Raw genomic sequence first — 144,179 nt, 5'->3', positions numbered from 1 at the left:
AACCCCCAGTCCCTATTCAGCACCGTATAGTGCCACTCACAGCTTTTGTTACTGATGGAAAATTACTGGGCATTCCATCACATTGCCCCAATGTCAGAGACGGAGCGACAGCGGGAGAAAAAGTGATAAATGTGGCCCTATTTGGATCAGGGAGCGCTACCAGCTCCCTGTACAGAACACAATACCTATTGGAAAAAATTTCATTTTGCCTTTAATTTATAATTCATTTGGCTGCCATCTATTTACAAGAGTAACAGGTAAAGATGAGGTTTAGAGAAGTGGCCCAGTGCTGGATAAACAGGAAATGTGACACAGGTAATGCCTCGGATGGAGAATACCCATGTGTAAACGAGCATGAGCTCTGATGGTTTTGTCAGTATCAAGGCAATGAAAAGCATCGCTACAAGCAAGTAACACACAATCATAAACCAAACAAAAGACTGACAGATCAATCCATGTCATTCCCAATGAGCATTTAAATTAGTTTCCATTCCATGATTGTTTTATGAATATAAAATAAACATTGGCTAACACTTCTTAGGAAGTTTTTATATAAAATGCATTATAAAAGCATATATCCGTGTAAAATCAGTTGTATGTTCTAATAAATGCCCCATTTATAATTCATTATAATACTTACTATTGGTTTACCAATATATATATATTTTCCATTCGCCAATATTAATACCAATATCTAGAGTTCAAGGTGACCAATGGTAAATATATGTAGCACAATTTAATGATGTCAAATGAGATGTACACAAAAATGCTTTTTTAATAAATCAAAATAAATAAACATGCATTATACATTATCAAGCTGTAGGTACATTTAGGACCATAATTCATTCATTATGTCTTATTTCATACCTCTGGAAAGGTGATGTAGATAATTTGTCACCAAATGGAACATAGTCCCACCCCAAACTCATGTTATTGGTTGAGCTCTGTAGGGCTTGGTTGAGATGCTAAACAAACAGCAATTTTTTTAAACCGTAGCAATGCTATGGTGTTACACTTTTCAGTGAAATCAACACACAAATGGCTTACTTAGAGTTGACATATTAAGAACGGACAGGAGAAAGTATTTTAACATTGAAAAAAATTATATCATCATTGAAATACATATTAAATGTTTTGTGTTATGTCATGAGATATGCATTATACTCTTTAAATGTGTATCTAGGAATATAATGGGGTGGCTGTTGCTCAGGTGGTAGAGCGGGTTGGCCACTAAGCGCAGGGTTGGTGGTTCAAATCCCAGCCCACACGACTCCACATGCCGAAGTGTCCTTGAGTAAGACACTGAACCCCAAGTTGCTCTCAATGGCTGGCTAGCGCCTTGCATGACAGCTCTGCTGCCATTGGTGTATGAATGTGTTTGTGAATGAGTAACAGTGTAAAGCGCTTTGCATACCATTAAGGTTAAAAAGGCGCTATATAAGTGCAGACCATTTACCATAATAATGACACGATAATGGATCACAATGTGCATTTTAAAGGTGCAATCAGTAAGTCCAAGATGACATGAACAAAGTGGCATCTGGTGGTGTGGATGCAATGTCATTCTGAATCAACAGTTTAGAGTTAATGATGCCATTGTAGAAATTCACAATTCACATTCAGCTATGGTTAATTTAGTGAAAGTGTCCAATTACAAGATGGTTACTTAGATTAAGTGAGTAGTATTCAGTCATAGTCATGTGATTCTAAAATGGCCGCCCTTGTGAGGGCACCCCTGCCCCATGTAGAATAGAACTGCTTTTATAAGGTTACTGATATGACTAGAGTTCTCATCTCATGTTAGTGGCCATGAATTTCTTTAGGATTCAAACTTTTTTAATGGGGAAACAATTACTGAGTGCACCTTCAACGCATTATGAATTCCTTTCTAACGTATCATGTACACATGCTTCATAGAAAGTTTTACCAATGATTTTTTGCTTATGCTCCATGCTACAGCCCTACCTGTTTGATCCTTTTTTTGTGAGTTGTGACTCGCCTGTCAGCTTTAGGAGGAAACACTTTAAAAACAAAAGAATGAGCGCAGTAAAGAAAACCAAGTGATGGTCCCTCAACAGTGAAGTTAAACCATTCCTCAATGTTTACTTACAGCTTTGAGAGGCTGTGTGTGCATCATAGGGCTTTGAAAATGCACAACTGAAGTACAACACTGATCTTCTGAAATCTTGAGCAGTCTCTCGGGTCGCATTAGATGCCACCTGCTGTCAGCACACGCTGTAGAGCAAAGCAAAGCAAAAGAAACCCTTGAGCTCTGAAAGAGCAAGAGGACTTGAGTGCATGTCTTCATTTCAAAATATGCATTTGAAGAGCCCATGTAGTTACACAGGGTTCACTCGGGGTCTCTGTTTAATGTTCTAGGTAGATATTAAAATGATTGCAGCTGCCCCCAAAACAAACTAGTTGGATAGCAGGTTGCGTGACCTCTGAGATTGGGGTGATGGGAACGTAGACACCTGAGCACCGTCGCCGTAATGAGTCGGCGCCCTTGACACATCATCTAGCACGAGTTCTGCATTTAGACTGCCGAAGATACGTTTTGATGAGCTCTCAAATTGCTCTCGCAAAGAAGTTCAGTTGAAAACATGTCTAAAGCCTGGGGGTAAAACTCAATTAATTATTTATGTAGCATGCCATAAAGAACTAGATAAGGCTCGGCTCGAAGGGAAATGCTAAACACCTCCAAGTTGAAATAATTCCTTCTCTCAGGTTCTCAGTGATTTAAAATATAGTTATAAACTCAATTTTAAAGGGTTGAGAGAATTATAACTGCATAAGATGAATTTAATATTGGAGAAATTGACATTTTGGCTTGTTAGCAGCACAATTTATTCTCTTCCCAGAGGTAATATGTAATCCTTCATTAATTCTTAATACACATCGCCTGAAACAGTGCAACTATTCACATTTCACCAGCGGTACATCCTCTCCTTAACTGTTATACCCCTAAGGCATTTTTCTCCCAGTGTGAATAGCTGTAGAGCAGTTTGCACTTACATTGCGCGTGTGTGTGTGTGTGTGTGTGTGTGTGTGTGTAGAGAGAGAGAGAGAGAGAGAGAGAGAGAGAGAGAGAGAGATCTCGCAACTGACAAGGGTAGAGCCTGCTGACAGACAACTGAAAATGTCAAAGAATCCAACTGTCAAGCAGCTCACAAATGACACAGGCAGTGGCTTTTTTTGATGGTAAATCCCAGTGCTGCTGTTGATTCCCTCAGATTAGTGGCATGATTCAAGGTAAACGTCACACTAGGACAGGCGGATGTTTAATTACATCAATTACAAAATTTAGAGCATTAAGAGTCAATGAGCAGCTATTGATGAACAAACATTGCCGGCTCGGATTAGTGAGAAATTTGCATGCCAGATAAACCTTCCATAACGGGAACAAAAAATGTTTTTGCGCTTCACATTCAAAAGACTTCAGATAAATATAATTCTTTATATTTTCATTGTCTGGCTACTTTAAATCTATGCTATAAACCAAATAGTTACAAAATATATTTTGTATATACATATGTAAAAAAAAAAAAAGTGATATATAAATATTTACAGTACAATTGTTGGTATGTCTGTATAAGTTAACTTAAATACAATAAGAAATATTTCAGAAATAAAATTAAGTATAATATTAATGTGCCAAATTAATGCCATATTTTTTCATATGATCAAAATAATATCAATGCCATATTTTAGCCCTTAAGTATTCTTACAGGCTTTTAAGCAGTTTCAAACATGTTCAAAACTAGGGATACCTGTTACCATCCTGAGGCTGGTCACTGATTCACAAGAAGCAATAATGAATGTTTTATGCAAATATCAAACACAGGTCACAGCTTCAAACGAATTACACTCATTTCTTGAGTATTAATCTTGTCTTTATACTCCACTGAGAGAACTGGGTTGAACTGAATTCTCTAATACATTCCTGGACATCTCCTAAGACACATTCAGATAGCAATTACTTATTTCCTTTAAGGGTTACAGAACCTCTTGCTCTTTTTTTTTTTTTTTTTAAAGGCCTCTTTAGCTACAACTCGCTGATGTGGGACCACTATATATACTAAATATAGACTATAAAATTTGGCATCTAAACTAAAGCAAATTACTCAGATTCCGTCACACAGTATTCAACAGCACTGAAACTATAGATAGAGTATATTTAGTAACGTTTGTGACGGCTGACACTTAATCAGTGAAATTAACATATCATAAGCAGAGAATAATATATTTGGTATTCCAATCACTGTTAAATGCCTCAACAACCTATTGACAAAATTATATAAAACAGACAACACTTAAACAACTATAAATTAGATTTAGATACTGACATTGAAACAAAGTCATTGAGAAGCAAAAAGGGACCTTTGATACACACCTGTGCAAGCTACCACCACCACCTGTCTTGCTTTCCTTCATCTGTTTCTTTCCCTCTCTCTCTCTCCCCTCATTTGAGAGGGGGGAATATGTTGGCGAGTCTTCGGCTCAGTGAGGTATAGATTGGGGCTCAGCTGCAGAAACTGACATCATCCTTACAGGAGAGCAGGTTTACCCCTCCCGCTGTGTATCTCTCTCTCTCTCTTTCTCTCAATGTGTGTGTGGCTCTCTCCATTTCCCCCCACCCCCACTTGTGTCATCACCAAGCCCTTCCATCGTAAAAGAAACACATTGGTTACAGAATATAAGGAGAGCCAATTCACCTGCCTTGGCTGTTTGTGTTGCAAAGCTGCTTTACATTCAAAGTTTCCTAACACGCTACGTGCTGCAGGATCAAGTAGCATTAGCTTGTTCCCTGCAGCCACAGGTTTGAGAGCTCAAAGTGTGCAGGGGTTTTATGCACTAGAGAGTGTGCCGTCCACGCTTCTGGAACAGACTCTTACGGCAAGGATCGAGTTCGAGTAACTCAAGAGAGCCAGATTTGTGAATGCACAAACACACATGCACACCAACACACACGTACGTGCGCATATCTCTATCACCTCTCCCTCCCGCAGGAATTTTCCTGTCCCAAGTAATTTAGATTTTCATTTGTCATTGTAAGGTAAGACTGTGGCAGCTGTTATTAAAATAGATTGCCTTTGCTAAAGTGGCGTAATGTAGGCTGCGTTGAGAGACGCATATACATTGTCACAGCTGCCTGCACACCTATACCGTAAATACGCACCCTGTAAGGGCGCTAATATACAAATATGCAAAAGCAAATGTAAAGTATACCTAAAATACCAATACACAGAATCTATCACCCAAGTGGACACATTCCGAGGAAGGAATTAAATGAGAAAGCTGACAGTCAGTTAGGTTATCCAGTTGTTTGTGTCACAGACAGACCCGGAGATTGAGACGACATTGTAAATTACCCTGCCAGTGTGGCAGACACAACTAAGCTTGGCCTGTTTTTGTTTTGTTTTTTATCTTCACTTCAGTGTCTCAGGAGACTTGCATTTAGAATTCCTTCTCTTGTTTCCATAGTGACACTTTCTCCTCCTTTGTATAAGCATGTGCACTACGTGTTGCCGTGGATAGACGCTTGGTAGCGAGGAACAGCCACGTTCGCTAGTGTTAATTACCATGTGTACGATTAAACGCTGTTCATTAACAGGTTGTTACTATTATTTCACATCTTGTGGAATAATTAAATCACCCCATGCAATCTGCATAATTACTGTCTAAGTGATATAAGCCATATAGCTAAAGAAAAAAATAACTTTTCCTTAAACTCGGTCCACCAATCAATTTGATCATATCGTTAAGAGCATCTTGAGTTCTTTGATGCTGCGTAACACAGTATTAAAGGACATACACTACCATAGCTTCAACTTGCTTCGCAGTGCAAACTGCAAACCTATTACCAACCCAAAAGTATTGCAGCGATCCAAGCCGGTGGGTGGTAGATGGAAACACTAGATCACCCCAAGACAAACTGGAAGGTCTAATGATAAGCTCTGAAATTGTTCACAAAAAAGATCAAATAAAAAAAAAAGTGTAAAGCCTGGGGGTAAAACTTGATTAATTATTAATGCACTACATGAGCCATAAAGATCCAAGTACAATGTATCTCAAAGAGAAATGCTAAACACCTTAAAGTTAGAAGAAAAAATACCTGGGTTTATATTCCTAATAATCTGGCTGATCTGAAATCCATTAAAATGAAAAATTAAGCTCCATTTGATCATTTTCTTTTTTTAAAGTATAATTAAATGACCCCACAAAATGTGCAATGATATGAGTTTTAAATAGGCAAAATAAATAAAACAATTATAAAAGAAAAACAACTTTCATTTGTATCAAGGCACAGTGCAAACAAGATTTCAAAACATACAAATGCAAGTACAAAAGTTGGTATATATGTAGTATTTAGAAGTAATAAGTACTAAGAAATTCTGAAATTCATGTTTAATTTTCATTCAACCTTTCTGAGATTGTTATTCTGATCATTTGTTAAGAAAAAATTACAAATGTGGAAAGTTAATGCTCAGTGATGGACAGTAACAAAATATTTGTACTTATTATTACTGTACTTAAGTAAATGTTTTAAATATCTGTACTTTATCAGAGTATTTTTATTTTAGGAAAATGTTACTTTTTCTTCACTACATTCAAAAGCATAATATCTTACTTTTTACTCCCCTAAACATTTTTTTAAAATGTGCCGTTTCTCACTACTTTGAAATGAATAAATAGCGTTAAATTAAAAAAGACTAGTAGGTCTTTTTCTAGCAAGACTATAACCGTAACCCAGCAACAAATGTGCACTCACTAGAGTTTCCGCAGAATGAGGGTTACCGTTCAGATATAGCATTGCCCATTGCATTTGATTGCCAAAAGCCATTTTTAAATATCTTCTGTGCCTGCCTAGAAAAATACTCGATGACGGTATCGGCTTCCCACAGTGCAGCTTCACTGTGATCCAGACACCTGAATCATCTCTTTACCTGCCGACAGGTTTGGGAGGGTTACTTTTGAAATGTATTCCACTACAGATTACGGAATACATGCGGTAAAACGTATTCTGTTAGATTACTCAAGGTCAGAAACCAGACACGATCATATTTTATATCAAGAAAATGTATATTTTTTTCCTAGTAAGACCTTTGATATTAGTGCAAAAATCATATTCTTGATAATAATATTTTGTATTGTTTTCCTGTAAAAATATAATTAAAAAAATTACAACAAGATCAATTAGATTAATCTTTTTTTATAAACAACACTACATAAGATATTTTGGTTTTTCAGAGAATGTATTTTTAAAGGGTAACTAAACCCTAAACCAACTTTTTTTAGTTAATGATCTGTAAGCATGGGGCTTTATTAGTACTGGTCATTGATTCAAGTAATTTTTTTGACATTTGTGTATAAAGTGTTTTAATTCTACAATATATGGTGTAAAAACGTCTGAGTGCTGCCCTCTTCAGGTTGAACGGTGGCTACTGCAGTTGAATTTTCCTATTGGCTGTTTGCGGTACTTCGTGACGTAACCGGTGACAGCTGACGTAAGCAGGTTCCAGCTCACCACGCCCTTGGTACGAGCTACCACACCCATGGCAGTATAAAAACCATCTCCTTTCGTCAAAACCACTGTAGCGAGTCAGGAGTTGGAATTGCGAGTATTGAAAACGATCAGGATAGAGTATTTTAGCATCTATTTAGCATAGCATTTATATAGTTATTTAGATTATTTAGTGTAGCCTAGGTAGTTAATTAGCATATTTGTTAGTGTAGTATTGTTAGAAGCATAGTTAGTTAGTAGCATAGTATTGCGTCAGGTGCACGCCTCGCCCGCTCTCGGTTCGTCCCCTCTATCCCCGCTGGGGTCTGCCCACTTTTCGAGCATTTTTCAAATATTGCTAGTGGGTGGAGTCAGACTCTGAGCAGGGGTTTAGTTACCCTTTAACGTGTTTTTTAATAGTCAAAACAAGTGAAAAAAAATCTACCAGTGCTGAAGAAGTAATCCAAAGTATTTAGATAATACAAAGTGCATGTAAAATTTATTAATTGTATTAATAAGATAATACAAAGTGTATGTAAAATGGCTAGAAATAGCATTTTAGCTTAGCGTAAAGCTGCCAATTTACACAAGGTTTATTTCCATTTCTTCTGCTTCAAACTTACTTCAAACGTTCTTCTCTGTCTGCTCGTATGAATGTAACACATCATAAGAAAGTGTTTCACTGCTGTTCAAATGCACTTTGGATCACATCATTTATATGTATAAATGTTTTCCATCTGAAAGCACTAAATATTAAATTACACAAATGACAAAGTAATCAAAATAATATTGAATGTATCTGAACTCTAATTACCAATTACTTAAATTATAACTGTAGTGGAATACAGTTACTTATATTTTAAATACGTATTTAGAGCGGCTGTGGCTCAGTTGGTAGAGCGGGTCGGCAACTAATCGCAGGGTTGGTGGTTTGATTCCCGGCCCACACGACTCCACATGCCAAAGTGTCCTTGGGCAAGACACTGAACCCCAAGTTGCTCCCAATGGGAGGTTAGCACCTTGCATGGCAGCTCTGCCATCATTGGTGTGTGAATAGTGAATGAGTCACAGTGTAAAGCGCTTTGAATTCTGCTAAGGTTAAAAAGGCGCTATATCAGTGCAGACCATTTACCATTTATTCCTGTTACATGTATTCTGTTACTCCCAACCCTGCATGCCGAGTTGCGTTTGACTCCACCGCACATTTGTACATCTCCATCATTTGATGAATTATTGCTAATATAATCAATAAAAAGGTCAAGAAAATGAAGGGGAGCTTGTTGTAAAAACAGGTGCAACATCTGTGGTGCAGGTAAACTAAAACTGACACATATTAGAAAAATTTAATCTGCAGATGAGAGACTATAATCACTTGTGGTAATACAAACAATCTGTTTTACCTCCTGAAATGAAGCATGCTAAAGAATATTATGAAAGCCAAAATATGTGCTCCGCATTAATTCCTTTGTTTTTGCAAGAAGTGTTTATAAATATTTTTTGCATGTATTTTCTTTAAGACGGGATATTTTTGTTGTGTAATTTTACTAAAGAATTATGTAATATTTTCTTTGTTGCTTTGAAAATATCTTGAGTTTCTTGAGGAAAGTTTATAATACTGTTGGTCAACAACATATCAGAACAAAATGTGGCATAATGTGAAATAGAGTATTATGGTAAGGTTGACTTAAAACTGACTGTTTATTTTATTTTTAACTTTGACTGTTTGTCAAGTTCTAAATAAAGAGAAAATTATATTAGAGGAAAAGTGTTATTTCAATGACTGAATTTTCCAAAAAAATAGGCATTACAATATGGTTATTTATTATGTAAACCGATTTACTGTTTTTCCAGAAAAGAAATTACTATATTGTGATACATAACATCGTGACATAAGATTTTGGTCATATCGCCTACCACTACTCCCTGCCCAGAAGGTGCCTATATGCACAAAGAATGTGAATCACCAAAAAACAAAAGCTAAAGAAAGTGAAAGTGAAAGTGGAGATTTATAGTAAAAGAATTACCTAAATATTTATGTGTTTTTCATAGGGCTGCAACAAACGATTATTTTGATAATTGATTAATCTAACAATTGTTAGAATGATTGTTAGACTATTCGGAAATTATTGCAATGATTAATCGTTAGCTCTTAACTGACTGTTCAGCTTGTGCCCAACTTAAAAGCTGTATTAAACGTGCTTACTAACAATAAAGAGGTTAAAATCATCTTTTAAAAAAAATGCCTCTAAATGACATTCACAAAACATCCTATTGTTATCAAGTGTTTTTTCTTGTTTTCCATTTAAAATAGTCTAAAAATCCTTAAAACAAGATACATTTATTTGAGAAGCAACATATAATATATTTACTCTTGCTTTAAGAGAATGTTTCTGAAATATAAGTGTAATGTTTCACTTGGTTATACTTGTGCAATAAAGACAAAATATACTTATATTCAATAACTATTCTCTAAAAGTAAGTCTTATTCTTATAAAAAAATCGTATATGCTGCTTCTCATCTTCATCTTTTTTAAAGGATTTTTAGTTATTTAAAAATATTTGTACTTTTAATATTATATACAACATCCTCAGATAACCATTTTTTCTTCTGCCTTACAGCTGCTAAAGTAAATATATGTTGAATTAAAGGAGTTTTAGTATTTATATTGGAAAACAAGCCAAAACAAAAACAAATCATAAATGTATTTTGGTGCAGTGTATAATGAGGTGAAGACTACCCTCTCTCAACTTTCTGTTCACTTCAATCCATCTTTAACTTTACAAAAAAACAAACTCTCTCTTATTAATAAAGCTGCGTATTGCCATTTGTCTTCACGATAAGAAATGCACAGTGACGCATATATTATGATTCAGTAAGTCACAAGCCATCACGTTATAATCTAGCTGCATAAAGCATCACCGCAACAGAGTGTGCATCAGTCGTGTGCAGTTTCAATCTCTCCTTCTTAGATCGCGACATTCCAACAACTCATAGAATATGTGCTGACTGCACAGAGAAATGCCAGTTTTGGAGTTTGAAGTTATTTACATGATCTGCTGGGCTGGGTGAGTGGGGTCCAGAGTGATGTTTCCAGTCCTTTTCCACACTCTGGAAGTGTTCAGTTCTTGAAGGGAGGGCAGGTCAGGGGGCAACCAATAATCCACGCAGCAGTTCAAACTGTCCTTTGCAGTCTTCTTATATCCGATTTCATAGCTGAACCAAACCAGACAGTTATTGAAGTGCAGAGGACAGAATCAATGACTGCTGAGTAGAACTATATCAGCAGCGCCTGTGGCAGTTTGAACTTCCTCAGCTGGCGAAGGAATTACAACCTCTACTGGGCCACATCAGGTCCTGTGAGATGGTAGTGCCCAGGAACCTGAATGACTCTAGACTCCTAAAGTGCACTACCACTGTTTTGAACAAGTTCACCTCAAGGTTGTTTTGACTGCACCAGTAAGCCAGCCGTTCAACCTCCCTTCTTTATACAGACTCACCGTCACATCAGAGCTATGGGTCTGTAATCATTAAGTCCTGTGATTTTTGATTTTTTTTTTTTGGGACAGTAATGATGGTGGAGCATTTGAAGCAGCAGGGAAGTTCACACTCCTCCAGTGTGATTGAGGATCTGTGTGAAGATGGGAGCCAGCTGGTCAGCAGAGGATTTTAGACTAGTGGGTGAAACACCATCTGTCCCGGTGCTTTCCTTGTCTCTTATGTCTGGAAGACATGGCACACCTCCTCTTCAAAGATCTTAGGTACAGGTTGAGTAGCAGGAGGGGGGAGGAGGGGGTTTCTCACTTGCACTTATCACTTCTGATAAATTGATTTAACCACTGGAGTCGTATAGATTACTTTTATGCTGCCTTTATGTGCTCTTAGAGCCTCAACAGTCTGGTTACAAAGATTTTTACAAACATATTTCAGCTGAAATATTTTTTACAAATCTTTGTGTTCTGCAGAAGAAAGTCATACACATCTGGAATGGTATGAGGGTGAGTAAATAATGAGAGAATTTTCATTTTTGGGGTAACTATCTCTTTAATAGACCAGTGCTTTTTACATTTGATACTTCACATTTGAAAGCAAATACTTTTATTTTAAATACTTCTTTTACTGAAATTTTAAAGGAGTCATTTCACTTTTACCATCAGGTTATCTGTACTTTTACTCAACTACAGGATTAGCGTACATTGTCCACCACCGTTAATACTTCTGTTATTTGGCCAATGATGCGGCTCTATAGACAAATGCCAATAATATCAAAATGGCCAAATATGTGACAATTAATCAGTCAATATTTTCGCTTAATAAAACAGTCTATTACTAATTGGAACAATTAGTGATCCCAACAGCAAAATTTGGGTTTTTGGAAAATAAAAAATAAAACATGCATTCACACTGTCCATTAATCAATGTAGATCTAGGACCTAAATGGAAACAGCAAACCTATTACCAACCCAAAAGTGTCTGCTGTCCAGACTAGTGGGTGGTAGATGGAAGCACTCGATCACCACAAGACAAACAAGAAGGTCTAATGATGGCCAGGGATAAAACTGGGGTTTTCGATGGAGACTTTTATGAATTGATTTTTTCTTTCTTGTCACGGCAGTAAATCAGCTCAAATGGGTTTGCTTCATGCCAATTACATGCCAAATCCAGCGAGTGGCATGCCTGTGATGATTATAAATGGCCAAAGGTGATGAGTATAGCGTGTCAACTGGTGTCATTAGATGATCTATAACAACATCTTTAGTGCAGCGTTAATAGAGAGAGGGACTCTTAGTTAAGCCTCTAAGGCTGTGGCTGTGTTTGTAATGGAATACTAGTTTATTACCTATACTGTGCAGTATACTGGCATAATTTTTTAGTATATAAAACAGTACAGACTATCATAATATATATGCTAACGCAATGTGCACCTTGTTCTGCTTAAGAAAAAACAGTTTTTTAAACCAGTATGTGAAACAAAATGCATTTTGTAATGATAAAAGTCACTTTGGTATTCTGGCAAAAACATAATAACACTCATGGTTAATCTGTCACATTGTGGAAATGGAAGATATAATTGAGTGCATTCCAGTTAGCATTCCATTCCAGCAAATTTTGTCAAATGTAGTAGGGTATTCTTCAATACAAAAAAAATAAAAATCACATACAGTGCAGAGTATTCATACTGCAGAAATCAGTAGTATGTTAGTATGCAACTCCAAAACAATAACATTTTGAAACAGTACTATTCTACAATGTTGTCACATGTCTACACTAATTGAATGAATCAAACAGTATTTTTAATTTCTATTTAAAAAAAAAAATACTTTTTGAGTCAAAGAAATGTTTAAAATGACATCTGATATTACTTGTGGTTTATTCATAAGACTGGAAACTAAAGGTCAAGTCAAGCACATTGCATTGTGAAATAAAGTTTTGACAGTGCTCTGGTTGGATCTGGGTATTCCAGCTAGGAATACATAAAATATAGATATTTTGCACACATAATATACACTGCAGACATTGAAAGAGTAGCTTGGCAGTGTGGCTACAACTAATGATTACTTTGATAATCAATAAAAAAGCAATATTTAATTCCATTATTTTATAAAAATGTATTTATTAAGAACATAAAATTATTATATGCTATACATTGTGTACAAAAAGGTCTGAGGTGTTTGGGGCTCCCAAGAGCGACCCCTTGTGTCACTATATTAACACAATGTCGAGTGAGTGACAGATAAGGAACTGTCTTAACGTTTGGCAGTCTGGTTAAATGAGCTATGAAAGAGATTCATGGTTGATTTACTTGCGTCACACTAGAAATGTTAGGTCACATCCTATAACATTGAATTATGGGATAAAGTATTCCACACACTGTACTCTGGTTGTGTACTGTACAGGCATCCTATGCATACACTTTCACAACACTTTTGGTTCTGGAAATAATGTAAGCCATAGTGAAGTCCTTCAATTGATCATGATATCAGCTACAATCTGAAATGAGGATATGCCGTAAATCTCATAAGCACATTACAAGGACTTTCAGGGAGTTCTTGGTTTTCTTTAGTCCTATGTGTCCTTGAATCAAAGTCGGCATTCCTTTCTTCCCTTTTCTATTTTGTCTTCAATCAATCCTTTAGGTGTAACAGTACCTATTTCTCTCTGTATAATTGGACCGGATGACAGCCATATTTGAAGCCAATAGATGAAAGCGTCTTTTGACAATGGAGTGTCTAGCCTGTGACATGACTGGAATGAGGAAAAGAACATGTGCACGTACACTGGTGTGAACACATAGACCATGTACACATAAAATAAATAGCCTAAATTGGTCAGAAGGTCCTCTGCAAGCAAACTTTTAAATTTGTATCTGAATTTTTGTCTTGTTTTCTAAACATTTAAAACAAGACAAATTTATCTAAAAAGGCATAATTTTATTAGACAATAAAAACAAAAAGTCATAGAATACAACTTGTTTAATTACACTATTTATATCTAATCCACCCCATTTTTTCTCCTTCTTGGTTTAAGCACCATCCTAACTAAATTGTGTAAAATGTATGTGTAAATAAATTGCCAATCGGGTGAGAGAATAATGAACTTAATTCAAGATCTATTCTCTGATAGTCTTATTATCTTACACAATTTTGCTTTTTGAGGAAATTCATCTTTTTAAAGGGATACACTTATTTTGTTACAAACTTGCTTTCTTTTTGTATGACTTTCTTCCATGGAACACAAAATGGGGCCCAGTTGCAAGAAACCCCTAAAGTTAAAAATCACTTCGTTCTAATTATGTAGGCTTGACAAAGCCAACATACTGTTATTCTACAGACTTTGTTTACAGTTTTTCCAAAATCCCTAAACCAAGACAAAAATTATCAACTTGAACTCTACCTAGAGCTTTCAAGCTACAACAAGGCACAGACCTTCAGCCTGTTCTTACCCATTGCCATATCTTTTCAAACTGATAAGAATTACAGTTTTCACATGGAGGATGATACAAAATATGAAAAATCCCATAGACTTGACCAACTGTCAAAAAAAATATTTGTAAAAACTTTCAGTCAAAGCTTTCTCAAACCAACAGCAAAGTTTGTCTTGACAAACTTTGGATATTTAGTTTTAAGTGTATTGTTGCTAAGGGTTTTCTTAACTGCAACCAACAGCAGAATGTTGTCAAAATTCACTTTCATTGTATAGAAAAAAAATGCATTGAAACGACTGGTGACTGAGGCTGTTATTCTCCTTTTGTGTTCCACGGAAGAAATTAAGTCATATGGATTTGGCACGACAATAGGGTGAGTGAATGATTTTTTGACCATTTTCATTCTGGGTGAACTAAACCTGGGATGTTTAGATATTTTCACTGAAAAACAACACAAAAATAATGATTAAGACACGTGCTTCTGAGCTAGACCTCGAAGTATAATGCTTGAAAAAAGGTGCATTTGGTTATAAGGCATGCAAGATAATAATAATACAAGCACAAACACACAACTGTTGAGCATTATGCCTGGTCAATGCGTGTGTTTGCAGTCTGCATCGTTGCTAAGGCAACCACCAGTACCCACATATTCACTCTCCACTGGCTGCCACTTGCATTAAAATCATAATTTTTCCCCCTGAGAGCGCATTGGCGGATACACACTGGCTCTGCCCCCCTAGCCTTTCAGTTGAGTAAACATGATGCAGCTACTAATTTATACATTCAGTTTAGTGCACTGCTACACGGTGATCTCCATGGTTAGATCCCCTTATGAACCATTAGTGGAGAAAATGTGGAGATCTATCTGTTCGTACAAGCTTATGAATTACAAATTAAGAAACTGTTGGTTTAAACTTCAGGTCCCATGTTTTAGATCCTTATTTTGCAATCTAAATTTTGTGCACCTGAACTAATAAGAATGAATGAATGAAAAGTAGTCAACTTGTGTTTAACAGAGAGTAACGGAGAAACAGAGTGGGTTTTTTTCCCTTTACTCTTTAATATATTTCCATTTCTGAAACGAATGTCTGCAAAATGTTTACTCGATTTTTGCATTTGGCTCAATGCTTTAATTCAGACTGGCTCCACTGTCGGTGAAAAATTTGCATGAATGTATGCACTTGTCAGCATTCACACACATTATGATGTAGACAGAATATGGATATTTCCTATAGACTTAAAAAGTATGCATTGCAAAAACAGAACATGTTATCTGTCAGAATAAATGGACCCTTTTCACAGACTGTGATTTCTGTCTTATTAAGCAGCGTAAATCTAGCAAACTTTTTTATATATAAAATGTTTGAATTATTTAGTGTAAAATTTATAACATTACACTTTGGGCACTATTTCCGTGAGCATGCAAAGCGCAGCGACCAACCACTACATCTTACCACATTTTCATGAGCTAATTCTATGCAAAACTTTCTGTGGGTGTATTCTCGCAATCTGTGGGTGTATTGTATGTTAACGAAGTGGTGCAAAGCGAAATTGGCTAAATTTGGTCATAGTTCGCCAAGATGTTTCAGGACCACATATGTTTTTTGCAGTTTGAAGATTCTACCAGCAGGTTGTAATAAAGATCATGTCCAAACTCTAAAAATATAATGGATCATCAAATAATGTCCCTGACAATCACTGTTGCAGCAGTTTTATGAAGCAAGAATGTATTAGATTTGTGTTAAACTATCTATAGGTCATGGTTTATTTTTCAGTTATTATTATATTTATGTTAATAATTACATTTGTTTTGTTGTTTTTTAATATATTTTTGGTATTTTTTTTCCACCTACTGTCGTAGAGTGATTTTTAAGTGTCACTGCAAAAGAGGGTGGTGGAAGAAGTTGGAGAGGGTAAAATGTTTAGATCGTTATTTTGTTAATATTTAATATTTTGTTTGAAGTGTAATATTAATTAAGAAATAATTTTGGTTTAACTTTCTGGTTTCAATATATAAATTATATTTTTCAAATATCAAAATTGACCAGTAGAAGTGAAGTGTATGCTGATACAATCACTGTTAATACAGTACTAGCCATGAATTGTGTGTCAGTAGATGAAAATGATTAATAATACCTACTTTCTCTATACTTGAATGGTAGCGTACATCCAAAACCTGATGAGAATTACATGTTCTATGTGTGTAAAAGGAGCGTTTCACTGTCAGAACCTTTCCAGACAATCAACAAAGACAGTTAAAAGAACGCAAGTCCAAATTTCTATTCTTCTAATTCATTGCACAGTCCATTTAAGTCCATTTATTCTTATGAATGTGCTGTTTATTTCTTTAAATTTTGCCAAACACGCTTGTGCCTAGAGTTGGCGCATCCTTACATGAAAATACTAACATTTTAAGCATAGTGCTACGCTTTGTGCTAGTGCTCTTAAACTAGGGCCCTTTGTATAATATTACCCTGGAACTGGAAGTACCCTGGAAGTTACCACAGATGCGATGAGGTTTCGAATACAGCTGCTGAGAGAGTGACTGAACAGTCTCTTTTGACTGTCGTAATCCACCGCTCTCTATTTTTTCCTTTATTTGGAAAGTTATGAAAGCATAATAGTTGCATTTTTCTTTTGATGTTGGAGCAAATGTGTAAGCAAAAAGTTATATTTGGCTTTGTCTCCCATTAACTCCCATTCGCTGCTATCAATGTTTACCCTGCAATCATTTACTTCCACGTTCCAAAACCCAGAAGTGTAAAAAGGGTCCATGGACAGAGCATTTACTGTATTTACTCACCGGTCCGGGCTCGAGCTCTCAACCACGCGGCTTAAATCGTTACAGTGCTGCGAGTACGCTCAGGTTACTACTGTAACCCAGGTTTTCTGAAAGGAGGGAACAAGACACTGTGTCAGTTACTGATGCTATAAGAAGCTTGAGGAGTATGGTGAGCTCTAAAGCCCTTTACAATCTTGCCAATATATTGCACTTGATGCATTGCCTGATAGAAGGAGTATATCAGGCAGAGAAAGACTGGCTTCGGCTTTCAGAACAAAAGCAAGCCGCGAGTAAAGAGTCTTGAGTTTCATGCATTCACAGAGAACGCAATCAGTCTCATCGAACCCACTTATAAAAATGGGGCTTGTGCATGTCAGAGAGTGGCATATAATCACTCTTCTTTTCATGTGCTTTCATGTCATCTTAATAAAGACACTGTTACGCAAAAGGCTCATTGCATTTCACTTCACTGAAATAAACACAATACAACACATTGCATAGCTACAATATGCAAACACAGAAGTGTTAAATTATGCTATTTGTCCGAGCACAGGCATGGAGGTAGAAATAATCCACTTGCTGAAAAGGTGTGCAGTTTCAACGACTGGAGATGTTATTACAACTCTGAAGAAGACAATTCTGATGAAATGCTGTTTTGCTCCAGGCTATATGCCAGCGATGTAAAGCGTCATCTGCCAATAATGATAGTCATTACTGGGAGGAGCTCCCCATAGTGTCAGCAACTGATGCGGCATAAGTGCTTAAGCACTGAACGTTTACTGCCTGATTTTTCTAACTGCACATACGCTAAACGCTTAGAATGTGCGAGGAATTATTCGCACTAATTGGAGGATCCACAAGGTGGCAATACTCACATTTGAGGGGTTTCTGTCAATAAGAAACACTAGATGTAACCAGCAATAAACAACAGGAGACAAAGTAGAAGCAACAACAATGGACGTACACGTCAAGAGCACACGTGTACGAAAAGTATGTGTACAAAAGTAACGTGTGAAGAGTTCAGGAGATGCATTTATGTATCTTGTGTCTGAAGGAATATAAAAGACATCTTTATGGGTCTAAACTTAGTTGTAGTGTGCATGCGCCAACCACCTGTGTATGCTAAATGTTTGCTTCAAAACCGAAGTATACTTTGGCTTCAGTGACCAACCTTAAAGGGAAACAGTAAGAAGCACGGTGTGAGTTGCAGAAACCATTTTAATTCAGTACAGTAATCTCTGGTGAGAACCTTTATGAAAACCCTCAGAAAGTAAACTACTTTAAGATCTCACTAAACGGCCAGACATTCTAAAAAAGCACTGACAAGATCAACAGGAAAACAATGTGACAGTTTGGGTTAACTCTGTCTTTAAATCTGACCTGCAGGAAAGTAACAAAATTAGCCAGATTTACGAACACAAGATTTTATAAAAACAAAATTTGTATTATTATTCCAGTCACTGCTGCTCAGGTCACAAGAATGTCACAAGATGATGGAAATGTTTGTAAATAACTAATTTATCCTCAAGGAGTTTGTGTCCTTCAGGTATTTATCTCAGTCACTGCACCTGATTCATCTTATTAGCTCTTGTCTTACCAAATGCATAATTAGATGCATCAGTGGTTTCGGAAACTGGCTGATGATAATATATCTAAAATCATAGTGTTTGTATCGCATATTGATACTATATCAATATTGACAGGCGCTCCTGTGTGGTTATGGTATTCTCTCATAAGAAGCTTGCATATTTCATTTCTTATGGGTAACACAGAATAAAATATACATACATACACATACATACATACAAATTGAGCAGAAATGAGTTGAATCAAAATGTAAAGAAATTACCAGTTATGAAATAGGGAAAATAAGGAGAGAGTGAGAATAAGGCAGTATCTTTACTAGAATCTTGAGGGATCTTATCCCTGACACTGTCTGCAGGCTGACTGGCCTCTGCCTCCGTGTTTGTGCTCATCTGAAGCAGCGTAAATTTGCCATTCATTGCAGAAAGAGGCCACGAGGGACTCTGCAGGAACAACCACTGGTCAGAGTAGCGGTTTTCAGATTGATGAACTGATGGTGAAGGATGAGGCTAATAAAGAGCTGGATGTCCCTCTTGTTGCCAGCGAGGAACTAGTATGAATCACCCATCGGAGGCTGCACGGAGCAAGAGAAAGTGGCAGAGGCCAGCCCTGCCCCCCGAGCACACATACTTACAATGAAACACACACAAACTTTTCCTCGACAATCATGACTTCCTCAAAGCATCGGTACAAGACTGTCATGCAAACTGACACGGTTCAAAAGAGGAGAAGTCAACAAATCGACCATCCTCACTTGTGTGTAAATGAAATGGTGGTGATGGGGGAGATAGGGCAGTGTTGGTGTGACAAGCTGTTTTGAAATGTTTTGACATTACTCATGATTGACTACTTTGAACAGATGGTAAACAAGGAAAGAAGTGGAGACATATTTTTAAGGCAACTGTATTGACTGCATAAGAACGCAAGCCATTCAACCCACACATGTATTGATGTAGATGGAAAGTGTACAAAATAGTTCCGTTAGGATTCCTTGCTTTCAGAAAGCTTATTTATATTAGTGTAATTGACATGAAATACTGTACTTTTGGGAAACTCTATGTAAATCAACTTGATTTTAACCAAGATTATGTTTTTATAGATGTTCAATTGTTCCCTTCCCCACACACACCTGGCTGAAGCACATGGGCTAAGTGAGTGCCATTTTTGAGAGTCATTATCTAATACAGTGAGAGCATCGTCAAAATTAAGGTGCGCTCTAAATTTAACTAACACATCATTTATCATTTACCTGTTCTACCTGCTCCATATGGGACTCAAACTGGCGTCTCCCGCATGGGATGTGGGTGCACTAACAAGGAGGCTACTGCCTCTAGCATCAGTCCCTAGTGCAACTCTTGAGGTCAGGAGAGTGAGGTTTATACACATTGTTTATACAGCTGGCCACGTTTACACTAGTCTCAATTATTGTTATATTTTCTGCACTTGATGAATGCATGTTATTTTGTGGAACGTTTCACTTGGTTGTTTCATTTGGATGTTACAGAAACTTAAGTTGCAAACACGTTTTGATTAATGGAAAGGAGGAATTGAGAACCGGCTTGACAATATAAATTAGATTTTAATATAAAACTGAACCAAAAAGACAAACACACTCACTCTCACTCTCTCTCTCTCTCTCTCTCTCTCTCTCTCTCTCTCTCTCTGTCGCACAGCAGCATCCAGTCGGCCTTTATCCCTCTCTGAAGCTTGATTAGCCTGATTAGGGGCCAGGTGTGCAGAACCACGACCCGGCCTGACCTCTGCCCTGCCACATTCCTCCTTCAATCTCTAGCCATGCTCACTACGCGGCATGACGTACTGAGAAACAAAAACACTTACTCACTGGTTCTCCGATACGCTGCTGCGGCCGCGCCGCGCCTCCCTGGACGGATCAGTGGCAGTCTTCTGGTCCCTGGCGGACAGATGCCCCGCCGCATTCTCGGGAAACAGAAGGGGTCTTGCGGTCTCATACACCGCCACATTTAAGTGGCTGGTAGGGGTCTCTTCCGCCCCTGGCAGCGAACCTGACTGCTCCATGTGGTTGGTTAGGAGCCCCTTCTCACTACGTGGTCGGTGGCTGTTCATCCGCTCTCAGGCGGCCGCGGTGAGGACTCTACTACGGCGCATTCTTCCTCCTTCCCGGATTTCGGCACCAGTGTAAAGTAGTTTAATATAAAACTGAACCAAAAAGACAAACACACAAAGGTGTTGGACAGCTGCCATAAATCTCTCTCTCTTTCGGTGCTTTCAGCCTTTATCCCTCTCTGAGGCTTGATTAGCCTGATTAGGGTACGGGTGTGCAAAATCACACCCCACTGTCCGCCGTCACAACTGGCTATTGCTTGCTTTGTGTGTTAAGTCAGCTGCCTGGTTGCCAATCAATTACTTGTTTCTTGAAAAAGAAACTCTTCACACCCTCCAGCAAGGTTTATGCAATGCATTTCTGTGTGTCAATTGCTTTGAGCTTTCTCTTATGCGTAGGCTTCCGAAGTGTTGCATTCCCTCACAATAGTTGCCATTTCTTCGCAATAAATTTGCCATTCCATGTAAACTGCTTTATTACTAAAATTATTGTTTTATAGAGTGATGATTGCTCAACTATGGTATTTGTAGCAAAACTATAGTACCAATTTACCATGATTTTACTACAGTAACCATATTTTAACAATGGTATATCATATACCATTCATAATAATACAAGAAATTCAAGACCATGGTAATAAAAATCTATTATTTTCACACAAAAAAACAATGGTTACTGATTAAATATACAAAGATGGTATAATTTATGCTACATGCGCTGTAGTCATGATTACTGCAGTTTTACTATAGTAAAGCCAAGTTTTTTGTAAGGAAGTATTTTTTAAAACCATAGTACATGTACCACAAATTAATCATGATGTTACTATAGGAATATTTTTGGAAGTTACTGATTTTTATTTTTGGATTTGTATTGTAACTATATGGTTTATTACTAATCAAATGGTTAAAATATGATTTCTGTAGTGAAACCAAGGTAAATGTTTGTGGTTACTGTGGTTTTAGGCCTACTACAAATACCATAGATGAACTACGGTTCTATAACCATGCTAAATTTTTAAGCCTCTCACATCGCTCTCCTACTTAATCTTTTGGGGGATTGGTTTAAGGATAGGCATTGGAGGGTGTAGTCTGGTATCTTATCTTTTCTAACTGAGAAGCCTTGGATGTGGGGTAATCTGACCCTGGCTGTATTGTATGACCTGTAAAGGAGGAAAGTCTTGATGGGGATGTAAAAACTAGAAGCACTGGAAAGGATCCGGTGTCCAGTTTTAGTTTTAGGGGGGTTGCAGGGAGACGTCCCTGACCGCTGCCCCACCACCAGGAGATGCTCCTGGATTAATGGGGCTAAACATCTGTGATAACTGAAGGCACTGGTGGAGGTGTAGCAGGCAAGAGTGCCCAGCAGGTTTAGACAGCTTCTTATGCATCTAATTGTAATTGTAAATTGTAAGCTATTGTGAGGGAACTCAAAATTATTGCAAGGGAATGCAAATATATTGCGAAGGAATGCAAAACTATTTTAGAAAATATTTTTTTCCCTGTGCTCTAAGGGGCTCAATTAAATGCCCGGAACTTGAGGGTGAGTATGATGAATGCCTGTTTTTCTGCTCTTACTCCAATTAGTCTTTACAATTCAAGCATAATTTTGTAAATGCATTAAAATAACAACATTAAAACATAATCATATAAGTTATAACAAAATTTTGCAGGACTAATTTTAAAATAATACCTGTGATTTTTCCATAACTCATTGCCCCCCACATTATCCGAACGGCCCACACTTTCGTGAAAAAACGGTTTATGTATCTGTTTTTATTAGATGTTTATTGTCTTTTGAGTGACAGATTTTTTCTCTTTTTCTTTTAAAGATTACCCATTGATGACCTGCCATACAGTGGAAATGTAAATTCTGCACATACACATTTGTAAAGGTATCAGAAATATGTCCATATGACTTGTGCATCATGTTCTAAGTCTTCTGAAGCCAGACAAAAGGTTGTGATGAGAAACAACCCGGAATTTAAGTGAAAGTTTTTCAGTGAAAATCATGATATCTGTTGATCATTCACACTAGAGTGCACACTTTTCTTTTTTCTTTGCTGCAGTGCTATACAAATCAAGTTCTCGTTTGAACGAGCTTCTCTCATGAACATATAACAAACAAGATTTTAATAAAAAAATAACTTAAATTCAAGGCTGCTTCTTGGAATATAATGCAGACTTTTTTTCTTCTGCAGAACACAAATGAAGAATTTTAGAAGAATATTTCACTCTGTAAGTCCAAACAATGCAAGTGAATGGTGACCAAAACTTCAAAGCTCCAAAAAGCACATAAAGGCAGCATAAAAGTAATCCATTTGACTCCAGTTGTTAAATCAATATCTTCAGATGCGATCTAATCAACTTTGGATGAAAACATATCAAAATATGCCTCCTTTTACACTATAAATCATAGCAGTTTCTTTGACAATCATAATTTCAAGCTTGATTACACTTCCTATCCACATCTAGCGCTCTGCACCAGGAAATGTAGTCTGATTGTGCCTAAAGACTGCAATCTGCAGTCCATATGACATGTGGAAAAAATAATTTACTTAAGAAGCTACTTTTCCCTAATTTTTCTCTAAGAATTCGGATGTAGATAAAGACTTCAGATTGGTTTTGTCCCAAAAGACATGCCTGCCCAAACTCCGCATGCCCTCAGTGTTCATTCAAGAACTGTCTAGCATCTTTTTTTTTCTTTTTTAAATAAACTGTTCAGAATTTCAAACTTATGTTGAGTGCCTTCTGTATAAGTTGTTTTGATAAAAAGGACGTTCACTTTACTTGAAGAAAAGCAGGAAATGTCTAGGTTACTGTTGTAACCTCCATTCCCTGATGGAGGGAACGAGACGTTGTGTCAAAGAAGTGACACTAGGAGTCTCTCTTGAGAGCCTCGCACATCTCTGAACTTAAGAAATGGCCAAAGAGAAATTGGCAGACATAATTTGCATGTCCCACCCCCGGACATTTTATAAATTACAGTTATAAAGGGAGGGAAATATGTGTCTGTCCATTCAGGTTTTGCACTGAGGAGCCGAGAATGAGGTTCAGCCATAACAGTGGCTCGGTTCAGCGTCGTGTTACCACGACCTTCGTGAAGACACGAGGGGACAGGGACATGCCGAACGGGAGGACCTTGTAATGATACGCCTGGCCGTCGAACCCGAACCGTAAAAAGGGTCGGAGTCGAGGCAAGATAGAGACGGGGAAGTACGCGTCCTTCAGGTCTACAGCTGCGAACCAATCTTGATGCCAGACGCAAGTTAGAATGTGTCTTTGCATGAGCACATTGAACGTGAGTTTGTGCAAGGCCCGGTTCAAAACTCGCAAGTCCAAGATCAGTCGAAAGCCGCCACCTTTCTTGGATACGATGAAGTATGGTCTGTAGAAACCCTTCTTCATCTCGGCTGGAGGGACAGGCTCTATCGCATCTTTGAGTAGAAGGGTCGCGATCTCCGCACGCAGGGTGTTGGCATCTTCACCGTGCACCGAGGTAAAGCGGATGTCGGCGAAAGGGGGCGGGGTCCTGGCGAACTGAATAGCGTAGCCGAGTCGGATGGTCCGGGCCAACCAGCGCGATGGGTTGGTAAGTGAAAGCGAGGGGCTCTAAGGGGACGATCGGTTTCGACATACCTGGCGAGACCCAGGGAATGAGGAAATTGCTCTATTATTGAGAATGTGGGAACCACAGCCCGAAGGGGATGCGGCAAAGAAAATACCTTTAACTGAAGGTTCTCCTCCTGGCCCTCCACCAGGTGACACAGTGGTCTGCTTACCAGCTCCGGAGCAAACGTCTCGTTCCCTGGGTCATCCATCTCAGGAACGCTTGGGAGAATTCCGGGCCCTCAAGGCCGTTCGGGAGACGGGGGGCGTGCGCTTCATGCGGGGTGCTCTACGCTGGGGCTGATAGCTGGGCATTGAGAACATGAACCATTCATAAAAAACTGTCTGCATGTGATCGCAGCCCAGGCACGAAATTAAAAACATTTGTAGTAAAAAAATTCAAGCGCGTTGGCAAGTTCACGTGAGAACTGACATGTGATATACGAAGAAAAAAAAAACAGAAGCAGTGTTGTTTACAAAAGAGAAGCATAGATAATCATACATAGATGCCTCATTTAGTTGGTTTGCACATGTTAACAGAGGCACCATCTTGGAACGATCAACAAGGAGAGCTGATTGAATCGTGAATGGAGAATGCCTCAGACCACTGTATAAACTGCTTTCGTGTGGAAACAGCATCATCGTCCATAGAAGGGATCTACATGTGAATATCTATCAAGATAGATACGTCACGCGCAAAGAAGTTTAAACTCCACCCTCGTTAACATTCAAACCTCAAGCTGGCCGACAGAGAACATTTTTAGTAAGAAAAACATTTAAATATCGATATATTTCTTACACAAACTTAGCGTTTCACTTCAGAAGACATTATTAAATCTACTGGAGTCTGGCACCCATTCACTTGCATTGTATGGACCTACAGAGCTGAAATATTCTTCTAAAAATCTTAATTTGTGTTCTGCTGAAGAAAGACAGTCATACACATCTGGGATGGCAATAGGTGAGTAAATGATGAGAGAATTTTCATTTTTGGGTTAACTATTCTTCTTTCTTTTGCAACAGTAACAATGTTCATGTAATATTAGCCCTTTTTTTGTGAACGGCTTGTAACGCAACTTAAAAAATTAGCCCTTTTTTTTCGGACTTACTAGGTTGCCTATTAAAGCCTGTAGACTGATTTTCATGCAAAGGGAGTGTCGTGGAATATTGCGAAGAGTTTCTCTAAGTTGAAGAAAACTTTCAGAGTCTTGAGTTCCAGATGCCAAAGTTGTAGTTTATTGATCACCAACAAACAAGAGACCAGTCAGCTGATTGTTCTGACTCTATCCTCCTGAGTTCTCAGTTATATACCTTTTTGTTATCTTCTTGCCCATTATCTCTGACCAATAGAATAATTGCTCTTGTCTCTTTCCTTCGCCACCAATATGTTCTATTTTCCTTACTAATTAAATATTGGTGGCAAATCCCCCATCTAATTATTTTTAAAAAAAAAACATACATCAACTGGTAACTCCACTTATTTTTGACATAAGTCATAGTTCATGATAAAAGTTCATCAATTTTAGAAACACCTGTGTATGATACAAACAGCCATGTCCCCATCACATACCTTTTACCTTTGCCCTACATTTCAGTGTACCCTCATAATGAGGCGGCCTTGTTTGTTCATACACAGTATCATTTGATTAATGAAAGAAAATACAAGCTCCAAAGATATTTAACTCATCAAGGTAAAACACCATGCCAGAAACATATCATATAAGAGATATCTAACTTATTAAAAGTGTTTTCGTAAGAAGTGCATCCTGTATTTTAATGAGATACACCACATATTTTAGAGATACATGTCAGCATAAAGGAAATACACCAAAGATATATGTCAGAATACTACTAATTAACAGAAACAGCAAAACACCAGCTGCAAGAATACAAGACACCATTCATATAATAACTGATTAAAGAAGTACATCCTGTATTTCAAGGTTGTATACCATTCTTTGTGTTCTCTGCAGCATCAACACTTTTAGTAACCTCATATGCTCTCTCCTGGCTCACACAAAGGCCTAGAAACTCATGTAAGTATTTTGATATCTAAGAATGATTATTATACCATCTAAAAATGATTATTCTACAATAGGAGCAGGCCACTTTTGCCGGGAAAATCCAAATGATGTGACGTTTATGAGTGCTCCCGAGAGCCTTGCCTCATTAATAGCTTGTATTCCGCGTTAACAGACAGTCTGCAACACTAGGTAACATTATCTTAGAGATGGAATCCAGCAAACCTCCGGCTCACAGCACAACACTGACTCCTACACAAACTCAGAGTAAGCAAAAAAAATTATTCTGTGCAAATCGTATTCGCTACGTTTTAAACAGGGTGCAAATACATTTAAATGTACCACCAAGTGTAAACGGCATCAACCTTACTCAAACTTATGCAGCACCACTCAAAAGCATAGTTTTCAGTTCCCAAAGCCATTGAAGAAATTAGTGATGTTTCATTCATGAATGAATCAGTCTTTTTGAATGAATCTTTTAAATGAACGACTTGTTCTTGTTCGCATCCATACACTGACTCATATTTTTTGTTTACAGACATCTCTCCCTTTCGAAGCTAATGAGCTCTACTGCTATTCAGTGGTTTCACCCACTGAATAAATACGCCCCTTCACTGAACTAGTCGGTCATTTGAGTCTGAACGACACAAAGAAAATTAATTTGTGAACAAAATAGTAAACTGCTGATCTGCAGAACGAGATGTAGGCATGTCGTTCGTTCAGTTCAGCATGTGAATCAGTCACGTTCAACAAGGAGAGAAAGGGGTAAAATCCACTAATGACAAGTTTAAAGGTATGTACAAAACATGATCCCCAATGTATGAATGTGTAAAAATGACTGAAGACCATACAGTTAAAATAACATGCATTATGGATGGAAATCTTGTGCTTTGATGCAGTGTACGATATATAGGCTTTTCTTGAACTTTTTCATTGTTTTGGTAATAATTAAGACCAGCATTAGACAAAATATAAGGAAAAGAAGACCTGCCATTTGTGGCGAAAACTGTTATGATGTTTAAACTATTTATAAGGTGTCTTCGTACATTTGTAGAGATGCAAATTCCATTTGTCTTCCTTTGTCATGCTTTTAAAGACTGACTTCAGCGCCAGCGAATAGCATTCGAGAGCGGGATGTGAAGGAGCATATTATAGGTTGGACCCACTGAACTATTTGGTCATTTCGTTCGTGTCATGAACGAACAAAATGTACTTGTAAACTTGTTCACAACCAACATGAATGAATCAGTCATCATGAGCAATGATCTGCTGACCAAGAGGAGGAGCTGCATGTCGTTCGTTCATCTTGTCAATCCCGTTCAACAAAAAAATGGGCCAGATGAATTATGAATAAAAGTGAGTGATGACCACTCATTACAATGACATATTGACATTTTTTTGTATAGCTTGATAAAAAGTCATGCTCAGTAGTTCACAATATTATAGATATGCTTTGTTGTCATTTGTGGGAAAGACTTATGATGCGTTAACACTCTGCAGTGATGAAGTCTCATAATAGAATTGAATGTGGATTCTAGAACGTAGAAGGATAATTAAACTTGTTCTGGTCGAGAATTATTGCTTTCAGTGCAATTACTAAAAGTAATTTGGCGTCAATTAAACTCGAAGATCTGGACAGTGAATGAATCAATGAATGAATCTGAATGAATCTTTTTAGTGAATGGAATAAAAAGAATAAGTCACTACAATGAATAAAAATCTCCACCCCTAGAAGAAATTCACTATTCAGAGTGAGGTGAGGCGACATTTTAAGCCACCAGGCTCTTCATCAGACCCATGGTCAAGTGATCATGTAAAAATGACAGCCGCCCCCAATAGGGGACCCTCTCCAAGTATATTTAAACAGCTTTTGTAATGTTACTGATATGACTGGAGTCTTCGTCTCATGTGAGCTCCTGATTTTATACAAATGTTTCAAAATTAAAGTTCCTTTCTATAGTAGTACAACTTTTTTAATTAGAAAAATTACTGAGCACACCTTTACTTTACTGTAGCTAATTCTTTCTTTATCATTTGCACAATCGTGAGAATTCATTAAGATATTTATTCATTTGTGCATGTGATTGGTGTTTGGTTAGTTTAAAAATATATATTTTCTTTCATTTTTGTACATTTGATGCAGTTATACCTGCACTAATAAAATACAGATGATTGTTTTGTAATTAGAAGCTTTATACTTATAAATAAATTGACTTGTTTGTTTGCACAATTTTACGCTTGCTTAGTTAATCATGTTGGGTGAGTTTGGTTAGGTGTCCCTGTAGGTAGGAGGAACTCATTTTTTAAATCTGTTTAGGGTTCCCAAAACACTAGGGCTGGCCCTGCACAGCAGCTGAGAAGCACTGAATTAAACACTGATAAACACTGAATTAAAAAATTAAAACAGAGGCTCCAGGTACCATGAAAGTTAAATTAAATAGTTTTTGTTTAACACCAGAGCGGCCAAAAGTTTAGAATAATGTACAGATTTTGCTCTTATGGAAAGAAATTTGTACTTTTATTCACCAAAGTGGCATTCAACTGATCACAATGTATAGTCAGGACATTAATAATGTGAAAATGTACTATTACAATTTGAAAGAAATGTTCAGAACTTCTTAAATTATTTCAAAGATTTCTCACCAAATAAAAGTCTCCACATGCAGCAATGACAGATTTGCAGATCCTTGGCATTCTAGCTGTCAGTTTGTCCAGATACTCAGGTGACATTTCACCCCACACTTCCTGTTGCACTTGCCATTGATGTGTCTGTCTTGTCGGGCATTTCTCACGCACCTTACAGTCTAGCTGATCCCACAAAAGGTCAATGGGGTTAAGATCCATAACACTCTTTTCCAATTATCTGTTGTCCAATGTCTGTTCCTTTGATCCACTCTAACCTTTTTTTTTTTTTTTTTCAAAAGTGTATTTTTCTTTGCAATTCTTCACAAAAGGCCTGCACCCCAGAGTCTTCTCTTTACTGTTGTACATGAAACTGGTGTTGAGCGGGTAGAATTCAATGAAGCTGTCAGCTGAGGACATGTGAGATGTCTATTTCTCAAACTAGAGACTCTGATGTACTTGTCCTCTTGTTTAGTTGTACATCTGGCCTTCCACATCTCTTTCTGTCCTTGTTAGAGCCAGTTGCCCTTTGTCTTTGAAGACTGTACAAAGACACCTTTGTATAAAATCATGGGTGGACTGGGAAGAGAAATCGGCCTGGGATTTTACCTAGAAACTGGCCCAAAAGTTGGTAAAATGTATTAAATCTTTGAAATCATTGTATAGAGTTCATTCCTCAAAACAATGACTGACTGACAAGTTTCTAGAGAAAGCTGTAAATGTTTTGCAATTTTTTATCTAATATTGACCTTAAGACATGACAGTCTATTGCATACTGTGACAACTCACAAACAAACACAAAGACAATGATAAGCTTCATTTAACAAATCAAATAGCTTTCAACTGTGTTTGATATAATAGCAAGTGATTTTCTAGTACCAAATGATCAATTTAGCATGATTACTCAAGGATAAGATGTTGGAGTGATGGCTGATGGAAATGGGGCCTGTCTACATTTGATCAAAAATGACTTTTTTCAAATAGTGATGGTAATGTTTTTACATCAGAAATGTCCTGAATACCACATGATCAGTTGAATGCCACTTTGGTGAATTAAATTACCAATTTCCTTCCGAAACAGCAAAATCTGTACATTATTCCAAACTTCTGGCCACCCATGTATGTCCATAGTTCTTGTTAGTACATCATACAGTCAGACCAAGTTCCTGAATGAAGTATGTCTGGGAATATTCATACTACTTACCTGCACGCAAGGTCTCAGAGGCCAAGAAGTTATTCATAAACTGCAGTACATACTCTGACAGTATACAAGATAGGACACAGCTGAGGTTTTGTTAGGATGGTTCTGACTATTTACAAATAGACAAGCCCTTCGATATGCCTGCCCCAACTTATTGTTTTGATAGGAAACAATCATAAATGAGAACAAAAATTGCAATTGTCAAACCAATTAATGCAGTCTTTTGAGAAATCCTTCAGGGCCTCTCCAACATCAGAAACTACTGGAAGTAGTAGCTCCCAGCCTTTCATGGCTAAAGCCTTGGAAAAATAAACTAAAGGCCTTGAAATGATCAAAACTGCAAAAAGTGACATATTTATAGCAGGTACTTTATGGCTACCAAGTCAATCAGGAGTGCTCAAATCCATTTCTCTTTTACAGGTGTAAATATATGTGTGCGTGTGTTGCGTTTTGCAAGGATGACACAGTCCTACCTCACCACAATTCTTGAAATCCAGGTCTGTTATTCCAGAGCGATTAATCTTCTTTTGCCTATGCACAAGTATCTGCAGGCTTAGATGGGTGGCTTGCCATCAATAAAGCATTCGTGAACTGAATACCTCAGTTGCTCAAAATGGATGAGGTCTCCATCAGGCCTGACCTGCATTTATATAACAGCGCCTATAAACTTTATTGTTGTACAACATCATCTTACCTGCTGATAAAATCAGCAGCCCTGCTTGCTATATCCTAGCATCCAATTGTCATATGTGACATCGAATTGCATTACTACTGTCTACACAATTCCACAGAACATTAAAGGAATTTTCTGGGTTCAATACATGTTAATCTCAATCGACAGCATTTGTGGTATAATGTTGATTTCCACAAAAATTCATTTTGACTCATTCCTCCTTTTCTTTAAAAAAATAAAATAGAAGCAAAAATCTGAGTTACAGTGAAGCACTTACAATGGAAGTGAATGGGGCCAATTTTTTAACGTTAAAATACTAAAAAATTTAAATGTTTCAAAAGTTTAGCCACAAGACATAACCAATATGTGTGTTAAAATGATTATATTGTGATAAAATCACTTACTAACCTTTTCTGTGTAAAGTTAGAGCCTATTTTACAACCTCGTTACCATGATGATGTAATGTCAACAAACCCTAAAACCTAAAATGACTGTCAAAAATTACATTTAAACAATGTTATAGCTTAAATAATACATGAGTTTTAAAAGATGAATTAATGCAAGTGCTTTTTTTTATTATTTATAAGCCTCACATATCTGTGTTTAAACCCTCCAAAAATGGACCCCCATTCACTTGCATTGTCCCAAATCACTTTCATTGTAAGATCCTCACTGTAACCTCGATTTTTTTATTTATTTATTTTTTTAAGAAAAGGAGTCAAATTAAATTTTTGTGGTAATCAATATTATGCCACAAATGTTGTCGATTGGGCTTAACTTGTATTGAACCCGGAATTATCCTTTAAAAACGCAAAAATACAAAAATTGTAACTCAAATGCAAACTACAAACAAAATTAATAGAATATTTTTTTTTAATATGCTTTATAAGAGTCAAAATCAGTATATTAAACTGTATTACAAGCATAATCAATCATCAGGCATTAGCCTAAGCACTGCTAAGTGACAGTTAGCACATTCTCTATAAATAGACCATAACTGCTTTTATTTAATCAATACTAACACAACATAAACATTATGTAAAATTAAAATAGGTTATGGATATTTTTCTTTCAACTAAATTTTCTACATTGTACTCGGCATAAAATGTTTTGCTAAATTAGCGATGATGCACCTGTAATCACAGGTCAATTAGCACAGTTTGCACTTTTGCTAATACTTTTTCCTTGAGTTTTCACTCTCATAAACGCCAAAAAGAACTCCAACTACATTTCAACGGCACATCAGCCGTAATATGTACATTAATTAAAGCAAATTACAAATGTTTGAACCAATGCTCTAATTACTCCCTCCCGCGTCCATGCAGCCAGCCTGTGAATAATGATTGACTGGAGGCGGGACTCGAGCCTGCAGAGAGAATCCGCTCACACGAGGTGAAAAAAAAATCAGTCATGCGTTTAAACAATGAATACAAATCCTACAAAAAGTGAGTATTTATTTTTTAGCCTTAAAAAAATATTAAAAAGGTAAACATCCAAAATGGCGAAGCCTAAAGAATGACAGTGGAGACAAGCAATATAAAAAAAAATACATCTTGTGAAAAAAATAATCACATCTAAATGTCTGCAATAGATGTTATTTCAAATAAAGCATTAAATTAATTCTTATGGGATTGTTTTCACCAACGTCAATGTAACACGTTGGCAACTTTGAATATCAGACTGAATTGAAGGCAATATCAATCATTATCAGCAAGCTGTTCCAATGGTTAAGAATAATTATTATGTTGACAATGTAACACTAGAAAAAATTATGTTATGCTGTATTTATGTGAACATAGAGTATACATGTTCAGATTGTACACTCATTTGTATCTATGATCAGTAGCGGTTCTAGCTTGGTGTTGGTGGTGTGTGTGCCGCCTCGCGCCGCCCCAATCCACCCCACCCATGTCGCCCATGCCTGAATCCACCACTGTCTATTATTCACTCAATATATTCTTACAAGGGATCCCAGCATTAAGAAAGAGTGGCTTTAACATGATCCCTGATCATTCAGACTGATCTCACTGTGAGACAGTAGGTTGTCTTTCTTTAGCTAAAATCGGCCTGTTCTTACTAAAATGTGAAACACTGCCCCCAGTGGCCAAAGTGGTAAGTGTTGTTGGGTGTATGGTCTTGTGTGAGCTCCATTTTCTGGATGAAATGTCCACAGAGGGGCGCCAAAAGCAAGTTGAGAAGGTCTTCATCTGTATAGGCTGTAATACAGTAAAGAGGAATGCATGTTTTATAAACTGTACCCCCCAAACCCAAACCTAAACCTAACTATCAGTGGAGGGAGAAATACAACCTACGAATGTTGCTCGTCACGAATTATGTGAACGTGATTATACCCCGTTTTCAATGCGAGAACTGAACTTGGGTCTCCCACACTGCAGATGGACAGTGCTTGCGGTCATAAACACACCTGAACTGATACAAATATGTGTGATAGGCAATACCTCTTGTCTGTGAGTTGGCATAATTTGGCCAATCCTAGGGTACTGGAACTCTCGGAAACAACATGCCGACTTCCCGTGTGATCATGTTGGATTGTTTCTGTCTGAACTGACTTTTTTTTTTTTTTTGTGGTGCATTTCAGCACAATTTTATGTGCATTGCAAAGAAGATGTTACTGATGGATGAAGCAGTTACAAACTATATTGGATCCGACAAATACATTTGCAAATTGTGTCTTAGCAGAGTTAAACATCCTGTTTCATTCTAAGGTTCAGAGAAAGTGTGGAAAATGGTTGTGAAAATGAGATTATGAAGAAATTTTGATGAAAAAAAAGGACAAAAGAATAACTGACATTAAAAGTAAACCTCAGGGAAGAAAATTGAATTGAAAAAAAATATGCCGATGACACATAACTGTCTGTTTCGACATCTGCAATCTCGTAGATGATCTCTGAGTGGCTCTCTGATATCAAACATACTCATCACCTTAAACTTAACCTTGACAAAAATGAGCCGTGACCCTCACCAAATCTCTCTTTATCAGTTTATCAAACAGTTGTGGCCTCTAGGTGTTTAAAAATGCATGGTGTTTTTGCTGTGGATCATATTATGACTACCCAGTCACGCTGCTTTATGCACTGCAATAAAAGGAAAATTTGTTACACACAACTCTACTCCTCGTGCAAGCTCTAGTGATTGCATAGCTGAAATAATAGTATATCTTTATCCTACTAGACAAACGTACAGTCAAGTTTACTCGCAAGAAAGAAAGTACTTCAAAGAGGTCATGACATGAGGAACTACATTTTCCTTAGTCTTTTGAAATTTAAGAGGTCATTGTACTATAAAAAAATATATACTGTATGTTTCAGAGCTCAAAACTTCATTCTCACTGCAAGAAGAGCATTTGTTGAATACAATCTGCTGAAACAACTCATTCTCTACTTCCTCCACATTGTGATGTCACACTGTGGTAGACATTTGCCTCTGAACAGCAACACCTACTTTACTTTATCCCTTCAGTAGATCTGCCCAGTAGCGGTGACCATGTCAGTCAAAAGCAGAGAGCCAATCATAACAGTGGACATTTACTGTCAATTTACTGTCAAGTCTGTCATCGGCCTCATCCGAGATGATGATGAGTCTGCATATAGAAAGGAGGTTGAACGGCTGGCTGTCTGGTGCAGTCAAAACAACCTGGAGCTGAACACGCTCAAAACAGTGGAGAAGATTGTGGACTTTAGGAGGAACACCCCAACATTGTCCCCCCTCACCATTCTAAACAGCACTGTGGCAGCAGTGGAGTCATTCAGGTTCCTGGGCACTACCATCTCACAGGACCTGAAGTGGGAGATACACATCGACTCCACTGTGAAAAAGGCCCAGCAGAGGTTGTACTTCCTTCGCCAGCTGAGGAAGTTCAACCTGCCACCAGTGCTGCTGAAACAGTTCTACTCAGCAGTCATTGAGTCTGTCCTCTGCACTTCAATAACTGTCTGGTTTGGTGCAGCTACGAAATCAGACATCAGAAGACTACAAAGGACAGTTCGGTCTGCTGAGAGGATTATTGGTTGCCCCCTGCCCACCCTTCAAGAACTATACACTTCCAGAGTGAGGAAAAAGGCTGGTAAAATCACTCTGGACCCCACGCACCCCGCCCACTACCTTTTTGAACTGTTGCCTTCTGGCCGGCGCTTCAGAGCACTGAGCACCAGAACCGTCAGACACAGGATCAGTTTTTTCCCTCAGGCCATCCATCTAATGAACAATTAAATTGCCCCATTGAGCAATAATTATGTGCAATACACAGTTTAATTTTAATTAAAATTTATATTATCCAACTTATCCACTTCTGCCATTACCTACATTGCTCTGTACATAATATACAGGTTTTTGTTCTTTATATAACAGATTGTATTAGATTTGCACTACGTGTGTATGTGGGTATGTATGAAGGTGAGTGTATGTACGTATATGTATAATTATTTATTTTGTGTTCTTTTTTGTTTTTAATTACCTATGTCTTGCTGCTGTTTTTGGTATTGTTTGTATTGTTGTTGACTGGAAGCTCCTGTCACCAAGACAAATTCCTTGTATGTGTAAGCATACTTGGCAATAAAGCTCTTAAATAAAGTCTTAAAGGAGAAACGGCACCAAAACCAAGCGTTTCTGACAGAGGGTCAAAATGAGGGTAGAAAATAATCATGTTTTACAATTATATGACTGTTTGTGCAAAAAAACCTTTACTAATATTATAAGTGAACCTCACGGAACGTAAAAAAATAAATAAAAAAAAGGCATGTCATGACCCCTTTAATATCTCAGATGTTTTGTTCCAATGCATCGACATTGCATGAAGAGCAAATTGAGATTTTTGGTTTAGTCTCCTGATTTTTACATTTCTTTGAGGAAGACCTTTTTATTATTATTGTTATATATTCATTTGCATCATTTTGCATTGTTTTATGACTGGTCTCCTCACTGGCCTCATTACTGCCTACACAACCATGCAAGAAGGTCAAGACATTTGAAGACCATTCTAACTTTTTATCCTGGCACATTTTGCCGCATTAACAAATATCTTTGTCCCGGTTTGGGGGATTTCACAGAAGTGTTTGAGAGCGCTGCGATTCTGTGAAACTGTGAGCCTGTTATCAATTTCTGAACATTTCAATGTCCGCTCTGCTCACTAGAGGCAGTGAGGATTGCCCAGTTTCAGCAATTTTATCAATCATGCAGACCTATGGTTGTCTGCAGATTACAGCTGCGGTGGAGGTTTGATTGACAGAGTCTGGCCGAAGGTGGACCCAGGAGACTCAAGAGGAGGATTTACAGTGACTATTCTGGCTTGTATTTTCCTCACTATTCTCTCCTGACAGGGTGCAGGTCTATGGCACAGTGAAGACATGTGAAATAGCCCTTTTATATCAAATTTAATGGAGTCCCCCTTTTTTACCCTCCCTCACTACTGTATGTGTGCTTTTTGGCTGGAGAGGCACCTGCCTCTATTGTTCCTAGTAAAGGTTAACAAGCGGATGTGACAGTCTGTGTATTATACTGTGTTTAAAGGTAATTGAAGAACCTACGACAGGGAACTGACCTTTTTCACCAACTGTGATGACGCGTTTCCCCCTTATTTAGCAGCGAAATCTAGCTAACTTTTTATATGATTTTTTATTTTTTATTTTTATATTGAGTGTTGGTTTATAACATTATTCTTTGTATTATATTACCCTGGAATTGGTTTAAAAAAATGAATTACCACAGCTGTGAGCGGGTTTCTATTACTGCTGCTGAATGAGTGACAGTTAATTTGGTATCTTCTATTTGTATTTATTTATTTTTTTTCTTCTGGAAAGTCATTCAAATGTAATTTTTTTCTTTTGCTCTAGGAGCAAATAGGTAAGTGAAAATTATATTTGATGTGATCTCCCATTCACTCCCATTCACCGCTGTCAGAGTTTACCCTGCAGAAGTTTACTTCCGCGTTCCAAAACCCAGAGTGTGAAAAAGTCTATATTTTTTAAAAAATGACATTTTGTAAAAAATACAAAAATAAATGAATTCCTTGGATACTGTAGGCTTTCCACATCAAACTTAACATAAATGTTTTATTTAATTGCATATCAATTTAAATGTCTTTGAAAATAAAATAAAAAAAGAGTCAAATGAATGAACCATTTTTAATATGTATTGTGTAAGTGATTTCTTTCAATTTGTCAAAAATTAAGACTGTCTCTCAGTTGTTGCATCATTTCCACCACACCAAATATTTACTTCTAATATACAGTGTACACCAGCTTGAATTTAAACAAGTCTTATGGGGGATCCCCACCATTTTTATAGTTTTGCAATATACAATTTATACAAAATATACAATATATTTATTTGATCATAATATGCATAACTATATACTATTTATTAAAAAAAGGCTAACATAAAATATTTATATTTCAGATAAATATTGTTATTTTGAACTTTGTATTCATCAAAAAATCCTGACAACAAATTGTGCACAACTTTTTTCAACATTGATAATAATCAGAAATGTTTCTTGAGCATCAAATCAGCATATCAGAATGATTTCTGAAGGATCATGTGTCACTGAAGACAGCGGTAATAGTCCTTAAAATTCAGCTTTGATCACAGGAATAAATTACATTTTACTATTGTATTATTATTATTTTAAATTTTAATCATATTTCACAATATTACTGTTAGTATTGTATTTTGGATCAAATAAGGCAGACTTGGTGAGCAGAAGAGACTTTTGAACAGTAGTGTACATCCAAAAGAATAATTTTAGCATTATTTACCAATGTAGTATTTAGACTCCTAAAAACAACAGGATGATTGAAGTGACACTTTGTGATAACAATGTTTGTTCAAAAGATTTTTTTTTAAATGCATGAAACTAGTTTATTAGATATAAAAAATATAAATTGTGACAAGACAGCCTGTGTTAGTGGTGGTGGCTATTTTTCAACGATTTCATTGCAGTTATATTGTTACACCAGTAGGTGGCGGCCAGCGTTAAGTTATGAGTGAGTCAGTCAGCAGAAGTCAACCATTTCAGTCAAAAAAGGCTGCTTTAGTCAGGAACAAACAATGCTGTGGTTATCAATATGTCAATCATAGCAATTTAAAGAGTGAATCCCGCATTTATATGCCGATGTAATTCCCGAAACTTTGCAGCGTGTACGTGGCAATCTTCCTCCTTTTAAGCAGCATGAAAAACACGTTTAATACAAATTCTGAATGGATTAAAAAAAAGCATAGAAAGCGCACAACGAACGCTCCCTTTATAATCACTAAAAAGCTGTCATTCATCTTCATCGCGATCTTTAGCACCCCTGTAGAACCAGGCCTATTAATAATGAAAAGTGAGTACGCCTAAATGTTTCCAATTTTTGCAAGGAATACAAAAAAAACCGACATGGAGTGGATAGATATAGTAGAAAGATATGTATATAGAGAGAGATCAATTTTCCCCTAAAAAGAAGTCAGTAAAAGTCCGTCTGCGAGTGGAGGTTTATTATTCTACCTTTTTCTTTGCTAAAGTTAGCTTCACCTGGCAGCGTCAAGCAAGCAGTCATGTCAACGATGTCATGCGCTTGGCGGTCTTTCGATGTGGGCGGGGCGTTTACATTTTAAAGAGACAATCCAACCGTCTCCATTGACTTTGCATTGCAAGAGGTTGCCTCCTTGTCATTTATGGCATATAACAAAAGACAGAAAAATGCCTAAAAGCTGCTGTGTGACAAGGTGTACAGCAAACAAGCTAAAAAACAGAAATACATTTTTATAAGCTTCCGAACCGTAAAAGCCAGCCTTTAAGGAGACAAAAGTGGATACAGGCAATAAGACGTGAAGCATCAGCAGGAAGAGTGGGTCAATTGTGGGATCCTGACAATAAAATGTAACTTCTCAATATATCTCCTCCTCTCAGGTTCACATAGGGTGGTGAAATAAGCAATCGACTTGGTTAAAATTCTGAATGTTTTTTTTTTTTTAACAATATCATGTCGCGTTCCAGTGGGCGTAGTTCTCAGAGTAGTTCGAGAACTAGTTGCGCTCTGTCTCAATTGATCCAATTTTATGTCCTGAAACAACCCGTTTTTTTGGGGTCGACAGCTTATAAAAATGTATTTCTGGGTTATTTAGCTTGTTTGCTGTACACCTTGTCACACAGCATCTTTTAGACATTGTTTTGTTTTTTGTTATAAGTCATAAATGACAAGGAGGCCCACACCCCCGGTGTGGGCGTGGCCTAAAACGCTCTGTTTCTATAAACAAACTTAATATAAATTATTTACCGTATCCACTGCATGAATTTAATCAGATTTGTCATATTATTAGTCTTGGGGACTAAGTATTCTTATGGGGGGTCCCGGATACATTAGTTTTGTAGACAAAAATATATTGTGCAACCATATTAATTAATTTAATTATAAAACTAAAATAAAAATACAAACGTTTTTTAAATGGATGACTTTGACCGAATAATTAAGAAAAGCAGCCAATAAGTGCCCAACATAGATGGGATCTCTTCAATACTGTTTAATAAAAATGTCAGGGGGATTCCTCAAGAAGTTGGTTGAGAAAATGTCAAGAGTACATGTCTGTACAAATTCTAGGCAATGGGTGACTACTTTAAAGATGCTAAAATATAACACAGTTTTGATTTATTTGGGTTTTGTTATATATGTTCATTTTACATCCTTGTCTACTAGTGGAAAGTAGGTGACCTTAATACTCAATCATTGTCTTCTGGTTCTTAGATGGACTTGATCGATAGACAGGATTTCAATTGATTTTGGAAGCTTTGCTGTGCCAATGTTACTTTAAATCAGTTATTTTCAACCATGGAGAAGATTTTAATTTGGCTCTGTTAAACCTAACAAACAGAAATGGCAACTTCAATGTGTAAAGGGTTTAAGTCAAAAGGTTCAAACTAAATAATAATATATATATATATTTGACTGGTAGTGTATATATGTGTATATATATATATATATATATATATATATATATATATATATATATATATGTATAATAATAAAGGTCTGTTGGGAAAAAAGGTCAAATTAAAATAAATATCCTGCAGATAATTTTTAATAGCATCATTTCTGAAGCTGCAATTTTGCCAAATTGCCAAATGCAAAAAGTGTGAGGAAAAAAAAAGAATTGTGTGTGTTTGGGAAACATAAAATGTAAGCTATGAAATTAGCTAATTAAATTATCAATGAAAGTTGCATATTGTTTCAAAAAACGTCATTTCCATCAGCATCATTTAGACCATAGAATGACTAAACAACAGAATTTGAGCTGAAAATTAAACTGGTGGGAATTTGAATGAGAAAATCACAAAAATGACAAATTGCCCGTGATTCATGTACATACACTGTTTGACTTTGTTAGATGACAAATTAAATAAACAGTGATAGAGTAAAATAAACTGTTCTATTGAAAATTTCACAGTGCTAAAAGAAACTCCCTGACATTATTTCCTTGAAAAATAATGGGGGTTAGCCCCTTACCTTTTCCAATTCTAGCAACACCCCTGTTTAGGAGTACTCACTGTAAACCCCAATAAGTTAGCATAACTTAATTAAAAATAAGCAATCAGTTACAACCCAGATTTAAGTTAATATAACTTTTTGATTTTAATGTTTTGTACACACGCATGTTAATTGTACTTAACTTGAATTATTGGGTAAGCTAATTTATACATTCTGATAGCACCAAATTCAAAAATTAACTCTTTGGCTGAACTTAAAATTACCATGTAATCTCAATTTATGTAGAGATAACCTAACCACCTAGAACTATATAGAACAAGTTAGTAAAGTGAATGTTGAGATGCTGAATACATTTGAATTGGTAACTCTATTATTTATTAGCATAGCAATAACTCAATGATAAAGCAATGTAGTACATTACTATCTCGTGCATGTCCTTGTACATTTGAGCATTCAGTCTTACAGTTATAGACGGCCTCAAAGCTAATGGCCACAGGTTGAGGCGAAAGAGCGCTATGAGTGAGACAAGAGTACTGCATTTTATTATTTTTCCCTGAAAAAGTAACTAAATGTTTTAAGCCATTAATTACCCCAAAACGGGATTCTTGTAAATTATTTAGGTTGAACCTTTTGACTTGAACCCTTTACACATTGAAGTTGCCATTTCTGTTTGATAGGTTTAACAGAGCCAAATTAAAATCTTCTCCCTGGTTGAAAATAACTGATTTAAAGTAACATTGGCACAGCAAAGCTTCCAAAATCAATTGAAATCCTGTCTATCGATCAAGTCCATCTAAGAACCAGAAGACAATGATTGAGTATTAAGGTCACCTACTTTCCACTAGTAGACAAGGATGTAAAATGAACAACAGTGGTCATAGACACATTTTTCAAAAGTTAGGACACAATTAGTTCAGAGTTGAAGGAAGGGAATGAGTCATACTGTATTTGGCCCCAGCTGTGCACAGGCTTTCCACACAACATAATTACATCAGTGATGTGTATTTTGGTATTCAGTGTAAAAAAGTATGCAAGACACTAGAGATGACATCTGAGCACCACGGTCGCTTCTGAAAACGCCATTATTAATATCGAATGGCTCATCCTATGAAACGTGTCCTTATTTTGCCAGCAGCTAAACTAATCTGGAACAACCTATTCATCATGACACCAGAGACAAAGGTAGGTTTCGAATCCAAAGCAAGCTCGATATTTAATTTTACACGGTGAATGTAATTACGTCTAAGAAATGATACCGTACCCTGGATTAAATCAGGGAGTTATTGAGAGTGCCTGTAATTTTAATTTTGTTAGGATGACATTACAGAAGACCTTCTGTGAAATGATTGTATTATGGGATGAGAGAATACTGCCCCTTTGTGGCACACAGGAGGATATGGGGAATATAATAAAAACATGTTGAAGCAGTTTCCCCCAAAATTTCACATTAATGCCCTGCATCCAATGTTGAACTTCTGAGCTTTTTCATTTCCATTATTTTCAACAGTAAGATAATACTTTTATTACTGTAGAATAAAGTATTTTACAGTATTACAGTAAAAATACAATGAACAGTTACTCCAGTATTTCTTTAAAAAAAAAAATAATAACCAAAACTTTGAAGCTCCAAAAGCACATAAAGGCAGCATAAAAGTAACCCATATGACTACAGTGGTTTAATCCAGGTTTTCTGAAGTGATTTGGTAGGCGTGGATGAGAAACAGATCAATATGCAAGTCCTTTTTTACTATAAATTCTCCTCCCAGCCCAATAGTGGGTGATAGGATGAATGTGAATCAGCAAAAAATAAATAAGAATTAGGAAGTGGAGATTAATAGTAAAAAAATACAAATAAAAAACTTAAATACTGACCTTTTGCCTCACCCACACCAATCATATCACTTCTAAAGACATGGAACCACTGGACCTTCTTCTAAAAATCTTCATTTGTGTTCAGCAGAAGAAAGAAAGTCATACACATCTGGAATGGGATAAGGAAAGTGGAACTATGCAGATGTGGTCTTCTGCTGTTTTAGCACATCCACCTCAAGGCTGTGCATTCAGAGATGATATTCTTCTCACCATAATTGTACAGAGTGGTTATCTGATTTATCATAGACTTTGTCAGTTAAAACCAGTCTGGCCATTCTCTGTTGACCTCTCTCATCAACAAGGTGTTTCCATCCTCAGAACTGCCACTCAAAGGATGTTTCTTGTTTTTGGCACCACTGAGTAAATTCTAGAGACTGTTGTGTGTGAAAATCCCATGAGATCAACAGTTACAGAAACACATATACACTCACCTAAAGGATTATTAGGAACACCATACTAATACTGTGTTTGACCCCCTTTCGCCTTCAGAACTGCCTTAATTCTACGTGGCATTGATTCAACAAGGTGCTGAAAGCATTCTTTAGAAATGTTGGCCCATATTGATAGGATAGCATCTTGCAGTTGATGGAGATTTGTGGGATGCACATCTTTGTGATTTTTCCAGGGCACAAAGCTCCCGTTCCACCACATCCCAAAGATGCTCTATTGGGTTGAGATCTGGTGACTGTGGGGGCCATTTTAGTACAGTGAACTCATTGTCATGTTCAAGAAACCAATTTGAAATGATTCGAGCTTTGTGACATGGTGCATTATCCTGCTGGAAGTAGCCATCAGAGGATGGGTACATGGTGGCCATAAAGGGATGGACATGGTCAGAAACAATGCTCAGGTAGGCCGTGGCATTTAAACGATGCCCAATTGGCACTAAGGGGCCTAAAGTGTGCCAAGAAAACATCCCCCACACCATTACACCACCACCACCAGCCTGCACAGTGGTAACAAGGCATGATGGATCCATGTTCTCATTCTGTTTACGCCAAATTCTGACTCTACCATCTGAATGTCTCAACAGAAATCGAGACTCATCAGACCAGGCAACATTTTTCCAGTCTTCAACTGTCCAATTTTGGTGAGCTCTTGCAAATTGTAGCCTCATTTTCCTCTTTGTAGTGGAGGTGAGTGGTACCGGTGGGGTCTTCTGCTGTTGTAGCCCATCCGCCTCAAGGTTGTGCGTGTTGTGGCTTCACAAATGCTTTGCTGCATACCTCGGTTGTAACGAGTGGTTATTTCAGGCAAAGTTGCTCTTCTATCAGCTTGAATCAGTCGGCCCATTCTCCTCTGACCTCTAGCATCAACAAGGCATTTTCGCCCACAGGACTGCCACATACTGGATGTTTTTCCCTTTTCACACCATTCTTTGTAAACCCTAGAAATGGTTTTGCGTGAAAATCCCAGTAACTGAGCAGACTGTGAAATACTCAGACCGGCCTGTCTGGCACCAACAAACATGCCACGCTAAAAATTGCTTAAATCACCTTTCTTTCCCATTCTGACATTCAGTTTGGAGTTCAGGAGATTGTCTTGACCAGGACCACACCCCTAAATGCATTGAAGCAACTGCCATGTGATTGGTTGATTAGATAATTGCATTAATGAGAAATTGAACAGGTGTTCCTAATAATCCTTTAGGTGAGTGTATATGCATGCATGACTTTATGATGCATTCATTATTAACAAAAACACATTCTCTCGTGGATTTTACGTACTTTTAATTATACATTAAATAAGTGTGGTGAGATTGAGGAAAAACAGGTTTGGGTTGATTTAATAAAACTGTGCTGATCTGGGAACAGCTTTCCTCATCATATTAATCATATTCACCAGATCTTGAAGAGGCAAAAGATGATCACAGACCAGCGGAGACATTTACACATGACCCTTAATTTCTATTAAGTGTCATTCATTTAAAAAAATTTAAAAAAAAGCACAATTTACAAAATATTAATCTTATCACAACTGTATAAAGGTTGTTAAAACAAGGTCCATATATATATATATATATATATATATATTATATTATATATGTGAACCATTTTATCAACATTTGCAACTGGCAAACAAACAGAGAACATTTCTGAAACAATTGAATAGTATCTAATAAGCTTGAGTAACAAGCTGTTCTTAACTGATTTAAAGGGAACAGAAATCACTTAAAATACTTTCACCTTGGCATAAATGTGGACAAACTGATTTAATTCATTTTAGAATTCACCTTTTAATTCAGAATTAGTCATACAGTCAAATTGTGTTACAGGATCAATACTTAGAAAATAAATAGTAGTAGGGGTTAAGGACGCATGGTAAAAATGTTTGCCAACAGTTTTAAAAGCAACATTTTGCCTTTATGCGATATCTCTTATAAATGACATCACATGTATTGCCACACAAAATACATCTTTATATCACTCTCTTTGGTTTGAGTGATGCCTGACAATGTGCCCTCCAGAATTAAGCTAGCAATCCACATTTTACCCAAATAAACTAGCACAACTGCCTCTTGGGAACCTATCAGAGAGCAAATGCACAATTTATGCTTTCCTTGGAAAGAGACTATAATTGGGCCTTAAATACTATTTTTTTTTTTTTATGGCAGCAAAAGCAAACAAGGCATTTGTTTTTTTTCCTTTATACATACATTTGAATCACAATAACTCAACTCGTGGCAGGTTTTATTCACCAATCAATTTAATAAAAAAAAAACATTTTAAAATGTAATTAATCAGACTTCTAAGGTGCTGTTTGGCTGGGCACATGAGGGTAAATCTTCAAACATAAAATCCGCCTCAATGCAAAAGTGAGCACTAGGAAGCTTTCACTAGTGTAGATCCACCAAGAAAAGAAAGTTCTGCTATAATTTTACAAGGCTTTCTGGAGTACTTTATTCTGATTGGTCAATTGTGGTATTCTGCAGCTAAATATTTCCTATAATAACTAACAAACTGAATAATTGACTGTTGTCCCATGCACTTTTGTCCCTTTTCCCAAATTTTGATGAACTACGCCTTTAACTCAATCCTGTCCACCGGAATAAAAGGGTTCATTTAGATTTTGTATCGGACTTTAAACCAGCAGAGCTGAATGTATTAAACCAAAACAATTAAAAATAGCTGTAGAAACAAGATAGCACCCGTCTGCTCCAAATGCTCCCTACACTTGTAACAGTTGCTATTATACAATATTTAAACATTGTTTTACCATTCCCTGAAAGTTTAAAGAACAGAACACTGCATGCAAACAGGGAAACAAAGATTAACGGTTAAGATATCAACAAATATACATTACAATGGCTTGAGGGATTGAATTAATCTTGACTACAATGGACGTTCACATGCAGCTCATTTTTGGAAGTGACATCCCAAGGCAGGGTCATACACAGTGGTGAATGTATCAAAAATTTACCCCTGAAAAGTGTTGGTCCTAAATAAAAGTTTCCTCAAAGATTCAGTTCCCTGTAAAGTCGTGACAAACATGCTTATTTCATATCTTAACATCTACATGACTAGTCTCACAGAATGGTTCTCAAAGCACACTTGTTTTCAAGTCCACATCATTCTTCAAAAATAGATCTACAACTAGATAACCCAACTTGCAAAGCAAATCCAGTTTTAAAACCCCATCCTAAAAAAATAAGTCAAAGAAGGTGTTTAGGGACCAACACTTGGGGCAACTGGCACCAAACAAGAAATAAAGCTCATTTCTTTTAAGAAAGCAAGTAAATAGGGATTAATTCTGTATTCTTAAGAGGCTAATAATTTAGTGTAATGTACAAAATGCAGTTGTGGAACTTCGAGTCTATAATGACAGGGAGGACTTATTCACATTAGTACACATTTTGTCTTGGATTTCTTTTTCTTCTTCTTGCCTTCCTTGCTCATCTTCTCCTTGTGTTTCCTGATTTCTCGGACTAATGTATAAAATGCGTCGTCCACACCCTTAAACAAATAAAAAGTTAAATAACTTTAGGTATTTAATTAAACATCGAATACTAGAACAGAATAAAATCTCAAGGTTGACAGTTTTACACTGATACGACCAACTTTCACCATCAAAATCCAAACTTTAGACACAAATCACAAAACTGGTCTTAGATCAGTGTTAAAAGGGTCATGCTCACCAAACCCACCCAAAAGATTCCAGGTAATATTTGGAAAAGGGCGAAAAGAAATGCCGGTCATATTTCACCCCAAAAATCAAAAGGAAATACAGGATTATATTTACCATGAAGAAAATTATGTTTATTTTAGGACCATAAAAGATCATTCTTTTCCACTTTTTTTTTTTTTTTTTTTTTAAACATATTCCCCCCTACATTTCCATTACTGTATTGCAAATATATATTATATAAAATATATATTGCAACACAACCTCATTCTGATTTACTGCAAGGCAAAATTTAAGGGGGGGGGGACTTATTTCCAGTTATTGCAGTGTGGGGACAACATATAAAAAATATTATATTGCAGTGTGAAAAGAATTACCGTATTTTCCGGTAATTGCCGTGTGAGAGAAAAAAATATATAATATAATATAATATAATATATATATAATATAATATAATATAATATATATATATATATATATATATATATATATATATATATATATATATATATATATATATATATATATATATATATATATATATATATATATCCTTCATATTACTGCAATGTGGATCTGAAAAATAGGCTTCACTTCTCTTCATTTTCTGATAAATGCAATTTGTTTTTATATAATTTTTTGGGATGAAATATGACCTGGGCATGTCTTATCAGTTTGTGTCAGATTTACCAAAGAACAGGCCAAAACATCATGTGGCAGATGTCATACTCCACACCTGGGCTGCAGATGGGCAGCCCTTCTCAAACTTACCCCTTTCACATCAAAACACATTTTTTAAACTTGATGCATCGTGGCGTCTTTTCTTCTTTACTGATTTTTCTCAGCCGGTATTGCCTGATCTCCCGTACCAGAGTATAAAAGGCATCTTCCACTCTCTGCAGTGCAAAACACAACTCCCTTCAGTGTAAAAGAACACATAGCGGTCACAACCGAGAAAGGAAAACAGTCTGAATTGAATTTGGGGGATCCAGTGAAACCTATAATGGTTGCCACAGTGCTGGCAAAATTAATACGGTTTCTTCATTTCTGGGAAATGAGGGAATATTAGGAAATCTGGCAAAATTAAGCTTTTAAAATCAACTCTTTCCACAAACAAGCCAGGTTACTTAAATGGCATAAAATGTTCCCCAAGATAAATCTATGCATTACTTCATTATAGAAGAGTATATGAGAAACACAAACCCACAAAAAAATATAAGTAAATCAAATAATTGGAGTGAATCCGTTATTAGAGCCCCCATAGAAAATTAATCTGAAATCACTACAATGCAATTGATGCCACAACACAGAACTAATGCAGCTTGCAGCCAGAGGAAGATTTGTGGGTATTAAAAGGCAGTGTTTTGGCAGCAGCAGGTAGAGTATGTTGCCAAAGATCATGGCTCAGAACAGAGAGGAAAGAAATCAAATCAATAGTTTGTAAATTGTATCCCAGCACCATAAGGAGTTGTGATTCAGCACTGCAGAGGGAGATACAGTGTCTGCCCTGATAGTTAAACATGACAGATTTCCAGACATAGTGATTTGATACCTCAAATTAATTTATAGTGATTTGACCCCTTGATCAATCCATTTAAATTGCATTCTTGGCTCATAAAAGATTAATTTATCTCAAGGTCAAATATTATAATGAATGCACGAGAAAGACCAGGCGTAAGCCCAGAGCAGTTGTGTTGTGTGATGCACCTGATTGATTATTCATAAAGCTCATTAAAATACAAAACTTAACTCATGAATAAACCCAGTGTAGAGCAAGTACATTTTACTGAAAGCATATTGTGTTGCATTTAAAATTACATGTACCAATGAAAACAAAAGTCGAGCAACATTTATTAAACAAGTAAAATGGATCAAATGTAATTTCACGTTGTCTTCAATCAACTTTGTCCATTTAAAAAAAAAAAAAAAAAAAACATCTTTACAATTCTAATATTTTTTTTTTCCGTTGTTAAGATTTTCAAAGCATCTGAAAATTCATTAAACCACTTTTTTAGATCATAACACACACATGCATCCAAAACATGATCATGTTTTTCCATACCTGTCTTGTCTTTGCTGAGGTCTCTATGAATGGAATGCCATAGCTACGTGCTAAATCCTGAGCCTGCTTGGTGTCCACAGTGCGGGACGGAAGATCACACTTATTCCCCACCAGGACCATGGGGACGTCCTCGGAGTCCTTTACTCTCTTTATCTGCTCTCTGTGAAAGCATATAAACATTACATTATTGGACTACACAGCAATATGAATGTTTTAATACAAAACAGCCCTAACCTGCCACCAAAGCATTCGGTTTGTAACCCTCCCTCACCTGTAGTGGTGAATGTCCTCAAAGGACTTGGTGTTATTGATGGCAAAGACACAGAGGAAGCCCTCCCCTGTCCTCATGTACTGGTCCCTCATGGCGCTGTACTCCTCCTGACCCGCAGTGTCCAAAATGTCCAGTAGACATGTCTCCCCGTCAATAACCACCTGCTTCCTGTACGAGTCCTGTGCAGAAGAGCATTATAAATATAACACTAAACAAAGCCACCAAGGTAAAAGCTAAGATAAAGGTCAACTTTTAAAAATAATCTGTACACGTGAAGATGCCATGCCAGAAAAGTGAAAGGCAGATTGTAAGACGCAAGGATGTTCTGTCTGGAATCTACCTACTATTAAACCAGAAAAACCTGTTGAATCTTTAACACTACATATTCTGCATAGTCACATGTGGGTGAGTTTCAAAGCTTTGCCTGTTGAAAGGCCACATGAAGCAGCTCTCACTTTTTGTCTCACTCTCAGAACACATGCCTCACCTCTATAGTTGGGTCATATTCATCCACAAAGTGGTTCTGGATGAGTTGTATGGTGAGAGCACTCTTGCCGACGCCTCCAGCTCCAACAACCACAAGCTTATATTCTGTCATTTTTCACCTGTAGAAGAAAAAAAAAAAATTACAACATTAGGCCATTGATAAACCCTTCTCGGATTCGAACCTACAACCACTAAGTTACTGACCCATATCGTTAAACACTGAGCCACTTAACTCTACAAGCATATTAGTTTTTAAATGTTTAACCTAAAGCCTGAAGTGTACTTAGTTTTGATGTGAACTTGGAGCATCTGTGTACAGTCGAACGAGAGCCTTTCAAAGTATACTTCATTAAACTGTGCGCACACACAGGCGGTTGGGTTCATGCGCTCGACGACTGGACTATTTCTCTTTTAGTCCCATAAACATGTCTCTATATTTCCTCAGACTCAAGTTATGCATATGCAGGTATTTCGAAGGTTGCGTCACGAGTCCTGTACGAGCGTCCACTTCTGACCGAAGTACACTTTCGGCTTTATTCTCATGTGATTGTTGCAACGCTTGGACTACTGGTCTGACCCAACATAAAAGATTTTAAGTATCACTACGAAGGCATTATATGATCTCCTAATTCTACAACAGCATATTTTGTTACTGTAACATCAAAACAGAATAATCAATATGGGGTTCTAACAAATTATGTACCATGATAGAAAACTACAATTTGGCACTTTTTTAAAGTTATAAATTCTATACTCCTCTATAGCTTTGCCATTGCTTTTTCTGCAGTTCAACAGGACTACAATGTGGGGCAATGTCAAAAAACTGTTTTGTTGCACAGCACATTGTGGCTTTTTTTAATTTTTACAAATGTAATACACTAAACATAACATTATTCGATCTGTACATACATTCTATACATTCACTGTGAGTGAAAACGCTGGAGCGCGGACATTTAAAACAGGCTTACGTTATGAATCATGGAACACTACCATGTTCAGGAAAAAGGTGGATGACTGAATGAAAAGCTTAATCGAAACAAAATCAATTCCAATAGGCCTTTTTTTTTTTTAAATGTACCACATACAAATGAACAAAACCGATACAATATATCACTATTAAAATTAATACATATTACACTAACTGCACAATGTCATTTTTTGTCACTGGAACATATGGAAACGAACCATTAAAAATGGAAAAGATTCAAGAGATGGTGTACTAAGATAGAAAAGTTATTTACAGTGTATATATAATATGCTTTGCTATTACTTTGACAGTGTCATAGCTTTTTTTTTCTATAACTTTTCATAATTGAAACCGATTAATCGAAACAGAACCCATTTCAATAGACTGTCAGAATACCATTTCTGAAGTTACATATACAGCATATTATTACTCTATAACTTCACCTCATTCCATTACATTATTTTTTTCATTATTACAAATGGTTAATCGAAACAGAATTGATTCCACAAATGATAACTATGGCAGAATACCAAAATGTGTAACTTTCTAAGTTACATCATTATACACAACTTTATAACTTTACCCCATGCAGTTTACAAATGAGATCGAAAAACAATACAGAATATAACTATTAAGGCTTTATATCTTCCTCTAACTGAACCATAGCTCATTTTGTTACTATAACATATTGAAAATTGATACAGTGAATTATATATTACGGTAGAGAACCAAGATTATGTACCTTTTGAAGTTATACAGCATATATTATATATACACATCTATGGGCCTAACTTTTCATTACTGAAAATTAAACCAAATCTATTTAAATAGACCATGTCAGAATACCATGATACGTTTATTTAAAGTCAATCGATTGCACAGACGATCGACAACAGCACACAATCACGATTCGACACCATCTATTTATGGTTCCCTACGTCTTAAACACGCGTTTGAGGGTAAAATCGATGTACGAAATGAAAATAAATAGATTAAAATGTTATACAGAAGCTCGAGCGCTATTCTGATTCAGGGCCTGAATTTACATGGGCGTGCTATGACAAGTAATGCACGGACATTTAAACAAACAACAGTTCACGTTGAATCGCTTATAAGCTTCTTCCTTTATATAACCCTTTAAATAATTATCCGTATTGTGTATAGGGGTTTTTCCATTTTTACCTTTTGTAGTTGCAATCAGTTCCGCGTCTGTAATAAGCCTCAAGCGTTTATCATGACCTTGCTATTATGCACATTTAAATATAATGCATTAGCCCTTATAGCCGTTGACAGTCGCAACAAATGATGCAAATGATTTATTCGGACGGAAAAAACAATATCACACGGAGTAAACATATTTTTTCTGCTCTTGGCCTCCGCGCGGAGGCTGTTCTTTACATATGGGCGGATACACGGCTGCGTGCAGCTATATGATCACTTACCCCAAAATTTAAACGATTTTCAGCTCTTTTAAGAGTATTTTCAGTAGTTGGATGAGGTTAAAAGGATTAGTGATGCGGAGTCAAGCAGCCTCTTTCGAGCATCAGCATGCATCTTGCATTATTAGAGTTGAAACATCTGTAGAAACAAACAATCAATCCAGATTGGCGTCCTTCAATGAGACGAACAGCGCGGCGGGCTTGATCAATAGCTATAGCTTATTAATAATAAACGCAGCTAATTCCAGACTGAATATGGTTATAACACGCAAATATAAATGCAGTTTAACTGTAGTGTGTTTGAACACGTCAATGTGCTACGACATATTCAACACTAAACAATGACCGGCTTTTGACAAGCGCTAAGGGCAGTTTTGGTACTGACTGGATTGGCGTTTAAATAGGCCCTAAATATAACCGGAACGTGTACGTGCGTACGTCATCACGTATGTGGATTCTTATTGGATGCTTTTCACGTCAATCTCCTCAGGGTGTTTGCATACCGTGTGCAAGTAGCCAATCGCCTACAATTATCGACAGACTATACAAATCACTTGCCCTAGATCTTTTATGTTTTTACCCGATGCTTTATTTAAAGAATCATAAAAACATTGGGTCGTATTACGTGTGTAACCTGAAGCTATAAATATTTTGCTATGATGAGTAAGATACATTTGTTTCCATATATTCATGCTTGATGTTCACTCCCACAAACAACAAGGTCTTTAATATTGTATAACAAAAGTTATGAAACTATCACACAACACAATTTACACACTATTAGACTACTATTACTATTAGACATAAAACATATTTTTTCTAACAATTAACTTGGGATTATTTTAAAGGTGCAATTAGTCATTTGTTTCCTCATTTAAAAAGATTCACTCCCAAAGAAATAAGCTGTAATTTTAAAACATATAAGTGACCTTATAAAAGCAGTTTTATTCTACATGGAGAGGGTCTCCTCATTGGGGGCTGCCATGTTGGGATCACATGGCCAGTCGAATGTTACTTGCTTAATCTAGAGACTATTTAGCAGAGATGAGCCACTTCTATTAAAATTAATGATAGAAATTGAAACACCCAAAGGTCAAAACCTACAGGTAAATGAGCCAATCACCTTTTAGATACAGAAATCACTTGTCAATCAATTCGATAACGCACATGCGCATTAGCTATACAAGCAGGGAAAATTACGTTTTTTTTTTTGCGTGATCTGAGGTAGAAAAGCACAATTTATGATATAGTTTTGTCAGATATTAGGCCTACTGCTGATCTGAAATATATTTTTGATCGTAATCTTGACCAAGGATGTAACCACATATTCAGGATTGTGTTATTCTGATATATAGTCGATCGTCTGTGAAATAGATTCAGTTTAATCAGTTTGATTAATCGTTGAAGTTACAGTATTGGAAAAAAATTGTAACAGAATGAGCTGAAGTTTTAGAGTATTTAATGATGAATGTAATTTTTAAAAAATGGCATATAAACTGACAATATTATAAATATTTTTGGAGATTTTGGTCTTTCCCCATTCAAGTAGATAGGAGCTGTACATTTATGCCCCTTATTTGTATAGAAAATAGCTGCCCGGGAGCATACCAATAATGGCCGTCAAGTGACCTGACTTGCTAAAAATACTTTGCTTAATCCCAGTAATCACCCTGTTATTGGACACTTTTACTCATGGAATAAATTAATTATGGCTAATTGTTGATAGTGATTTTTTTCAATGGCATTGGTAACTGAAAACTATTGCGTTTGAGTGATGTTGCATCCACACTCCTCGGTGTAAATCCAAGATGACATAAACACAAAAATTATTTTTAAGTGAGATTAAAGCTTTAGGTAAAGTAAATTGAATACACTAAAAGGCACTATATTCATGTTTGTGACTGTTTGTAGCTATTATTTCAAGCATTTTGAGATCAAAGTTTCTAGAAAGTGCTATCCAGTTCTGAGCAGGCTTTAGGTTTATTGGTTTATTTGTTTAGGTGTAGACTTACAGAGCTGAGATATTCTTCCAAAAATCCAAGAATTTGAATATCTGTTCTCATCCAAAATCGATTAAATCACTTCAGAAAACAAGGATTTAAACACTGGAGTCTTATGGATTACTTTTACGGTGCCTTTATGTGCTTTTTGGAGCTTCAAATTTTTGGTCACCATTTACTTGCATTGTGAGGACCAACAGAGCTGAGAAGTCATACACATCTGGGATTGCATGGGTGAGTAAATGATGAGAAAAGTTTCATTTTGGGGTGAACTATCCCTTTAAATAGCTTTTTGTGAAGATTTTGTGTGTATGTGTACAGTGAGGTTCAATAGTCTGAATATGCTTCTATTCTGTATTTTCTAATTTTTTACTTTTTTATTATTTATTAATTCAATTATAATCATAACAATTTGAATGAGAAGTTCTGAAATATTGAAATATTCACATGAATTTTAGAATTTCTTAAAGTTTAGTGTCTTCCTTTTTCTTTGTAATTATTTCAGATAATCCATGACCTTACAGAAACAATTAGCTAGAAATAGTGCAGAAACGGTCTAATTATTTCAGAGTTTAGATAGATAGACAGACAGACAGACAGACAGACAGACAGACAGACAGAATGCTATAACACATTAAATAACTTGTCTATCACAAAAATACACAACTACGCAAACTGCTGGGTTAAAAACAACCCAATTTGGGTTATTTTGGCAACCCAGCGCTGGGTCAAAAAGGGACGAACCCAGCGCTGAGTAAATTTTTTTAAACTCAACTATTGGTTAAAAATGACTAAACTGCTGGGTTAAAATGATCCCAATTGGGTTGGAAATTCACACAGAAATCTTGGTCTTTAAAACAACTTTAACAAACACGCAAGCGCAACACACACACACACACACAATGACTAGAGTAACACAAGCTGCAGTAATAATAAAATGGTAAACATTTATTGACGAGAACACCCTAAAATTTATACAATACGCACAACTAAAAACAGTTTTCAGTGTGTGTACAATTTTGTGCAAATTAAGTGCAATTACAAAGGATAAAAATTTAACTTTTTGTATTCAACCAATCTTTCTAATATAACGCACTACAAGCTGAGCAACAAGCACAGGAAAACACAGTCAAAATAATGAATTTTTTTGTAGTCATAATAAAAATATAAAAAAACTTTTAAACTATTCATAACAGTTTTTTGCCCTTGACCCTGGCTCTGCACTGACAAAACTCAATCAACATACAAAAAATACAAATAAAAAGAATTAAATGCTTAAAATGAAAACACTGTTTTGAAAAATTGATATCAGATGTGTAGAATGCATTAAATGCAAACATCTACAGCAATATAAGAAGTTTAGACAGATGTATGAGAAATGTATACTAGCAGAATCCTTATAGCAGGGAATTCATTTTCAGGAAGTCCATACACCACAATCTGCAATAAATTCCCACACTGGGGAACACGGTTTGCCTTAAAGCAAACATCTACTGCTGCCAGCAATGTGTTTTGCTCAAGTGCTTCAAACAAAGGCCTGAAAGCACTGGTTGTTGTCTCCAAGCATTAGGACATGGAAATTCAGTGGTGTTTTTTGCACGTCGCAGGTACCATATTGGTACCAAAAATAAATAAATAAAGCATAATATACTGTATCTCTGCATCAATGTAAGAAGATAACAACTCTTGAATATTTGGTCACTATGCTTAAAGCACTAGTTTCAATGAAGTAGTTTACTTAGTATGCTACACAGCCAGTATACGATGCTGAAATCCAACATGGTGGCTTCATCAATAAAATCCTCACTGGTTCTTATGTCATGACATTTGGTCTCAAGAGAGACAAAAAAAAAACAATGTTTGAGGTTATTGCTATTTCCCCATATTTGATAAAGGCTTAAATTGATAAATTTTTTTTTTTTTTCATTTGAGAACAAAATATGATTTAAAAGAATATTCCACCCAAAAATGAAAAGTCTGTCATTTAACTCACCCTCACATTGTTCCAAACCTGCCTGACTTTTTGTCATCTTCAAAACATAAATGAAGATATTTGAGCTCAGCTGTTTTTGTCCATTTAATCAAAAGCAACAAAACAAAAACATTCAAGCTCCAAAAACAACAAGTTCTCCATGTGGCTCAAATCGTATATCAGAAGTGTTCTGAAGCAACTAATCATTTTATATGATGAACTTGTATGATGTACTAATAAGTCATTATTTACCCACAAATCAAATCATGACACTCATTCTAACTTGCATATAAAAAAACCTTCAACACAGCCATTAAATCAATCCTAATGTTATGACATCATGACGTCACTGAGAATCAATGAGGATAGAGGAGTTTTGTGATGTCATTTTTTATGTGTTATGTGTGTTCGCTGATCAGTGTAGTGATTTGATTTGAGCGTGTATCTTCTTTTTGTTGCTTCCATCAGGGGTCACCAGAGCGGATGACCCACATCTTTTATCTGGCACGTTTTACCCTGGATGCCGTTCCTGATGCAACCCTGCCCATTTATCTGGACTTGAGTGATTTGAGCATGTATAGTCATCAATTATCAAACTAATCATCATATAAAGTGATGGGATCACTTCAGAACACTTCTGATATATGTCCCGAGCCGTAAGGAGAACTTTTATGATGCACTTATGTACTTTTTTAAGCTTGAAAATACAAATCATCATTGTCTTTCATTATATGGACAAGAACAGCTGAGAACATTCATCAAATATCTTCATTTATGTTCCTAAGTTGAACAAAACACTGAAAGTAACTAGAAAGTAAATACATGATGTGCAACTCTCAACTGTGCAAAGAAAACCTCTGATATCAGGTCCCAAAGACCTTTTGCATTTAAAACAGATGTAAGCCATGCCTTCTACACCTAAAGCCTTGCACTTACGTCAAGCACCTTCTTGAGGTACTTCTGGAATTTTAGGCGAAGTCCAATAACAGGGATAAGAGAGGTTAGAGTGACGTCATCTAGAAGGACGAGAGTTTCTTGAACAATCTACTCAGCTGCAAAGAAAAGATATGCAGAACAAAGATATTTTGATGAAGATATAATGAAACAAAGCAAGTTGTAGTTACTTTTAAATGAACTTTTAAAGATTTGCAGTGAAAAAAGGGTTACATTTCGAACCCCACAATCTTGCCTGACACATGACACATTGTTCTTCATAAGTAGCATCCACAGACATCTGTGTGCAGTCAGATTTTTCTGTCCATGCGGACAACCACGCATGAGCAAATTAATGGATACAAAAGCAATTTTAAAAATTACTTTCGCATCCAGACTCCAGCGTTGAACACAGAAGATGCAGCACGTTTATCATTCAGCTGTGGAGTCCGCCAACGAAATTAGTCCAACTAAACCCAAATCATTAGTCTTGCCATAAAGAAGCACACAAACTGAAATATTATCTGAATAAAGTATGTGAGGGAATCAACATGATTTTAGCATCTTTACATTTAAAGCATTTTAAAATCACTCCTCTTAAGGTCCACTTCAGCCTTTATAGCGCACGTCACCGCATCTGTGGTCTTGGTGTGATAGAAATTACTCCAACCAAAACCTGCTAGCTTTAAAAGAACACTCTCACACTTCTCTCTCCATTCCACTTTGATTCGCTATTTTTAATTTTACAAACATATTCCTGTCTTGAGCCCTGAAAACACAGATGGGCGGAGTGATACTATATGAACACGCAAGAGAACCATTGGAACTTGTCCATTGGAACCATTGGAACATTGGAACCATTGGAAATTGCTCTCTATCACGTCCGCACTCACAACCCAGCGCTGTTGGGTTACTGGTGAGGAATGGTTGCCAATCCAAATTGGGTCAAATCAACCCAGCTTACTTACCCAACAGTCTCAAGCCAGCAGTTGGGTAGACAAAATAAACCAGCATTTTTTAGAGTGCAGTGACTCAGAAAGAATCTTGTTTTAAAATAGACCTTATTCATGCTAGTGCCATGGGCTGTAAGGGATAGACTCAGGGTGCTTTCACACTGGCACTTTAGTTCGAAACAGAGCATGGTTCGTATGAAAAATTGGTAATGTGAAAGCTGTTATGAGCACCTACCGAACCCGAGATTACATGTAGGAGGTGGTCTGAGTTCTGTTGCAATGGAACTGTAGCGTGATTTGCCTGAATGCGAAAGCAACTCGGACTCGGGTGCGCACTCATTCTGGAAGTAAAGTAGCCTGCGCATGCGTTTTAGCCAATGACATCATTAGTTTCGACATCACACGAGGATCAACACATTCCTGAAATTCCCAAAAAATTAATGACACCACAAGACATACAAGTACATTCAACACTATTAATGCTGTCTGTCTGTCTGTCTATCTATCTATACACCTTATAAATACTATATATAAATACTATGTATATTGGACAAAAGCATGAGTAAGCGTGCCGTGTAAACAAAGATACAAATTAATTCCTTGCTATCAGCTGTCTCCTCAAAAAACGATGTTTGCGAGCAGCAGCAAGCCACCTTCCCCTGGACATCTGATGAGGTACGCCATGAAGCGCACATATACGCAGGTGTCATTCACTCTGCTGTGCATAATAGCACCAAAATAACAACAACAACAAAAAAAGTATGATGAGTCGCATTGTGTTCATTATGAGTGTTTGTGATGACGTAAGATGAATGCAAATGGACCGGGGTTCGATAGAATCAAGTGAGTGTGAAACCAGACCAACGCTGCAAGGGGCACCGGGAACAATCTTACTTGGAACTGGACCGCAGCAAACGTGCCCAGTGTTCCATTGCAACCGAACTCAGACCACCTCCTACAGGTAGTCTCGGTTTCGGTACTGCGGTGCGAACCCCGGTCGGCAAGACAGCGTTCACATAACCAATTTTTCATGCGAACCGTGCTCTGTTTCAAACTAAACTGCCAGTGTGAAAGTCAAGTCAAGTGGTTTTTATTGTCGTTTCAACTATATACAGTTAGTACAGTACACAGCGAAACGAGACAACGTTCCTCCAGGACCATGGTGCTACATAAAAACCACATAGTACAAACACAGAACCACATGAGACTACACAACTAAATAAAATACCTATATAAAATACCTATATATACCTATATACCTATTTAAAGTGCACGTGCAAACATGTGCAAAACGTACGGAACAGTACAAGAAATTTTTGACAATGAACAGGACAATGGGCACAGTGAGAGACAGTGCAGCGCCGACCAGTACACAGTAGTACAAAAAGATGAGTTTCTAAAAATGTAAACATAACATACTATGAGATAGTGTTCTGTGCACATAGCAGTTATTGAGGTAGCAGACAGTTATAAAGTGACAGTAATTAAAGTGCAACTCAGGACACGTGTGTGTCAAACCAGTCTCTGAGTACTGAGGAGTCTGATGGCTTGTGGGAAGAAGCTGTTACACAGTCTGGCCGTGAGGGCCCGAATGCTTCGGTACCTCTTGCCAGACAGCAGGAGGGTAAAGAGTTTGTGTGAGGGGCATGTGGGGTCGTCCATAATGCTGGTTGCTTTGCGGATACAGTGTTTTTTGTAAATGTCTCTGATGGAGGGAAGAGAGACCCTGATGATCTTCTCAGCTGTCCTCACTATCCTCTCAGGGCTTTGCAGTCCGAAACGGTGCAAGTCCCAAACCAGGCAGTGATGTAGCTGCTCAGGATACTCTCAATAGTCCTTCTATAGAATGTAGTGAGGATGGGGGGTGGGAAATGTGCTTTCCTCAGCCTTTGAAGAAAGTAGAGACGCTGCTGGGCTTTCTTGGTGATAGAGATGGTGTTGAGGGACCAGGTGAGGTTCTCCGCCAGGTGAACACCAAGGAATTTGGTGCTCTTGACGATCTCCACAGAGGAGCCGTCGATGTTCAGCGGAGAGTGTTCACCTTGTGCACTCCTAAAGTCAACAAACATCTCTTTTGTTTTGTCGACATTCAGGGACAGGTTGTTGGCTCTACACCAGTCCGTTAGCCGCTGCACCTCCTCTCTGTATGCTGACTCATCGTTCTTGCTGATGAGACCCACCACGGTCGTGTCATTGGCGAACTTGACGATGTGGTTCGAGCTGTGCATTGCCGCACAGTCGTGAGTCAGCAGAGTGAACAGCAGTGGGTAGTCGTGAGTCAGCAGAGGGAACAGCAGAAAGCACCCCAAGTCTAACCCTCACAGCTTATTGTCATTCCTATTAAAAATCAAAGATGGCGCTATCATAATTTTTTTTTTATTGAACAATATCATGTACAAACAGCATGGCAACAATCTTACGTCATTGCAATATAACAATAAAAGCAGGTGCAAAAGTGCATTGCAGGAAAAGATAAAAATAAATAAATAAAACCAAAAAGCTAGGGTTTGTTTTTGTGCATTTTAACTTTTCATCATTATAAGGGCATTTGTATAAGAAAGAAACGGATTGTGAAATACAGAAAACCTGAGTTTCACTTTCAAATATTTATATTTGTGTGTATATAAACTTTCCCAAAAATAAGGATGTTATTAACCAGAAAATCGTCTTTGTGAAATCTTTGGGTAAAGCCACTCATGAATATCAAGCCACAATGCATCTACAATGGAAAAATGAATGATCAGTAGTTTCAATCTCATCACAAAATACACAATTACTGTAGTAGTTTCAATTCCAAATCTTTGTCGTCCAAATTCACTGGAAAGATAAACGTCATTTAAAATGCTGAAATGTATAATTAATGTCTATAGCCCATGATTCATCCTTGCGCTGGAAACATAAATAAAATTAGGGGGTAGAGCGGCAATTAGCAAAAAAATATAGTCTTAAAATAGGCAGGGCTTGGCGACCCGAACGGGTTTTCTCGTTGGTTATAGACGATGGGTTTAAACAAATTGATGAGATGTTTTAAGTCTTCACAATGCATTTTCAGTTTAATGGAATTAAAGTTTCTCAGAGGCATTCAGAAGCAGACGTACAGTATTAGCTTTACCACGTGTTACCTTTAAATTTTCTCACCGATTTGCACGATGGACCAATCACAGTAGTTTGTGCTTATTCGCTAGCCTACTTTTTAATCGATTAAGCTTGGGTACATTTTTATTTGTATGTCATGCACTAATCTTTGGAATTAACATATTTACATGACTATACGTTTAGCGTACACGTGTTTAAAATAAGATCAATAAAAAAAACACCCTGGATTTGAATGCATCCTAATGGAGGATTAGGCTATTCTGAGCCGTCGTGCGCCCCCTGAAGGAACACAACTTCGTGTCTCATAAGTAACATTGCAGCCCAATTTTTTCCTCACACCCGTATTCCGACAAGTCCCGCTCCTGTAAACTGTCCAGGATTAGACAGTTGAGAAGCCTTCAATAAGTGAACCAATCATAGCAATGAGAGATCACATTGTGGGCGGGACATGTCAGATTACGGGCAGAAATATCAGGGCTGATCAGATGATCGGATTTTTCACGTCTTGGATGGACTGACTGCTGCACTGCGTGAAAACTTTTTCCTGTGGGGCGGTAGGCTCTGTACGGATGAAATCCGCGCATTTCCTAGGACTAAACGAAAGACTAGTTTATAGTTAACCAAGCTTTATTGAGAATTTGAAAACAAATGGGAATGCTACTAGCATATTAAAACAAACTTTAGGCAATGTAACGTCCGCGCGAGCGAAAGTGGACAAATTGACCGTTTTGCTACATTAAGACATAAAGGTAAGAATTGTATATATATATATATGTACAATTATTTAGTGAGGAAATAATTAAAATCATAGACAGAATCTGTCTATTATTAATCTTTCAGTACCACAAGCTGAAATATTGGCGTTTGATTATGAAATTTGAAGTTTTTGTTAGATGTCATTAATGGATAACATGTAGCGAAATCAGCGAATGATGTTATTCTATTTACTATAGTGTATTCTATACTTTGTTATTAAGATTTTATAACTGCATTATAACAGTATTTTGGACTGCAACAGAGCAACATACCAAACAACATGCACGAAGCATTATGATTAGAGGTTCAAGTGGTTAAGTCAATAAATAAGTTCAAATGTATCTTTATCTTTGAGACTTAAACTAGCTTATAGTGCCTGCAATGAACTGTTAACCACTATACCTAAATACATGTAGTACATAAAGGTTATATACAGTATAATAGATATATAATCTGCTTTCTAATGTTCTTTTCATTTTTTTTTTTATATTGCCAGAGCCACAGTTTATCAGGTTTGCATGTTTGTATTTGAAGGATCATTCCACTTTAAAGTATTACTATTTGCAGACGTTTTTACATATGTGTATTTGGCACAATATGCAGTAATTTTGTTCTACGGCCCAATTATTTACCAGCAATTTGAAACATATTAATATAGTATTAATTGTATTTTATTAATAAACATGTCATGTCAAATACAGCTATAGCAAGTTTAAAAATACAAACAAATATTTGTAATATTTTTTTTATATATATATATATATAATTTTTTTATGAATAAATTCCACTGAATTGAGTAATGTTTGAATAATCTACATTATTATGAATTAGGCATAAAAGTGAAGTATTGACATTTAATTAAATTCTTCACATTATGCTTGATTCATAATATGTAAATTTTTTTAAACATCACTCAAGTCAGTTTGATGGAAATTTGTCATACGATTTAAACGTAAAAATGGACTGAAATATTTTTTTATTGTATAGTGGCACTAACAAAGAAAAGATTTATTGTCAATTATACTGTATACTGTTCTTCTATCATCTCACGTTCTGGCATTTAATATTTTGCCTACTGCAAAATTCCTAAAAATTTCGAAACGCTTTTCAATTTTTATGTTGATTTTAGATTTTCAGTCAATCCAACGAGTTGCATACGTAGTGTCTTTTTTGTGCACTTTTTATAGTGACACCAAAGTATGCAAATGCTTTACAGGGGGAACACATCACAACATCATTATACTGTAAGTGGTGAGATGAGAGATGATTAATAAGCCACTTAGTCACATTGACACTTCTTCTAGTACCTCCGTAACTCTGTGTTTTGGCTGGTTCTTCAAAGCTAGCCTGCTGATCACAACCATGGCAAAAGAACAAAGGCAGTATTATATCCAGTTAAACATGCCATCCAGATGTTAGCAATTCTGCCAGTCTCAACGTCCTAACTGTGGGTGTGGAGGTAGGATATGGGGAGGAGGGCTGGGGTCTATTCTCCAGTTTATTAATGCACTTCAGTTAAAACTCTACACGCTCTGAAAAATATTTACAAGAGCAAAGGCAGCTGTTTGTCCATAGTTAATTACCACAGGAGGTAAACTGTTCTTGCCATCTTTGTCTTGACTTTTTAGAGTGGGAACAATGTTTAAAACTTTGCTAGGTTTTATTCCCCTCACGGTTCCCCAAAACGTTTGTCTTCCTGTTACCATCCATGAAAGCTCTACATTGTTTTCGCTCTTAGAGGCTAAATGTGCCAAACTATTTGAGGGAATCAAGCATTGGAAAGTACATTTTAGGACACCAAAGGGATTTACGAGCAAGTCTTTTAGATTTCACATTGAATTGACTCACTTTTCTCCACATCTTATGTAGGTTATTGTTTTACTGGGGGTGAGGAGAGAAGGTTTGTTTTCCTTTCTCTGTTTCCAGATGGCAGGTTTGGTGAGGACACAGTTAACTTCTGTGTTCAGCAGAACAGTATGTAGCAGTGTTGTTTGTGGACTTTGCATTTGATATTCTGCTGTTTTGCACCTACAATTTCACTTGGGAATCAATGGAGTACAAAAACCCTGCCTGCATTTGATGCCAGATTCTTAGAACTCCTTGTCCTGGTTTGTATTTTAATATAAACAAATTTAGTTTAAACCAGCTAATGTAATTAATTCAGCAAACCTTTCTTCCTGTTTAGTCCATGATTGAGAAGAAAAATTAGTTTTTTGCTAAGGCATGCTCTAATTTAGAATTAGGGATCTTATAAATTCTAAAGGCCGTGATATGATAGCGACAAGGGGTGGGCTCTTTTGACTTGGGCCTGTAAGCAGCCACCTAGCAACTTTTCAGACACTCACATTATCATTATAAAGTGTAAAAATCTATTTAGTTATTTAAGTATTTGGATGTTTAGTTCTAGAATTATTCAAACTGATTAAAGTTGGGCATTGGTGGTAAGATTGCAGCCTGATCTTATGAAAATGACATGGCTGTGGAGACATTTATGCAAAATTACATTACGTGTACAAAAAAAACTTATTACCAGTATCGCAGCAGTGCCGAGATGAAATGTCCACAGTGGTGTTAAAAGAGTTAAATCGTCTCCCAAACAGACAGGTCTAACAGTGAAATTGGAAACAGTAGGTTGTCTTTTTTTTGTGTTAACATTCTGCTGAAATGCGAAACACTGCCCCCAGTGGTGTAAGTTATGGTATGTTTTGTCGGGCATATGGGAACGCGTGAGCTCCATTTACCAGATGAAATGTCCACAGAGGGATGTTAAAAGTGAGTTGTGAAGCAAGTTGTTTTCAGCTGTACAGGCTGTAATACAGTGAGGAGGAATGCATATTTTATAAACTGTTCCACCCAACCCAAACCACAAACATAAACCTAGCGATCAGTGAACGAAATATTAACATTATAGGGGAAAATGCAACCTCAGAATTGCGCTTGTCACAGATTATGCGAACACGATAACTTCCTACTTTCAACACGGGATCCAAACTCGACAGGTCTGACAGTTGACAACACACATAAAATGTCTGATATGGCACTTGTCAGTAAGTTGGATTATATGGCTGATCCTAGTGTTCTGGGAACTCTCAGAAACAACATGCAGACTTCCTTTGTGATCATGTAAAAACAGATGAGGTTTTTAAGGAAATTGCTCTATGGAGTTTTAAATAAATAAAACTGACCACTCTACTCTAAACCTAATGGGTAGTGTCATAAAAATCAAATATGAGATGAAAACATGAAATTTTTTAGGTTAATGCTGTATTAAATTTTATATCAACAAAACCATCATCCCTACCCTAAAACGTTTAAAACCCTTAAATTTAAAGCTCACCGATTGTTCCATAAAAAGTAAATGCGAGGTGAGAAATGCATAAGCAGTGTGTGTTAATGAACTAATAACATGCTGTTTTAATTATGATTTGATTGAAAGTGAAAAAAGTAATTGTTGTTTTAGCGCCTCTGGTGTTGTTTTCACCAGGAAACTGCCGGGATATGTAAAACCAGGTAAAAATAATTTTTGAGAAATGTAGGTATAGCAGCATGATTCCATGAGACCAGGTTCCAAGTTTGGCCAGCTCTAACTCTTTTTCTTAGCCATATAATGAATTTACTGTATGATAATCATGAATTCAGGCCTCGAAAGTTAGAGAGAGGGGGCTAGAAATGTCTTATCTCATTCAGGGCTCACAGAATGCCCAGCTGTGTGGAATGTGTAACCTCAATGTTATAGTTTTCCAAGGTGTACACTCTAGGCCCATGTTGGATAACCTGCTGTATGCTTACAAGCCTCAACAATGGCTTAGTAAATCTTTATTTTAGTTTTATTTTAAGTGTTTGGGAAGCTACTTTGAAACTGTAGTTTGCCAAGCTAAAAGTACAGTAGGTAATACATTCAAGCTTAACACAGTCTCATGACAACTAGTAATAATTTGAACAAGATGGCTAAATCGTATGATATGAACGACTTGGCTCATACAAAAAGGTACAACTTTTATTTCCATTGAGAACAACCAATCAAAACACAGAATTTAAAATGAATGCAATACAGGCATTACATTTTAGCTAGCCTCCTATCTAACACTTTATTTTAGAAAGGAAACGTAAGTGAAAAAAACTGGTTACTCATTAATTATTTACAGTATATTTGCAGTAATAAGAACTAATGTACACTATGTCAATAGCTACCCTCATCTTGCTCCAAACCCAGATTTTTCTCTTTCTTCTGTATTACACAAACCTTATTTTCCTATTAAAATCATAGTTAGGTTTAGGTTTTGGGTAAGGGGTTAGAGTTTCATTTGAAGTTTGAATTACAGTAGGTGTTAAACTAAGAAAATCATAATAAAATAGTTTGTGCCATTTTGTCTCCCAGGGAGTAAAATGTTTATCCATCCATCCATCCATCCATCCATCCATCCATCACTTCACTCACTCAGAGTGCTTTCTATCCCATAAAATTCTTCAAGTGCTCCTTTCACTCTTGGAACAATTTCAGCAACAGCCTGCAACCAATTACTGCAGAGTGCATAAATTGTTAGTAATTACATGTAGCATGACAGCTAGTGCAAGCACAAAAGGAATAAAAGTTCAGTCCAAAATAGCTCTGCAACAGCAACACCGCACCATCATTCCATGAGAAATTAGCTAATTCTCATTGGTTTTGAATAGATGCTTTAGTTTCTGCTGGAACTGAAATATTGCATAATTTGTTTTTAATTTGATCCTTTCCCCAAAGTCTTGCGGCTTTAGTCTCTGTCAAGAGCTTTGGTTCTAGACAAACAAAGTAAGTTTTAGTTGGACACATGTTAACTGCCCATGTAAAGGAATATTGTGAGGGGTTGTTATTCTATATAACCCTTTAAACAGGCTTTGCTTTAGCCAAATCTTGAGTACTGTTTTGTATCGCAGTAATGAATTACTAAATTTGTATTTTTCCTTCATCTGTAAAAATGTGAATGGTGCTTTTTTTGTGCAAAATCTCACCACCATGATGCTAGGATGTTGTGGCTGGTTGATAAGGCATTGCTATGCAGTTGCTAAGGTGTTCAGTGTGGTTGCTAGTTGGTTGCTTACTGGCCCAAGTTAAAAGGGCCTAGCCAAGTCTTTAAGATATTGATGGTCTCTAGATATGGCTTGGGTCCTTCTTTCAAGTTATTAGAATTTTTTTCACCCGTTATATCATCCACCAGGTGAAAACCATAGGTCTGATTGCTTTGAAAAATTATTAAGTTGCACAATTTAAGGTATGATACATGTTTGTAGCACAAACATGCAGAACGAGGTACACTCTGTTCACACCAAAGTTCAATACTTAGGATTCTTAGGATACTTAGGGGTGGGAAGGATGGTATCCACTGGGGCGGTGGAGGTCTCGATTTCGAAACATTGAGATAGGGAATCGGGCTTTATGTTTTTGGCGTTACGACGGGGTGAGATAAAATATTTGTGAAATACAACGGCCAGTGAGCCTGCCTAGAGATAAGACGTTTAGCTTTACGGATGTATTCTAGGTTCTTGTGATCAGTCCAAATCACGAAAGGTATCCCTGAACCCTCTAACCAATGACGCCACTCGCACAAGGCCACCGGACTGCCAGTAATTCCTGGTTACCAATGTCATAACTTCATTCTGCCGGTGTTAAGCGGTGCTTAAAGAACACACATGGATGCAAGTTGGCTATAATTTCTTATAAACCTCTGATAAAGGTTGGCAAACCTCAGAAACCTCTGCTATGCCTTGCGAGAATATGGGGTTGGCCACTCAGAAATAGATTTGACCTTGGCCGGGTAAATATGCACGCCCTTGGACGAAACAATGAACCCCAAGAACGGAACTAACTGTGCTAGAAAAATTCACTTCTCTGCCTTTACAAACAGCCAATTCTCGAACAGCCGCTGAAGCTCCTGCCTGTCTTGCCGCACATGGTCCTGTATATTCTGGGAGAATACAAAAACTAAATAAAATCCAAATGATCGACCATGTCTCTAAGCACGTCATTCATGAGCCCTTGGAAGACGGTGGAGGCATTGACCAATCCAAAAGGCATGACCAAATATTCAGTGTGCACCCAATGGGTGATAAATGCCATCTTCCACTTATGCTCCTTCCTGATACGGACCAGTTGATTGACTCAGATGTCCAGGTCCACCAAATCTTTGAATCAAGGGGGAAGATCCAAAGGATAAATCTCATCCTGGATAGTGTCAGAAAGTCCCCGCAAGAGGAGGTCCCACATAGCGTGATCGTTCTAGTCGCTGGAAGCGGCCAGGGTGTAAAAATCTATCACATAGTCGGCTACTGATCGATAACCCTGGGACAATCCTGATAAAATCCTCCCAGCCTCCCAACCTTGAGCTGCATGGTCAAACACTCTGCAAAGTTCTGAGGAGAAAGCTTCATGGTTGGAGCAGCACGGATGTTGTTTATCCCATATTGCCATTTCCTATTCTCCAGCCCTTCTGGAGAGGAGCGTGATTACACACGCAATCTTCCTCATGTCTGAAGAAAAAGAGGGCTGCAAGGAGAATTACAGTGAGCATCGCGAGAGAAAAGCTCTAACAGATTCCTCACTTTAGAATGGAGCTGGAGGGAGGATGCACACCTCTAGGTGCCATGGGGCTGAAATAGATGGGGGTGTGTCCTGTGTGGGACTGGGATCGAGAGGAGTGTGGAGTTGCTGGACCTAAGCAGAGCTCCTTATTGTGAAAGTGCAGAGTGAAGAGTAGTCTCCTCCGCTGGGTCCACAGTGGCTAGTTTATTCTGTCAGAGGGTGAGGGGAGACAAAGGGACCTAAACGCAGAGGGAAACAGTCAATGAGTTTATTAACAACAACGTTTGTAAACAAGGACAGGTGCACCAGGCACTTGCTGCAGGGATAAGCAGAGTCAAAAGCTATAACCACTCAGCGGGCTAAGAATGAGTGTGTTAATATGATGAGTGCATATGATTGTAGAAGTCAGGATCAATCCGAAGAGATTCTGTTGAAGTTGGTGTGGTGCCAAGCAAAGCCCAGGCGAGTTTCTCCCCAACACATGGGCAAAGACAGAGGATTCCTCCTCCAAGGGAACTGGGTGTTAATACAGCTGAAGTCGATGGCGAACAGGAAGGTAACCAAACCTCTAGAGACAATCCCCAACTAAACAAGAGAACATGGTTAACACTTGACAGCAAACAATAAATTGGGAAAGAAAGAGTGAAAACACAAGGAATAAGTAGGGAGTGCAGTCAGTGAGAAACAGGTGGAATAGGTGAGTAAACCATTGTCATGATCAGTGCCTCCCCGGAAATGATCAACGTTCCCATGGAAATGCTTATCACGTGTGCCGACTCCACCTGTGAGACATGAGGGAGAAAGAAAAACAAACAACACTATGAACAGGCACAAATGCTGGAACCGTGACACGCCTTTGGCAGGTTGAACTTCCTTAACCAGCAAAGGAATTACAACCTCTGCTGGGACTTTTTCACAATGGAGTAAATGTCGGTTTCCCACTTCAGGTCCTGTGAGATGGTAGTGTCCATGAACCTGAATGACTCCACTGCTGCCACAGTGCTTTTCAGAATGGTGAGTAGGGTAGTGTTGGGGTGTTCCACCTAAAGTCCACTATCATCTCCACTGTTTTGAGCTTGTTCAGCTCCAGGTTTTTATGACTGCACCAGTGAGCCGGCCATTCAAACTCCCTTCTGTATGCAGGCTCATCATCTTGGATGAGGCCAATGACAGTAGTGTCATCTGCAAATTTCGGGAGCTTGACAGAGGGATACTTGGCGGTGCACAGCCCTGGGGGCACTAGTGCTGATTGTACATGTGCTGGAGGTATATTCCCCTGTCTCACTAAATGCTGCCTGTCTGTCAGAAACTGGTGATCCACTTACAGATAGACATAGGAACAGAGAGCTGGGCTGGGGGGTGTTGCAGAAGGTGTTGGTGTTTGTGTGAAGTGAAGGTCTTTTTTCGCCCGGTCTCTGTACATGTATGATGTTGTGTCATACAATTCCGGGTGGCCAAATACTGCTACAACAAATTATTCATCCATTTTTCCAGATTTCTTCTGCTACTACGTCAGTACGTCAATGACATCCGGACAATCTTAATGCTGATTGGCTTTCATGACAACGCGTCATGCAAATTTTTAGCTCAAATTGAATTCTCGTCTATTCGCATCTTTGCATTGACTTTGTATGTAATCGCGCCGCACTAAACGCTTGTTTCGTGTTTTATGTGAATGCAACATTAAAAGTCAGTTGGAATCAAATAGTATAAACAAAAGTGATTATAGTTTATAAAGTTATAAATATGGATATTTTTCTTACAAAAATGCATCGCTTCACTTCAGAAGACTTTATTAACCCCCTGAAGTCGTATGGATTATTTTTTGATGGATGGATGCGCTTTTTTGGGCTTCAAAATCTAAGGTACAATTCACTCCAGTTATAAAGCTTGGAAGAGCCAGGATATTTTTTAATATAACTCAGATTGTTTTTGGCTGAAAGAAGAAAGTCTAGGATGACTCGAGGGTGAGTAATTTATGGGATAATTTACATTTTTGGGTGAACTAACCCTTGAAGGAGGATGTTTTCAGTTATTTTATTTCCTGGTTATTATTGTGAATTTGGTTGCACAATTAACCCACATCTGGGATTTTACTTATTTTGGACTCTTGTGTCTGTCACCATAAGGAAAGAATATGAAAATGTTTTAACATTCAATAAACAGCCTATTTAATAATTATTTTTAACAGACTTGAATCGAAGCTTATTTTATACTTATTTGGTTTGGACACTGTAAGTATCCAAAGTGGTAATCTGCTGTTGTTCGAGCAAGTTGATCTAACCCTTAAAATTGTTTTATTGTTTTTGGTGTATACTGATGTCTTCAGGTTGATTCAGTGGTAATATTAAATTTTTTTGTAGATTCATGAATGTGAAAAGAGCAAACCTCACTTTAAGAAATGTATGTCAATCATGACTCTACTGTAGACATAGTGCATAGATGTACACTGACTAAAAGGTTTTTAATGTCACACAAATGGAAAATCAGTACATGAGAGTACATTTATACTTGTCCTTTTAACCGGAATGCGCTGACAACTATCCAATACCACTTAAAGTCACTACATGAAACTAAACTTGAGGTTGTGATGCAAGGCGATAATATGTCGTGGTGTGAGGTCCTTGAATAATGTGTGAAGAAGGTCAGCTGGTGGAGTTTCTGGTGCCCCCCTAGGGAGTTGGTGCCCTACACAGATAATCCCTATGCGTAATATGCATATAGGGAGCTGTGGTACTGCATGTCAATGAACAAGCCTACAGATGACAGCAATCTGTTTTGCATTGAGTCTGTCAATGTGTCCATTTCTCACAGTATGCATTCTTGCATTCCGTCTGCACAATTTTGGTTGCTCTATGTACATGTGCATGTCTCAGGCGGATGCGATTATGCCACATATTTGTCTTCATTTTCGAATCCTAGTTTTTAACTAAGAAATTTATTTAATTGTTTTAATACCACTGATGGTTGTTTTTTTGGGACTAATTTACTCAATCATACAGTATATGCAGCAGAAGTTAATTTATCTGTTAACTGGGCTTCCTTGCTTGAGTGATCACTGCTGGAAAAATGTCAGAATACTGTGTGCTGCAGGCCACATTTGTGTTTTCAAGAAGAGGACACATAAAATGGCCCTGGCTAATGCCCTACAATGCCTCTCGTCTGACTGGGACACAGGACTCCATCTGTTGTCATGGACACTAAAGGATAGTAAAAATGAAGGACAAAGCATCAGTTCACGAGAGGCATAAATGACAAAAAGGAATAGAGTGAAAACTATTTGCAACATCAAATGAATTTACATCCTGGAATGGTGTGGGCAGTATATGAGTAAACACGTTATGGGAAAGTAAATTTATATCATGGTAAAGCTCAAGATCAAAAGATCATCTCCCTGAATTGGCCGCAACACATTTGAAATGTTCTTAACCCTGTATAAATCAATATTTAGATTTTTGGCAAGACCCCATATTGTCTCTGGTCCATCCATTTTTTTGGGTTGTAATAAACCATTATATATATATATATATATATATATATATATATATATATATATATATATATATATATATATATATATATTATATAATATATTATATAATAATATATTATTATTTCATGTTTTTTCATTTTGGCTCAGATTGGAGAGCACTCTTATAGGGGTTCCACTGCGCCATATGTTACTGTTGTGTACCAGAGACATTCAAGTTATTTTACTACCTTTTAAGGCTGGCTCTGAGGAGGAATTAGAAAGACACTCAATTTTTGAGTATGTGCATTTATCAAAAATAATGTGTTATAGTTTCATGCAGGCAAATGATGAATTATTGTTTCATTGTGGCAGATTTCACAGTAATATAGATGGTTAATTTATTAAGAAGACATAATAAGATATCTATGAGATTTAAATCTGGGTGGCCAACAGTTCATTAAAAAAATATGGAATTGGTTATTTTTGAAAATAGGTGAACAGTTATACACAGCAAGATATATGATGGCCAATGTCAGGCAACTCTAATTGAAGGAGACAAGCCAGCTATTTCCCATAAACAACATCTTTGTTAAGTTGTCACTATAATTTCTGTCATTTCTACCCAATGTTACAATTTTCTTCATCAATAAGTGATTTCAAATGGTCAGAATAGTGCAATGAATGTATTTGCAGACTGCAAATTTGACATTGCTTTGATTTTACTCCAAATTTAAGTTAGCAATTTATCTTAAAAAACAAATTATTTAGTGGCCTTAAATGTTTTACAGTGCACTTTTAGTTGTTGTGCTCAAAATGAATACCTGTGTACGTTAGTTATTGTAACTCTATATAATTATACATATATAATTATAAAGATTCACATATTTCCATTGTTAATCCCTGTCACGAACCCCGCTCCTCTGCCCCATCCCCGCTTCGTCGCACACACACTCACTCCTCAAGCTCGCACGCTCGTTCCGCCCCCTCGAGCTCGCACGCTCGTTCCGCCCCCCTCGAGCTCACGCTCGTTTTGCTCCCTCGAGCTCTCACGCTCGTTTTGCTCCCTCGAGATCTCCTGCTTGTTAGCAGGTCGCTCTCCTACTCGCTCACATGCTCGTAGGCAATCTCCCTTCCTCGAGTTTCTCATGCGTTTCCAATCCCAATCACGCGTTTATGACCACCTGCACTCGCGTCATCTGCACTCCTGCACATTAGTTTCACCTGCACTCGTCTCATCACCTGTCATGGTTTACACCTGCACTCGCCCCTATATATATCACTACCCTTTCGTCTCACGGTTGTTGGTTATTGTTCTAGTTTACCCTGCATCTTCGCCCCCCGCTAGTCTCGTCTAGTTTTGTACTCCTCTCGTTTACCCCTTAGCTTGCCAGCCCCCCTTGTTCCCCTGTCTTTTCCTCTCGCTTGTCTTGTTAGTATATTTATTCCCCGGCTTCGACCTCACGCTCCCTTTGACTACTCTCTCCCGGATTGCCCCCTTGTTTATATCTTGATTCCCCGGCTTTTGACCTAACGCTCACCCTGACCATTCTTCGCTAGATTTGCCCTTGTTTTGTACTGTTGCCTGCGTTTATTTAATAAAGCAGTTTTTCCCCGACATTGTGACTGTCTCAACTTGTGTTCGCTACAGAATAACCAACCTCACTGAAGACAGTCACAATGTATCCCGCGGATGTACGCAGCTCACTAGAGCGGATTTTTTCTGCACGCTCTGCTGAAGGATCTACTGTTGGGAGACATCACCGAGCGCTCACGGCGCAGGGGCCACAGGTACGTGCGATTTCTGACTTATTTCACCCTGTTTCACCTGTGTCTGCCCCTGAGCCCGTTGATGCTCCCAACGCATCCCTGAGCACCGTAAGCCTTCAATCCCCTGAGAGGTTTGACGGCTCTTCGGGCGCTTGCCAAGGGTTGTTTATGCAGGGCAGCGGTTGTGGAACTCATAACCTTGCCCTTAACATTGTGGAGCCAGCGGCCCGACTCTTGGCTTTGCGCCAGGGGAGCCAAACCTTAGAAGCTTATGTTGTGGATTTTTGTGCCGTGGCTAACCAGGTGAATTTTGATAAGGTGGCTCTAAAAGACATTTTTCAACATGGACTGAATGAGCCAGCCTCATCATTCATGCCTGGTGGTCGCTACTCCCTTAACCTGGCTCAGTTTATTGACCTCGCCCTACTGTGCGCTGGTTCCTCGTTTACTGTAGGGGAGGCAGACACTGAACCAGCGCTCCACACCACGGCCCCCGTCTCGAAGCCTACCAGGGCCCCCGTCTCGAAGCCTACCACGGCCCCCGTCTCGAAGCCTACCACGGCCCCTGTCTTGAAGCCTACCACGGCCCCCGTCTTGAAGCCTACCACGGCCCCCGTCTTGAAGCCTACCACGGCCCCCATCTGGAAGCCTTACACGGCCCTAGTCCCGAAGCCTGACACGGCCCTAGCCCCGAAGCCTGACACGGCCCTAGTCCCGAAGCCTGACACGGCCCTAGCCCCGAAGCCTGACACGGCCCTAGTCCCGAAGCCTGACACGGCCCTAGTCCCGAAGCCTGCCACGGCCAGAGAGCCAGCGCCCATGCCCGGCACGGCCAGCGAGTCAACGGCCATGCCCGCCACAGCCAGAGAGCCAGCGCCCATGCCCGCCATGGCCAACGAGCCAGCGCCCATGCCCGCCACGGCCGATGAGCCAGCGCCCATGCCCGCCACGGCCGACGAGCCAGCGCCCATGCCCGCCACGGCCGGCGAGCCAGCGCCCATGTCTGCCACTGTCGGCGAGCCAGCGCCTGTAGCCTCGACCGTCCCCATGGCCACGTCCCCTGTTGGCTGAAGACGTAAGAGAAGGAAGAGGGCCACTTCTCCCCAGTCTCGTCTTGTGCTCAAGACTGCAGAGGTTCCCTCAGAGTCTTCCACAGCTCTACCGACCTCTGCTTCGCCCCCAGAGTCTTCCACGGCTCTGCCGGGTTCTGCTCCGCCCCCAGAGTCTTCCACGGCTCTGCCGGGTTCTGCTCCGCCCCCAGAGTCTTCCACGGCTCTGCCGGGTTCTGCTCCGCCCCCAGAGTCTTCCACGGCTCTGCCAGCCTCTGCTCGCCCCTCAGAGCCCTTGCGGCCTCCGCCTCACGAGCCTCCCAAGGCCCCTCCTCCTAAGCCTCCCAGGGCTCTTCCTCTCAAGCCTCCCAGGGCTCTTCCTCTCGAGCCTCCTAAGGCTCCTCCTCTCGAGCCTCCCAGAGCTCTACCTCCCAAGCCCCCCAGGGTTCTGCCTTTCAAGTCTCTCGAGCCTCCCAGAGCTCTACCCCTCGAGCCTCCCAGAGCTCCGCCTCTCAAGCCTCTCAGGGCTTCTCCTCCCGAGTCTTTCAAGGCTCCGCCTCACGAGCCTCCCAAGGCTCCTCCTCCCAAGCCTCCCAGGGCTCCGCCTCACGAGCCTCCCAAGGCTCCTCCTCCCAAGCCTCTCAGGGCTTCTCCTCTCGAGTCTTTCAGGGCTCTCCCTCCCAAGCCTCTCAGGGCTTCTCCTCTCGAGTCTTTCAGGGCTCCACCCCTCAAGCCTCTCACGGCTTCGCCTCTCGAGTCTCTCAGGGCTCCTCCCCCCCTCAAGCCTCTCAGGGCTCCGTCTCTCGAGTCTTTCAGGGCTCCTCCTCCCATCGAGCCTCTCAGGGCTCCGTCCCTCGAGTCTTTCATGGCTCCACCCCTCAAGCCTCTCACGGCTTCGCCTCTCGAGTCTCTCAGGGCTCCTCCTCCCCTCGAGCCTCTCAGGGCTTCGTCTCTTGAGTCTTCCAGGGCTCCTCCTCCTCCCGAGCCTCTCGGGGCTCCGTCTCTTGAGTCTTTCATGGCTCCCCCCCTCGAGCCTCTCGAGCCTTCCAGGGCCCCACCTCTAGAGCCTCTCGAGTCTTCCACGACCTTTTTCCCCGAGCCTCTCACGGCTCTACTCCCAGAGACTCCAGAGCTTCCTAGGGCTCCGCCTCCCGAGCCTCCTACGGCTCTGCCTCCCAAGCCTCCTACGGCTCCGCCTCCCGAGCCTCCTACGGCTCCACCTCCCGAGCCCCTCACGGCTCTGCTCGTTAGCAGGTCGCTCTCCTGCTCGCTCACATGCTCGTAGGCAATCTCCCTTCCTCGAGTTTCTCACATGTTTCCAATCCCCCAGAACATTATGACCACCTGCACTCGCGTCATCTGCACTCCTGCACATTAGTTTCACCTGCACTCGTCTCATCACCTGTCATGGTTTACACCTGCACTCGCCCCTATATATATCACTACCCTTTCGTCTCACGGTTGTTGGTTATTGTTCTAGTTTACCCCGCATCTTCGCCCCCCGCTAGTCTCGTCTAGTTTTGTACTCCTCTCGTTTACCCCTTAGCTTGCCAGCCCCCCTTGTTCCCCTGTCTTTTCCTCTCGCTTGTCTTGTTAGTATATTTATTCCCCGGCTTCGACCTCACGCTCCCTTTGACTACTCTCTCCCGGATTGCCCCCTTGTTTATATCTTGATTCCCCGGCTTTTGACCTAACGCTCACCCTGACCATTCTTCGCTGGATTTGCCCTTGTTTTGTACTGTTGCCTGCGTTTATTTAATAAAGCAGTTTTTCCCAACATTGTGACTGTCTCAACTTGTGTTCGCTACAATCCCATCAAACATCAGATTCCATAACTGCCTGTTTTTTCTATGCTATCAGGTTTTTTTATTATTACAGAGAATCTTCAATTGAACATTTTAGTTGAAGAAACTTGGCAAGCCATTTGTTTGAACAGCCTGGTTTTCATGCTTGGAGAGAGTTTACACATGGACAGACTACACATCTTTTTTTTTTACGTAATGCATATTTTTATGTTCTTGCAAATTTTATTAGTGTAGGACTGGAATAGTATTTCAGTGAAAGTTTTGTTTTTATGCTGCAGTCTTTGCCTGCTGAATAGCTTTACTTTTTCAGTTCAGTGTCCCATACAGTCACTTAATCATCCCAGTTCCTCTTCTTGAGCCAAAACACAAAGCTCTATAAACTAATGACCAGATAAAAAGAGTGTAGTGGATCTGTACTGTATTCATTTCAAAGAGCTGGAGACATAAAATCTATGAAAGTAGACAACGCAGAGTCCTTCAAACATTTTGAGTTATTAACAGATAAATAAATTATTTAAAATGTATATAAAAGTAAAATTCTATTTTTAAATTGCATTGTTAGCAGTCACTTTTGGTTTTTGCTCTAACGGTTATTAACTGCAAATAGATATTACGCCAGTTTTGGACTCTTCTATACTCATGTTTCCTTCCAAGTTATCACAAAAACTATTTACAAATAAAGCAGCGTTTTTATCCCATGTGTTTAAGAGAATTCAATTGACACTCCTGGGGAAATTAGCACAAAATAGAAATGAAATTAAAGTTGAAGGCACTGTGGCTCAAATGTAAAAAATGACTTGTGGTTAGAGCGCTTCAGAGGAACTTCATGGTTGCTAGTGCTCAGCGGCAGATGCCTTATGTCTGAGAGCGAAAGCATGTCGGGAATTAATAATAACAAATTATTTTGAAAGCTGGGTTTGGCATTTCAGAATAACCATAATGACATTCTGTTTATTGATTGAAGATAATATACTCTCTAAATGTATTTCCATTGTAGTTTATGAGCATGTCTACTTATTGAATAAAAAAATGTATCCACCTCAAGCGAGCATTTATGTCTCAGTACATGTGTAACATTCTCTTTGTTAAGAGAATAAACCATGTTTTTTTCTTTCTAAAAAATAGCTGAAGATCTGCTTGGGCGTGTGTTTTTGCAGCTTGATGTCCTAAAATTGTACCTGTTCACAGAAGTGGGAGGAACATAATGCCAGGTCCAGCTGGTTTCACTGTATCCAGCAGGACGTACACACTGTGACCAACTGTTTTTCGTGTTTTCCTCCTCCTTTTCGCACCCTCACCACACACCTCCACAACAGGCACAGATTCACGGCCAATTCAATTCTTGGAAAATATGCTATTTTAAGACCATGCATAAGTTGTTGTTTCAGAGATACTGAACTGCTTTGTAAAAGGCAGAGTGTTTCTTTGTTCAAAACAGAAGAAAAGCTTATTGTTCATCTAGAGATCTGAGGAAGGAAATGTGTCCATATGGAAACCCAGAGGTCTCCTGCTAGTGGCACTGTCATTTCCTTTTACAAAGCTGTACTGATTAGGAAAGGCTCTCATTAAAACACTCCTCTATTGTTCTTAGACAGATGCATTTCGGATTATTGAACAAAGTTGCTATTTGTTCCCGCAACAAAAAAGGTTTAGAATTTTGGATAGAAAAATGTTCCTGGTTTTCTAATCAGCCAGGCTCACAACAGGAGTGGGCTGGAGAGAGGAGAGACACAACTTTATGAGCATCGTTGGGGCAGCGATTGATGAGGCACACCTGATGTTAAAAGAGCCTCATCCCTGCTGACGTTAAAATGCAGAGCACACCTCACCTTGGGAAGCCGGCTTCTATTCTCTATATGTGTCCTCGCTTGTCCAAGAACAGAGCGGGGAGGGTACCTGCAGAATTAAATGAGCGTTGGACTCACACCCTCAGCCACCCATGCAAATTAGATGCAATGTCAGGGGATTGGGAGCACGCAACGTGGCCGACAGGCATGGATGGCGGTGTGCCTTCTCCTCACACTCGCCACAGCACCTGGGAAGATCCGCCACAGTGTTGGAGAATGCTGCACTTTTGTGGGTAGATACAGCGCAGTTGGACACCAACAGTGACATCACTCGCCCTCTCGTTCATCGGTTAGATGGAAAGCCTGGTGTGGGACGGAGAATCCACTGGGACAGCCTCCCAACCGCCAAAAGGGTAAGTGGCACTTAATAAGCATTTAACCTGCGGTCAGTTGAGGCTGTCATGTTTAATCTGTGTTTTCTCTGTTTCCACCTGTGTGCAAGCGAGGGGTGATCCTTGTTGAGGAAGTAGCATTCCTATGTGGGTGGTTAAAGAGTGCACGAGTGGCTCTGGAGTCATTGTTCGAATTGGATCTTAGGGCCGACCTTCAGCCAGGCTCACAACGGGAGTGGGCTGGAGAGAGCAGAGATGCATTTATGAGCATCATTGGGGCAGCAGATGATGAGGCACACCTGATGATAGAGTCTCATCCTCGGTGCCATTAAAATGCAAAGCGCGCCTCTCCTCGCAAAGCCGGCTTCTATCTCCTTGTGTACACACTGGCATCCTTTGCAGGACCAGGAGCAGAGGAGGGAGGGTACCAGCCGAATTTGAAACCCACACAGGACCCACACCCTAGGACCCCCTGGCCCGAGCTAGACGCACCGCTGGGGGAATTGGAGCGCATGCCTCTGACCCCCTGGCCTGAGCTAGATGCGACGCTGGGGGAATCCATGCCCCTGGGCCACTTTCCCCTCACACTTGTCACAGCCCTTGGGAAGACATGCCCTCCAAAGAAGCCGCCACCCCTCATGCCACATACCAGGGAGGGGAGCACATGCTGCCGTCAAACCCCTCCCACGTCCTGGACCATTCACGAGAATGCCAGATTCCCCTTTATTTTGGACACTAATTCCCCATGGACAGTTTATTCCACTTTTTATGAACATTTTATGTTCATAATTGTTTATGTTATTATTATTTCCAATAAATGCCTCTCCAAGGCTTGACACCACACCCACTGTGTCTATCTCTTGCCCACCCCACCACAATGTCAACGTTTATTTGAACTGGTCCTTTTCAATCGTCCAACCATCCACTAAAATAATTTGGTAATAAGGGGATTGGAATCATTTATTTTAATTAATAGTCTCTCTTTTGGGAAATATTTGGGACCAAAACATTGATCACTCATCATGTACGCAGAGGTGCATCCAATTTTTTGTCCAGTCTCTAAAATGAGAATGTTCCTCCCCCTAATTCCAACTGCCTCTGACTGGCAATTGTAAATCAGGGTTCACAGTGGTGATGTAAACTAAAGTGTTTTGGCTATTTAAAAAAAAAGGACAAACCCTTCGATATGTCTAGGTCTAGCTTCCTTTTCCAATGGGAAATACATTACGTCAGTCACAAGAAAAGTGCGCTCAACAATGGGGTCTTTTAGAAACAATGTGGGGGAAAAGACAATCTTGGAGATCACTGTTAAAAATATTACAAATGTTTTTATTTTAGAGGAGAAATACATCTGTTTCAAAAACCTTTTTGCCATCACACTTCTAGAGCATAACATTTTGGCAATAAGATGCATCTACCACCCCCAAGTTTCCTAACCCTATCCTGCATTGTTTTCTTCACTCCTTCTTTGTAGAATTGCTGTATGGGTTTGACATCTTTAGCGCTGGACCCCTGGAGCAAGGAGGAATGATGTAGCAGACCAGCAGCCCCAGGCCCTAGAGAGTTTGACCCAGGATGGAGCTGAAAGTATGGGTAGATGGAGTTCAGCGTGTGGTCTGTGGTGTCACAGAGGCCACCACCTGCCAGGAAGTGGTCATTGCTCTGGCTCAAGCCATTGGTATGGAGTCTCAGTATAACAGAGAATTTGTTCCTTCAATATAGTCCTTCATATTTTAAGAGATTATATAAAACAGTGCTGGGGAAGCTGCTTTGAAACTATAGTTTTGAGTAACTAAAGTTTTGAGTAACTAAAGTTACTCTTTAAAAAGAAATGTTGTAAGCTGCACTTCAAGTTACTAACAAAAAGTAGCTAACAAGCTATTTAAAGGGATTGTTCACCCCAAAGTTTTTGTTTTCATCATTTACTCACCCTCATGCCATCCCAGATGTGTATTTCTTTCTTGTGCAGAACACAAATTAAGATTTTTAGAAGAATATTTCAGCTATGTTGGTCCATACAATGCAAGTGAATGGAGACCAAAACTTGGAAACTCCAAAATGCACATAATCCATATGACAGTGGAAAAATCTGATAGGTGTGGGTGAGAAATAGATCAATATTTAAGTCCTTTTTTACTATAGGGTCTCCTCTCTGCCCTGTAGGTGGCAATATGCACAAAGAATGTGAATAAAAAATAAAAAAAGAGAAAACAAATATGTGGAAGTGAAAGTGGAGATTGATATAAAAAATGGCCTGAGATTGGAAAATATAATTTTAGTTACTGCCCTACACTACCCAGACATCAGCAAAATTTTAGTGTAGTTTCAAAGAGGCACAAATGTTTTTTTCTAAGAAGTGTATTTCAGTTTTCAGTTTACATCATCAGCAGGACCCAGAGCAATTTGTTTTTGATTCAAACCTGTCTTAGTTGACGTCACTGTTTGATTCTATTTTCAGCTGCGCTCCGACTGTTATAATCTAAAGGCCCTTTCTTGTACTAGTGAGAAATGCTGCCACAATCAAAGTGCCCACTGATCTGATTCATTATTGAGACATAAATAACACTTAGGAAAAGTTCACTCCTCTTTTACTGTTTTAGATAGATAGATATTTTTTTATTGTCCTCAAAGAGGAAAATTGTTTCCATTTGTTTTAGGGGTGCTCTGTCTTTTTTACTCAATGAAGAATGTACAAATCTGTATTGCTCAAACTTTTAGTTGCTTATTAGCTTCAATTTGATTTAGGTGCAAAAACTATATGAAGAACACTTATTGTTTCTGTATTTATTTATTTTTATTTATTTTTGAGCCCTTTGGGTATACAAATTTAGGACAGGAAATGATAGGTGGAAGGTGGGCGAATTAGAAAATAAGTGAGCTGGTTTTAAACCAGTTTTGCCCACATGAGCACCACAACCTAATGAGTAAAATCATGTGTTCTAAATGCTCTAAGAGCTTTCAAGCTATTTCTGCCAAGCTCGGCACAGACTGTTCTGACTTAGTTTGCAATGTCTTTTCTGATTGAGCTTACAGGTTTCCCATAGTGGACACCCTAGCAACACCTAGCATTAAGCCAAAACAGCCTAGTAACCCACCAAAACACCCTTGCAATGTCTTTTGACAAATTAACGCAGCCTAGAATTTTCTATCAACTAGCCAGAACTCCCTAGTAACACCTAAAAACCAGCTGCAAGACCCTAGATATTACCTAGTAACCACTCTCGAGACCTTAGCAACCACTTAGTAATGCACTGTCTGAGTTTTGTCTGTCTACCTGACTCTGTCTGACTTTCTATTTGACTATCTGACTGTCTATCTGCCTGTCTGACTCTCTAATGCTTGTTTAACCTCCAAATTCAAGCTTATAAAACTTTTTTAAACTTTCAGACTTTGATGTCTTGACAAAATGTAAGTCTTCATTACCATAATCTTAAATTTGTTCACCCAAAAATGAAAATTTTGTCATTATTTATTCACCCGTAGGCCTTCACTTTTCTACTCAATGAAAGCATACAGTGACCAGTGGCTGTAGAGCTACTAAAAATTACAGTAGTCTCTATGGCTAGTATGCTATATTCCAAGTCTTCTGAAGCTATACAATAGCTTTGTGTAAGGACTACACAGTCTGCTGCAGTTCTCACGTTTGGCCATTTGGCATGAGAACCAATTGCATTTGGTTCCATGAGTGACTTCAAACCTGCTGCAGTCACATTAAACTTGCTGTGTTACAGTGCAGTTTGTTAAGTTTGCCATCACTGATTTCTTTATTTACACTTTTGTAGGTCGCACAGGGCGCTATACACTGATCGAAAAATGGAGGGACACTGAACGGCATCTCTTTCCTCACGAGAGTCCGGTCACCTCTCTAAACACTTGGGGGCAATATGCTGGCGATGTGCAGTTTATCATGCACCGCACAGGCCCCTCTCTGAATGAGTACCCCCAGCCGAGGTCTGACACCTCGGGGCCCAGAGCGTGGTTTGCATCGGCAGAGCCTTCCATTGATGGCCAAGCTCCGAGCTCCTGGCGACCACTCCCTCCACCGGCGTGAGCCACGGCGCAAATCTCTTACCTTCACGGGTGTGCCCCGCAGCCTCCGGGACATCCTTAGTGGAGGCAGACTCAGCAACAGTAAGGCCAAATACCGGGTGGTTGTAATGAACAGTGGCCACAATACGCAATCAATGTCCCCTCGGTTATCAGGCAACCGAATAGAGGATCTTACCCAACTGGTGAAGCTTCAAAGGGAGACTCTTACAGTTTTAGACAGCAGGATCGAGGCATATGAGACAGAGCTTCAGATGTTGAATGAGAAAAGAGTTGGAGTAGAGGAAGGTGATCCATACGTGATGGTGACAGATGAGATTGCAAGGTTGGAGAAGCAGGTGCGAAAGAACAAGGTTGAGATTGAGGAGGAGGAATTCTGGGCCACCGAGCTCCAGATTGAGCGGGAGAGTGAGAGGCAGCTGCAGGAGCGGCTGCAGGAGTTGGGCAGTCGTTTGCACAGCTGTGAGGTGGATTTGGAGCAGCGGCTGATGTGTATGCAGGGTGTTGAGGCAGGACTGGAGACTCAGCGTCAGCATAAGGAGATCAGAGATACGCAGCAGGCCACCAAAGGTGAAGTGAAGGCGAGACTTCAGAGGGTGAAAGCAGAACTCAAGGCTCAGTCTCAGCACATGGCCCAGCTTGAGAAAAGCTGTAGAGCAGTAGACCGCTCAATGGCTGAGTCATGCAAGAGACTGCAGGTACGTCAAGGTTAACAAACAAATAGCTATGGGGGTCAATATGAAATACAGAAATTTCACATTTTAAATTTAAGTTAGCAATGTTTAAAATGTTTGGTTTATGTTTAAAATGTATGTACACTTGCATGAGATGAAGACTCATATCAGTCTTAAGGTCAAAGGTCCACATGTTGCTACGTCAAAGTGCACGTGGCACAAATTTCGTCATCAGCACAGTGTGCACATATTGCAGCTCAGTTTTTCTAGACATGCAGTCAATCCACAATCTTTGCGCATCGTCAGCACATGCACCTTCCGTTGACTGTACTAAAGACATCGAATGCGTCCGAATATGCTTGTGGCCGAAAGAGCTCAGATGGTTAAAAAATGCTGCGCTCCAGTGAGGGATGCTTAATGAGCCAAAGTTCAGCGGCAGTGGTCAAAGACATCCATCTAGTGCAGTTTCTCATAGTTACCTCTCAAAAAAAAGCCATTTGCTTCAAATGACTGTTGGGAAATATCTACTTCATCCAGCAATCTGTTTGCTCTGTGTTTTTAGTATACCGATGCTGTTTTATGGTGAATGAGCGGTCCGACTGAATCAAGAACCAATTCAGAACCAGTTTTGCTAACACATTTGGCCAGTTCTTAGTAAAGAACTGACTGAAAAGAATAATTCAATTGCAAATCACTTGTTCTGATTTTAAACAGCCAACAGAAATACAGGATACACGTCATGATTGCTGAAAAATTATCAGGGAAAATGTTTCTCAGGTCAGTCAGAGCGCTCATTGTACAGCTGCGGGCGCCACTGATGTTAACAAACCAAAGCTTGAACACTTGCTTGAATACAAGTTGTGAAGGGTTAAACCATCATATAAATTCTAGTCTAAGCTGGTCTTTACAGTAGGGTTTTGTCAGAAGCATTATTACATTTCTCACTTGCTGCATTTGCAATCACATTGAACCTAGAAATGATGCAAGTGCCTGCAAATATATGAGCTAATTCTGTTGAAATGCATTAGAGCATTGTTACTGTTTATAAGCATTTGACATTGCACAACTGCAGGCAGTTTGCCAGTTGCAGTATTGGACAAACATTTCATTAGCACCCCCTCCACACTATCTTCCCCAGGAGAGTCAGTATGAGCTGGAACAGCTGACCAAAGAGTTGAGGCAAGTAAACCTGCAGCAGTTCATCCGACAAACTGGCACCAAAGTCACGGTTCTTCCCGTAGAGCCCAGTGATGAGGACACCAACAACACAACAGATGAAAAAGGTACCATTTTTTAACAACATAATTAAAGTCAGAATTGTGTTCTGATGGTATTGTGTATGGATAGAGTTTGTTCTCAAAAATGACAACAAGACCTCAATCAATATGAGTAATGAGTGTTTTGTATTAGTCATTAACAGCAACACCACATCTGGTTTCAATTTGGTGCAGTGGCAAGATATGTTACTTGTGCATGTGCATTTACTTCATTTTGATCATGGTAAAGCAATTTTGGATAAAAGTTTCCAACAGAGTGCAACGGTGACCGTCCACTATGTCAACAGACTTGGTTCTGGTATTTTCCCCATTCATTTTCTCCATAGGCTTTAAAAAAGACTTCAGTAAATAGTTCTTAGCCAAGAACCAAACCTACTCTGAGATTAATCATTACAAACATGATTTTGAAGCAAAAAAAAGTTAGCAGACTGTGTACTTAACATTTTTATGAGGGACTACAATCCAACATGAACTGCGATCCTATGAAGCATTGCAAATGATATAGTTGAATATAAAACAACAGTACGAAATAAAACAACTTAATTTTAGTTGTTGTTTACAAATATTAAACAGTATATTGTAAGTTTATTCTGAAGTATTCAGATACACACAATCATCCAAGTACTTTGAGAGTGAAGGGAGACCGACTGGATTATGATGGTTGCAATGCTTCTTTTAGTGGGTAGTCGCTGCCTCATTTCCATGGTAACAGAAACTTTTTTTTAATTGGTGGATCTATCTTCGGTGTAATGGGTAGTAATAACCAAGTAATTTAATCTGACTTGTGGCTTCTACAGAAGTATATAATATCCTTTAACAATCTCAGAGTTCATGGTAGGTTTGTCTTAAAAGGTTTATACATGATCAGTAATTTATATATGGGAAAGAAAAAATATGGGATTTTTACTTTTTTGTGGGCAGTACAGAGTTAAAAACCTTCTCCTGTAAACTACAAACGGCTGAGAGTCACTCAGAATGCGTTTGTGTACTTGAGTGAAATATGTTTGGATCCTTATATGTATTCTTGCTTCGTCACTGTAGTACTGATTGTTGCAATGGTTGTCTTGATAAAATGTCAATCCGTGAAAAATCAAATTAAAGTTATAAACCTTCTTTTCAGAAGATGTCACCCAGTTCAAAATGTGGCATTCTCTTATGTTTTCATTACAAATACAATGTGCCACCTTGTGGTTGGAGTTGGTATTGCAAAAGCCATGACTGCATTTAAAAGGTTGCAACATCCCAAAATGTTCGAAATGGAATGCTAGCGTACTAACTGCGTAGTAGTATACACTGAATACTTTAAGTACTCTTGGCAGTCCAATCAAGTAATGAGTCAATAATGATGACTCTATCTTTCATATGAGCTCAAAGTAAGCACTGAGAGTGAGCATAATGTCTGCTATCATTACAGAGATAACTTATTTTATATGTATCTTAATTGTTGTTCTTTCCCCAGATTTTGCTTCATTAACTGGCTCATTGAAACGAACTGGTTTTTCTAAATCAGTGGTTGGCAGTATTCGTGGACTACAGAGTTCGATATCATCAGCCTTAAATCCAGAGGGCATCTATGTTTGAGGATGACAAACCCCTTCGGTAGCAGGAATTTAGCATTATAAAACCTTCTTCATTGAAGCGGTTGGCTGAATATGATCCGTTGCTACTCCAAGCACTAAAAGACAACAGACGGTGAACTTAAAGTTGAACCAATTCCAGTATTGAGCTGTGGTAAACGTTTACCATGGATAATTCCATACAGAAGTCTGACATATGGCTATATATGTAAAACATAAACATGATGTTGGTCAAATATTGTTTACACTGATATGAAAAATTAACACATTTAAAACACATAATATGTGTAACATATATTTTTATAAATAAGTGTAATTTGAATGTGTACATACAGTACATGCTGACATACAGTATGTGAGCTATTATTTTATAAATGTTCATTTATGGCCAAAAATCTGATTTGCAAACATCTTCAACACATTTTTCAAGTTCACCTTTTGCAATACTTGATCACCTATTCACCACAAAGAGCTGATCATTTTAAATACAAACCAAATGTTTTTATTTTATTTTAATATTTACTGTATCAGTGTATTTTCCACCGAAATGGTACCCTTAGACTTGTCATTTCAATAACGTGTGTAGATGAAGCATTAATTACTTCAGAATCAAATATATTTTTGTATTATTTCATTCTAGACTTTGGCTTCTTTAGCTATCATTACACTGCCATGGTGGCACAGAAGCTGCATTTACACAGACTGTGCAGTGCTGCTCAGAGCAGGCAGAAATGCATTTACACAGGAATTACAATTGCAATCATAACATGAGATTAATGTTTTAAATATACCATTTTGAAAATAGAAATATGAAAGGAATGAAAATATGAAATGATACCATAAATATTAAACTAAATTATGAAATATAAGCTCTAGCATGACACTATGGGTTAGAGCAGGCTTAATTTTGGCTTGCTTTTATGCTGCATTGCATCTTTACACAGATTTGAATCAGGCACAGAGCAGGATCAACTCGGCTGTGTAAAGACACCTTTATTTTAGCCTCTTAAAAGACTTTGAATGAATGTGCAACTTTCAGTTTTGTGTTTTCTGAGTGAGAGATATCTATACATCATGTGATTTCAAACCTGTGAAATGTCATTTTTTATTATTATTCATTTGTTTATCAGTCTGTACAAGTGTTACTTATTTACTATGTTGAGCCAAAGATGAAACCCTTTTTTTTTTATTAACAATGTTATAGCATGACTGCAACAAAATATCTTCGTAATCCTTGCTTTTTTATTTACCATTTTATTTCGTTATTGTTGAGAAATGTGCAAGAAATTTTCACTTATAGACAAAAACAGAACTAATATTGCTTTAAAACTTTCCAGCTACAAAATGCCATATAACCATTCATGTTTTTTTTAATTTTTTATAATCTGGTTTCAGCCTTATATATATATATATATATATATATATATATATATATATAAATAAATAGTTCTGTAGCTGGAACTATGACATAAGTAGTGCCTTACTGAAACCTAAGCCATGATATCACATCTAAATATGGTGCTGACATGTTAGATATTGGTATTTCCCATGTATATGTGGAATATGTTATTGTGTTTGTGCCAAGTCATTGCTCATGTCACTGTGTTGTGCTTACGGATACATTTTATTTCAGTAGATTTTAGAGGTATTTAAAAAAAGTATGATTCAGATTGCTTCTTACATCATGTGCAATGTATAAATCATAGATGCAAACTATTTACCATTATAAAAAAACATTCATTAACTAATATTGACAATGTTTTACTAAATTGTGTCATGTATTAAACTCAATATAGCCCACATCAATTCTCCTTATTTTTCAATAAATCCTTTAAAAAAAAAAAAGAAAAAGTGAATTAGTGTAACAGTACAAGGCTTCCAATCAGGACACGTTCTTGTATTCAAATACAGCAAGAGTGGTTTGACCAATAGTGTGAGTTTAGGACAGGAATATCTGTTATACAACCAATGGAATATGGGGGAGGGTAATTATTTTTGCACTTCCATGTGGTGACATTAGTGGCACAGAAATGACATCCTTAAACTAAACAAGCAATTACAATATAGTGCAGATGAAACCATAACATTTGTCCTGTGTGAACTATACTACAAGAAGAATTGGCACCTCATTAACCTTTAAAAAGTAAAAGTAAGAAACACATTTTATGTGTGTCCAATGGCACGACTATCACTCAAGACTGGGTGGACATGTCTTTCAGAGTGTGAAGTCCACCGTCCCACAATATTTGGGGTTTCACTACAGCCAGTATGGGACCGCATGGAGCTCCGGCCATGCAAAACACCTCGTCTACATCCAGACCCAATTCTCGTAGAGTTTTCAAGGCAAAGGCACAGACGTTTCTAGAGCCCCATGCTGTTATAAGACAAATGCAGAGAGGGCTGTTTTCATGGCCAAACCTCCGCCTCATCTCACCCATCAGAACTATAAACTCTTTCATGCAGGTCTGCCAAGAGAGGGACAGGACAAGACATGAGACATATTATACATAGGTTTGTAGTGATAATGCTCCATAAACCTTCCTGCTCTGATATTATTAAGTGATGAAATATATGCTGTGGAAGCCTCAAGTCAATGTGATTTCAACCTCATTTTCAAAAAATCAAGTTTAATAGGCAAATTGGCCTACACAGTAAATAACCACACTACCCATAATCCTGAAGAGAGCTCCACCAATCAGAGAAGTCACTGTTACAAACTAGATAGAAATAAAGTTGGTTTCCCTTAATTATCCTTAAAAGCAAAGAGTAAGTAAACAGATTTATACTGTACTATTGTTGTTTAGTTAATTACATCATTCCCTCATGAAAGACGAAAAGGACATCGTTTTGTCCCTGTCTTTACCTTTGTTTCATATACTTTTTTTTGTTACAAAGTTTGCCCTGTTGTGATTCATCTTGAAGCTGATTGGTTTGTTTCCCTTTATAAAAAAGATTATGTCTTAAGGCCTATTCACTGTCACCTATTCGATTGTCAGTGTATGATTTGTCAGACCCAATGTGAATAGTACCGTAGGAATGCATTGTTCCTATTCAAAAGCTCACTCAGAGCGAATATTTGTTACAAAAATACGGACGGTGTAAATAGGCCTTAGACCTACATGTAACCGGTCTTGCTCGACCCGCTTGTAACAGGATTCGAACCGGTGTCTCAACCATGGGAGGCCGGTGCGCTAAAGAGGCTACATCCTCTAGTGTCTGTCGCTTGAGTGACCTCTTGAGGCCAGGGGAGTGAGGTTTACACACCAGCTGGCTCCTGTTACACTCACCCCCATAAACCGCACTCCCATCCGGTTCATGGCACCACTGTAACCGGTCCTGCTTGACCCGCTTGTAACAGGATTCTAACCGCCGTCTCCAGCATGGGAGGCGGGCACTCTAACGAGCAGGCAAAAGGCTACGGTCTCTAGTGTCTGTCGCTAGTGCGCATCTTGAGGCCAGGAGAGTGAGGTTGCACACACTGCACAGCACGTTCCAGCTGGCTACCGTTACATATAGATATGGGGTCGGCTACCTATGGCAAGCGTGCCGACATTAGCACGCGGAGGGGTAATCACTGGCATGCCAGGAACAGCGAGAGAGGTGTAGACCATTTTATTTAGATGAAATTCCACACTTGCAGTCCAATCTACATCTTGATCAGCGCGTGCAAGCCATTCACATATCACAAGCCGGCAGCGCTTCACGGTCGTATAATCACAAAAGTAAACACGCCTGCTTCGCTTCGGTCAGGCTGTGAGGATTACAGCCTACATTCCGTGGTTCAGAACAACACGTGATGTAATAAGGAAAACACCACTATGCATCATTGAAATTTCCAACCCAGCAACAGGTACACACTCCTAAAACCAGTCACACTCAAAATTACATTAAACGATTAAAAGAGAAAACAAAAAAATCTAAGTCTAATCAAAATGTAAAATAAAACTGGAAATAAAGTTTTAGGACTTTGTAGGTGTGATTCACCAAAAATGGCTAAATAGTTCAACGGCTTGTGATGTGCAAATGGCCTGCATGCAGCGTGAATCTAGTCACACTTTAATACTGTTTAGTCTCCGATTGAGCTGATGAAAACACGCTGTGATCATGAGGAAGGATTACATCAACATGTAGATTGAATACAATTCCTGCTTGATTTTTGGACCAGGAGTGGCATGAAGTCAGTAATGTGAAAGACTGGTAGAGATCATGCCAAGATGCATTAAAGCTGTGATTGACAATCCGTTGTCATTTACTGTAAATGAATGCACTAAATGACATAGGGACGATTGGAATGAGTAAATGTGCATGATCATTATCTAGAGTTCTATCATTTAATTTAAACACAAATAAACACTGATAAACATTAATAAACAAAATAGCATTAGATGTGGAAATTTAAATCATACATGATTTACCTTTGCGGCTTTGAAAGTCTGTATTTGTGTTTCACTGAATCCAAAATGTGAAAGACTATCAAGTGAATCCTCTGAGAATCCAATGATATCACCTGAGAAAATGATCTTTAATTGATCACTTGCATTTTGATCTGCTTGATCGTACAGCAGAGCGGCAGGAATTCCTAAACGCAACAAAAATAGGCAAAGATTAGTTCTATAACCAGCACCAATCAGCACAATTTATGGACTAGCCTAACTCCAACAACAAATCCTCAAAATCAATGCAAACAAAATCAATTTCGTTGAAATAAAAAGACATGATTCATGCAAAATGGGGGTTTCTACCTGTATGTAGAGCTCTATAGATGTCATCCCCGTCAGTAGAGAGGAACAGCTTAACTTTGTGCAACTGAAGAGTATTCATGAGCTCTTCCTTTTTGCAAAAGTAAAATTTGCCTATTTCTAGACCTGGTGATGGAAAAGCAGTGTGATAAAAGTACTTGGCATGCATCATTAATCACTTTTCAGCAATAATTGCATATTAAAAATAACTTCACCAAAAACAGTCTCACCATAATGCTTTACGCTCTCAACTATCTTCATTTTGATTTGTTCTGAACACTCCTTTGCATAGAGGATCACTTCAAAAAGCAAAGACTCTGTCTTGTTCTTGCTCACAAGTTTCTCATTCACTGTTTGCACAGCCTATACTCCATAAAGAGATCACACACTTTCAAAACAATATTGAGTATGATCATGCACAGATTAGTGCTTGAAAGCATTCATGGTCGTGCCTACCTTTATAAAAGTGAATGCTCTTCCTTTGGGTAGTGGCTCTGCATCTGTGTTGGTCGAGGTTGAGATTGAATGCAGGTCAAATATGTCGTTATATTGCAAAGCAATTATAAGTGGACCTTTGAAATTCTGCACAAACAGACACAATCAGTCATGAATGAGTGTAAATACAACGCTTTCTTTAAATCCCTTAGAAGCGGTGGATCGAAACATTTCGAGGTCGACGCTTTTTTAACTCCAGCTTCATAACTTTAAAGCAACTTGTTTATTTTTGCCTTTACCTTGTTATCTTCCATACTCTTATAATCTTTGTGCTTTACATCTATTACCAGACGCGGAAGTGCAGGGAAGATTGCGAGTAACTACAACAAAGAGACCCGCGGGAAGTTTAGCATGACATGGACAAATTCGCTTCTAAAACTACAATTTCGCACAAGAAATGTTGAATTAAAACTGTATTTGTCGGTTGCGTATACATTTCCGTGACATTTCGCTGCACATTAATTGCCTCAGTCTGCCACCCTGCGCTGTGGAGCGGCACAACGCATGTCCAAATTCTTTGTTTTTATTTTATTTCACTAATATATATCTAGGTAATATTGTTCCAATATAGTGTTTTCCGTATAATAGACAACTTGTGTGGTAACTTGAAAGGGATTAAAATGTTTTCAATTACTATAAACTATGAAAATGCTAATATTTGTATTAAGACTAATTAACCACAGGTTTGGTTTTATGCTAATGGTTTCAATAAAATAACAAAACAAATATTTGTTCTGAAAAACTGCATCCTAAGCACATTTAGAAACAATGACTACCTAGTGGTATTAACATTAACCACTGGTATATTTTCCTCCCCTGAAAGCTTATTGAACACGAATCTTTGAAATATCATAATTAGTTACAGTTAGTCTTACTATTGTAAACCCATGGTAGCATATTATTTTAAAGGAATTGAAACTAACAAGGATTTAAAGTGATAGTTCACCCCAAAATGAAATTTCTTTCATCTTGTCCTCACCCACATGCCATCCCAGTGTGTAACGTTTTTCTTCTGCAGAACAAATGAAGAATTTTAGAAAAACATTTCAGCTCTGTAAGGTCCATACAACACAAGTGAATGGTGACCAAAACTTTGAAGCTCCAAAAAGCACATAAAGGTAGCATAAAACAAACCCATGCGACGCCAGTGTTTAAATCAATGCCTTCTGAAGCAATCTAATCGGTTTTGTTTGAGAACAGACCAAAATGTAACTCCGTTTTCACTGTACATGTTGTACTTGCAGTCTTTAGGCACGATCGTGACTTCAAACTCACACTTCTTGACACATGTGCAGAGCGCTAGATGGCGCTAGTAGGTGTAATCGATTGCCACAGGTACGGCTGATGTTAAGATTTCCATATTTATATTTTTGTCTGTTCTCACCCCAGAATCGATTAGATAGCGTCTAAATATATGGATTTAACCACTGGAGTTGTACCTCCAATTATGTGCATTTTGGAGCTCCAAAGTTCTGGGTACCATTCAATTGCATTTTATGGACCAGAAGAGCTGAAATATTCTTCTAAAAATCTTCATGTCTGTTCTGGAGAAGAAAGAAAGTTGTACACTTCTAGGATGGCATGAGGGTGAGGAAATGATGAGAGAATTTTCAATTTTGGATGAACTATCCCTTTAAGTCCGCAAAAGACAGAGACATGGATGGATGGATAGACAGACAGACAGAGAGACAGACAGACAGACAGATAGATGTCTTTAATTACAGTGACAGGTTATCAGATTGATATTTATACAGCGATGCGGTCAGACTGGTTTCTGTTCTAATTTACTGTCATATTTGTGTTCACTGGGCATCCCAGCTAGCATTTCCAAGAAGCAAGAAGGAAGCTTCCTGTTCATTCTTTCTTACATTTGAATATCATTTTGAGATCTTCCTTGAAGATGTTTTTTGATATGTTATGTTTGACTACTTGTCATTCTTCCTCCTCACCAGTTCTACTTCATGTACCTTAGATGTGCATGAGTCCCATAAGAGCACATAAAGATTTGTGTGTTATTGAGGTGTGGCAGGTAACGTTATGTTCTTTCCGTACTGAAGGAACATTTTGAGAAAAGCTGAGGAGCCCAGTCTTTGTTCACAACTGATTTTTGGATTCCAGTGAAGTAAATATGACTTAACTGTACACAACTGGACAAGAAAACCTAAAAAGAGAGTTGAAACTGGGTGTGAAGGGTGACCTACTGTTTAAGGCAAGTTCAGCTATGCTCTTTTGTTAATGTCAATCTATCCTCTGTGGATGAGTTTCTGCTGGGTCCAGTTGTAAGATAGAGTTCCAAACCAGTCTATTTTAGTTGTAACAGATGTTAAACTTACTGGTATAGTGTGAGAGTATGTATTGAGCAAACATTGAATGACATTTTGCAAAATCAATAAAATCATCAAAGTTACTTTTTAACACGGCACACTATGTATCAGCGGGAACTGATCTTGTAACTGAAAGCAAGATAAGCTAAGTTAAGCTTTATGCAATCTTTTATTTCAGTCTATTTTTACAGAACTGTCAAACAAAAGATTTAAAAATATAATATAATATTATTTTTGTGGGGTTTCAGCAGAGGGCAGTTACTTCTTTCATCTCTCTGTGGCTGGTACAGTGATATTTGGATCAGGAAATTGTTCATACTACTTGGAATATTTATCATTTACATATTTTCATCCTCCAACTAAGGAGTCAACAGAGAGTGCCACTGTAATGCTCTGATTATATTTTATTTTAGTATTATTATTATTATTATTTAATTAAAGTTTTGGTTACACTAAAAGAACAAATATTTTATGATGAAGTAAATATAGTAGAAAAGCTTAAGTACTTTCTACAACGAACTTGAAAATATCAAGTTAATTCTACATTTCTACTCAATTCAAACATGTAAAAATGAATGCTGCACTTATAAGTAAATGTTATTTCTGATTGTTTGTTATCCTTATGATCCGTCATCGTGTATCAGATATAAAGTAGAAAACCTTGTCATACTAATTGGCTAATTTGAGTAATTTTCACAGGTACATAAAATAAGTACATTTTACCTAATTTTTCAAAGCTAGTAAACTACATAGCATGCATTAAGCTAAGTATGAATGTGTTACATTGCTTGAGTTAAATGTACAAAGAAAGAGTGAGTACAATTGCTTAGTAAACTTTACTTAGAATTTCTAATTAAAGCCACCAAGAATAGTTTGTAGCCTTTACTTGAAAATATGTTCTTTTATATTTACTAACACTTTCTGCTTGAAAATTGTTTCCTAGGTTGTCATAAGTAAACCATACTCAAAAGTTCAGTGTATTCCTTAATGTGTATTTATGTATTGGTCCTAAAAGTATTTGGTCTCTTGAATCACTTATTTGTTTTAAAGAAATATAGCACAAACACACTTATAAAGTAAAGCAATGGATATTTTCTCCATAAAGACAAAACTAAGAAGTATTTGGATGTAAATGTTTGTAGAACATATTCATGCAGTAGTTAATGAAAATTCTCTCATCATTTACTCCCCTCATGCCATCCCAGATGCACATGACTTTCTTCTTCTGCTGAACATAAACACATGTTTTTAGAAAACTATTTCAGCTCTGTAGGTCCTTACAATGCAAGTGAATGGTGACCAGAACTCACAAGGTCCAAAAAGCACATAAAGGCAGCATAAAAGTTATCCATACGACTCCAGTGGTTTAATCCATGTCTTCTGAAGCACTATAATAGGTGTGGGTGAGAAACAAATCAATATTTAAGTCCTTTTTTTACTATAAATCTCCACCTTTGGCCAGCCCTGACCAGTAGGTTGCTGAGTGTGAAAGTGAAAGTCCCCTCCACACCAGAATGTGGACATGAAAGTGAAAGTGTCGATTTCCAGTAAAACAAAAGGATGTAAATATTGATCTGTTTCTCATCCACACCTATCATAGTGCTTCTGAAGACATGGATTAATATACTGGAGTCATATGTATTACTATTATGCTGCCTTTTTTGGACTTTCTGAGTTCAGGCCACCATTCACTTGCATTCTAAGGACCTACAGAATATTTGTCTAAAAACATGTGTTTATGTTCAGTAGAAGAAAGAAAGTCACATGCATCTGGGATTTCACGAGGGTGAGTAAATGATGAGAGAATGTTAATTTTTTGGGTGACCTTTAATGTGACAAATTACATCTGTGGTTGTTATGCTAGCACACTTGTGTGAACACGAGGGGAGCTGACTTCACACATTCACTGAAAATCACCTGGACAACACTTAGTTAAAAGTTAGTTCCAATAAAAGCTCTAATAGCTTTTTGTAATTGCCTGTTGGTTTGATCTAATGCAATGACAGTCAGACATTTTTAACTGTGACTTAAGGATCCAAAAGTGTTCAAATACCAGTTTTAGGGCCACTGCATGTTTTCTTTGCATCCCTAAGGTAACATTGCTTCATATATATTATATTCATTGGAAAAGAATGTTATCTGTACACTTTTAAGCACACCCCGTTTTAATGGACTGCAGAGGGCTGTCAACACTCCTTAGTTGTTTAACTTTCGTGATGATGAAATTTCCTCTTTTTGTCGCGCAACCAAGTATTTATGGTACTGTATATGGTTAAAACCTTATGGCAGACCTGTAAAAACTTTGTAAGACTTGTTTCTTTTGTTACTGGATATAAGCTGTCCCTACATTTTACACGACTTTTCATTTTTCAAAAGTCTTCATTTACTCACCCTTATGCTGCTCCAACCCTGTATGACTCTCTTTCCTCTGTGGAACACAAAAGGAGATGTTTGGCAGAATGTTCACATAGATTTTGTTCATACAATGAAAATGAACGGGGCTGTCAACTTAATTTTTTTTACAGAAAACCACCATAACGGGGCATTCACAGAGGACGCACAACTTCTTTTTACTATAGGTAAATGTATGCATGGTCAGATGGAGGTCTTTGGCAATTGTGGCACATATAGCTGTTTGTTTAGTGCCTCGCTGCATGAGCGTTTAGTTAAACAAAATAGTTCAACTTTTTAAAAATGCTTCTGTTGTGTTCCATCTATATCTGTACTAAACAATGCATCCAATGTGTAGTGAGTCCATGAGGCGCTATTTTATTAGTCTTCAGAAGCCAAATGATAGCTTTGGATGATGAAAACATTGTTCTCACATGTTATTTGCCTTCAACTAGATTCAAATATGACATGTCAAGACTTTAGACTTTTTTTGTCAGCACCAAGCTTGACGTAAACGATGCCAAACTCCATATTGGTTCTTCTGTGTCATAACTGTACAATGGGTGTCGTCCCTAGCGGCCAGTAAGGGGCGTTAGTTATGTTGGACTTTTATTTTGAAGTTAGTTTTAGGTTCTTGCCTCAGTTCCTGTTCCCACCAGATTGTGCCCCAGCTGTGTCTTTTTACCATTTTATTTACTTATGCATGCATAGCACTCTTGTCTTTTGTCTGTTTATCGTCATAGTCAAATTATAGTCAACTCATGTCAGTGGTTTTCTAGTCTTGCTTTGTTGTTTAGTTCTTGCGGTTGGTCACTTTGGATTTATTAAATACTGTATTGGGTTCACCTATTTCATCTTTGTCATCGTCTCCTGCTTCCACTTTACAGAAATCGATTATGTGCGAATTAAAGATGAGAATTATGGTGGAGGCGAACATTTTCAATGAGTAACGCCTTAAATTTAGTCTATTCCTCACACAAAACTATCGTGTGTGTGTTAGAACATCCATCCTAACTGACAGCGCCAGGAATGTTAGACCTTGACCTCACTCTCTCCTTCAGAACATATCCAAATATCAGAGTTTTGTCTGATATCCCAACCCAATCAGCAGGGAAATATAAGCATGAATTAGGGTTAGCCTAACCCAGTGCATCCAACTTCACCTGACCAACACAAGTTCAACAAGACGTTGACGTAGAACACCGATATGGAGACAACTCTTTATCTCTAACCTGTGAAGACAATACAGCATAGAACATAAGATTAAACAAAAACAATAATGAATTGCAAGAATCAATATAAAAAGAGAAGTAATAAGACAAATTTAATATTTCAAATGAATATAAAGAGATGGGTAAATATATAAGAAAATAAATAATAATAAATTATTAAAGAAAAAAATATATATATATATGAAGTACAACACAGATGTATGTTTGCTCTCTTGAAGCCACACACATTCAGGTTGTAGTTAAAAATGTAATTAGATTGTTGGATCCTTAATGAGGCTTCAGAGGACTTTGTTTTGTGTGTTTCCATCAGTGCTTTAATTGTTCTTTTGAAGCTTGACAGCCCCTAGTCGCTGCATTCTTTAAAGGAATATTACAGGTTCAATACAAGTTGAACTCAATCAACAGACATCAACATTATGACTTTAAGAAGATTAAATAACTTACTAACTTTTTCTGTGTAAAGTTATGATCCAATATTACAACAACGTTACCGCAACATCATTAAAACGCCGGTATCCAGTTAACGCCACAACACCGGGAAATTTGCTTAAAGTGATAGTTCACCCAAAAATGACAAATCTTGCATCATTTACTCACCCTCATGCCATCCCAGATTTGTATGACTTTTAAAGACTTTTCTAAGCAGAACACACATTTTCTTTTTTTTTTTACAATAAATTATCTTTCCTTCGAAGACTGCAAACAGCCAAAAACAAAAGAAGAATGTGAAAGTGGAGATTTATAGTAAAAAAACTAATAAAATAAAATCAAAGAAAAGGACTTTAATATTGATCTGTTCCTCGCCAACACCTATCATATCTCTTCTGGAGACATGGATTTAACCCCTGGAGTCATATAGATCACTTTTATGCTGCATTTATGTGCTTTTTGGAGCTTCAAAGTTTTGGTCTCCATTCACTTGCATTGTATGGACCTACAGAGCTGAAATATTCTTCTAAAAATCTTCATTTGTGTTCTGCTGAAGAAAGAAAGTCATACACATCTGGGATGTCATGGGGGTGAGTAAATGATGAGAGATTTTTCATTTTTGAGTGAATTATTTATTTAATTTATCCCATTAAACTCATGTTAACTCGTAAAATGTTTATTATCATTTTTTCTTCTTCAGGCTGTCTAAAATGATGCTATATCACTCTAACCAGTAGAGGGCGACATGAAACAACATAACTCAAGCATTACGAACTAGTCTGCAACAAACTTTCTTTTCTGTATGTATTTATAGTGACATCCTGGTCATCTCATCCATTTCACCATGACTCCAAGACCTCCACTAAATCCTGGAAGACCAAAGACAAATTCGACTTTTGTGACTCACACACACAACACAACAACAGCTGCTCCGGGGTTCCCGCCCTCTTTACTGGACAGGATTCCTTGTGAGTATATCATATGATCTCTTGTCTCAGCACCTGCTTTGAGGGGCCTATCTAATTCCACCACTTGTGCACATTTCTTACTTCTCAATTTTCACTTGTTACAAGTTTAAATTCCCTTAATTCTCTTGGCTGTGATTTTGCCACATCTTTCAGATGTGTCATGGTGCTATACTGGACCACGGCTCTCCTACTTTGATGTAAAATGGAATATTGTTGTTAATTTGTTTTAACAACAGTGCCAAGATGGGCCATCTATGCCATTTTTGCGGCCATCATCCTGGTCATTCTAATCTGTGTGCTATGCTGCTGCGTAAAATGTTGCTGCAAAGGAAAGAAAAAGAGGAAGAAGAAGCTGGACCAGAAGATCAATATGAAAGGGATGACAGGAACTACAACTACAGCACTGGTGAGAGAGTGAATAAGCCACTGTTTATAGATTTGCAAGTGCAGATATTCTGCTTAACCCTTGTGCAACCTTCGGGACATTTTTTCTGTGTTAATGCCAAAGGCTTACATTTTGCCAAAGGGGTGTATTTTTGGGGGAATATGATTTCAACCTCAGTTCCTAAAATACATCTATAATACATTGTGTACACAACATAGACACTCAGGACCTTCAGGACAAAAACTTCCTCATTGAAACCCATTAAAACGGCAATATTTGATCCCAGTGCCATTAAAGCATACAATCATGGATTCTATGATATTATGCTTTCATTCCGGAGCCCTGCCGTCAAATTTAGTCTTTACATATATTTTCCACCAGATGGCGCCATTGTTCCCATGTTTAGCCTATGGAGCAAAAACATGCTTTTTTCCTATTTTCTGTTTGCTGTATTATATAGATCACTGCAGGCCAGTTGAATAAATGATGCAGCTAAAATTCTGGTGGTGTGTAGGTATGGATGTCAGAGTGTGTTTTGTTTGTGTTTTATTGAGAAATGTGTGTGTGTGTATATGTGTGTGTGTGTGTAAAAACTACAGTGGCATTATATAAACAAACGGGCATTAAAAAGGTTAAAGTTCTGAAAATGAATGAATATTTGGTAGTTATAATCAGGACTGATGTTGGTTAAAAAACATTAACACATTGAAAGTGGAAAATAATATTAATATATAATATTATTATGGCAGTTTTTTGGCACAGACCTTTTTGTCCTCTAAGAACCCCTGAGTAACCTTTTTAAATTGACGCACAAGGGTTAAAAGAATAGTTCACCAAAAAAAAAAAAAAAACAATTGTCATCATTTACTCCCCCTAGCTGCCTCAAACTATGACTTTCTTTCTTCTGTGGAACACAAACAAAGATATTTGAATGGAGATAAAATGTTTATATGCATACAAGTAAATAGGGCCCAAAACTGCTCCAAAAAGCACATAAAGGCAGATAAAGGTGGTTTCTGGTGAGAACCGGATAAAACTGCTTTTTTGCTACAGATCTTGAAATCTGATCATGATTTGAAGCTCGAAAACACTTTCTTGTGTTTGATGCAACCAGAGAGTGAGATTTTGTCAAGATTTATAGTGGATAAGAACTTAAATTTTGGTCTGTTACACACCCACAGCAATCGTATGACTTCAAAAGACATGGATTATACCAGTCGAGTCATATGGATTACCTTTATGCTGCCTTTATGTCCTTTTTGGAGCATGAAAGTTTTAGACCCCATTGACTTGCTTTATATGGACAAAAACACCTCATAAAATCCTTCAAAATATCTTTGTGTTCTGCAGCAGTATGAAAGTCATACGATTTTTGTGTGGACTATCCCTTTATGTCTCCTGATGTATGAGAAAGCAACCTACAGTATGAGGTATACAGTTTTCATCTGAATGGACTTACTGGATATATTAACAGGTCCAGCCTGAGTCAGAGGATGTGGAGTTCAGTTCAGCTGACCAGCAGAGAGGAAGACTTCTGTACTCTCTGGAGTTTAACACACCCAGATCAGAGGTGGCAGCTCACAGATCATTACAGGGCTTGTATTACATTCCATGATTTTACAACAGCTCCCTCAACTGAACGATTTACAGCAGAATTAGTGCTATAGAATTGCGGTCATTCACTGATTTAGGGGATACCAGGGAGTCTTATGACACATTTACATGTATTATTTTTTATACTCCCATATGTGTCTGCTACCAATAGTTATGAAATCTACAACTTATCTCTAAACTATGTAAATTACTGTTAAGTGCAAAGATTGCTGTTTATGTTATGGGTTGTAACTCTAATAGAAAGCGTATACATTTAAAATGTTGTGCATGAATATATTAGCAATCAAATGTTACAATTGTTATGCCATCCCTAATTTATTAACATGATCGCAATTCAAATTATAAACCAGAGATGAAATATTCATTTCTTACCTCAAAATAAAAAAATTGTCCAGTAAATCCTTCATATTTTTACATAGAGACTTTTTCGTTTTACTGTCACCTTTACAATTTTTACAATACATTTGCAAAAGCGATTACACCCTGAACTTTCTAATTGGTTTAATTGAATAGAGATCGAACAATATTGGTTTTTAATGACGATACAATACTGATTATTTGTGTTTATGTGTCTGATAACTGACATGCATAACCGATTTTTTATTCTCTTTATTTCTTCTTAATAACATAATCATTAATCACTAACCTCTGAAGGTGAACTGATTTACAAAAGTACTGGTAATATTGTGCGCAAAGTAATATTGTGTCTTCAAAGAATCAATTTAGATTCAGCCCCTCATTTAATTAATATTTGAGATTTAGATTAATTATCGGTAAACACGATTATATCGAACCGATAACCGATTAAGTGTAAAAGTGTAAAAATTGGTTAAAAAGATCGACCTCTGGGGGGGCATGGGGAGCTCAGCGAGTATTGACGCTGACTACCACCCCTGGAGTCGCGAGTTCGAATCCAGGGTCTGCTGAGTGACTCCAGTCAGGTCTCCTAAGCAACCAAACTGGCCTGGTTGCTAGGGAGGGTAGAGTCACATGGGGTAACCTCCTCGTGGTCGCGATTAGGGGTTCTCGCTCTCAATGGGGCGCATGGTAAGTTGTGTGTGGATCGTGGAGAGTAGCATGAGCCTCCACATGCTGTGAGTCTCCGCGGTGTCATGCACAACGAGTCACGTGATGACTGTCTCAGAAGCGGAGGCAACTGAGACTTGTCCTCCACCACCCGGATTGAGGTGAGTAACCGCTCCACCACGAGGACCTACTAAGTAGTGAGAACTGGGCACCCCAAATTGGGAGAAAATGGGATAAAAATAAATAAATAAATAAATAAAAATATCGATCTCTAAAACGAATGGTGTTACAACACCTCATTTTAGAAGAGGTAAAAAATATTACACAGTGGCTGCAAAATGTCTTTTAAGGACATAATTGGAAGTATTTAAATTGCACAAACAGGATTTGTAATTTTTTTCCCCCCAATATTATGAGAAACAATTGTAGAAAAGTACAGTAGTCCTATGTTTACATTATGTTGCATAACAACCTCATCTCCCCTCCACAAATACTGTAGTTTATGTGGAATTTAATTTAAAAAGTGATTTCAGTTTCAAAGTGTTAACATTCACTGATCACAGTTTCAAATCAATATGTATTATAACCGCTTGAAACATTTTTCCATCATCCTTCCCTTTAGCTGACTGTAGGAGTAAAAGAAGCTTCTGCTTTGAAAGCGATGGATTCAGGAGGGACATCTGACCCATATGTGAAAGTCTCCATTCTCCCCAACAAGTCCAAAACATTTGAGACCAAAGTCTTCAGGAAAACTCTTAACCCTGTGTTCAATGAACAGTTCAAATATCAGGTAAACCAGAACATTAAAGCTGAAGTGTGTAACTTTTTCAGTGTTCAAATGCTTTCAACTATCCCAGCTTAATATGCTGAGACAATTTTAAGTGAGCCATTCATAGGTTAATTTTCTCAAAAACTGTAAGCACTGTGTCTTTATAGCGCTATGAATATTAGCTTGTTAAACATAATTACATTAACCTGACCAATGGTGTGAGTTGGGGGCCGGACCATTTCTTTGTGTGGCCAACGGCAGACAGGAAGTATTCAAAAAGCTGTTGAAAACAATGTTTATTTTTGCATTTCCATTTGGTGGCGCAAAACTGACATACAGTGGGTACGGAAAGTATTCAGACCCCCTTAAATTCTTCACTCTTTGTTATATTGCAGCCATTTGCTAAAATCATTTAAGTTCATTTTTTTCCCTCATTATTGTACACACAGCACCCCATATTGACAGAAAAACACAGAATTGTTGACATTTTTGCACATTTATTAAAAAAGAAAAACTGAAATATCACATGGTCCTAAGTATTCAGACCCTTTGTTCAGTATTTAGTAGAAGCACCCTTTTGATCTAATACAGCCATGAGTCTTTTTGGGAAAGATGCAACAAGTTTTTCACATCTGGATTTGGGTATCCTCTGCCATTCCTCCTTGCAGATCCTCTCCAGTTCTGTCAGGTTGGATGGTAAACGTTGGTGGACAGCCATTTTCAGGTCTCTCCAGAGACGCTCAATTGGGTTTAAGTCAGGGCTCTGGCTGGGCCATTCAAGAACAGTCACGGAGTTGTTGTGAAGCCACTCCTTCGTTATTTTAGCAGTGTGCTTAGGGTCATTGTCTTGTTGGAAGGTGAACCTTCGACCCAGTCTGAGGTCCAGAGCACTCTGGAGAAGGTTTTCGTCCAGAATATCCCTGTACTTGGCCGCACTCATCTTTCCCTCGATTGCAACCAGTCGTCCTGTCCCTGCAGCTGAAAAACACCCCCACAGCATGACGCTGCCACCACCATGCTTCACTGTTGAGACTGTATTGGACAGGTGATGAGCAGTGCCTGGTTTTCTCCACACATACCGCTTAGAATTAAGGCCAAAAAGTTCTATCTTGGTCTCATCAGACCAGAGAATCTTATTGATCACCATCTTGGAGTCCTTCAGGTGTTTTTTTTAGCAAACTCCACGCAGGCTTTCATGTGTCTTGCACTGAGCGAGAGGCTTCCGTAGGGCCACTCTGCCATAAAGCCCCGACTGGTGGATGGCTGCAGTGATGGTTGACTTACTACAACTTTCTCCCATCTCCCGACTGCATCTCTGGAGCTCAGCCACAGTGATCTTTGGGTTCTTCTTTACCTCTCTCACCAAGGCTCTTCTCCCCGATAGCTCAGTTTGGCGGACGGCCAGCTCTAGGAAGGGTTCTGAGTCGTCCCAAACGTCTTCCATTTAAGGATTATGGAGGCCACTGTGCTCTTATGAACCTTAAGGGCAGCAGACATTTTTTGTAACCTTGGCCAGATCTGTGCCTTGCCACAATTCTGTCTCTGAGCCTTCAGGCAGTTCTTTTGACCTCATGATTCTCATTTGCTCTGACATGCACTGTGAGCTGTAAGGTCTTATATAGACAGGTGTGTGGCTTTCCTAATCAAGTCCAATCAGTATAATCAAACACAGCTGGACTCAATTGAAGGTGTAGAACCATCTCAAGGATGATCAGAAGAAATGGACAGCACCCGAGTTAAATATATGAGTGTCACAGCAAAGGGTCTGAATACTTAGGACCATGTGATATTTCAGTTTCTCTTTTTTAATAAATGTGCAAAAATGTCAACAATTCTGTGTTTTTCTGTCAATATGGGGTGCTGTGTGTACAATAATGAGGAAAAAAATGAACTTAAATGATTTTAGCAAATGGCTGCAATATAACAAAGAGTGAAAAATTTAAGGGGGTCTGAATACTTTCCGTACCCACTGTACTTCATACCTGTATATCACGAATGAGCACTTGAAAATATACTGTTAGCTCTGAAGCTACAAAAGCAATATTGTCTGTAATAACATACTGCATGGGTACTGTGAATGTTTAAATACTGTTGCCCCATTATTTGGACACTTTAGTCACACTTAAAATGCATGAACTTCATTGCTTTACGATATTAAACAAAACAACAAACCAAATATCAGCAAACCCATGTGACTCTACCCTCCCTAGCATCCTAGCAACCTGGCTGGAGTCACTCAGCAAGCCCTGGATTCAAACTCGCAATTTCAGTGGCGGTGGTAGTCAGCATCTTTACTGGCTGAGATACCCAGATCCCCTTATTTATTTATTTTTTTCTCCCCTTTTTCTCCCCAATTTGGAATGCCCAATTACCAGTGTGGTCTAGGTCCTCGTGGTGGCGTAGTGATTCACCTCAATCCGGGTGGCAGAGGAATCTCAGAATCTCACGTTTGAGACCGTCAACCTGCGCATCTTATCCCGTGCCTTGTTGAGCATGTTACCGCGGAGATATAGCGCATGTGGAGGCTTCATGCCATCCACCGCGTCATCCATGCACAATTTACCATGTGCCCCACCAAGAGCGAACCACATTGTAGCAATCAAAAGGAGGTTACCCCATGTGACCCTACCCTCCCTAGCAACCGGGCTAATTTGATTGCTTAGGAGACCAGGCTGGAGTTACTCAGCACAACCTGGATTTGAACTTGCGAACTCCGGGGTGGCAGCCAGCGTCTTTACCACTGAGCTACCCAGGCCTTATTAATGAATATTTAAGATTTAGAATCTTTTCTGTCCAACTTTATCAATAAACCCGATTAAAACGAACCGACAACTGATTAAGTGGAAAGTGGAAATATCAATCAAAAATATCATTCAAATCGATTATCGGTCTATAGTGTCTCTAGTTTACAGCATGCTGCTTGATTGAGCTCATTAAAATGTAAAGCCTAAGTACTGTAACTAACTAAGCTGCACTGTTTTATCCTTTGTAGATCCCTCAGAAGGAGTTGATTGAGTCGACACTGGTGATGCAGGTGTATGACTTTAACAGATTCTCCAAACATGACATCATCGGTGAGATCAGAATGAATCTGTCAACTGTCGACTGGAATCATGTGATTGAGGAGTGGAGAGATCTGAATGAAGCATCTAAACATGAGGTATGCAGAGGTCACCTACAGATCAAAGGCTTGGTAAAGATTGGCTCAGTTCAGTGAATTAACAAACACCGATTTAGTTTTAACCATCTAAATTGAATATAATTTTTTATAAGGTTAATGTATCTGTACAAATAACTTATATTGATCCCTGCAATATGCTGAAATGACATACTAAATTGAGCTCCATCCTAAAAGGGTATCTGCTAAATGTTACTCTCATTGAAATCAGCAAGGGCCAGTTTCAGAAATTAAAGGAATATTCCGGGTTCAATACAACTTAAGCACAATTGACAGCATTTGGTGCATAATGTTGATTACCACAACAACAACAAAAAATGTCAACTCGTCCCTTTTTATTTTATATATATATATATAAAAAAAGACGAAGCACAAATGGAGGTTACAGTGAGGCACTTACTGTACAATGGAAGTGAATGGGGCCAATTTTTGGAGGGTTTAAAGGCAGAAATGTGAAGTTTATCATTTAAAAAAAGCACTTACATTAATTATTCTGTTAAATCTCATATATTATTTGAGCAGTAAAATTGTCTAAATTGTCATTATTACAGTCATTTCAGGTTTTTGGGTTTGTTGACATTACATCGTCATGGCAACAAGGCTGGAAAATTGGCTATAACTTTACACAGAAAAGGTTAGTAAGTGATTTTATCAAACTGAAATCATAGTAACACATATATTTGTTATGTCTTGTGGCTAAACTTTTGTAACAGTGAGAATTTTAACGTTCAAAAATTGGCCCCCATTAACTTCCATTGTAAGTGCTTCACTGTAACTCAGAAAAGGAGGGACGAGTTGAAATAAATGTTTGTGGTTATCAACATTATTACAAGATTCATGTAAAATGGAAACATAGTGCTGTTGCAATACAGCAAATAAATTGAATCCTGAACAAATAGAATCTTTTTATCACCACATGGCCTGAGCCGGTGGAATTTGTTTATATAAGGTCAACATAGAACACCACGTAGCATAACAACGGCAGTATTGCTCAATGGCTTTGCGTATCAACCCATGTTGAACTTCAATTATTAAAAGAGGTATTATTCCTCTATTAAAAGTGATATTAAAAGAGGAATTAGACAGGGCTGTCCAATTAGTCCATTACTATTACATGACATTTACATTTTAAAAAGATGTTTCGTGGTATTCTGATACAGGATAAAGAAATGAAGTGCACACATTTAGCTGATGACACAACCCTGTTTTTAAGAGACCATACAGCAATTTATTGTTTAAACTTTTTCATCTGTATCTGGTCTCACTTTGAATATTAACAAATGTGAACTAATGGCTTTAGGATCTTGTAGTGTCACAGCTATATATAATATTCTTGGTATCAAGATATCGAAAAACAAGGAAATCACAACTGAGCTGAACTTTTCTCCTGTCATTTGAAAAAAAAAAAAGATTTAATGATAATATGTAGGTCAAAAGCTGAAGGAGGATTGAATGTTTTAGATCTTAAGACTTCCAATATGATATTTAAAGTAAAATGGTTGCAAGTAGTATATGGTATATAGTACCAAATCTTATATTTAAAAAAGTAGGTGTGTGAACAGATTAATGGAAAGGAGGAGGCGAGAACCAGCTTGACAATATAAATAATAGTTTAATAATAAACTGAACCAAAAAGATAAACACGCACACAGGCAGTAAATCTCTCTCTGTCGCACTGCCGTCTTCAATCGGCCCTTATCCCTCTCGAGGGCTAATTAGCCTGATTAGAGGCCGGGTGTGTGGAATCACGACTCAGCCCCGCCCACTGCCCTGCCACAAAATGGTATAGAGTTTTTATTGAAATGTGATTTTGATATTAATAAGATTCCCATAAAACTTGCAAGTTTCCATAAACAGGTTTTACTTTTTTTATCATAAATTATCACCCCATTAATGCACAGTTTGGAATAATAGATATATAATGGCACTTTTCCACTGCACGTTACGGTTCGACTAGCCTCTACTCGCTTTACGTTTCTGAGTTTGCATTTCCACTGCAGTTTAATGCCATCTCAGTGTGGGTGGGATTATAGGCTGATCGACTTGGTTTGCCGCAACATCATCTTAAACACGACACAAACTAACCAATACAATAAAACGACCACTAGCTGTTAGCTACTAGCTCATTGTGCTGCATAAAGCAGTTGTTGCATGGTGATTTTACACAAGTGTAACAGTAAAATTGGCCTGGTTGTTTTAGAAGCAAGCTTCCAGTAGCTGGTCAACTAAATAAAGTGAAGCTTTCAAGCAGAGTATAGAGTTAATGTAACAAAACATACTATGCTCCATCGTGGCTGAGTCCAGGGCACTCTCCCTCCCATTGCTTACTGGTTTAGATACCGTTAATTTGGTCGAACCACATCCACTTTTCCTTGATGGTTCTGTAGTCACTTTTTTTTTTTTACTTTTCCCTACACTGTTGGTAGGTCCGGTGGTAGCTGTGCGCGGCCAACAGCTGAGACACTTCCTGAAAGACTTTTCGCTTCGTTCGTCGCAAACGAGAGGAACATCTGCACCTCGTTTATTGACCATGGCATGGTTTTGCACACAGCCATTACTTTTTACAATTTGAAAGTCGCGTGAACAAATGATACTGTTATCGCTGTTGCTAACTTTAAAACTAGCAGGTTGATGTCGCGTGTCGGAAATCCAGTGACGCTGGTAGTGACGATTCTCCCTGACCAATCAGTGATCTGCAGGATTTTGACGTCACATTTAGTATCGGGACGGCTCGCTTGGAACTTTGACCGAGGTGGCACTAAAAAAGTATTAGGTACTAGGTACTATCCACAGTGGAAGACCCCCCAAAAAAGCGAGCAGTGTTGAGTTGAGTCGAGTTGTACCGTGCAGTGGAAAAGCCCCATAAGTGTTAGAAACAAATTTTTTTTTTATGATAATTGTTTAAAAAGGGAATTATTTGGGTTAAGCAATTGATTAAAAATGAGGGTATCTTATATAGTTATACTGAATTTATCAATATGTATAACGTTAAACCTAGCCAGTACTTAAGGGTATTGTATGCAATTCCCAGGGACATTTTGAGACTTTTAGGTGTGTTCACACTTGGCAGGTTTTGCTTGATTAAATCGAACTCTGGTGCGATTGCTCTGTTAGTGTGGTTCATTTGAACAAGTGTGAATGCTGCAATCCGAACCTTGGTTCACACCAAACGTCCCATTTGGAAGCGGACCGAGACCCACTATTCAGGGGGTCTCGGTCCACTTCCAGATAAACTGTGTGTTTCGACTGATATATGGACCAAAGACGTCTAAACAGACCAATAACAGGAAGTAATTTGCCATTGGGGTATGACAATAAACGTTTATCAGAATTAGTTGAAGAGTTTACGTCCTGCATTAGGTTGCACGGCAAGGATTTTTTTCTTCCGTTCCCTTTTTCAAACAAAAGATATCCTTGCTGTTATAGCTAAATGGAACTTTCTGTTTGATTGGAGTACAATATGGCTGACTCCTCACAAGTATTGTATTACAAACAAAGTAAAGGTTTCATATAAGATTGCACATCGAGGATACCGAGTCAAGACACTTGTGGTACAACCCTTTAAAATTAGAGTGGAAGATAATTGTACATTTTGTAAAAGTGCCCCTGAGACTATTAATCATTTATTTTGGGAGTGTCCTAAGGTACAAGTCTTTTGGAGAGAGGTAGAAAATGATTTCCAAAAAGAAGCTAATATTGTTGTTAATTTTGAAGAAAGTGATGTGATGTTAAAGATAAACATCTAGCATTTATATGTGATTTAATTATTGTTAAATTTATTATATAAAATAAATTAAAATGGATTGAAAATACCTGTTTTTGAACAATTTAAAATTGACATTTTAACATATCTGGAAACCTCTAAAAGTAGAAATTTGAAAGAAATATGAACTAAAAACTGTTTACTATGCTTTAGGCCAATTTCCTGTAAGCCATGTTTTTTGCTATATGTACTCTTGTTTGTACGTTTTGCATTGTTCTAAAGTATATATATATATATATAAATAAATCAACCCATGTCAAGTTTCGAACCTGCAACCTCCAACCACTAGGCTAAATCACTTTAATACATATTACAAGGGCAAATCTCAGTTTCCTCAAGAAACATGTTGCTAAGAGCATTCTCTCTTTGTAAGGTAGGTAAGGTCATTATTTGTAAGTCTGTTACCTTCTAAATGTTTCCATTCTACAGCAAGAGCATCTGGGAGATATCTGCTTTTCTCTTCGCTATGTCCCGACTAGCAGTAAACTCACAGTGGTCATTCTGGAAGCCAAGAATCTGAAGAAGATGGATCAGGGAGGCTTTTCAGGTTTGATTCATACTGTAAATTAGTCTACAATGAAATGCGCTCATATGTCCAGTTTGCAATTACTGCAGCAGCTGAACTAATCTTAAAATGCCATCATTATTCTGTTATGAACACTACAAGGTTTGCTTTTAGCAGTTGCATCATTTTAGGCAGCAAACGATATTACGCTTATCATGAATAAAATGTTGGTTCAGATTTGTTATATTATTATTTTGTTTTGTTCTGTAGACCCTTATGTGAAAATTCAGTTGATTCTGAATAGGAAGAAATGGCAAAAGAAGAAGACATCAGTGAAGAAGCAAACACTGAATCCATACTTCAATGAATCATTCACTTTCGAAGTGTCTTTTGAGCAGATTCAGGTGAGAAATGTCTCAAAATTACATTTTTGCCACACTTGCCAATGTCAAATGAATAGAGAAACCTTTTGTCCACGAAAGTGGATTATGCAGTCTGTCTTTTGTCTCTATGACAGTGGAATTATTTAACTGTTTTTTTTTCCCTTGTGGAACTGAGGCAAACTCGTAGAGCTGTTTAATTCCAGAAATTTTGGAATCGACTCTGATTCCTGGTTTAGAATTGGAATCAGTGGAATCGTGGAACCATGGAATCAGTTCCAATGTTGACTCCAGTCTAATTTTCTCCATTCTTTTCTTATTCCCAAAAAACTAGAGGCTAAGTTAAATCCCATAATAAACAGTACAATATAAAGCATACTTTACACTGATAGCATGAATGACAAAAGAGCGTGGCATTTTTATAAATAGGTCTGTTCTAAAAAAAAAAATTGTGTGTGTGACTATATGCACATCCGAACTCGTAACACTTCAATCACATAGGATGAATTTGAGGAAGGGTGGCTGAGGAGATTTGCCTGTGTTATGAAGAACTAATGCAAATAATGTTAAATGCACCTTTTTCCCTACAGAGGAAATTGCCTGTTACTGTACCTCTCATACCTCATCTGTTCTTATTTAGATAGAGGTTTTTCATTAGTATTCAACTGTCCCTTACCTTCTGTACACTGAATAAAATGTCCAAACAATAAACTTTAGTTTGACGATTTTAGCTATTTAAAAATCCTGATTGAAACTCATTCAATAAAACTCATAAAATGTGTAATATTTGAATATAATTATATTTCATAGAAGGATTTTAGTGTAAAGTTGTCGAAAATGTAATGAAAAATGGATGGATGTATACACATGATGATAGATGGATGGATGGATGGATGGATGGATGGATGGATGGATGGATGGATGGATGGATGGATGGATGTTTACATATGATGGATGAATGTTCAGATGGATGATATGATGAATGAATGTTCAGATGGATGGATATGATGAATGAATGTTCAGATGGATGATATGATGAATGAATGTTCAGATGGATGGATATGATGAATGAATGTTCGGATGGATGGATATAATGAATGAATGTTCAGATGGATGGATATAATGAATGAATGTTCGGATGGATGGATATAATGAATGAATGTTCGGATGGATGGATATGATGAATGAATGTTTGGATGGATGGATATAATGAATGAATGTTCGGATGGATGGATATGATGAATGAATGTTCAGATGGATGGATGTAATGAATGAATGTTCGGATGGATGGATATAATGAATGAATGTTCGGATGGATGGATATGATGAATGAATGTTTGGATGGATGGATATTATGAATGAATGTTCAGATGGATGGATATGATGAATGAATGTTTGGATGGATGGATATAATGAATGAATGTTCAGATGGATGGATATGATGAATGAATGTTCGGATGGATGGATATAATGAATGAATGTTCGGATGGATGGATATGATGAATGAATGTTCAGATGGATGGATATGATGAATGAATGTTCGGATGGATGGATATCATGAATGAATGTTTGGATGGATGGATATAATGAATGAATGTTCGGATGGATGGATATGATGAATGAATGTTCAGATGGATGGATATGATGAATGAATGTTCGGATGGATGGATATAATGAATGAATGTTCGGATGGATGGATATGATGAATGAATGTTTGGATGGATGGATATGATGAATGAATGTTCGGATGGATGGATATGATGAATGAATGTTCAGATGGATGGATATGATGAATGAATGTTCGGATGGATGGATATAATGAATGAATGTTCGGATGGATGGATATAATGAATGAATGTTCGGATGGATGGATATGATGAATGAATGTTCAGATGGATGGATATGATGAATGAATGTTCGGATGGATGGATATCATGAATGAATGTTTGGATGGATGGATATAATGAATGAATGTTCGGATGGATGGATATGATGAATGAATGTTCAGATGGATGGATATGATGAATGAATGTTCGGATGGATGGATATAATGAATGAATGTTCGGATGGATGGATATGATGAATGAATGTTTGGATGGATGGATATGATGAATGAATGTTCGGATGGATGGATATGATGAATGAATGTTCAGATGGATGGATATGATGAATGAATGTTCGGATGGATGGATATAATGAATGAATGTTCGGATGGATGGATATAATGAATGAATGTTCGGATGGATGATATGATGAATGAATGTTCGGATGGATGGATATAATGAATGAATGTTCGGATGGATGGATATGATGAATGAATGTTCGGATGGATGGATATGATGAATGAATGTTCGGATGGATGGATATAATGAATGAATGTTCAGATGGATGGATATGATGAATGAATGTTCGGATGGATGGATATAATGAATGAATGTTTGGATGGATGGATATGATGAATGAATGTTCGGATGGATGGATATAATGAATGAATGTTCGGATGGATGGATATGATGAATGAATGTTCGGATGGATGGATATGATGAATGAATGTTCCGATGGATGGATATGATGAATGAATGTTCGGATGGATGGATATAATGAATGAATGTTCAGATGGATGGATATGATGAATGAATGTTCGGATGGATGGATATAATGAATGAATGTTCGGATGGATGATATAATGAATGAATGTTCGGATGGATGGATATAATGAATGAATGTTCGGATGGATGGATATGATGAATGAATGTTCGGATGGATGGATATAATGAATGAATGTTCGGATGGATGATATAATGAATGAATGTTCGGATGGATGGATATAATGAATGAATGTTCGGATGGATGGATATGATGAATGAATGTTCGGATGGATGGATATAATGAATGAATGTTCGGATGGATGGATATGATGAATGAATGTTCGGATGGATGGATATAATGAATGAATGTTCAGATGGATGGATATGATGAATGAATGTTCAGATGGATGGATATGATGAATGAATGTTCAGATGGATGGATATGATGAATGAATGTTCGGATGGATGGATATAATGAATGAATGTTCGGATGGATGGATATGATGAATGAATGTTTGGATGGATGGATATAATGAATGAATGTTCAGATGGATGGATATGATGAATGAATGTTTGGATGGATGGATATGATGAATGAATGTTTGGATGGATGGATGCTCAACTGATCAATACAACTCTTTTGTTGTCCATCAGCCATCAATATATCTGCTCAGTTTGTTCATCTGAATGAAGCAATTGCAAAAGCCTGTCAGCACATAAGACTTTGGATTTAAAGAAAAGGGCAAATGGCAAATTTGTGGATGGATGGATATTTACATAGGATGGATTGATGTTCAGATATAATGGATGGATGGATGGATGGTTGTTTAGATATGATGGATGGATGGTTGTTTAGATATGATGGATGGATGGATGGATAGACATGATGGATGAATGTTTACATATGATAGATGGATGGATGTTTAGATTTAATGGACGGATGGATGAATTTTCAAATATGATGGATGGATGTATGGATGAATTTTCAGATATGATGAATGGATGTATGGATGCATTTTCTGATATGATGGATGGATGTTTAGATTTAATGGATGGATGGATGAATTTTCAGATATGCTTGATGGATTGATGAATTTTCAGATATGATGGATGGATGGATGTTTAGATTTAATGGACAGATGGATGAATTTTCAGATATGATGAATGGCTGTATTTGTAATATCTGTTGTTTTCCACATATACTTGTTCTTTGTATAATTGTTTGTTGATTATCCTTTCTGCAGAAAGTCCAGCTGGTCATCTCTGTGTGGGATTATGACAAAATGAGCAGGAATGATGCAATTGGTAAAATCTATCTGGGATGTGATGCTACAGGAAACCAGCTGCGTCACTGGGCAGATATGCTGTCTAATCCACGCAAACCAGTGGCCCAGTGGCACACGTTACTCTCCTCTGAGCAGGTGGACACAACGCTAGCCTTAAAACACTTTCTGAAGATCCCATTTACAAATAAAACTTTCTGAGAAACTTCACTAACATGATAGCTGATCACACCAGGTGTAGCTGCCATTCCTTTATGTTGTTAATACAATGTTTAAGTGAATTTTAGCAGGTGCAATGCTCAGACTATGTTATACAAAATTGTTGTACAAACACAAATATTCCCTCCTTCCTATATGCTGGTGACTCTGTATTATGGCGAATTTAAAAACAGTTTTTTGTTAAAGTACTATTGAAGATATTTTTAAACACTTAACAGAAAAAAGGTTACCCAATAAGCTGTTGAATTCCAAATGTAGAAGACTGCAATAAACTTTGAATGTTTTGAGCTTGAAATAAAATGAGCATATGTTTAGTGTTGGGGTTTTAAAAACGCAGACGTGAGACGGTTGTATGAGCTTTAGCCGTGTTCATACACGCATGCACACCCACTGATTTCTCTTGTGACTATAGTAAGCACGAGATTAGGGTGTGAATTTCAGGGTGTCAGCACACATGTGGGCCAATTACAGCACTTTAATTAGGTTTCTATTCATTTGTGCAAATGTTCAGAATGTTTTAATGGATGCCGAACTCATTAGTTTCTTTTGCACAGTCATGACTTAAATGTCCAGGTACATTATTTACAGTACATCTGAGATCCTGTATGTTACGAATGCAACAAGTTAACTAAAAAATGGTAGAAAAGTGGGGATAATTTAGCTTCTTCAAGATGTTTACTTATTAAATGTTATTTTTGTTTAAAATCTGTAGCTAATCTAAATCATTTCAATCGATTTCAAACAAATAAAACTTGATTTTCACATTTTACTGACAATTATTTGATTTATTTGATTCTTTTTAAGATATTTTGTTGACTTTACTTACTAAAGCTGCTTGTGAAAGATGCTTTTAAACATTTATCTTCTACCTTACAGACCTAATTTTTAGCCCCAGTAGCGAAGAACAATCTAGGCCACTTACAGCTGATTTGGGAATGATCTCTATTATCCCCTTAACCATCACTACAGAGAACATAACAGACCTGTGATCTGCAGGAATGGTAAACACAGTTGGCATGACCTTTGGAGCCTCCCTTTCTATGAGGCATCACAGTGCAGCTTTGATCTAAAATCAAAGGAATATTGATACTGGTGTGCCATGCTGTGTAGTATACAAGTGCCTGTAAAGCCTGTATTTACCGGATTAAAGGAATATTCTGGGTTCAATACGAGTTAAGCTCTATTGATAGCATCTGTAACATACTATATATTACCACAGACAATAATTTCAACCATCTGTTTTTAAAAAAAACAAAACAAGCTAAATTTAATTTACAGTAATGCACTCAAAATGGAAGTCTATGGGCAAGGTGTATAGAATACATACTGTTTTGTAAATATAGTCTAAAGAATTAAACATTATACATGTTAACTAGAGACTATAGTGTTATAAAATCATTCTCTTACATTGTCTGTGCAAAGTTTTGTCATGACCATGAAAAGCCAGAAAACCTGTTAACTAGGGCTGTCCATCGATTACAATTATGAATCAAATGAATAACATTCAGATTAATTAATTGCATACATAAATATTTGCTGAGAAAGGCCCTCGGATTACAATAATTCAATATAAATGATAAAGATTGAATAAGTATAGTTATATTTATATAATTATAAATATAATATGCATTATAAAAATAATGCTGCGTTTATGATGCGATGTATCAAAGTGTCAAAGGTCTGACTGATGCCTTTGAAACTTCTCACTTTGGATACATCGCATCATAAACGCAGCATATAAAGGCAAAAGTATACTTCAGTTGTCCGTGTTGCTGATTCCTCCACGTACAGTATGAGTGTCGCAAGTTTGCAAATTTGCAACATGTGGAAAAAGAATTGATAACCTGGCCTTCACACATAACCAGAAATTCATCCACCTAGAACAGTAGTTCCACTGCTGAAAGGACGAATTAGACAACTTATTATAATATTAAAATAACATGTTTTTTAATGGAAGAATTTTACAAGAAACATATTTCTGCACTCTTAAATTCCTTGCCCCTTAGGCTTACATTCCATTAAGTGCTTGACTGCTAACATAATTTTTGCTCATTTGGAAAAACTGATGGACGAGTCAAAAGTATTGTCAACCGGTCTTATCGCACTTTGAATTCAGCGACAGACTGACAGGGGGTCAGAATTTCTGCTGCTGAAATTGGCTTGTCACTACCAAAATAAGTACCACTGCCCCCAGTGGCCGAAGCTGAAAGTGCTCTTTAGGTGAAATGTCCACAGAGTGGCACCAAAAGCGAGTTTGGTTGTAATACAGTCAACAGGAACGCTTACTGTATTTTATTAACTGTAATCCCAAACCAAACCATCAGTGGAGCAAAAATGCAACCTCTAAATCACACTCGTTGTTTATGTTAATGCCATAAATCCCTGGTTTTCACGGGACCAGAACCCATGTCTCCGAGATATTTTTCATTAACGCCATAGGGAAAGGTAAACCCATTTCAATTGAGGTGCTAGACAATTATTTGCCGGAATGGTCAATTTCAGGGTACATAAACATTCAGAAGCAATATGTCAATTTCCCATGATCATGTTGTGTAGAATGTTAACACTTTTTGCCAAATCCACCTATAAAGAGTTAACTTACAGCTGTCTTTGCATATTAAGAGGGGATATGAGAAAGTATTTTAACACAACCATAAATGGGAATAAAGATGTGACGCCTCCTGTTATTAATGATTCAGTCCTAAGCACGATTACAAAACCCATATTCTCATTTGCATGTCTCTAATTGCAACCTTGTCTTTTGTGGTTAGGAAAGCCCACATCTGAAACAGGCAATAGTTTGTGTGTGTGTGTGTGTGTGTGTGTGTGTGTGTATACAGCCAGACTTAAGCAGATGAGAGAATCAGGTCATAAGTGATTCAGATCTTGTCTGCAATTGAATGGCTTAGGAGCGTCGACCATCCCTTTGTTATGCAAATAAAGCGTTATACCACCCACTGGTCCTAGTCCACATCTTAATCTTGCATTCATGAGGGTTCATCACCATTTGTCTCATTGCTCACAGTCTTTATGGACACCTAACTCTCAAATTACAGTAAGCCTCCAGTACATTTTGGATGGTTTGTTTAATTTTGAACAATAATATGTAGTTGTACTTGAAAGGACTTTGGAGGACACTTGCTGTAAATTACTAGTGTAGTATTGCTACTAAAGCGAAGCATGTGACATCATTGTCTGGAGGGGTTTCTTGGATACTAGCAGCCACCTGTACAGAGCTGTTCAATAACACAGTGCAGTCTGAGAAAGAGTGTTTCAGAGCAGACAAGTGATTGTGTGCTCTGCTTGTCCTGAGGGCAGAAAACAAGCAGTCTTGGCCTTCTGACACAAGCATCTGCAACAGCAACAACATATATCTGAAGGTAAGAGATTTGAATAAATGGATATTTGAAGAAATGTTTTGAAGAATTTCAACTGGGAGGTTTGGCTTCTTTAGCGTAGAGCTTTACTGGAATGGGGTAATGAGTCAAAGTGAAAATGACTTGTTTTTAGACACTGCACCATGGTAGTACCACTGTAATCTTTGAAGTAACTTGGAATGCAGTTAATGCTTCCTGCAATACTGAATGGTAATTATTATTCAGAACCATGGTAAAAGGGAAACTGGGGCTAGTTGTCATACTTTTGACTAGATATTTTCCGGATTGGTTTATTTTAAGTCAATTTCTGAATAGAAGTCTTGCTTGCAAAAAAGCTACTGAATATATCCACCGTTCGTCGACAGCCACAGGGAACTGGACAGCCGCTGTGGCCGGGAGCCCTGGCAGCGACTGGGGATCGGGCACCTAACAGTGCTCCTTTCTCCGGACAGTCAGAAACACTGCAGTAGGAACAGCCGCCACCTCCTGCCGTAGGGAGTATCGTTAACCTCTGGCTGGGACAAAGGAAGGAAGTCCTCCGAGGCACAGGCTAAACTCATCCCATTTCAAGGCAAACTTAATCGTAGCCCCAAGACTCCCCACTAGAAAAAGGATAGCAAAGACTGACTGGGGAACGGGAACAGGAACAACACTGGAACCAGACCAAACTAGCAAACAAAACAATCTGACAAATACAAGAGGGAAGAGTGCTCAATGTATAGAGGAAAAGCACATGAGGAACAGGTGAAGACAATTAACATGACAATAACTAAACAAGGGAGAGTGACAAGGGTAGTGAGGAGGTGGGATTGAGAAGCACACGGCTAACAGAAACACAGCCAAGTACACTTACACAAACAGCAAACAGACAGGGACCAGAGGGCAGACAGAACAGGATCATGACAGTAATGTTTCCCTCGTCATGTTCCAAACCCTGATGTTTTCTTTCTTCCGTACACAAAATGTGTTTTCTTATTCAAATAACAGATACGTTTATGGTTAGGTTTAGGTTAGGGGTTAAATGTAGGAAATCTCATAACAGCATTGTTTGCTGGTTCATTTGTTGTTCTCTATGGGAGAAAAAGCCGTACACTTTTGTATGAGCCAGCTCATGCAATTTCTTATGATTTCGCCAACTCTTACCCATACTGCCAAGTAAACCTGTTACCACAATATTCGGTCACTGTAGAGTGCCATGGTATAACCTAATTCCATTTTTGCAATGGTTATAAAGAAAAAAAATATAGAAAAAAGCTACATGTTTGTGCTCAAACAATTAACCAAACACATTAGAATAAGGCAATATTATTTAAGACTAATTATCAGCATGATCTGTGGGGTAAATTATTTATTTTCATTTCAAGTAAACTTAAGTACTTCAAAAGTAATCAGAAGCCGTAGCCAACAGCAACATCGTACGCCTCACATTAGCAAAACAGGATGCACATATGGACTACATTTCCCATCATGCGTAGCTCGTCGCTCCCGTTGCGTCATTTCTCCATGTGAGCTTCATTCAGCTGAGCGCTGCAAAGATGAATGGCTGGGGTTTGTGTTAAATATTCTTCTTTTCGTGTGTTTTCTGCCTACAGTATTTCTAGTTTTACTGTGTATATATATTTTATGGTCATTACACTTTGGCGATTTGAAACGTACATGCAATGACACAGAAAACCGGTGGATAATGGTGCTGGACAGACACATACGAGACATAAACGCTCATTTATTAACGCAGCGATGATTTTATCCGAGTCATTCACCGCGTTTATATAAGCGTTTTTGTAATCCACTGCATGAAAGCAGCATTTTATCGTGAAATCACCTCATGATTTCTGTAACAGTGGCTGTAAGAGACTCAAGTCCTGGAATGCATCAGTGCGGGGGTGTTTGTCCTCTCACTGCAGACACAGATACCTCTACAACATATGCATGCTTCACACTGATATTGTGATCAATATGATTAGTTATGTATTCTTATTATTTACAGGGGGTGGACGATGGAGACCCTGGAGAAATGGAGCAAAGACTTCAGTGCACCTCATCAGCTGGATAAGAAAGAGCATTCCAAACAAAATGGTGAGATGTGTCATTTCAGAAATATGTTTCTCGTTCTCCAGTCTATTCAAGATTCCCAGGTAATTGCAACATCATGGACAAATCTGAAATAGCTGTTTTGGAATACAGTCTCTATAAAAAAAATGTTTAAATCTTTGTCCATCACAAACTACTTGAAAGTCATGGAAAGGTCATTGACATATAAGGATGTTTAATTGAAAAAAAAATGAGAAATCTTAATCTCAGTACATTCAGGTAGTCAGCTGACTTAATTTTATTGCCAAATAACGTTGCTAAGCCTAGACTTGAACAATTGAAGCAACCCCAGATCATAACACTGCCTCCAGCAATTTGTACAATGGGCAAAATGCATGATGGGTGCATCGCTTCATGCGCTTCCCTTCTTACCCTGATGCGCCCATAGATTTGGTATAGGGTAAATCTGGACTCATCAGACCACATGACCTTTTTCCATTGCTCCACAGTCCAATCTTTATGCTCCATAGCAAATTGAAGTAGTTTTATATTATATTTTTTTAAATGTTTAATTGCTATTGTTTTTTTTATTTAAATATTTTTAATGTTATCCCCTTTTTTCTCCCCCATTTGGAATGCCCAATTCCCACTACTTAGTAGGTCCATGTGGTGGCGTGGTTATTCAACTCAATCCGTGCATCTTATCACGTGGCTCGTTGTGCATGACTCCACGGAGACTCACAGCATGTGGAGGCTCATGCTACTCTCCACGATACACGCTCAACTCACCATGTGCCCCATTGAGACCGAAAACCACTAATTGTGACCACGAGGAGGTTATCACATGTGACTCTACCCTCCCTAGCAACCGGGCCAATTTGTTTGCTTGGGAGGCATGTCTGGAGTCACTCAGCACGCCCAGGATTTGAACTCGTGGTTGTCAGCATCAATACTCTCTTTGCTACCCAGGCCCCCTTATTTGCTACTGTTGCTAAAAATGTAAAGCACTGTTTACTCTGTTCTCTATTTACATTCTGGTTTTTGAATAATTCATTTTCAAGCTGGAAGCAAGATTTACAAGAGAAACACTGAAGGTCTCATTGTTTTAATTTGAATCGTTAATATTCCCCATAAGGTAAATAAGTGTTTTATTGCGTATTTGCTTACCAGTGCAACATCAAGTTAACATAGAAGTGTTAATGAAGCTTTTCTTCTCGTTTTGCTTTTTATAGCATTATTGCTTGTATAACTTTATTGCATTTTTGCATAGATTGAAGCAGAGAACATTTAGTCAGAACCTCTAATAAATTACATGTTACTTTGTTTATTACCCTTATGTCCAGGATTTGTAAATCACTGAAATAAGCATTTTTCTTGATCTTTATTCTAAGCAAAAAAAATCATGTTTCTCAATTTATCCAGAATCATGCAGTTCTATAATTGTTATGTGTGACTTTATTTTTTTACCTATTTTTGAACAACTTAATATATATAAAAAAATAATAATTATTTGAATAAATTTAAATTGAAAAAAAGTAATTGTCAAAAAGGGAACCCTGTACGAATAATTTGCAAGTTCTCTTTTTCCAAATTCTTAACTTCCAACTAAATATTGTGTTCCTTTCAGCTCTTTTCACACTAAATAACAAACTATGTGCCTTGTAAATGCAGGATTCACATTTTAAGATAAGAAAAAAAATCTAATTTTAAAATTCATATTATGGTGTGGTATAGATTAATCAAAGTAAATCAATTAAAACCTTAGATTCTGACAAACTTAAGATGAATAAATCTATTCTCACCTGACATCTGGATACCTTATTAATATAATGATGCATACTAGATGATTGATGAGAACTTATTACATGACAGTTTTCACAGTACAGCATAAAGACTAGCATCTTATCATAATGAGCTGTAGAAGTGTGACAATTATTTGCAAAAACATTTTTTTTTCCCGCCTCGCTACTAATTACAGAACATGTAAGATGATTACTGTCCATTACACACAAATAAAACTAATTGTAAATTATATGAATAAATAAATGAAATTGTATTGATCTTAGACTAGGAGTTTAAGCTAAATCTACAAATATTCAAATATTAGCATAATGCTTTATGATAAAACAATCATGATCCAACCTGGGTATGGTTAACACCAGCTATTCACGATTATTTATTCATTTAATTGTTTGTTTAATTCAGGCATGATTGCAAAAAATCTGCTCAACTCTCTCAAGATTCGCAATCGTTTGCAGCTCCAGCCAATTTCTCGTTCAGCATGTGCCACTGGTAAGTTCCCTGCTGCAATGTGTATGTTTTGATTGTTTAGCATATTGCATATATTGTTTTCTGTGTTGTTTACATTCATATACAGTACCATATGTCACAGCTGGTCAAATATTTACTTGCCTCTTAAGTATATAGTTATTAAAATGTACTCCCAACCTGGCAATATATATATATTTTTGAATACATTTAAAGAAAAATACAAATAGATATACAGATACATTTTTTGCATTTTTCATAGTGAGAATTTGGGGTACAGGTTATGTATGCTTGTAAAAATGAATTTAAAATTAAGAACTTATTAGGACTTTGTTTAAATGGCTAAACTCTCAATTGATTATTTCATAAGTCTGAATGGCTTTGTGCCAATACATAGCTTATTTTTTCTGCTTTCCATGCAAAACAATCTGTTTCATCCGTGTCTCTGTCAACTACCCATTTTAATTGAAGTATATTACACCACCAGCTGATTGTGGTTATCAGCTTGTTTAAATTCAGTCGCAGCTGGACGAATATCCAGCTTGAAATTGTTACAACTGCTGTTTAGTGTTGCGTTGTGTTAACAAACATGCGCATAGTCAATCAGCTGAAGTGTAAAATGCTGGAATGGCTCTCTAAAGTGAGATATGTGGGAGTATTAATGCCTGAGTCGTGTTGCTGTAGATCAAACACACTCTGGGCTCCATTAATGAGGGGCCTCATTGAATCGCACTCACTGACAGACAGACTGGTGTCTTATAGGGGAAACCTAAAGAACAGTTTCTCATCAGCCTGTTGACCACTGAGGGTCATGGCTGATGTGAGACTCTTGCATTGGGAGATTTAGAATGTACTTGGCTGCAATGATTAGTTTGTTAGACCTGCTTAACTCTAAGTTTAAACCAACATGTAAAAATGGCCAATTATGAATCTTCAGTCTGCAAAAGTTACTAGAACAAAAGCTGATTTAAGTTGGTATTTGACATTTATTGTAGACAAGACAGTATCATTAGATTAAACTATTATATAAATGGAGAAATCGTATTTAATTGCGGAATTACTGGTGAAGTACTACGCTACCCATAATCTTAAAGTGAGATGCACCAATCGCAGAAGTCGATGTTTCCATTATATTTCCTGTTTGGATGACTGTTCAAATGACCAGCAGCATACAGGAATCTTTCAGATTTTTCTGAGTAGCAACTCTTGGTTTGCTTAAGGGGATACAAATATTCCATTCAGTTTTCATAACATTCCTTTATCGATCATTTTAGTACTAAAATGTAATAAACTCTCCAACTGCAATGACAGCATTTTAATTTGCATACTTAATTGTAATCTAACTGTGGTCTTCTTTCTTGCATTTATCTGTATACTGAATTGGGATTGTTCAAGTGCTGCAACAGCTAACCGCTAAAATTAATAATAATCGATAATGAAATTAATTGACACCAATTTCATTATCAATTAGTCGGATGTGTTCGTCATGCACAGAGAAGCTAAAACTTGAACACTCCCCAACCCCACCATTCTTCTCGAGAACTTTCCGATCTGTCTGCTGTTTTGAGTCGACCGTATGTTTGACAGTATGGTGTAAAGACAATAATCATTTTTCATAAGAAATAAAACGGAGCACGTCTAATTTGTCAGCAAATTAAAAAGCACCTGTTAAAAGTTGGTTCTACTGCCTATATGCATTGTAAAGTCCAGCTTCCAATCTTTAAAACAATGCCTATTTTGTGTTGGTCAAGCCAGTAGCTTTTAAATCTGATGATTACAAATGACATTGGTTCTGGAATAATAATACATTTCAAGAATAAACAAAAGCAAAGGCATTTTCTTTCAGTACACTAGCACATTTGACTGCGAACCCACATAACGATGCAGACACACCAACGCAGAGCTATCAATGTATACCATACCATTGGCCACTACGTGGCGCCAACTGCGAGGTTTGACGCATACGTATAAACCAGCCTTTACTGTGTCTAATGTGTGCCTAAGGCTCCTGCCCAGATCTGATGAGTAGGAACGAGCAGCCTGATCCCCGGCCGCTTGCCATGGCCCTGACCCCCCAGCTGCCCCCCAGGACCCACCGGCGCCTGTGTCTCTCTGTGTCCTCTGACAGCAATGGACGCTTCAAAGCTCTGGAGACACAGGAATGGAAGAACAACCTCAAAGCTCAGGTAAGGGGAAGTGGTACCTTGTTTTCTGGGTTTAACAAGCAGTGAGTGAAGAGGTACAGAAGTCATGGACTTTTCTAGCTTTTGCTGATTATTTTATCCATTGTCAGCATTAATGATATTTGTAACCATTTAGTATTGCGATATTTACTGTTGGTGTGCTGACCTTAACTGGCTACCAGGTTGGCTTCCACTGGTCAACTGGGGTTAGTTTTGACCCTAAACCTACTTTCATTGTGTTGTAGGGGGTTTGGGGTAAAGTTTGACCAATAGTGGCTTGTTTTTAAATCAATCTATATAATAAAACATATCTTATTATGTCCTTACTATGAAGGGCACAGCCATTGAGACTGCAAAATGAATAAAATCCCCCAAAACTTTTTTTGGTATGCGAGCAATATCCCAATAATAAACAGAGAAATTAAGATTTGGTGCATAATGTGGGACTTTTTACTTTAAACAAACCCAAATTACACTTGTGACTCTTATTTTGAAATTAGAGAGATTTGGCACGGTTACAATTCTCTATTTGTGAGTATTTACCAAATAAATATAGTAAAATACGGTAAAAAGATATGGTTAGCCATCTTATATACAGTATGTGTATGTGTGTGTGTATATATACAGTGAGGAAAATAAGTATTTGAACACCCTGCTATTTTGCAAGTTCTCCCACTTAGAAATCATGGAGGGGTCTGAAATTGTCATCGTAGGTGCATGATCACTGTGAGAGACATAATCTAAAAAAAAAAATCCAGAAATCACAATGTATGATTTTTTAACTATTTATTTGTATGATACAGCTGCAAATAAGTATTTGAACACCTGTCTATCAGCTAGAATTCTGACCCTCAAAGACCTGTTAGTCTGCCTTTAAAATGTCCACCTCCACTCCATTTATTATCCTAAATTAGATGCACCTGTTTGAGGTCGTTAGCTGCATAAAGACACCTGTCCACCCCATACAATCAGTAAGAATCCAACTACTAACATGGCCAAGACCAAAGAGCTGTCCAAAGACACTAGAGACAAAATTGTACACCTCCACAAGGCTGGAAAGGGCTACGGGAAATTGCCAAGCAGCTTGGTGAAAAAAGGTCCACTGTTGGAGCAATCATTAGAAAATGGAAGAAGCTAAACATGACTGTCAATCTCCCTCGGACTGGGGCTCCATGCAAGATCTCACCTCGTGGGGTCTCAATGATCCTAAGAAAGGTGAGAAATCAGCCCAGAACTACACGGGAGGAGCTGGTCAATGACCTGAAAAGAGCTGGGACCACCGTTTCCAAGGTTACTGTTGGTAATACACTAAGACGTCATGGTTTGAAATCATGCATGGCACGGAAGGTTCCCCTGCTTAAACCAGCACATGTCAAGGCCCGTCTTAAGTTTGCCAATGACCATTTGGATGATCCAGAGGAGTCATGGGAGAAAGTCATGTGGTCAGATGAGGCCAAAATAGAACTTTTTGGTCATAATTCCACTAACCGTGTTTGGAGGAAGAAGAATGATGAGTACCATCGCAAGAACACCATCCCTACTGTGAAGCATGGGGGTGGTAGCATCATGCTTTGGGGGTGTTTTTCTGCACATGGGACAGGGCGACTGCACTGTATTAAGGAGAGGATGACCGGGGCCATGTATGGCGAGATTTTGGGGAACAACATCCTTCCCTCAGTTAGAGCATTGAAGATGGGTCGAGGCTGGGTCTTCCAACATGACAATGACCCGAAGCATACAGCCAGGATAACCAAGGTGTGGCTCTGTAAGAAGCATATCAAGGTTCTGGCGTGGCCTAGCCAGTCTCCAGACCTAAACCCAATAGAGATTCTTTGGAGGGAGCTCAAACTCCGTGTTTCTCAGCGACAGCCCAGAAACCTGACTGATCTAGAGAAGATCTGTGTGGAGGAGTGGGCCAAAATCCCTCCTGCAGTGTGTGCAAACCTGGTGAAAAACTACAGGAAACGTTTGACCTCTGTAATTGCAAACAAAGGCTACTGTACCAAATATTAACATTGATTTTCTCAGGTGTTCAAATACTTATTTGCAGCTGTATCATACATATAAATAGTTAAGAAATCATACATTGTGATTTCTGGATTCGTTTTTTTAGATTATGTCTCTCACAGTGATCATGCACCTACGATGACAATTTCAGACCCCTCCATGATTTCTAAGTGGGAGAACTTGCAAAATAGCAGGGTGTTCAAATACTTATTTTCCTCACTGTATATAGTTATTATATGTATATTTCTTCAGATAACTGATCAACTATTGGTACTGATTAATTGGTAAAACCGATATATCGGTCTACCTCTAATTTGGGGACTTGATGTCTTACCAGCTGAACACCTTTTTGGCCAGGTTAGGAGACAAGCAATGACCAGAAAACCTCCTTAGGCTGGTTTAAGCTGGTCTTTCTGTTAGGGAAATGTGATGTTGCCTCAAATTTTGATGAAATAAGGCATCATAGAAAACCACATAATGTCAGAAACAAACATTTCAGGCCATCTTTATATCAGATGTGGTCCTATGATGCCCCAAAATGCTGCCTATGTATATAGCTCAGGCATTAAGACACCGTGGAAACATTCAAATTTAAAACATTATTTTGAGTGCAACGTTGTGAGGGTAAAACTCTGCTTATTTAAGTTTCTGCATGATTTCCATGATTAGTATTTTTTTTTAAAAGTATATCTGTATGTATGTTTCTGTCAGATGGAGCAGGCCCATAGTGCCGGGGCAGCCAGCAGTACAGGTTCCCTGGAGAGGGCATCTCTCTTTTGCGCCTCTGGCTCCACAACCAGCTCAAGCTCTGGGCTCTCCAGTCCAGTGGAGCACCTCACCAAGAGCAAGTCATCCAGTCGCTTCTCTCTTTTCTCCCCTCCATGGAACAGCAGCTCCGAGTCCGACTCCAACCCACCTTCCCGCTCCGGATCCAAGAAAATGCACAACTATAGTCGCAGAGCCGTTCCTGGCAGTGCCAAGACGGGGCCCGAGACGCCAGAGCCTAAGCAGAGTGTCTCTGAGCACTTCCAGTACTCTGATCCAGTCATTTCCAAGGTTACAGACTATATTTACGTGGGAAACCTAAATGCGGCTTATAGCGGACGAACGTTATGCCGCAATAACATCGACAGCATCATTGACATGAGCAGTCTGCCTGGGGAAACATGTTTGAGACTTATTCCTTGCACTTGCTCAAGGGGGGTGAAGCACACTTGGTCTCGTCTCAAAGTGGACATGAGTGATCTCCCGGACTCCGTCCAGGAAGGGCTTGCCCTCAAACATCGCTGCTTTGAAGACATCAACGAGTGCATCGATGCTTCAATGGAGAAGAGGAAGCGTGTCTTGGTCCATTGTCGTGATGGGTTTTCCCTTGCCCCCACTTGCATTATTCAGTACCTCATGGTCAAGCAAAATATGAGGCTAATTGCCGCCTATGAGTTGCTCAGAGCAAAACATCCTGTCAATATTCGCGAGTCCCATCAGAACGTTCTGGTGAGTCTTGAGAAAGCCCTGAGACCAGGCGGGAATGTGGACCCGGAAGGTTTTAAACAGGCAATCTCCCGCAAAGTGGCCTGGACCTGATGGAACCTCCCCTGGGAAAGTTTTTGTTTTGTGCTTTTATTTTGTACATTATTTATTTACTGTTAATAGTGAAAGGCAGCTTTTATTTGGGTTTTAACTGAGCTGGATGTCATTGTGTGAGTACTAACTGTGAAAACGTTCTGAAATTGTTGAGCGGCCATTTTAGAAAGCAAGGCCTGAGAATTTGGGTCATTTCATTTGTCTCGGGCTAAACAAAAAACAAACATTGCTTTGTGCAGCTGCTAAACAATGGGATGTGTCCGGGAATATATCTCCTATTTGTTCTTCTTCGTGTGGTACATAGCCATGCTTTGCAGGTTTATGTTGAGGGAGAATTTAGTGGGAGCTCTCAGGAGTCCAAACGATGTCATGTATGACTGCAAAACATCTATATTGAGACTGAAATATCACATTGGAGTACTAAATAACTAAAAGTTCAGACATATTCATAACAGATTAAAGCAATAGTTCACCCAGCAATGAAAATTCTTTAGAATTACATTTTTTGTGTAAACTATTCCTTTAAGGTTTGAACATGGCTAGTTATGGCATTGGTTTTTACTAAGCACAAATGTTTTTTGGCTTCATTATTCATTGGATAATTGGTTGATATGTCTCTGTGTGTAACAAGGGTCATATATTTCGAAAAGATGCACAATAAGAGTAGTCCTCTGTGAGGAGTCATTTCATTTATTAAGTGTCTTTTCCAGTGTAATATACAGCATATTTGGTTAAATATTCATTTATGTGCTTGAAAAAAAATGTGAATTTTGTGATCGTGTAAGCATTGAAATTGGCCCACTTTTTACCTTTTAGGAAGGGTTGATATTTGGATTATTTAAGCCTTGGCTATGTTTTGTTTTTCGCCTGCTACTAGGTCTTTCGCACAGTTGCGTGTTCTAGTCTTCAGTTTACTCCATTGACCACGAGTGAGTACGCACACGATGCATGCTCCGTACAACGATGTGCAGATGACCTGCTGATGACAAAATGTATGTCTTGTTCGCTGTGCTGGAGACTGTAATGGCCAACGGAAAACCAAAGCATACTTTTCAGGTTTAAACTGAATTGTGCAGCAAGGCTTGATATTGCACTAACTACAAGTAAATGCACAAGTAAAACATTTCATTTTGCTGACATGTGGCTTAGTTTGGTTTAATGTTGTGCAGTGATATATCAAATTATTTTTGATTACGATAATGTTTATGCTTACTTATGATGATTGTTGTACATGGTTTCTATTGTATTTTGATTTAGCCATTTAAAAAAAAAGTATGAACCCTGATAGCACACACCTCACCGAGGCATCAATTGGATGCATGTTTTCACTTTGATGTCATTTTTCGAGCAGTAGCTCACCTGCAATATGTCATTGAGATGTTCACTGTTGTATGCTACACCTATTCTATAATGGAAGCAAGCAACATGTTGTAACGTGACAACTAGATTGCTTCTGGAGCTATCTACACTGGATACAAGCTACATATCCTAATGTGAAACTAGATTCCTTCCATTATAATCAACAAGCTTGTCTACACTAGAATTAAGTGCCACGTTGCAACACAACAAAACTAGCTTTTTCCCATTATCATTAATGGAGCTACCTAATTTGGAAGCAAGCGACACATCGGAATGCGGTAGTTCGAAGCAGCTAGCTTCCAGTTATAATCAACAAGCTATCTGCATAGCAAGCAGCATGTTGTAACGAATCAAAACTAGCTTGCTCCAGGTATAATCAACTGTGTTACTATTTGGAAGCAAGTGACGCATCATAACGCAACAATTAGCTAGCTCCCGTTATAAGTAACTGAGCTATGGAAGCAAGCGGCACGTTGTTGTGTGACAAACTAGCTAGCTCTTGTAAATCATCAGTGGGGCTACCTATATTAGAAGCAAGTGGCATGTCATAATGCAACAACTACGTAGCTTCTGTTATAATCAACTGAGCTATGGAAGCAAGCACTTTGGCATTTGACAACCCATATCTTAGAATAGCACTCTGATATGCTATTCTTCTCACCATAATTGTACAGAGTGGTTATCCGAGTTACCGTAGACCCAGTTAGATTGTTAGTTCGAACCAGTCTGGCCATTCTCTGTTGACCTCTCTCATCAACATCATTTCTGTCTACAGAACTGCCACTCACTGAATGTTTTTTTTGTTTGTTTTTGGCACCATTCTGAGTAAATTCTAGAGACTGTTGTGTGTGAAAATCCCAGGAGATCAACAGTTACAGAAACACTCATACCAGCCTGTCTGGCACCAACAATCATCCATGCGATTATCTAATCAGCCAATCGTGTGGCTGCAGTGCATAAAATCATGCAAATACGGGTCAGGAGCTTCAATTAATGTTCACATCAACCATCAGAATGAGGAAACAATGTGATCTCAATGATTTGGACCGTGGCATGATTGTTGGAACCAAACGGGTTGGTTTGAGTATTTCTGTAATTCTGTGCAATTGTGGTGAGAAGAATATAATCTCAGAATGCTATTCTGAGATACGGGTTGGTGCTCAATATTGGGCAGGTGGTTTTAATGTTGTGGCTGATCGGTGTACATTGGAAGCAAGTGGCACGTTGTAACTCGACAACTAGCTAGCTTGTCATCGATTGACAATGGAAGCAAATGGTAGTGATGGCCACTTTCGAAACACTGATTCATGAAGCTTCAAAACCTTTTTTATTTAGAACCAATGCTTCGGAGCATGTAGCAAACTGGCCAATTCATGTGATTTTAGCAAACAAGGCTTTTTTACATCATACTGTTTCTAAACATTTCAGTGTCAGACACCAAAGGCCATTGATCCCACAGTGAAACCCTGAATCAGTGTAAAATGCAGGCTGTTACTGATCTCGAGTCAGTTCAGCATTAACTTAGGTCCATAAATCAGACCAATTCAAACAAGAGTTGGTGATTTTAATTCAGTCATTTTAAATTCCCTGTCAATTAATTTTGACTTTTACATGATGCACCTTCACTTCCTTTTTTTTATTTAGTAAACCAAATGTTCTAGTGTTAAAAAGCCTGCATCGTGTAGAGGCTAACTAACTCACCTAATAACTGGACTGTATGTTGAAATTTAATTTCCATACTGACTGAGTGTAAATTATTACCCAAATGTTTCACTTTCAAATGTTTATTGCATTTATTGTGAAGCATAACTATTTTTAAGTGTAAAAAAAATTGTTGTTTTAGAATAAAAAATGATTAACAAAATTATTAAAAAACCGTAATCATTGAAAGGCTAAATGATATACTGTATGAACTATGTATTCTGCAAAGATTCAGATCAGCTTATTCTAGGATATTATAGATAACCATGAAAAATACAGGGCAGTAAAACATTTTCAATTCAATGTGTCATTGTAGCTGCATTTAACTCGAGTATTCTCACTGCATTTACACGTTTTTGACCTGCAGATATCCTCAGTTCGGTGTTTTGAGCACTTCATTTTCAGAAGCCATTGATTTAATTGATTCAAAGTTTCGGAATGCTTCGTTTCTCCCATCACTCGCAAACGGCAAAACTAGCTTACTTCAGTTATTAACAGAGCTATCTACACTGAAAAACCTTAGATAGCTTGTAATCAACTAAGCTATTGAAGCAAGCAGCAGGTCATAACATGACAATATTAGCTAGTTCCAGATTAATCAATGAAGCTATCTGCACTGGAAGCAAGCGGCACACCGTTACGTGACAAAACTAGCTCCCTTTTCAACAATGGCGGTACCTATATTTGAAGCATACTGCACACTGTAATGTGAAAAAAAACAGCTAGCTCCCGTTGTCAACGGACTGACCTATGCTGGAAGCAATAGATCAGTCCGTTAATATATAGGTCGGACTGACCTATGCTGGAAGCAAACGTCAAGCTGTAACACAGCAAAACAAGTTGGCTTATTAAGTATAACAGAAGCTATCTACACTTGAAGCATGCGGCAGTCACAAAAAAAATGGCTAGCTAATCTGGAAGCGTATAGCACATGCTAACGCGACAAAATGTGCTAGTTCCCATACAATCAACAAAGCAATCTACACTGTAAGCAACTGTAGTGATGTGGACAGCTTGATCATATTGGCAGCTATTTAGTTTTGTTGCGTAGCAATGCGCTGCTTGATTCCAGTGTAGATTGTGACATTCAGCAGATGTGTTTACAATTATTTAGATTTAATTGTACGTGAATTGTGTTTCAAATAAAACACAGTGCTTTCCCATTGATGTTTCGGTTAAATACGTGTGCTTTCTGGGAAACTACTCTCAAATATTTGACATGGCTTATGCTTGTCAGCAGTAATTATTATAGTTTAATATTTAGTGATCAGTTTGGTGAAGAGAGAACCTCCTGAGTTTTGGTGCCTTTTGGTTTAAATTGTCCAGTGTGATTATTGTGACATTCACACGCACACACTGTATGCACACATCAGGTATAGACAAAATGTCGTCTTTATGCTTTGACATGTTCAGGAAATGCTCCATGTTGGTGTAATTTTGTGATTGTTTGGCAGAGCTCAGTTTCATTTGAAAATAAGTTCTTGTAAAAGTTTTCATTGCAGTGCTCACAGTGAACGATGCCTGTATTTCAATCAGTGTGGTGGTGATGTCAATCAGTGTGATCATTACCTATCTTCAACAGGCCTGCTATTAGCTTAGAACATTAGAAAAGCTATATTTAAATTCAAATGGAATTTACTGTTGCTTTATTTTTATTAGCCTATTTAAATATATATATTTTGGTTGGTCTCTCCCTGTAAAGGTCTAACAATATGAACTCTCAGGTTAACTTTATTGGCCTGGAAAATATTCTAATTGTGTTAGAAACCAGAATAATGTGAGAGAGTTTATTTTCAGTTTCATGTTTTTGAAGTAAAATGCATTTGTATATGTTGATATTAAAGAGAAGTTGATGCACTGATGACTTTCACGTGATGTCTGATTTGCTCAAGGTGTTAAATAAAGATGAGGTACCTTTTGTAGGGTGGGGTTTTTAAAAGAGGGGCTAATTCGGTGGCTTAAGCTGGGTGCACACTGTAGATCTTTACAGTCATTTACGATTGTTGCTTGTCAGATTGGATGATATAATCCTAGTAGGATCTTGAGGAAAAGCCATGGCACATTGGGCAACATTTTCAGACTGTACGAAACGCATCATAGCCAAGACTGACCACATTGGCTATCGTTGAACATGATACCCTATGCGATCAAAAACAGACAATTTTGTCCTGTGACATGAGAAGTCTTTTACGATGACCGAAATTTGTCTTGGGCTGCAAAATCGTGGCCAAAATTGTACAAAAAAGTTTGGCAGAAGCTCCAGAAAAGACTACATCACTTACAGAACCTTTAAAGGAATATTCCAGATTCAATACGAGTTGAGCTCAATCCGTAGCATTTGTGGCATAATGTTAAAGATTAAAAATGACTTTCGACATGCCCCTCCTTTTTTCTTTCAATGGCAGTTAAAATCATGTTAACATGATTTTAGTGTGAAAAAAAAATCGCTTGACATATCTGTGTAAAGTTTTACAACTTCATTGCCATGACAACGTAATGAGTTTTACCAGAAGAATGAATTTAATTACAAGTACACATTTCTGCCTTTAAACCCTCCAAGAATTGGCCCCCATTCACTTCCACTGTAAGTGCCTCATGTTAATCTAGATTTTTTGCTTTTTTTTTTTTTTTAAAAGTCGAAATAAATTTTTGTGGTAATCAACATTGTCATAAATGTTGTCGATTGAGCTTAACTTGAATTAAACCTGGACATTTTTTTGCACAATTCAATAAAAAAAAAAAATTTGTTCTGTCAAATCTCTTTAACTTATGTTTGCAAATTTAAGAAACCAACCACAGTTTCTTTTTTCCACAGGAACCACATGCAATCTTTTATTCTCAATGTAAGCCTACCTGCTTCTAATATTCTCCAAATGCTCCATTCTTGTCCTTCAATTAAGTGCCACATTTTCACATTCCCTTCAGTTCCTCCTCCTCTTTGCTTGACAGCTGTGCCAATTATGCGACTATATTTGAGTGTCTGGGGTGGGATACTCCCAGGTAGCCATCAACACTCAGACCGGCCATTTAGAAACAGAAATAGTACAGTATGAAAGCTGCCGCTCCTTGTGTATTCCCTTTCCCTGTAAGCTCATGTACTGAATGAGCTAAAATGTTTCCGCCAGAGACAGAGAACTTTAAAAATGAATGGGAGAAATTGGAATACCCAAGATGCTGCAAAAACTGTGAAAACACTACAATTTAGTTTTTTAGAGTGATCTGAGCTTTATGATACCATTATCAAATTTTACTGCTTATTTGAAATGTAATTTCATCTTTTAATCTTGACCAATCATTTTCTGAGATTTTACTGTTTTCTCATTCGAGTAGATAGGAGCTGTACTTTGTGCTACATTGTGCTAGTGACACAATGTAAAATGAAATGAGTTGATGACGGAATGGAATTCGATCATACTTAAAATTGTATATGAAACAGAATGCATTACACAATGATAAATGTTTCACACAGCTTTATGCTGCATTGTTGTCACATGACCTTAGCATGTTGCATGTTTAATTCAACAGGTGGCATCCAGTTATCATTTTGGAAATGAATCTAATTTGCATTTTTAATCCAATTTTGTGCAAAAATGCCTGATCAAATCACTCGGCTCAAATAATAAGTCACAAGTTTTACATTTGTGTGTAGTAGATTATCGTGTTGTTAGCTTAGCAACATGCTAATGTCAACTCTACTGGATTCAAAGTTTGGCAAATGGCCCGCCCTTCAGATGAAATGGGGGATTCTGATTGGTTGTGACACTCTGTCTCTGACAAATCATATTTTTTGGTTTTAAAAGCATATTTATTCATTTATTTATTCAATTTTATTGTGCAAATTAAGCTGCTACTTAGTCCATTTCTGAAGTAACAAATTAGCTACTTAAAATGTGCTTTATATATATATATATATATATATATATATATATATATATATATATATATTTAATATTTTATATATTAAACATTAATTAATACTGCATTATACAGGCAGATTTTTTTCTTAGTACATTTTACAAAACTTCTGTGAAACTCTTATAAATTGCTTATGTTCCTGGTTTTGTAAGTCGCTTCGGATTAAATGACTAAATGTTACTGTAAATGAGAATGAAACCCAGTAAATGCATTTTTATTCAAAAGTAAATTAACACTTTAATTTCTCTCTGATGTGTATTTCCCTTTGATTTTTTTTATCACTAACATCCCTTTCTCTCTCCTTTGTGGTGTGCTGTACTTTGATTAAAAATAAAAATCACAATCTAGAGGGGTTATTTATATGGTAGGGGCTGTGGGGTGGAGATGAAGGATTTGATATTGTGTTTCAGGTGTTTGTAAGCCCATTGGTTCTCTGAATGCATCTACTACCAAAAAGAGAGAGAAGGGATTTCCTTGGCCATAGGGGAATGCAATATATACTAATGTTGCCTGCAAAGATACTATTCTCCCTCCATTCTTACTACTGGTTCTGCTTCAGTTCAAAGGTGAGACCCCATATTCTCTTTACTGGCTTTCCTTCTGTATTACCCTCTTGGTCTGGCTTTATCCATAAGGATTAGCATAAAGGTGTTTGTCTCCTTGCATCTTGACCAACTGTATTGTAGCTTGTATACAAATGGTTGATTTTGGCAGATGATTGGATTTTCAGATTTTAAATGAACGTTGCTTTTGAGCTTATCTGGGTGTTTTTTTTTTTATTGTCGTCTTTGTAAACATGTTGTGCATCATTTGTGAGAACAGTCTGTACGTCATAGAACATTTTGAGACTTACATTGAGGATCATGTAAATTTAGGAAATCAAGTATCTGGCTTTGCAATGTTCTCTAACAAATTTCATTTGTCTTGAGACATTCCATGTCCTGAATGGGAATAGAACATTGTTATTGGGAAAACCACTATTGTAGAGCTATTTGCACACTTGGCATTTGAAAGATAAGTGTTGATCTGAATTATGGAAACTTGATCCTTTTTGGCTTTTAGGTTTGTATGGTGATATGCCAGTGTTTATCTTGGTGTCAAGGCAAATCTTGAAAGAAATATTACACTTTGGCTCGTATGTCTACAATGACACATGGGGATCTCTTTAGTGCTAAATATGCTATGGCGTATTTGGAGTGTGTGCCAAGAACTTTAAATGATAAACCCATAACCACATATTTACTCACATTATCACAATGATCCTTGCAGACAAAACTTTAAACCTGGCATTCTGAAAGTATATTAGTGTTTTCCATCCTTCTATATAGTGGATATGATCCAATTTGGAAAAATATAATACTGTATTGATCAGGAGGGAAATTCATGATATTCATAATGCAATGTAAATATAGATTTACAATATAAAGTATCAAGTAACCTACAATTTGCTGCATGTAATATCCAAATTAAGACACAATCTAAATTAAGTAAAATATTATTTCATATGAATTAATTGGACTACCTTTGTTTACACAAAATGAAATATTTATGAGTTAGATTTTTAGATAGAAATTGCTCCTTACAGTAACAACTGCCTATTTCACCCTTTGCAGAGATCATTCAGAACATACATTGTTTTATGTTTTTATTATTATTATTATTTAGTAATCTATTTTGTACTCCAAAGATATATCACAAAACAATTTGAGAGTATTTATTTTCTTTCCTGAATGTCTTGATTAAACATCAAGTTTGCATGTAAAATTTTTTTAATTTGTCGTCATGACTCAACAATGAGATCACCCAGAACTAAACACAAAAATAGCTGTCCATTATGATGATTTTTGACCTGATCACTCCAATGCCTTTTTGAACATAAAGTAATGAGATTCAGCCAGTTACATGATTACATGTTGTTTAACAGTTGGGTTTCACCCATTAAAGACAATAAAAAATTGTACAGGGACAACCTCCTTGGAATTATGTCATGTTATATATATAGATATAAATATATATAGTTGAAATCAGAAGTTTACATACACTTTGGTTGAAGTCATTAAAACTCATTTTTTACCACTCCAGTAAAAACAAATTGTAATTTTTTCAACAATTGTTTATGGACAGACTGTTTCACTTTTAATTGAATATATCACAATTCCAATGGATCAGAAGTTTATTGTGCCTTTTAAGCATCTTGCAAAATTCCAGAAAATGATGTATTTAGACAATTATTAGCTTCTGATAGGAGGTGTACAGAATTAGAGGTGTACCTTTGGATGTATTTTAAGGTTTACCTTCAAACTCAGTGGGAAAATCAAAAGAAATCAGAAAAATAAAATTGTAGACCTCCACAAGTCTGGTTCATCCTTGGGAGCAATTTCCATATGCCTGAAGGTACCACGTTCATCTGTACAAACAATAGTACGCAAGTATATACACCATGGGACAACACAGCCACTATACCACTCAGGAAGGAGATGAATTCTGTCTCATAGAGTTGAATGTAGTTTGGTGTGAAAAGTGCAAATCAATCCCAGAACAACAGCAAAGGACCTTGTGAAGATGCTAAAGGAAACAGGTAGACAAGTATCTATATCCACAGTAAAACAAGTGCTATATCGATATAACCTTAAAGGCTGCTAAGCAAGGAAGAAGCCACTGCTCCAAAACTTCCAAAAAAAGCCATAGTACAGTTTGCAAGTGCACATGGGGACAAAGATCTTACTTTTCTCTAGTCTTCTGAAACAAAAATGTAACTGTTTGGCCATAATGACCATCGTTATGTTTGGAGGAGAAATAGTGAGGCTTGCAAGCCGAAGAACACCATCCCAACCATGAAGCATGGGGGTGGCAGCATCATGTTGTGGGGGTGCTTTGCTGCCGGAGGGACTGGTGCACTTCACAAAATAGATGGCATCACGAGGAAGGAAATTATGTGGATATATTGAAGCAACATCTCAAGATATCAGCCATAAAGTTAAAGCTCGGTCAGAAATGGGTCTTCCAAATGGAGAATGACTCCAAGCATACCTCCAAAGTTATGGTAAAATGCCTTAAGGACAACAAAGTCAAGGTATTGGTGTGGCCATCACAAAGCCCTGACCTCAATACGATTGAACAAAATTTGTGGGCAGAGCTGAAAAAGCGTTTGCGAGCAAGGAGGCCTACAAACCTGACTCAGTTACACCAGTTCTGTCTGGAGGAATGGGCCAAAATTCCAGAAACTTATTGTGAGAAGCTTGTAGAAGGCTACCCAAAAAGTTTGACACAAGTTAAACCATTTAAAAGGTAATGCTACCAACAGGGCTGGACTGGGAAAAGAAATCTGCCCAGACAGGTTCTGCATAACACGACGGCTCATTTTATCGCGGCCCATTTAGCACATTTCACGGCCGACCCACCGGCCCGCTCGATTCTGCCCCCGATGGTCCCAAAGTGCGTCGACCCACCGGGAAAATGCCTGGTATGCCAGATTACCAGTCCAGCCCTGGCTACCAAATACTAACAAAAAACGTTTTGGAAAACGTTCCACAGTTCTTCTATGTATTTATGCTGTCTGCATTGCATCTGTCTCTTCATGTAATCCAGGACTGACTCAACAATATTGAGTTGAGATGTTTTATTTGCAAAGGGAATGTTGAAATATAAAACTGATATCCCCTACTGATACACTAAAGGCAGAATATATGAAATAACCATCATAAGACAAATGTTTTTGTGGAAAGATATAATGCGCCTAATACATTTGCATAGTTCTGTAGATGATATGAATGCCATTGCTGGCAGTTTTGATCTTTTGATTTAACTTTTTAATACAGCATTTAAGCATAAAAATTGACAGCTCTTTTGTATGCACGTGCATAATTTCACATTAATATTCAGTCATATAAATACAGAGTTTATGTTTTATTATGTTTTTTTTTTCACAGGTGTTACAAGCAAAATACAGCCAAGATGTCAGAGTGAGTAAATCCTTGGATTTATTAAGATTATCATTTTGTCATCTCTCAATGTAATGTGTAAGATTAGTTCTGTTTAGAAAAATATAACTCTATGCGAGTTGAATGAGAAACAATGTATTTTCATGGTCAATCTCAACATTTCAAAACACCCAGGAAAAAGATGTCATCCAGTCGCAAGCATCATCTAAAGGTATGTCTGGGTATTGTTTTAAAATGTCCCCAAATTGAATCAATCACGTCAAATTGTGAACTGTCAGCTCCAGTGATTAGTTCTGTGAGCAGTAATAAAACCCAGCCCCTCTGTCTCCCAGAGTTTGATGCTGTCCATCGCTAAAGGTTTACTTGAACAGGAAGAAACGGACAGAGATGTGGCGAGGAAGAGATACATGGCAGAGACCTGCCCAGCTCTGTCTCTTCCAGGATCCATGCAAGCTTTGCAGGTATCAGACAATAAATGCAGTGGGGGATCACAGATCTCGAGCCCAGACCTGTGCTCGAGCCCCTTCTTTATGGACAACATGCCAGATAAGTTCACCTTAATGCGCTCCAGGACTATATACTGTATACCAGTGAACTTGTGAACTGAAACCAGGTCAGAGCTGTGGCAAACAGGCTGTGCACATACTTGGGAAATGACATGAGCTGTTGGCTCACGGGACTCTGGTTTAGTCTGGCCGGGTCATGATTAGGTCCCGTTGCCTCTCTCACCCTTTCCTGTCTACACTCCACTTTTCTCTAAACTAAATGCAAAATGTGGAAATAAATAAATGCACCCATAAAATTTATTGTAAATGGATCTTGAGGCTTTGAATGAAAAGATTTTATGGAAAATACTGTAACTACTAAAAACAAAAAGGTTTATTAGGGTTCTATAGGCCATTTCCCACTGCAGGAACTAAAGCCCACTTTAGGTACTTTTAACTTCTATTTTTTGTAAATTTCGTACATGAGGAACTTAAGAGAGACTTTTTACTTTTTAACTTTTCAGCACACGGTATGTGGGGAAAGGGGATAGGATCTGTTTTTGGAACAAAGGGTTCTTATGATGAAAATAAATAAATAAATCAAATAATTCACTTAAGAAATATTTTAGCCTATTTTTATTTAATAAAATTATTGAATTGTGTAATTTTATTAAAAAAAAAATTGTTAAAGTTTACTCACTTTAATTTGATGTAATTTTGTTATGAAATTTATATGCGTAAATCTTAAAATATTTTTGTATTTTAGTGTACTATTAGGCTCTAAAACTACTGATATGGCTGTTATTTTTAGTTTCTTGTATTGATAAAATATCTGTTTAGATGAACTATTTTATATATACTTGAAATGTCCCCCCCACCCCAAAAGCCATTTACTATCATCCAATTTTTGGAACCAGAAAAGTTCTATGTACAGTAATAGGGATGAGCAGTTACCATTTTAAACTTTCGGTTAACCGCGTGGTTTCATGAACGGTTAAACGTTTTTTCGTCTGGATTTCCTCAAACAATACTCAAAACAACAGCAATTAAAGTCCACAGTGAGCTATGAGACTAATAGCACAACACTTACATCTTTGAATGAAATTTTTTTGATGTTAAGTCAAACAAAAATAATCAAACTGTAACTACCTATACAGTATATGTGTTCTGCCCAGGCAGGTTCACACATGCGTGGGGTCACACTGCTGTGGTTAAATAACCTCTTTGGGGTGCTTTAAGTTTAAAATCAAATTATATTGAACTTGTCTAATTATTGTACTAAATATGCACACCAGAGCAAAAGGGGGAAATTCAAACTGGAATCATGTTTAATGGTGTAACAGTCATTTAACGTAGACAGGGGTGTAAAGTAACAAATTACTGTAATTAACTACTTTTCCCAAAAATTGTAATTAAGTCATTTTAAAATTGTACACTTTTACTTTAGTACATTTTAAGTGCTGTAACTTTAACTTTTACTGCACTATTTTCCCACTGTCTGTGTTCGCTACTTCCCTGTCCTGATTTTATTTTTTATCAATCAACATGATTGGCTAGGGAGAGTCTTGTGACTCCTTTCAAATCAAATCACATGTAAAAAAGTTGAACGGCAGCTGCAGATTTAGCGGCAACTGTAATGGATGTTGAGGATGCCTCAAGCACAGTTCAACACCTGAATATTGAGTTGATTGTGTCATGTGAGTTTAACTTGCTCAAGCCAGATATCAGCATTAATCCTGCCTCTAATTTGAAGAAACATATCAAGATAAATTTCATATTTCTGCGTACTAGATTCTATGTGTCTATATCGTGGCCTGTAATTTAACTCTCTATCACTGAGATTATTGGGCTGCTGTGAGAGATTTAGGCGATAAATCAATCTTGATGTTTATCTGAAAAAAAAAAAAGAAAAGAGAAATGTCCGCAATATCGAGGATAAACTTTTGAGTAATTTTCTATACTTAGCCTATTTTCTACATCTAGACCAGGGGTGTTAATTACATCAATCGTGATAGCAAGAGCACCAAGGGTTGGTTGATCTAGATAAAATATAAAAGATAGATTTTTTTATTTCCTGACGTCTGTCACTGTGTGCTGTTTGATGGACAGGTGCTAATGTTTGAGCGCTATTGCAGGTGCGCCTAAAGCTGCGTACACACTGCCAGCGACTTTGTGGCGGTGAAGTCGCTAGTGGGCGTTCCCACTACTGGTTGCCTAGTAACGTTTATAAATGACATTCACAGATGCCATTCCATTGCTGTTGACAGCGAATCGCATTTCTTGCTGCTAAAAACAAACATTTTGGAGGGAAAATACTAAATATAAATGGAATCAGTACATAAAATGCTTTATATCAAAGATGAATGAGAAACAAGGCGTGCTCTTTGCCTTAGCGGCTGTTTATCTGTGACGAAAATGCAAATGCCGGTCTGTCTGGGTCCACAAAATCCCTGCGATCTCAGATACACATTTCCATGCAGTATTTTTCTTAAAAATGTCCTTGTACGTGGGAAGAGACATATCATAGAGCACTGGAAAATTTCTAACAGCAAGAATTAGCCTTTCATCCATCTTTCTGTTACTGCAGGAGCTGAGAGAGAGAGAGAGAGAGAGAGAGAGAGAGAGGAATCACGTGAGCTCTCCCGTCTTTTCTCCTATTGGCTGTCGCTTCCGTTAGTCGCTCTTCATTTGAATAAAGTTGAACTTGTCTCATCTTTGTCACGTCGCTGGACACGCCCACATCTATTCGCCAATGGTCGAGATGTCGCTGGCAGTGTGTACGCACCTTAAATGATCAAATACACTTTATAATTCCGCCAATGCCCGTCTTAATGAGGCATTAATGTAAACGCAGTCGGTTTGGTTGAAAGTGAACGAATGTTGTTGGACATATCAAATGTTGGACTGGAAGTGTACATGTAACCGAATTGAGCACTGTCTAGTATGCTATGTCATATAAAGGCTATTAATCAAACAACAATAACAAGGAAACAAGAAAACCACTCACTTCTTTTTGCTGAATAACTTTAGTAGCTTTGAAAGTATTTTATAAATAAATAAATGTAATAATAATATTTTTAATAATATTGTTAGTTTTTTAATAATATTGCCCTTTGATGCAGAGATTGTGTTCATTTTTATAATAAATTACCAGGAAAGTAAAGATGATCAAATAATTTATAATTATGCTTAGCCTTTATCATGTTTCTTCTAATGCCTGATAGAAAAGTATCAATCTTTGTAGAGCAATAATTCAGGCAGAACATTCCACCAGTCACAAAATTCAGAACATTGTGCATCATGCATGAGAATGAGAACACAAATACTTCTTGGCTTAAAAGATACAAGAACTAAATCAATGTGAAACGTAGTCTCTCCAAAATAGGACAATGTGCAAACTTTTGGCACCCATTTACTTACATTATAAGGACCAAATCTTAATTTGTATTCTGCTGATGAAAGAAAGTCACACACATCCGGGATGGCATAAGGATGACAAAAAAAATGAGAGAATTAAAATTGAGAGAATTATTCCTTTAAAGCCCGATGTGGCCCCTGTACCAAACAACTGCTCTACCTCCTCTATTGTGCGGGACATGACGCGACAAGTGACCCTGCTTTTTTAGTGAGTTTTTTTCATTCCTTGAATTGTTTTAAACATGTTTTAAGCACCACAATATCTCTCTCAGTCGGTATTAAGGGAAATTTAGACCCTACATATAAACTGATTTTATTGTAATTGTTTCATACATTATGATATTGAAAATAACTTTTTCATCTTTTAATTTCTGTAATCATGTCGCACTTTTATTTATTTTTTAAAATCAGATTCATGTAGTGTTTACAGTGTCATAGATAAGTGTTGTATTTTAAAAATTGTCAATCACAAACACCTGTAAAATATCAATATTTTATTCTTTCTGGCAAACAGTCATGAAAGGGAATGTAAATTACAGTATGTGTGCAACATTTTTAAATTGCATTTTTATTATAAAGGGGCATAGCTTTTGCAACTCAGTACTCATTACTCACTACTCACGAGTATTTTTAAATGAGCTACTCTTTTACTCTTACTTGAGTAGTTTTTAGAACAGGTAATTTTACTCTACTCAAACTACGTTTTTTTAAGAAGTAAAAGTACTTTTACTTGAGTATTGTTTTTCAGTACTCTTTTGTATTTCACGTAGGCTATAAAATAACCGAATAGTGATTTTGATAATCGAATAGTGCCACGTCTAACGGTTAACCGAATGTTGACTATCCCTGCACATCCCTACTGTGTAGAACTTTTTCACTCTGCTTCCAAACAGTTCTATCCACAGTTTTCCTGACCAACCACTGGGTGGCGCTTTATTAGGTACACCATTGGCTGATTAGATCGCATGAAAAAGTAGGTGTACATGTGTACCTAATAAAGTGGTCAATGAGTGTAGATCTTTTCATTTTAAGAGTGGGGGGATAAAATGGAATGGCTGAAATGTTTTTGCATTCCCACAACCAATGGAAATATTTGAATACTCATTGTCACTACTAATAAAAATGTCTTTTGGATATATAGGACTTGTGCAGGGAACTTCACCACAAAACAGAGGCTGTTGACGAAGAGAGATACGATCTGGAAATAAAAGTAAACAAGTGTGCAAAGGAGGTAAGACAGCATCTACATTTTATTACAATAAAAATGTATTTTCTTTTGGCTTCTGTACTTATGAAATGGATCTCATTTACTGGCTTTAGATTGAGGACATGAATATCAAAGTCATTGACTTGAAGGGAAAATTTAAGAAGCCAGTTTTGAGGAAGGTGCGCATGTCTGCCGATGCTATGCTTCAAGCTCTGCTCGGCTCCAAACACAAAGTGTCTCTGGATTTGAGGGCCAACTTGAAACAAGTCAAGAAGGAGGTCAAAGAGGAGGTGAGCTTTACATTTACATTTTACTGGGTGAAATGTGCACAGAGTCAAAAGCAAGTTGTATTTTTAGTGGTTAAATAATGTAATATAGTCAATAGGAATGTATATTTTATCAACCCTACACCTTAAATCAAACCCCAACCCTGAACCTAACCATCAGAGGAGTAAACATTTTATTTAACAGTGAAAATGCAACCTCCGAATGACGGTCACCATTGTTTATGTGAACACGATTACTTCTTGGTTTTAATGGGACCTGGACCCTTGTTTCTGAGGTTCATCACACAACACCCTATCAGTAGTGCCAGGTGATCACTTAT

At 37.9% G+C, this 144,179-nt stretch overlaps 6 protein-coding genes across 7 annotated transcripts in view; 4 read left to right on the top strand and 2 right to left on the bottom strand.

The window, feature by feature from the left end:
* Window positions 1-44,398: 44,398 nt before the first annotated feature.
* Window positions 44,399-52,067, bottom strand: kras (v-Ki-ras2 Kirsten rat sarcoma viral oncogene homolog). Of its 2 annotated transcripts, XM_052122608.1 has the most exons (6): window positions 51,700-52,067; window positions 49,292-49,409; window positions 48,805-48,983; window positions 48,534-48,693; window positions 47,243-47,367; window positions 44,399-46,302 (listed from the first exon to the last, which is right to left on the bottom strand). In XM_052122608.1, exons 2-5 carry the CDS (start codon window positions 49,400-49,402, stop codon window positions 47,248-47,250), a joined length of 570 nt encoding a protein of 189 aa, XP_051978568.1. In that variant the 5' UTR covers window positions 49,403-49,409; window positions 51,700-52,067; the 3' UTR covers window positions 44,399-46,302; window positions 47,243-47,247. The 2 variants fall into 2 exon arrangements, with proteins under 2 accessions (XP_051978568.1, XP_051978569.1); XM_052122609.1 differs by lacking the exon at window positions 47,243-47,367 and having other exon boundaries at window positions 44,406-46,302.
* Window positions 52,068-61,151: 9,084 nt separating this feature from the next.
* LOC127640168 (ras association domain-containing protein 8) lies at window positions 61,152-85,840 on the top strand. Its single transcript, XM_052122593.1, is given in 6 exon segments — window positions 61,152-61,399; window positions 79,709-79,912; window positions 82,017-82,194; window positions 82,196-82,979; window positions 84,094-84,238; window positions 85,692-85,840. Coding segments are annotated over 5 exon segments (1,332 nt in total). The 5' UTR covers window positions 61,152-61,399; window positions 79,709-79,809; the 3' UTR covers window positions 85,814-85,840.
* Window positions 85,841-87,986: 2,146 nt separating this feature from the next.
* LOC127640174 (cytosolic 5'-nucleotidase 1B) lies at window positions 87,987-91,501 on the bottom strand. Its single transcript, XM_052122599.1, has 6 exons — window positions 91,283-91,501; window positions 91,005-91,130; window positions 90,779-90,911; window positions 90,552-90,674; window positions 90,225-90,388; window positions 87,987-88,274 (listed from the first exon to the last, which is right to left on the bottom strand). Exons 1-6 carry the CDS (start codon window positions 91,295-91,297, stop codon window positions 88,002-88,004), a joined length of 834 nt encoding a protein of 277 aa, XP_051978559.1. The 5' UTR covers window positions 91,298-91,501; the 3' UTR covers window positions 87,987-88,001.
* A 1,604-nt stretch (window positions 91,502-93,105) lies between these two features.
* On the top strand, window positions 93,106-114,859 carry syt8 (synaptotagmin VIII). The gene is made up of 9 exons (XM_052122594.1): window positions 93,106-93,252; window positions 98,234-98,387; window positions 98,624-98,793; window positions 100,247-100,342; window positions 102,035-102,202; window positions 105,174-105,341; window positions 109,552-109,669; window positions 109,898-110,031; window positions 113,840-114,859. The coding sequence occupies exons 2-9, from the start codon at window positions 98,264-98,266 to the stop codon at window positions 114,077-114,079; spliced, it is 1,218 nt and encodes a 405-aa protein (XP_051978554.1). The 5' UTR covers window positions 93,106-93,252; window positions 98,234-98,263; the 3' UTR covers window positions 114,080-114,859.
* A 4,607-nt stretch (window positions 114,860-119,466) lies between these two features.
* Window positions 119,467-127,547, top strand: LOC127640298 (uncharacterized). The gene is made up of 4 exons (XM_052122743.1): window positions 119,467-119,550; window positions 121,711-121,797; window positions 123,778-123,959; window positions 126,675-127,547. Exons 1-4 carry the CDS (start codon window positions 119,472-119,474, stop codon window positions 127,545-127,547), a joined length of 1,221 nt encoding a protein of 406 aa, XP_051978703.1. The 5' UTR covers window positions 119,467-119,471.
* Window positions 127,548-135,008: 7,461 nt separating this feature from the next.
* LOC127640180 (troponin I, fast skeletal muscle-like) overlaps window positions 135,009-144,179 on the top strand; it is a 9,803-nt gene continuing 632 nt past the window's right edge. The window contains exons 1-6 of the mRNA XM_052122611.1: window positions 135,009-135,088; window positions 138,452-138,484; window positions 138,638-138,674; window positions 138,796-138,924; window positions 143,507-143,596; window positions 143,686-143,862. Of these exons, the coding sequence (XP_051978571.1) occupies window positions 138,477-138,484; window positions 138,638-138,674; window positions 138,796-138,924; window positions 143,507-143,596; window positions 143,686-143,862 (441 nt within the window). The 5' untranslated portion in view covers window positions 135,009-135,088; window positions 138,452-138,476. The remainder of the gene's footprint in view (window positions 135,089-138,451; window positions 138,485-138,637; window positions 138,675-138,795; window positions 138,925-143,506; window positions 143,597-143,685; window positions 143,863-144,179) is intronic.

The sequence above is a fragment of the Xyrauchen texanus genome, chromosome 49 (assembly GCF_025860055.1).
Source record: "Xyrauchen texanus isolate HMW12.3.18 chromosome 49, RBS_HiC_50CHRs, whole genome shotgun sequence".
Classification (NCBI taxonomy): domain Eukaryota; kingdom Metazoa; phylum Chordata; class Actinopteri; order Cypriniformes; family Catostomidae; genus Xyrauchen; species Xyrauchen texanus.
Note: the sequence above shows the minus strand (reverse complement) of the source record. Positions and strands in the feature narration are given on the sequence as shown.

Excerpts from the sequence above, each read along its gene's own strand:
- LOC127640298 (XM_052122743.1), top strand. The coding sequence starts at position 119,472 with ATGGAGACCCTGGAGAAATGGAGCAAAGACTTCAGTGCACCTCATCAG. Across the intron at positions 119,551-121,710 it reads AGAGCATTCCAAACAAAATG|GCATGATTGCAAAAAATCTG; the intron begins GTGAGATGTGTC and ends TGTTTAATTCAG. Across the intron at positions 123,960-126,674 it reads AGAACAACCTCAAAGCTCAG|ATGGAGCAGGCCCATAGTGC; the intron begins GTAAGGGGAAGT and ends TGTTTCTGTCAG.
- kras (XM_052122608.1), bottom strand. The coding sequence starts at position 49,402 with ATGACAGAATATAAGCTTGTGGTTGTTGGAGCTGGAGGCGTCGGCAAG. Across the intron at positions 48,984-49,291 it reads AATATGACCCAACTATAGAG|GACTCGTACAGGAAGCAGGT; the intron begins GTGAGGCATGTG and ends TCTTCTGCACAG. Across the intron at positions 47,368-48,533 it reads CCTCAGCAAAGACAAGACAG|AGAGTGGAAGATGCCTTTTA; the intron begins GTATGGAAAAAC and ends TTTGCACTGCAG.
- syt8 (XM_052122594.1), top strand. The coding sequence starts at position 98,264 with ATGACTCCAAGACCTCCACTAAATCCTGGAAGACCAAAGACAAATTCG. Across the intron at positions 98,794-100,246 it reads GAACTACAACTACAGCACTG|GTCCAGCCTGAGTCAGAGGA; the intron begins GTGAGAGAGTGA and ends ATATATTAACAG. Across the intron at positions 105,342-109,551 it reads ATGAAGCATCTAAACATGAG|CAAGAGCATCTGGGAGATAT; the intron begins GTATGCAGAGGT and ends TCCATTCTACAG.
- LOC127640174 (XM_052122599.1), bottom strand. Across the intron at positions 90,389-90,551 it reads CTATAGAGCTCTACATACAG|GAATTCCTGCCGCTCTGCTG; the intron begins GTAGAAACCCCC and ends TGTTGCGTTTAG. Across the intron at positions 88,275-90,224 it reads AGACTTTCAAAGCCGCAAAG|ACCTGCATGAAAGAGTTTAT; the intron begins GTAAATCATGTA and ends CTCTCTTGGCAG.